This window comes from Plecotus auritus (assembly GCF_963455305.1).
Source record: "Plecotus auritus genome assembly, chromosome: 8".
Lineage (NCBI taxonomy): Eukaryota > Metazoa > Chordata > Mammalia > Chiroptera > Vespertilionidae > Plecotus > Plecotus auritus.
Window position 1 is genome coordinate 142,955,701 of NC_137782.1, and position 144,179 is coordinate 143,099,879.

General features: G+C 39.4%; 2 protein-coding genes across 3 annotated transcripts; one reads left to right on the forward strand and one right to left on the reverse strand.

The window, feature by feature from the left end:
* Positions 1-7,428: 7,428 nt before the first annotated feature.
* On the reverse strand, positions 7,429-9,377 carry LOC308256693 (F-box only protein 31-like; the record flags this gene model as incomplete). The annotated part of the gene is made up of 1 exon (XM_080684957.1): positions 7,429-9,377. One exon carries the CDS (start codon positions 9,375-9,377, stop codon positions 7,800-7,802), a length of 1,578 nt encoding a protein of 525 aa, XP_080541083.1. The 3' UTR covers positions 7,429-7,799.
* A 28,127-nt stretch (positions 9,378-37,504) lies between these two features.
* On the forward strand, positions 37,505-108,526 carry EFEMP1 (EGF containing fibulin extracellular matrix protein 1). Of its 2 annotated transcripts, none has more exons than XM_080685546.1 (11): positions 37,505-37,614; positions 38,844-38,931; positions 43,316-43,364; positions 43,534-43,944; positions 83,955-84,077; positions 93,282-93,401; positions 94,400-94,519; positions 96,345-96,464; positions 101,554-101,677; positions 101,762-101,957; positions 107,896-108,526. In XM_080685546.1, exons 2-11 carry the CDS (start codon positions 38,851-38,853, stop codon positions 108,055-108,057), a joined length of 1,506 nt encoding a protein of 501 aa, XP_080541672.1. In that variant the 5' UTR covers positions 37,505-37,614; positions 38,844-38,850; the 3' UTR covers positions 108,058-108,526. The 2 variants fall into 2 exon arrangements, with proteins under 2 accessions (XP_080541672.1, XP_080541671.1); XM_080685545.1 differs by lacking the exon at positions 37,505-37,614 and adding an exon at positions 38,122-38,265.
* Positions 108,527-144,179: the final 35,653 nt, after the last annotated feature.

Genomic DNA, 144,179 nt, shown 5'->3' on the forward strand with positions numbered 1-144,179 from the left:
GGGAGAGAAGATCAGAAATGTTAATGCTGCAGAGATGCAGGGAGGTCAAGCCAAATGAGGAGAGGGAAAAGGCACTGAATTAAGCCAGTTAAAGGCTAATTGGGAAGCGAAGGAGAGAAATCAAATGTTAGAGGGTGAATAGTGAGGAAATGGAGGCTATGAGTACAAAGGGAGATGAGAAAGGGCAGCAGGTTAGACCTAGGGTTACTTGTCTTTTTTTTTTTTTTTTTAATATGTGTTTATTGATTTCAGAAAGAGAGGAAGGGAGGGGGAGAGAAACATTGCTGTGAGAGAGAAACATCAATCACTTGCCTCCTGAACGCACTCTGCCCTGGGATTGAACTCACAACCTGGTACATGCCCTGACCAGGAACAGAACCTGCAACCTTTTGGTGCACAGGAAGACGCTCAACCAGCTGAGCCACACATGCCAGGGCTAGGGTCACTTGTACTTTACAAAATAGGGGAGACCAGTGTGAGTTTGGAGGCAAAAGGAAGAAAGCCCAACCTTGACCGAGAGAAGAGTCAAGATGTAGAAATAGCCCAGAACCATCCTGACCCCTGCCTGCCTCCAACAATCAGAGGTAACCACATACCTGCACTTCAAACTGTTTTTACATTTGGGACCCTCTTTCTAAACCACCCCTAGACACAAATCACCTCTTCTAGTCAAACCATGCTTACACTACTTCACACATGTGCTCACATGGCTCTCTCCTCCCTCTGGGGCTGTTCCTTCCCCTCCTCTTTCATGGGTCCTCCTCTGATACCCTGAAGCCAGGGTCCATCCATTGTCCTTGTATCAGTCTCCTAGTACTTCAATAACAAAGTGACACAAATTGACTAACCTAAAACAACATATATATGTTGTTGTTTTAGGGTAATGCAGGCTTCTTTACAATATTTCAAAACAGTTATATATTTTTAAACAAAATATGCCAAGGACACCTGGGCCCACCCTAATCCAGTATGACTTCATCTTAGCTAATTATTTCTGCAAAGACCCTATTTACAAATAAGGTTACATTCTGAGGTTCCAGGTTGACATGAATTGTGTGTGGGGCGGGCGGGGGAAAGGGAGGGAGACACTATTCAACCCAGTATAATCCTCATCCTTTCCTCAGAGAGTGGCCATTCCACTGTGGTGTCATCTACTCTCTGCTCATGACTCTGAAATCTGTATTCCCAGCCTCAAGCTAAACTACACTCTCCAAACCCATATTTCCTATGGCTCACTGGACATAGTTGAGTGAGAAATCCAGAGGCCCTTTAAGCAAAACATGTCCATTTCAAGAAGAGAGCTCATGGTGCTTCCTGTGGTTTCTGTTTTAATTCATGATAAATCCATCTTGTCTCCCAAGTGAAATACCTTGGCATTATCTTCAACTTTCTTTTCCTCCTAATCATTTTCCATCACATCTAAACAGACAATAGATATATAGATTTCTATCTCACAAACCTCACTCAAATTTGACCTCTTCTTCTCACCTCTCCTGCTAAGGCCTCTGGGTTCTCAACCTTTTTTTAGACTATTCAGGCAACAAAAAGTCTTACTTCAGTAAAATATTATAGAGCATCTACCATGCGATGGTGCTGGGCATACCAAGGATTAAACACAACCTTGTCCTTATGTAGCTTTCAGGGCCACCAGTGTTAATGAATTTTCTAATTAGAAACCAAATCCGGTAATGTTATGCTATGGCTTATAACTCTCTTTAGACTCCTTTTTTCCTAATCATAAAAGACATTTCATAACCTGCCTCCCCATGTACCACCCCCTCAACCCGACTCGCCTGTCACTGCCTTAGTGAGCTTCTTGCTCTTTGCTTATCCATGGCAAGGAGGAGTGTTTTCTTTGCCCTATTGTGCTTTTCTCCCTTCTATGCCATGGCAAGCCCTTACCTACCTTTAAAGTGATGTAAGAAGGTGGTCTAGTTTCTTTTTTCTTTTTTTTTTTTTTTTTTTGCGTGTAACAGTCCAATTTTCCCCAACACCATTTATTGAATAGACTGTCTTTACCCCATTGTATGTTCTTGCCTTTTTTGTCCAATTTTAATTGACCATATAGCTGTGGGTTTATTTCTGGGCTTTCTATTCTGTTCCATTGATCTATATGTCTGTTTTTATGTTAGTATCATGCTGTTTTGATTATTATGGCCTTGTAATATAGTTTGATATTGGGTAGCATGATTCCTCCAACTTTGCTCTTCTTTCTCAAGATTGCTGTGGCTATTCAAGGTCTTTTGTGGTTCCATATAAATTTCTGGATTATTTGTCCCAGTTCTGTGAAATAAACCATTGGTATTTTGATAGGAATTGTGTTGAATCTATAGATTGCTTTGGGTAGAATGAGCATTTTAACAATGTTAATTCTTCCTATTCATGAGCATGGCATATGAAGTAAAAGATGACTCCACTGGTTAAATTAAATATCTATCCTCTATTGATACTCAACCCTTATCAGGAGCACTTGCTGTTTATATTGCTTATTTTTACATTTAGTCATATGCTGTCTTATGTTGCTACTTAATTGCTGACTGTTCACACATGAGTATGATCACTTCATCCAGACTGTAAGTAAGTTGGTGACAGTCATCACATCTTAAGGTTTTATACCCCACAATGTATATGGCACAGTAGCAAGGACAAAGCAAAAGTATTTAATTATTGAAAGGCCATTTTATCAATGTCACTTTCTCTATAACCAAACTCAGAGTCTAAAATAACTAAATGTGTGCATTTCATATTCTCTATTGTCCTTTTTAGGGTATACTTACAGCTTCAAAATGACTGGCAGGAGGGGAAAAGCCCTTGTTTTGCCTAAAATTAGTTATTAAATGTTAAATAATTGGTTGTTACCATATTCAATTGAGAAGGCATGGAGAGGTTTAGTGTTAAGGGTAATAAAAAAAGATATTGTCATCAGAATTTTTCTAGAAAGATAATTTTTAAAAAGTCACTTGAGAAAGAGGCCTGCCTTTATTAGTAGCCTAGGAGGGAACATCAAATTAAGCTAAAGTCCAATCGCTCCATTAGAGAAAATTGAAAACAACAGAAGAAAATCTCCCAGGATTTATCAAGAAAATATAGATATATGAGGAGATTAATCAGGATTTCTTTAGGTTTAACTAAATCATCATGTAGCACCTCTAATTTAAAAACAACATTTTAAAAGTAAGATGAACCTTTCCCTGCTGACTCCTGCTATTTCCTTAAATCCTTTCATTTGATGTCTATAACTCTACCCACAGGCAGTAGGGATCCAATGAAGGTTGAACAATTACTGAGTTGTCATGGGATTATAAAGATATGCTATTTGGATAATTTAAATTAAAAAATTACTCTCCTTTATCTCCAGAGTGGTTTTGAGGACCTGGTTATTCGATAATTTGGCAGACCTACAACTCATATTATCAGAATAGACATTTTAAATGTGCTTCTAACACTAGAAAGTTATTTCAAACTGTTTTCAACATGTTCCGTGATGAAATGATGGAAGGCTAAATATCATCCCAGTTAAAAAGTAAGTTTGCTGCTATTTTTACTATATTGGTTAGCTAGCTCCTTTTAACTCTTGGGTCAAAGTTTTTGGATATTAAAACAAATAAATTCACTTTGTTTTTTCAAGCATGAATGATATGCTTAATAAGCCTCAGAGAACAGAGGTTACTCATTCTGGTTATGTTTTACTTTCTTGCAAACACATACTCAACGTTCAATTGAACTTCCTCCAAGTGATTTTTAAGTATTAAAGGTTAACACAGCCCTCCTTTTTCAAGGATATTTTGAGCAACTGTTTGAAACAAAATGCAAATTATTTTTAAAAAGCTGATGTTAAATTTAAAAAGCACTAGTCAAGAAATCACCCAAAGTTTAAGCTCACATAAAAACCAGCTAAAATTACTGATGGGTAAGCACCTCATAATGTTGAACAGGAAAAACATTCAGAACTCTTGACAACGGGTTCAAATTTCCTGACCTGCTGGACAACCTTCCCTTTCCATGTCTTTCCTAGATTCCATCAGGCCCTGTTTTACTCTCTGCAATAAACTGTCATTTATCTAGAATGCAACCAACCAGAAACTTAAAATAAACAGGACAATGTTTTTCTATGCTCCCTTTTCAGTTAATTTACAGGTGTATAGTGAATGCCTACCACATTCCTAACACTGTGTATCATTTGCCATGGGCATATGAAATATGTCACAAATGTTGATTTGAATTGTGTAACTTCTTTTTTATGAGGAAAAAATAGCAAATATCAAGCTTTCAGAAATTTAGTCTATAAGGCAACTTCCAACACATCAAAAGGGTAATTCTGATTCAATCTCAGCCTTGTTCATCTATAACCACAGCAAATACTCTGATAGTAAGAGAAAAACACTATAAAATATGAAAGCTCCAAAGAGAGTCGAATCTCTCCCAGATATTTTTAGTTTCTAATGTATTATATTATTTGACTTTTTAAATGTAACTAATAATTTATATGTACTATTAATAAAAATAACCTATTATCCCACATAACAAATAAATGAGAATTTGAATCTCTTCTTATTCTATGCAAGACCCAGCATAGATTTTGAAGAATCAACAAATAATTGGTGAATGATTGAGATTGTGTGCATAACGCAAATCCCCTGTTATTCCCACACAGGTCTGTGGACATGCGAGCTATGAGTTGCAATTAGAAGTTAAATTTTCTCAGATAGTGAATTTCTAGTTTGCATGGAAATAATTCTACAGATACAGGGAAGCTTGACTAGAAACCAGAATTTAATCTATAAAGAAGAGTCTAATACTCTTCCATGGAGATTATACATCCACCCTTATCTTCACCCTCATAGCCCACATCTGTGGGGAAATAAAGATTCATTTTTCCCTTCCAAATTAATGTGTGTCTGTTTCTAATTCTCTACTAGACCACCAATAATTGTGTCACAACAGGGAATTCAATATATACAAGATTCTGATTATAGAAAAACAGAAAGATTATATACATGAGATCAGCAAAATTTTTTGTCTCCACAGGGTTTCCTGTTTTATTGCCCTATATTAGAGTATCCTGAGAATTTTTAAGAAAAAAGATATCTTCCAAAGCAGGTAGTGGCAAATAAAACCAAGGAATTAAAAGTCCTGCCTTTTTCCAAGAGTACAAAGACAAGTAAGAAGATCTATCCAGTGATGTCAGTCAGGTGTTAAAGTCCCCTACTATGATTATAATGCTGTTGATCTCTTCCTTTAAGTCCTCCATAAGTTGTGTGTGTGTATATATATATATATATATATATATATATATATATACACATATATTTGGGTGCTCCTATACTGGGGTGCATATATGTTTACCAGGGTTATATTCTCTTCTTGTGTCAATCCTTTTAGTGTTATGAAGTGGCCTTCATTTTGAAGTCTATTTTGTCAAATATCAGGATTACTACCCCAGCTTTTTTTTTTTTTTTTTCATTTCCATTTGCATGGAAAAAATTTTTTCATCTCTTCGCTTTCATCCTGTGTGAGTCTTTTGTCCTGAGATGGGTCTCTTATAGACAGCATGGATATGGGTCGTGTTTTCTTATCCATTCAGCTACCCTATGTCTTTTGATTGGAGCATTTAAGTCATTTACATTTAAGAGATACTTTTAAAAATAGAAAATCATTTATTTTCATAATTGATTTTCCATATGAAGTAGGATTGAAACTTCTATTCAAACAACCATTTTTATTGGTGATATTGACTTCAACTTTCATTATTTCATATTTTTATATTTTGGCAAATTACTTTGATGTTGGGACAAGTTAACTATCTGAGAAAATATTAGATTTCTACTTCTCATGTTTTATCAAGATAAATTCTAAATAACTTATATATTTAAATATTACAAAATGAAAATATATAAGGATATTTGAAAACTCTTGAAGTAAAGCAAGACTTCCTAAGTTTAACACAAAAACAAAACCCATACAAGGGAATTGCCGGAAACCAATCATTGTCTCACTAATAGAAAGAGGCTGGTCAACCTTGAAGCTCTGAAAGGTCAGAGCCAACCACTCCCTATCTAATTGAGACAATGGTAACTGAGGCAACTTCCCCATCCTGTAATCATGTAAATCCTTACTGATATGATAATCTGCTTATTACCTGCTTAAGGGCTATGGGTGTTTCCCAAAGCTGCTTAAGGGTAATGGGTGTTTCCCAAAGCTGCTTAAGAGTAATGGGTGTATCCCATAGACTCAGTAAAAGGGATAGCAAGGCCAGAGCCTAGGGTAGTCTTCCCACTAGAGGTTGACTCCCGCCTGGCCCCCCATTTTCCAAATTAACTCTTTTCTAATCTCTCTCTCTTCATTTTAGTGTGCGGCCTCCTCCAGAAACCGGACCCTGAGTGGGCCCTGAACCACGCGGGTCGTGTTAAGGGATCCCACAGGGAATGTTGATAGATTTGACTACGTCAAAATTGTAAATTTCTAGATGTATAATTCCATAAGTATGGTGTACACCAAATACCAAAAAATTATGAATAAAATGTTTTTAGAAAACATTTCAGAAAAATATTTTAGATGGTAAGAAAATAAAGGAATTCTTCAGAAGAAAAAATGACTTAAAAGGTGGAATCCAGGAAGGTACTCAAGCACTAAAAAGTGTAGTTGCCTGGGGGCGTTTGCTAATATTTGCTGATTCTGGCAGTTTATAGGTTTCAATGAGGAAGGAAGGAAAGAAAATAATTCTTTAGAAAATAGAAAAATGGTCAAGACATGAAAAGGCATTCCTTAGAGAAGCACTCATAAATGACCAATAAAATTATGAAAAGGATGCTCATCAATAATCAGCAAAATGTAAAAGAAAACCACAAGATATCATTTTATAGCCACCAGTGATTTTAAAGTTTAATAATATAAAATGTTACAATATTACAGCAATAATGTGGAACAATAGAAGCCCTTAAACACTAATGGTGGGAGTATAAAATGGTATAAGCACTTTATTTTTTGTTGTTAATCCTCACCCGAGGACATTTTTTCATTGATTTTCATTGAGAGTGGAAGGGAGGGAGACAAATAGAAACATCAATGTGAGACACATTGATTGATTGGTTGCCAACCACACCCACCCCAAACAGGGCCAGGAATTGAGCCTGCAACCTCAGTACGTGCCTTAGACTAGAATGGAACCCTGGACGATTCATTTCACAGGCCGGGGCTCTATCCACTGAGCCAAATGGACTAGTCTGTACAAGCACTTTATTTATTTGTTTCTTCATTCATTCATTCATTCATTCATTTAATAACAGCTTTATTGAGATATAATTCACATACTATAAACTCCACCCTTTAAAATGTACAATTCAGTGGTTTTTATTATAGAGTTGTACAATCTAACAATTACCACTATCTAATTTTAGGATCTTTTCTTTTTCTTTCTTTTTAAACAGACATGCTCAGCCCTAGCTGGTTTGGCTCAGTGGATAGAGCTTGGGCGCGGGGACTGAAAAGTCTAATAGGGTTAGATTCTACCTCAGTTGCAGACTCTTACCCAGCCCCATCAGGACACTTGCAGTAAGCAACCAATCAGTGTGTTTCTCTCACATCGATAATTCTGTCTTTCCCTCTCTCTTCACTCTCTAAACATCAATGGGAAAATATCCCCGGGTGAGGATTAAACAAACAAACAAACAAACAAAAAACCAAGAAAGTGGGTGATCTGGTCACAAGGTCGTATATCCAAAATACATGCAAGCTGCTCTTCCTCTGAAGCTGCTTCCCCCTGCTGTCTGCTCCTGGGCAAGGGAGGGGCCGTCAGGGGATCAGTACTGAATGTTCTTGAGCATCTCCTGGAAGGCCTGTGGGGATGGTGCCTCCGCATTCTGGAAGTTGACCTGGGCTCTGCTGTACAGGCTGAAGCTTTTCAGCTCCAACCAGATGAACCCGAAGTGGTCCTCATCGAACAGGATGAAGACTCCAGGGATGCGCCGGGGGTTGGCAAAGCCATAGATGGCAACAATGCCCATGCCATAGAAACACATCCTGCAGGTTCGGGGGTAGTTCTGGTTACTTGATCTCACGCCCGCAGGCAGAACAAACTGGACAGGCTGCTCCTCCAAAGCTGCAACCCCGGACTCCCTGACACTGGGCTGGACAGGGCTCTGCCAGCCAAGGCCCTCGCCGTCCTCTGTCCTGTCTTCTTGCTGCTGCTGCTGCTGCTGCTGCTGCTGCTGCTCCTGAATAACCTGCTCGTGAACCTCCTGGACGATGCGAGAGAGCTCGTTGAAGTTGCGGAAGATCTCAACATCGGGCAGCTGGATGCGGTGCATGAGGTCGATCTTTATCAGCTGCTGCCCGGCAGGGACCTTGAGGTCACCCGTGATCTTCGTGACCCTGGCATGCTTCCCATGGAAGCTCAGCATGACAATCTCTAGGCCGTGGGCATCGTGGGTGCCTTTGAAGAGGCCTGGCCTGATGAGGTCTTCCGGGTGGCTCGGCGGAAGGTGGATGCGGCGGTAGGTCAGGCAGTTGTCATACCGTTGGTAGATGAACTTCATCAGGATGAACTGCAGCCTGTCCTCCTGGAAAATGTCCTCCAGCGTCTGCTGCCATTCTTCCCTCAGCCACGTTCCTATATCCTCTCGGCTCCAACAAGATATCCCGTGGTAGTCCATCTGGTTGCACTTGGTGGAGAACCTGTCCTTCTGAATCTGCATGTGGCAGCTGTGGGGCCCTCTGCGGCCGTACATGCACTCCACCGTGGTCGATTTCCTCTCTGTCAGGCGAATTCTAAACGCGGGCCTGAATTGCATTGGGTCATCCATATGGGGGTCATGGAGAGGCAGGTACATCCAACCAATAATGTGTAAGCCGTCCACCACTACATTCAGCAGTCCTCCATAGGGCCCGTTATCTGGCTGCCACAATCCCAAAAGGTGTCTGAATGGGTGGAGCAGTTTCGCATAGACTTCCCGACAAGACATACCCATCATCTCCAGGTTCTGCAAGTTTACACAAACGCCATACTCCTCCTGGCAGCGCCGTCTCCAGATGCTGTCGGTGCGCAGGATATGGTGGAATTCGGTGCAGGCCTGAGCCAGGCTGGGCAGGTCGGTGCCGGGGACTGAGGCGAAGATCTCCATCAGCAGCTCGGAAGGCAGGTCCTGCAGCGAGCAGCACGGGGGTCGCGTGGGCGACATGGGGCTCGCGATCCTTCCATTCCCCGCACAGTGCCACGCTGTGGCGTCCGCCTCGACATGCTCCTCTTCTGGGGCCAGGGCCAGGGCCAGGGCTGGCTTGCTGTCGGTTGCCCCAGTCTCAGCTGGGCCCCGGCGCTGCTGGCGACACCGGCATCCGCGCAAAAGGCCCATGCCACAGAGGCAAGCGCACTCCTTCTCCATGCCTGTCCGAGTAACAGCCAACATAGCATGGCCTCCACAGCCGGCCTTTAAGCTGGCACCGTCCCGCCCAGCCACGCCCACTCAGAGAGGAGCCAATTGTAGGACTTTAGTAACACTCCCAAAACCCACACCCATTTACAGTCGCCTCCCTATCCCACCCTAGCCCTAGCCCTAGGCAGTCGCTAATCTGCCATCTGTATGGATATGCCTCCAGGGGTATGCCTGTCGGGGGACATTTTACATAAATGCAGTTATAATATCTGGTCTTTTGTGACTGGCTTCTTTCACTTAGCATAACATTTTAAAGTTTTATGTATGTCATATCATGTCCTGGTACTTTGTTTCTTCATATTGGCGAATAATATTCTAGTGTATGGGTATACTACATTTTGTTTGATGAATATTTGGGTTGTTTCCCGTTTGGGGCTCTTATGAATAATGCTGCTATAAACATTGTGTACAAGTTTTTGTGTGAACATGTTTCCATTTCTCTTGGATATGTAGCCAGAAGTGGTAACTCTATGCTTAACATGTTGAGGAACTGCCTAAAATGTTTTCCAACATGGCCCCACTATTTTACATTTCCACCAGCAATGTATGAGGAATCCAATTTCTCTACATTTTCATTAATGCTTTTTTCATATTATAGCCATCCTAGTGAGTGTTGAGTGGTATTTTATTATAGTTTAGAGCAGAGTTCTTGACTGTAGGTTGACTTGACCTTGAACTCCGTACAGGAAATCTCTTCTATCCTCAGCCTTCACCCAACCTCAGCCAAATCTCTCACGCCCCTGGTAGGAATGGGCTCCCGCGTTGTGAGCAAAGATGGACTCGAGTTCTTCACTTTCAGTTGACCTCAGTTCTTCACTTTCAAGTGACTAATCATGCTAGTTCCTTGGGTGAATGGATGTCCTCAAAAAAAAAAAAAAAAATGTTCACAGGATCTTCCCACTATGAACATAGTTACTTTTCCTATGGACTGAGCCTGGCCCTGTCCATTCAGACAGGCTTCCATTCTCATGTTGAGAGCAGCTAGATTCGTTCTCTCCACTTTCTGGTTTCCTACCAGAGAAACACTCTCACCTTTGGAGGGTTCTCTTAGTGCCCTGGGAAAAACTTGATTTGCTTTTGTCAGGAACAGGCATTTAGGGTGGTTTATTTTATAGAGGGGTGTAAATTCCACCTGCCATAGACATTGAATTCGATCACTTAAACACTAAAATATTTTCAGCCACTCCTCTGAAGAATAGCCCTATATTATTATTGGTATGTAACTGGGTAATGGTGTAAAGACTCTTCTTTTAGGAGCCTGTATTGATGGTATTTTGAGGGGTGGTCTTCAAAGGTACATGTGTGTTTGGTGGGTCTAGGAGAACTGGGAATGTGAGTGCAGCTGGTGTATGTAGCTAGGAGGGCTTGATCGGCTATTGAAGGGGTTCAATCATCTTTTCTCTCCCAGGATTGAGAGAGCCAGAGACACCACCACCCTAGGAAGAAATCTGTGAAGGAAGATTAAAGGCAAGTCAATAGATCAAAGGAGAGATAGAGGCCTGCTGCTATTGTTAGGGGCAAAAAAAAAAAAAAAGAATATTGGGGACTAGCTGTGGTTATGGGAAATATTAATAGTGCTCTGTTAACCATGATTGCCTTGTGTTGGCTAAAGAAAGGACATTCTGACCTAGCTGGGAGTTGTATGCCCCCAAGATTGAGAGTCTATATTGGACCAGGGAGTCAACCTTGGAATGTGGCCCATTTTCATTCAAGAACATCCTATTATCACGGGAAGATTAACAACCTTGTTGCCCAAACAATGGAGTCCCACCCCAGCCTCCTACTTCCCCATGCCTGTAATCCCTACTTTCCCATCCTTGTAATCCCTACCTCCCCATGTAATCTTTGTCTTATCCAATACTAGGAGCCCAGTACACCAATTCGTGCACCTTGAAAGGAACTGTGGGTAATGGGGGAATAAGGACACATATGTAATAACTTAATCAATAAAGAAATTTAAAAAAAAGAAAGGAACTGTGGGCCACTAGGCTGCAGTGGGCACAGGGGTGGGTCTCGGCCCATCCTCCACGCCCCTGCCCAACCCCTCCCGCAGCACCCCAGTGCCCTGTCTGCTGGCAGCCCCACTTCCGCTGCTGCTGACCACATGACTGGGTGGAGCTATTGGGACTGGTGCCAGCAATGGGTGTGAGTGGCGGCTGCTGCCACGATCACCCCTCAGGAGCAGGGGACGGTGAGAAGCCCTCAGGAATGATTGGGGCTGGCAGCCGCCTCTCATACCCAATGACGGCACCAAGTGAGCAGGACCAGAGCTGGGTGCTGGCAACGGGTGTGAGCAGCAGCTCCAGCATCAGCTGTGGGTGCAAGCCAGCTGTGGGGCAGTGGGGCAGTGGGTGCGAGTGGCAGCTCTGGTGCCGGCAGCAGGTACAAGCAGGGCTGTCACCGGCAGTGGGTGCGAGAGGTGGCTGCCAGCCCCGATCACCCCTCAGGAGCAGGGGGAGGTGGAGAAGCCCTGAGAGGCGATTGGGGCCAGCAGCCGCTGCTTGCAGCTGCTGATGGCGCCAAGCGATGGGGTCAGCACTGGGTTCCTGCAGCAGGTGCAAGCGGGGCCGGCACCAGCAGCAGGTGTGAGCACCGGGTGGGACTGTGGTGCATAGGAACAAAGAAATTTCAGTAACCACCAGAGGTTCGCCCCATGACAGTGACCGGCGCCCCACCTTGGTCTGGCGCCCCCACTCACCTGCTCCACCATCCCACCGTGGCCAATGCCCACCATGTTCCGTGCGCTGCTGCCTGCTGCTGATGCCTGCCATGTTTCGCGCGCACCCCCTGGTGGCCAGCTCACGTCATAGCGACCGGTTGTTTGGTTGTTCTGCCATTCGGTCTATTTGCATATTAGGGTTTTATATATATAGAAAAACAGCTGATTTATGGGGGGCTGCAGAGCAGATTTTTGTGGATGACCTGCTGCTCTCCCATACTGCCGGCAGTATTGGAATAAATGCTTATATAAGATTCAACCCTGTCTCTGGCTCAAGTAGTGACCTGCAGCCTGGACCCTTTGATTGTCTGGTTACACTATCTCTAGCCCTTTCCTATGCTGTTCCATCTGTTTACACAGCTCTCCCACTCCACCCACCACTCAAACCTCTACCATTGTCCTGGGCCTCACCTATTAAGGGCACATGATCTTGGTCAAGAAGCATCCTCTGAAGCCGCAGGTCTGGCCAAGTGCCTCTCCCTGGTACTTCCGAAGCACCTTGGGCTTAAGTGCCCATCAGTAAATGAGTGACTAAAAAAGTTGTGGTACATTTATACCATGGGATACTGTGCAGCAGTAAAAAAAAAAAAAAAAAAAAGAACAATCTCTTACCTTTTGAGACAGCATGGAGGGACCTGGAGAGTAACATGCTAAGTGAAATAAGCAGTCAGAGAAAGACAAGTATCACATGATTTCCCACAATCACTTTAAATTTGGTACAGTGGCTGCAACCAGTGTGCATCCCACCATCAATGTACTAGGGTTCCCTTTTCTCCACAACCTCACTAATACTTATCATTTGCTGATTTGTTGATGATAGGCCATTCTGACAGGTGTGAAGTGATACTTCATTGTTGTTTTGATTTGCATCTCTCAGATGATTAGTGAATTTGAGCATTTTTTCATATGTCTCTTGACCTTCTGTATGTCCACTTTGGAAATTAACCCCTTATCAGATGTATCATTGACAAATATGTTCTCCCATGCAGTGGGCTTTCTTTTCCTTTTGTTGATTTCTTTTGCTGTGCAGAAGCTTTTTATTCTGATGTAGACCCATTTATTTATTTTCTACTTAGTTTCCTTTGCCCTAAGAGATGTATCAGTAAGATATTGCTACTATAGATGTCTGAGATTTTGCTGCGTATGGTTTCTTCTAAGATTTTTATGGTTTCATGATTTACATTTGAGTCTTTCATCCATTTTCAGTTTATTCTTGTGCATGGTGTAAGTTGGTGGTCTAGTTTCATTTTTTTTGCATGTATCTGTCCAATTTTTCCAACACTATTTATTGAAGAGACTGTCTTTACTCCATTATATGCTCTTGCCCCCTTTGTCAAATATTAATGGAGTTTCCTCAAAAAGTTAAAAATGGGACTCCCATTTGACCCAGTGATCTCAATTCTAGGAATATATCCTAAGAAACCCAAAAAACCAGTCAGAAAGGATATATGCACCCTTATGTTCATAGCAGCACACTTTACAATAATTAAGATTTGGAAACAGCCCAAGTGCTCATCAGCAGATGAGTGGATAAAAAAGCTGTGGTACATTTACACAATGGAATACTATGCAGCTATAAAAAAGAAGGAACTCTTACCATTTGCAACAGCATGGATGGACCTGAAGAGTATTATGCTAAGTGAAATAAGCCAGTCAGAGAAAGATAAGTATCACATGATCTCACTCATATGTGGAATCTAATGAACAAAATTAACTGATGAGCAAAATAGAAGCATAGAACAGACTGATGAATTTCAGAGGGAAGGGGGGCAGGCAGTGGTTTCAGAGAGACATAAACCAGGGAGAATATATGTATTCTCCATGGACACAGACAATAGTGTGGTGAAGGCCTGGGAGGGGCAGGTGCAGAGTGGAAGGGGATCAATGGGGAAAAAAAACAACAACAAAGAGAACATCTGCAATACTTTCAACAATAAGTATAAATTTTAAAAAGAATTCATTATAAAAATAAATAAATAAATAAATAAATAACAATTTGACTTTTTTTTTTCAACAGAAAACATGCCTACCCTATGACCCAAAATTCCAATAGTAAGAATACACTTTTTACACATTTGCACAAGGAGATATGTACAAGAAGATTTAAGGTAGCATTTTTGTGTGTAAAATGCTACCTTAAACTGGAAACAACAGAAGAATGAATAAATAAATTATGATATGGTCATAGAGTAGAATACCATACATGCATTAAAAAGGATGTTTTAACATCAATGGTTCTCAATGGATAATGTTTAGTTTTTAAAAATAAAAAGTCACAAAAAATTTATAAAGTATAATTCTAGTTATCTATAGTCCAAAAATATAAAAAATAAATAATACTGTTTAAGAATTGTCTATATATGATAAAACTATAAAGACAATAAGAACAAAATTAATGAAATTGGTTACTTCTGGAGAAAATGTGATATGATAGGATCTCATACAAGCTTCAAAAGTTTGGGAAATGTACTATTTTTCAACTGGGATGTGAATACAGGATTATTTGCTTAATGATTATTATTATTCAAAGGGTATATATATGGAATTTACATGTTCATTTGTACAAATGATATATTTAATTTTTAAAATAAAAACTAAAGGTTTAAACTATATATCAAAAATATCAAAACATTAAAAGGCAAGGGACAAAGTAAAAAATATTTTATCAAATCTAAGAGACAGAGTTATTACATTTTTTAAAATCCTATAAACATATTTAATCAAAGATAGGCTAAACACTAAAACAGACAATCCATTTTAAAAATTATAAATGTGCAAGTAAATACATAAAAAGGCATTAAACATTACTACTGATTAATGAAATAGAAATTAAAGGAACCATGTGATGGCATTTTCAACTGTTAGAATGTCAAAGATAAAAATAAAAGGATAGTATAGGATAAAAAAAATCACTCATTCCCTAGAAGAAACTATTCATGGATACATTATTTCTAGGGAACAATTTGGCAACAGATACAATGTGTGCTTACTATTTCACTTAGAAATTATGCTTCTAGAAATTCATCCTAAAAAATAAACAGTGCTTTTATGTGTGGAAAACTTTTTATAATAGTGTAAACTTGGAAATAATTTGAATATCTAATAATTAAGGGTTGACTAAATAAATTATAGCAATCTATACAACATCACATTAGTAACCATTAGGTCATAGCATAGATACCTTATTGTGAGCAGAAAAATGTGTTGATAATAATATTAAATGGGAAAAAATAATTGCAATATAAGTGGACATAATATAACACAGTGTCCCCCCAAAATGTATACACACTTTATTATAAAGTCAGTTTTTATTAATATACAGTTCATTTTCAAAATTAAGTGAGCTATCAGCTGTTAAAGTGTTTATACATTTTGTGGGACATCTTATATATTTCATTATATATGTATATATACTAATATCTTTGTGTATAAACAGAGAGATATTAAGTGATAGACATCAAAATGAAAATGTTAACACTTGTTACCTCTGAATGGTAGGATTTGAGTTATTTAAATTTGTCACTTTGCTTGTCATTATTTTCTTATTTTCTACAATAATCATATATAATAATTTTAAAAGAAAAACATTTTAAATGTAGTACTTAGAAAAATAATATTGTGTATAAACAGCACCAGAGATAATACCATTACAAGTTTTTTAAACTTCACATTTCTCTTTATGGTGAATCTGGCACTTTTCAAAGGGAACGTGCTACAGTTCAAGAAGTAGGAATGTGGAATCTAACACAAGACTATCTAATGACAGAACATAATTAAAGTCACTAGTGAAATGGCTTTTAAATGCCCTATTGTGGCCACAATTTAATAGAACAGAGTAAGGAAGTCATAAAAATGAAAATCCAATACCAGAAAACAAATTAGAAAATCTGCAGAAATCTAACCTATTTTTTAAAAAGTTATCTAGAGTTCAATGATGGTATATGTTAAATATGAGAACCCTACATATAGGATAAGGAATTTTTGTTATAAATTGTTTATATTATTGTACTTCCATTATGGGAGTTTGATATATCCCCTGACATCACACAGTTAATAATGTAATGAGAAGAAAAACAAAAGGAACCTAAGAGACCATGGGGATTAGTAATAGGACGTAGGGACTTTCACCTCTAGTTCAGTGTTTGGAACTTAGCCTATATCAACAAATGACTAAGAATTATAGCTTCACTTAATTCCCACTGGTTACATGCCCCCTTGCCTGGAGAAAAAGTATTCAATCCAAAGAGCAACCTACCAAGGTGGCATTTCTACTAGGACCCTGTAAATGCTGTAGAAATTAAAGATCAACCCTGATTTTTACCTTTTCTCTAAATAACTATGCATGTATAAAAAGAGGAAATGAGAAAGTAAAAAATTCAAGTATACAGGTGGCTTAAATTTCAAGTGAAAACATCCAGCTCTGACTTTCACACAAGTGCTTGTGCATTTCCCTTAAACACACTAAACCATGCTGTAATTAGAAGACAAACTCGATCAGTCCAAAATATTTTAAATTTCATTTCAAATTTGATGTGCCTACTATCAAAAAAGTCCAAGATTTCTGTTAGATTTAAAGCATGGTTTACACCTCCCAATAAATAACCCCAACTCATATATTTTCTATTTTCTAATAAAACATTTTCCTAATAGAGTTAAGAATTTTCTATCAGATAATGAACAATTATGCCACAACTTGCTAACAAATGTTCTTTATAATGAAGACCCAATTAGTTATGTCTGTTTGACTCATTCTGGCTTTCATTCAGAGACTGAATTTATGTGGCGAGACCTGTTCTTTCCTAGAGATATGACTCTGGTGATTGAATAATGCTAAGTATACATGGCTAAGATCCCAAAATCTGACAAATTGGATTACTGCTTGTAGAAATTTAAATTCCAGTTGAGAGCATCTCATAGTTCCCAAGGGCCATCACAAACTGTAATCATAAATGTTATTTATTCATGACTAACTAAGACAAAATTAGTAGGTAGGGGGTTGAAGGGGCAGGGGTGGGAGGTTATTGGAAGAATAAATCTGTCAGCTATTTAGGTTAAACATAACCTTCAGAAGCAACTCATTCAGCTATAAAATGATTTGGTAAATTTCTAACAGCAGATTTTTTTTTGAAATTTACCAAATGTAGAGACCTTATACAGCCTTATACAGTAACATTATAAAGTGATAAGAGCCTTCAAAAATTCATGTTTCAACCCCCTTTCCTATCAAACTTCTGAAGAAAATTTTATAATCAGAAAATAAGAATAAAAAAGATAAAATCAGCTAAAGCCACTTGAAAGAAAAATTTACTAAACTAAGCAGATTCTGCCTGATCTAATATGTTGGTTTTTTATTTTTTAAAAAAGATCAGATTTAAAACATGAAAATAAACTATGCTTTGCATAGCAGGTGCTCTTTAAAATATATATAGTATGACCAGCCGCTGTAGCTCAGTGGTTGAGCATCAACCTTTGAATCAGGAAGTCACGGTTTGATTCCTAGTCAGGGCACATACCCAGGTTGTGGGCTCGATCCTCAGTGTGGGGAGTGCAGGAGGCAGCCAATCAATGATTCTCTCTCATCATTGATGTTTCTATCTCTCTCCTCCCTTCCTCTATGAAATCAATAAAAAATACATTTAAATATATGTAGTTGGAGTGGGGGTAAAGTAAGGGAGGCCTTAATGGTCTGGGGAAAGCCTGAAATAAACAACTAAACCCTTTCCAGCCTTCTAGAAAGAATTCTAAAGATAAGAGACCATTTACCACAGGAGGATTCAATTAAACATATTCTGTTTCTATAGAATAACATGACACCATTTGGGTAACATAAATGCTTTGACAACTGTATAAAAAAATGGGATGCTCTGATCTTTAGCTACTCATGGATGGCTTTAGAATAGACGTAATTCCAGACTCTGGTTATATTTACCACAAGCCACACACACACACTCAACATTTTAGTGACAAAATAAATCTTAGCCTGTTTGTATAACAACAGGTATCTGGGTCCTATAAGAAACTATTCAAGGAGAGTTTTTATTAAATGTTTTTATTGAATATTTTTCCCCCAATGGCCATAGTTAATTTAATCCCATACCTTTCATTTTATTTTGTCAGATGACTATATATAACTTTACCCCTCTTTTCTTAAAAAGTCAATTTCCTGATAGCTCTTTAAATGTTAGACAACGAGTGGATTTTTTAGTGATTTAATGCTCTCCTAAGGTAGAAAATCAATAAAATACTTCAGCTAGACAGCCCTCTAAAATATGCCAGAATAATAAGCCATCATTCATATATGTGCTAATGATGCCACAGACAGACTTATCCTTGGAGTGCTTGGGGTCCCTTTTCTTGTGTGGTCCTGGATGTGCACTGGTCCCTAATAGTTCCCTTATGACCAAGGGCATTTGCCTTTAGATTTATTTCCTCTATGAAGAGTCCATTTTGTTTAGGTATCAAACCTGACCAAATGAACAGTGTGTAGTGACTATTGGAGCAATATAGGGCAAAGTTAAACACATCCTTAACAGGCAGCCCCAGATCAGACTCAGCATTAAAAGAGACCTCAGCTTCCTTATCTGTATAAAGCAGACAGTAATACCTCATAGCATTGTTGTGAAGATTATTTAAGTGTAGTTCACAGTAAGCCTCAAAAATTGTGCCCTCTTATTAGACCACAAAGCCACACACAGAAAAAATAAAATTATTTACATGTAAGAATTTTTTGGTTTTCAAAAATATTCTCTACTCATTATCGCCTGTTTACAATTTAGGTGGACGTGCTTCTTCCTCCAGTAGTTTAGCTCTCCAACTTTCTTGATAAAGTTCCAGGTAGAAGCTTCAATCCTTACCATGAAGTTCTTTATCCAGGGATTATCTATTACAGAGAAATCAGGGCAGACCCAGATTTTTGTTGGTTTGAAACTTATACAATTTGAGGGCCCTCTTTAAGAAAAAGAATGTGAAACTATGAATACAAAATTAGGTACAGGCCTTAGAAATACAAAATTAGGTAGAATGTTGTGAAAGTGAGGGGTCTCTGAGGTTTCACTAAATGCATGGTAAGTCCACCCCTGATAGCAGTTTTAGTATCAGAAGCATCATGTATTACTTTCATTTTTAATGCTTATGGATGGGGGAAAAAACCTAATTTGTGCTGAAAGGTAGGCAACATGTACTTACAGTATAGGTGGACTGTTTGCATAATATTATGAAAGCAGAATTTTTGTTAATCAAATAATTTCACACGTATAAAAGAGTCAAAGAACTCCTGCAGCCAATGTCTTTTATAATGTCATGAATTCGTGTATAAAAATGAATAAGCTATTTTCAAAGTTAGATTCTTGCAACCTGCTTTCTTTATTGCAGTAACTATAACTACTTTTAACTTCTCTCAATTATTAACTATGAGACAGAACTTTGTAGGAACTTATCAGATCTAACGCAGATACACCATAATTCATAAGTTAGGCTTAATCATAAAAAGACACTTCTGTTTGGAGGAAACATTTTTATCACCTAACATTATTTTCTTCATAGTACTCTTGGAAAATAAAATTAGCCTACATCAAGAGAGGTATATGATGGCAAACCTATCACCTGTTATTGTAGCCAACCTAAAATTCTAAATCTATATGTTTAATGGCATACAAACTTTAAATGTTTCATAAACTGAATCAACTTCTTGACTTGACAGTAACCACTGTCTCTACTCCACCATTTTTCATTCACTCTTCAACCTGCTGTGGTCTGTTAGACACTCCCACTCGTCCCATTAAACTGCTCTCTTCAAGATCAAATAGGACTTCTGTTTCTAAATTCAGTCAACACATTTCCATTTGAGACACGTATACTTGAAACTCACCTATATAGCACCCTGCAGCCCAGATTGCCTACTATGGCAAACAATAGCCTCATGACCCAACCCCAGCTTATTTCTCCAGCCTCAACTCTCTTTTTTCCACCATCCTTGCTCTCTCTACTCCATTCATACTGAGCTGCTTACAGTTCCACTGGAAGCTCCCTGAGCCTTTTATGAAAGGCCAATTCCTCCCTTTCCCTAGCTAACTTGACTCTAAGAATTTGTCTTAGATGTCATTCCTTCCAGGAAGCAAGCCTTCCTTGACTTCTCAAGGTGGGGTTAATTTCCTCTTCCGTATGCTTTCTGTGCTGCTCCATCCCAAGGCATTATAATTTCCTGCTTACATGTTTGACAACCCTCTGGACTATAATATCCTTCAGAACAATGGTGGTAAACTCAATGCTTAATACATAGCATGTGTTCTACAAATATTTGTAGAAAGGCTGAGAGACCAATAAAACTTTTAAAAAGAAACTATTTTAAAAGATAAATAACACACATCCATATACACAAACCAACCAGATAATTTTACATAGACATTTGAATAAATTTTACTTCCTATTCATAAAGTTCAATTACAGCAACAAAATGCATTTAATCATCCTACCTAATAAAGAGGGAATATGCTAATTGACCATCACTCCACCACAAAGATGGCTGCACCCATAGCTGAGACCAAGTTCCCATAAGGAGCCTTAACGAGCCATCAGCAGGGACCTGAGGCTACGCCCTCCCCTGCCCCCATGGAGCTTGACAGGGGCCCTCAGGCCACATCCCCCACCTGGCAGGGCTTAACAGGGGACATCAGGCCTCACCCCCCGACCTGGCAGGGCTTGACAGGGGACCTCAGGCCTCGCCCCCCCACCTGGCAGGGCTTGACAGGGGACCTCAAGGTGCGCTTCCCATCCTGGTGCTGGGCTAGGGCACCTCAGGTTGCTCCTCCTGCCCCAGCACTGGGCCAGGGGACCTGAGGCTGCACCCCTCTGCTTGGCTGGGCTTGACAGGGGACCTCAGACCGCACCCCCCACCCAATGGGGCTTGACAGGGGATCTCAGGCCACACCTCCTGCCTTGGCACCAGGCCAGGGGACCTCAGGCCATGCCCCCCACCTGGCAGGGCTTGACAGGGGACCTCAGGCCTTGCCCCCTGCCCTGGCACCAGGCCGGGGGACCTGAGGCCACACCCCCCGCCTGGCAGAGCTTGATGGGGAACCTCAAGGTGCACTTCCCATCCTGGTGTGGGGCTAGGGGACCTCAGGCTGCTCCCCCATGCCCCAGCGCCAGGCCGGGGAACCTCAGGCTGCACCCCCCACCAGGTGGGACTTGACAGGGGACTTCAGGCTGCGCCCCCACCCTGGCACCAGGCTGGGGTACCTCAGGCCACACCCCCCGCCCCAGCACCGGGCCAGGGGAGCTAAAGCTGCTCCCCCCCTGCCTGGTGGGGCTTGACAGGAGACCTCAGGCCATGCTCCCCACCCAGCGGGGCTTGACGTGGGACCTCAAGGTGCACCCCCAGTGCTGGGTCGGGGGAACTCAGTCTGTGCCCCCCCTGCCCAGCGGGGCTTGATGGGGGACCTGAGGCTGCACCCTCCTGCTGGTGGGGCTTGACAGGGAATCTAAGGCTGTGCCCCCCTCCTCATGCCGGGCCAGGGGACCTGAGGCTGTGCCCCCCTCCTGGTGCTGGGTTGGGGAACCTGAGGCTGTGCCTCCGTGCCGGTGGGGCTTGATGGGGGACCTGAGGCTGTGCCCCCCTCCCAGTGCCGGGCCGGGGGACCTGAGGCTGCACCCACTCCCCACCTGGCAGGGCTTGATGGGGGAACTCAGGCCATGCCCCCCAGCCAGCGGGGCTTGACAGAGGATCTCAGGCCATGTCCCCCACCTGGCAGGGCTTGACGGTGGACCTCAAGGCATGCCCCCCACCCCGGTCTGGACTGGGGAATCTCAGGCCACGCCCCCTGTCCTGGCACCGGGCCAGGGGACCTGAGGCTACGTCCCCTGCCCAGCGGGGCTTGACAAGGGTGGGACTGGCCAGGTCTGGATCTAGCCCAGTGGAGGCAGGGGCTGGCCGGGTCTGGGTCTCACATGATTTTGAGGTGCATGTGGGTGGGCGGGGACTTGACTCTGGGTCCTGTGGTGCGCCCCAGACTCTGACAGGAGGAAGGTTTTCATGTACATTTTACTAATTTTCTTTCATTTCTGACACTTCTATTATAGAGAAAGGGCAAATAGCAATATTAAATTATTTCCTCTAATTAATCCCCTTTTAATGTGCATGAATTTTGTGCACTGGGCCACTAGTTTCAAATAAAATGCATTACCAGTTCATCAGCACATAATCACTTAATTAAAACTAATCGCCAAATTAAACACTTGTATATCTGTATGGTGATAAAATCAATAATTTAGTCTACATTACTATCCATAATGGTTTGGCTATTAGGTTTATTTTCTATAGAATTTACTGACTTAGCAGGCTACTTGAAAAGCATACAGTCACTGGCTTTATAGTGACTTTATAATTTAGAAACACTCTATCAATCAGTTTCAAATACATGACTAAGAGCTTCCTCATATAAATGTTATTTCCAAATATTGGAAGCTAGTATGTTATCAAGAAAACAGGATTCCAGACTGAGCTCTGCTATTAAGTGTAAATGTGTATGTGTCTGTTTTCAACTAAATTTCTTCATTTTCAAATAAATTTCTTCATTTATATAACCTCCAGCTCTGAAGTGTAATCATAAGAACATGAATGGCAGAGAAAGACAAAGAATTAAAGATTTAGGGCCAGTTTAATGTGCAGGACCTTTGATAAATATGAGAATTTATATACATAAAAGCCTAAGCGACCGTTACGACCAGTTGACTGAACAATCGAATGATCGAATGACCGAATGATTGATTGCTGTGATGTGCACTGATCACCAGGGGGCAGACGCTCAACACAGGAACTGCCCCCTGGTGGTCCGTGCGCTCTCACAGCCAACCTCCTGTGGCTGACCAACCTCTCACAGTCCCTCCCACGAGCTGCACCCTCCCCCCAATAGGGACTGGGTGACACTGCCCCTATCACCATCCAGGTTGAGGGACACCACCTGTGCATGAATTCGTGCACTGGGCCTCTAGAAATAAGATGGGTCTGAAAATGATCATCAGGCTAAAATATAGAAGACAGGAATCCAGTTCCTTTTATGTGACTCCTAAATATTTTATTCCATTTAAACTAATTCTTAACTTGTTCAACTCCAGTTTAAGGATCTTATGGAAAAATGAGTAAGAATGAAAGGGACAAGAGTACCCTTATTTTTTATGACCCTGTTTTTACCTATCCCATATAAATGCAGTGATGTTGGTTTAAGACGTCTGGCTTTCTTCAGCAGCTAGAAGAAAAATAAATGAGGACCTAAAAGATGGTAGGGAGAAAAGACAAACAGTAGATACTATGCAGAAGAGAAGAAAAGTGATAGTGATTAGACATACCAATAAGAACCAGCATGTATTAAGAATAGCAATTTTTCAAAAATTCTTGACTCTGGATGGAAATTTAGAATCTTTTCTAGCTTCATGTCCAACCAGCAGATCATCCTTGCAGACTAACATAAAAATTTTTAAATATATTTTTATTGATTTCAGAGAGGAAGGGAGAGGGAGAGATAGAAACATCAATATGAGAATCATTAATTAGCTGTCTCCTGCACACCCACACTGGGGATCCAACCTGCAACCTGGGCATGTGCCCTGACTGGGAATTAAACCGTGACCTCCTGGTTCATGGGTCAATGCTCAACCACTGAGCCACACCGGCTAGGCAACTACTGTACAAATTGACATAGAGATACATATGTCATCTTTTCCATTGAAATTCAGACATTGAGTTTGGTGAACAGAGAGGGTGGGCATGGTGGAAGGTGATTTGCACTGGGAAACTGAGAAGCCTCCTAGGGCTTGATTCAATAACAAAGACACAGTAGTTGGAAAGGAAGAAAGGAGGGTAGCAGTATGTCCTAATGGAGCATGATGACTCAGATTTGTCCCCTTTGCTAAAGCCTCAGACATTGATTCCTAAGGAAAGGCACTGATGAGAGAAACTATTTCTGCTATTGAATGCGTAAGTGTTGATGCCCAATGCAATTCCACTTTGGTGCCCATGTGGCAAAATGTAGTTCAAGAGGGAGCAAGAGACATTTTCCTCACTTTTGCATTGGTCCAGGGCAGTTTCAGAGCATTAAAGGCTCCAGAAAACAGCTCATTTTGGAACCTCGAGGGCTCTAGCCCAACTGTGGGAGCTGCAGTGCCCAATGGAATACCTCAGACTTCATCCCCAAGAGAATTATGCCATTTTGCAGGTTTAGCAGCTCTCAGCTGTCAGCAGGAGTGAGAAGGATGCATTCATAAGCCCATGTAACACCCCAACACCCTACCCCAGGCTGTCCTGCCCAGAAGGAGAAAATTTGGGACTGAAGGTCCTTCAGTAAAAAACAGACACAAAGACCAGAAAACAGATTATTATTATCAATGTAGGCATGCTGTGGTCTGGAGTAACTTCAGTAACAAAGAAACAGACCAGCCCTGCCCTCCAGCAAAGAAGTCTAGACAAATCCTATACGCTGGGACAACTTAATGTCCTTGGGGCTCCATTTCTCCATTTTTCTTTAAGAAACACATATGAAGCACAAACTAGAGCCACTTAGCTGAGAGCTGCGCATATCAAGATTAATATGACCTGGCCCACAAGGAGCTTTTGGTCCTATAGGGGAGACAGACATACAGATACACATACACGTGAGAATCATAGACGGTAGGTCAATGTCATGAAAACAGAAATACGTGTGGCGCTGTTATAGTGTAGACAAGTATTTAACCCAATTTGTAAGTATTATAAAATTGAAGCAATAATTTTCCTCTTAAAGCTGGATTTTCAACCAACTAAAGAAGAGTATGATTATTATCTAGGAAATAATGGTTGTCCATCTAATTCAGTAATGACCAGAACCTAGGACTAAAGATTATGAGTAAAGAAAATCAAAGATAAGTTTTACAAAACACTACATGATATGAGGAAATGTTTAAAATACAATGTTGAGAAACAAAAAACAATATATAAAATCTTGTATGTATATATAATGTATATGCTCCAAAATAACATTTTGGAACCTTGATATTTGCATGTGCACTGAGAATAAGTATGGGGAGAGAGAGTGAATGAACATATAGACAAATATAGAAAGAAATACAACCAAATGTTAACAGTGGTTGTCTCTTAGGGTGATAATATTGAAATCATTTTCATTATGGATTATTTTAATTTACATCTTTATTTCCCCTATATTTTATTAAATGTCTACATTGAGCATATATTATTTTTAATCAGAATAAAACAAATACTATTGTATCAAAGAGTCATTAGGAAGAAGGAAACTACAGAATATTTAGAAAAATAGTAAATTCATTTGTAAATGTTAGTAAATCACTGGGGAAAAAAGCTGCTAATCAAGACAATTACTTTTAAACCTACTGTTATACTTCTTTTATATACTTCTGCAGAAGAAAAATAAGTACCAGTTTGCCTAAAATATAGCTGACTCACACATTATTTTTTAATTGCTATTTATTAGTTAGCTTCAGCCCAAAATTTCTGAGTGTTTGAAAGAAGACTACGTGATAGAAATTCAGCATGTGTATATAGTACAACTCTGTTTACTTCACTGACTAGATAGGTAGGAGAGAAAATTATCCATTAATAGAGCAAAACATATCCAAACTAAGTCTTCACAATACACAGAGTAGGATAAAAATAATGTTATCCATAGAATTTTCCAGGTATTTAAAGCAGCTATGTGATGAGTAAGTTTTGTTTATGAATCTAAGTGTGATCAATTGAATCATGAGTCATTTTACATTACACCTGGTGCTTAACATCATCTCTCCAAGCTAATTAGTCAATGAAAAGATAAAAAGGATAAGGACAAAGACACTATGAAGTGTTTTTGATGTTTGTTCCACAAACATATGTTGAGTATCTAACACGTGCCAGGTTATCCGCATTTCTTCAGCAATACATATATAAAACTATCCATTACAGCTCCCAGACAGGAGGGGCCTGGGCATTAGTATAGTCTGGGCAGTGATCTGGAAGCTTAAAACATGGGCAGATATGGGGGTCACTTGCCCAAGGTCTGCAGAGAATGGTGGTCAGTAGAAATAATATAAAAGGTAATTTCTAGGAAAGATACAAAAATAAAAAAATCAGGCTGACCAGGTGAATTGTTAGTCCAAAGGAGGTATAGACTCAGAGGAGGACTCCTAGGAGGAGGCAACGGGATAGAAGTTAAAAAAAGGCAGGTGGAAAAATTCCTGAGACAGATTGGACTCTGCATAAAGCTTCATAGAGCATGTTCTGCAATGTGGGCTGGAAGGGAGGTGGACAAACACAGTCCCTGCCTTCAAGAAGATCACAGCTTAGCAGAAGAAAGATACCAGGTAACACCCATTTAATTCTGCACAAGTATACGCCAGCTCCACCCAATAGCTCCCTAAGCCTGGAAAAATGCCTCAGCCAAATTCGTGTTATATGGTTGGATGAAGATAATGAAGATGATGTCAAATACACAAAGGAGGTTGTAGATAAAGAGATAGGGCAGGGAAGGGGAATGCCCCAAAGATGAGAAGTCAGACACATGGTTCTAGTCCTTGGCTCTGTCACTAACTAGAGTTAACTTGGACAAGTCATCTGAGCTCCAAGTCCATGATGGAGTTGGAGTAGATGATTGCTAATATTCCCTTTTTCTTATTTTTCTTTTTCACCATAAAATGAATTCATTTATATTAAATCAGATTGGAAAGTCCTTTCTGATCCTGCCATCCTTCCAACTAAATTGAACAAATTCAAGTGTTTTATAACTCTTGGCCCTTTTTAAACATTAATTACAATTGAAGCATCTGCTTGAACAGAGTTATTTAAAAAAAACAAAACACTTAAATCTAAGCAATATCTTTGCAATATCTCCCTTGTGGATATGTAAACTTTTAACCTCTTACCTTGAATAGAGTTTCCACATTTGCCCTATTCAATCAACAATGAAAGTCAGATATGTCATTTCTTATATTTTTCCGTTAGCAGCAGCCTGTAATTCCAAGTAGAAAGGGTTTGGGGTATGGGTTTTTTCTTTTTTTGCCTTTTTACATGAGAAAGAAATTAATGCTAGTTTATCAAAATAATTTATGCCTTAAAATTCCTCTAAGAGCAAAGAGAAAATAGCTTCCATTCCATTTTAGGCTTTGGTCTAAAGCAGTTCCATTACTATCGGATATGACATACTAAGAAAAAAATTATAAATCAGTATTCCTAATGCTATTACACGCTTTTTTAAATTCTAAATTTCAACATACACAATGTCTTTGATTTTGTTTGAATCCCTGTTCCTTACAAAATTAATTTTTAAGACATTTAAAAACCAATTGGAGTATCTGTAATCAGTTTCAAGGTGCAAGATTAAGTATTCACAAAAAGACAGACGATGATAACTTTCTATTCTAATAATAATCCACAAAATGAAGAAAAAATAACTCAACTATGGTAAAATAAAGTTGGAGAGTAGAACATTAAAAACTCTATAAGTCAGCAAAACATGAAAAGATTCCAAACTGGCAAAAGTAGGAGAGTGATAATCCGTTTCTTTAAATTACACGTTGAAATAAAATTAACAATTTTCAGAGGGTATTATTTCTAATTTTATGCTTTATATAACAATCATCTTGAAACCCCATCAGCCTTGATTAGCCAAATAAAGTTTCTGGAAAAGCTAAGTTTGAAAGGAGAGAGGGAAAAACTTGTAACCAAAAACAAAATAAAGCTTTCACATCTGTGTCTGCATCTGAAGTTGCCCTGTAAGATCTGATAACTTATTAGAAAGCAATCTTGTTTGCAAGGCAGTGGATTTACATCATACATTTTATCTCTCCAAGGAAATTCTAATTACTGATTCCAAACATTTTTGATTGATTTGCTTTTTATTCATCCAAGGTATTCTCTGCTCTATGATGAAATCAAGCCTTCAATAAAATTCCAAACATTTCAGAACAATTTACAAGCTCCAGATGACTGAAAGTTTTCTCATGTCCATTTGGCATTCAGGAATAGAGTTTCACCAAATATATTCAGAAAAAGAATACATCTGGCACTCACTAAAACAAAGAACTCACCAATGACATACTTGAGGCAAATGAATGTCACACAAATGCAAATTTGCCAATATTCTTTGAGGCCAAAGCTGCAATCCAACCTCCATGAGCCCGCTTGTAAGGCACGGGCCACCAATTACATAGGTTAATGTTTGGGGGTATTTTAGAAATTAATTTTAAAAATACGTATTATCTTCTGTGTACAGGTTTATAATGATGTACGTGTGCATGTGTGTGCATTAGAAAAGACTTAGCATCTGCTGAAAACCCACTTAAATTCATCATATCTCTTAGCCTTTTGCTGACTCCAATTCAGTGACAAAGACAAGACAGAATCAAAATTTTAGCACTAAAAATAATACTAGACGCTATTTCTTTCAAGCACTTGTTTCAATAATGACAAGTAAAACAGAAATCCATGTCGAGACACCAGAAGAGTATTTTCATGGATATAATAATGGTAAACTTAGCTTTTTCACAGTATTGAATTTTTAAGCATCAACAGGAAAACAGCCCAGTAAAATAATTTAATCAACATCATTCTTACAAGAGTATGTTACAGAGCTACAATAGTCAGTTGTCATTTTCATCATGTTACTAAGAATGCTACTATTTAACAAATGAACTCTTTCTATGAAAGGCAAAGGCTTACACAGCCAATTCTGGCTCCAGCACTGGCTTCTACTCCAACAGCTTCATAAGGGAATATACTTTTACAAACCAACTAGGCCCAAATATTGCCTGGTTTGGCTATATGGCCAGAAATTGTAGGCTAATTCTGAGATTCGTGTCTTGGTCTCTAGAATGCCAGGGATACCCACTGGGCTCAGTTAGCCTGCAACTGAATCAGCCACTCTGGTCATCAACATCTCTGAATCTCTTCTGAAATTGTGATTTTTCACCCCCCCTACCAAACAGAACTTCAAATCTTTACAATCTAAGGTTCCCCTGAGCTTACAAATATTCAGTAAGGTGAATTTATTACAATTTTTCATTGCAATCCGCTCAATCTATGCATCCAGTTTGAATCTCTAGAGTTGTACTACACTGAAGAAATCATCCATACCTCTTTTCTGTCCCTGAAGTCATAAATTCGGTTGGTAGTGGGGAGAGAGTAACATTTAGAGCATCAGACAGCCTGTAATTGAACCACACTTTGTTGCTCACCAGCTAAGTGACTAGGGCAAGTTACTAAACTCCTCTGTGCCTCAATTTCTTTTTTAGTAAAATAGGTATGAACAATGGTACTGGTGAGTTGTCCCATATGAAGTACTTAGTTCCTGACATGGTGTAAGTACTACCTAAGTATTAGTTAGTACTATTTATTATCAGTAAGGAAGTATAATTTTTATAAGTCACTTGAAATTCAAAAACTTAGTATCTCAGAGCCATTTATTCAAAAAAAAAAAAAAAACGATCATCTTGGGATGCTGGTCAGTATGGTGCCACACATTTCTATGACCCAAGTCATCAAACTGCAGCGAATGGAATATCCAAACTCTGCTTCTTCTAAATATCCCATAAACTAAAGATAGTTACAAACAAAATATGAAGAAAAATTTCAAGCTTAATAACTTCTTCTTTTCTTTCGTACAATGAATCTGATTTACTAAGCTCACAGTATAAACTGAGTAATAGGTCACTGTGATTAATAATAACAAGTGGCAATAGCTACATGCAAGGAACTGTAATGTACCAAGAGCTTTTTGAGCATTCTCATATTTAAAACCTCTACAAGACAGGACTGATTATTATTATCTCAATTTTATGCCTGAGGAAACTGAGGCCCAAAGAGGTTAAGTAGCTTTCCCAAGTTCACACAGCCAGGGAGTGGCACAGTAAAGACCTGAACCTAGGCTCTCTGGATGCTGGCCCTATACCACATTGCCCCCTCAATGGGGGTTATCTTAGGATGTAGCTATCATTTCTGAACTAAACACTGTGGCTATTGGAAATTTGATATTATTGGCAGGGCCACATACTCACCCAAAAAGTGTCAGAGGAAAACTAAGCTCCATACAAATCATACGGACTGATATGCTCTAAATCAAACTGCAGTGTCTGAACTCAAGGAAAGTAAGAACCAGGGAGCAAAGGTATACATGAAATAAGGGCTCAGGGTAGAAGCCCCAGCTCCTGGCCTACCTTGTAGTTCACAGAGGCAGGCCTAAATCCTGGAAGACTTGACAGCGTGTATAGAATAGGCTGTCTTCCAGTCAGAGGAGCCTGGAATTGTAGACCCAGTACTCTTTATATGCCCAGTCTCATCGGCACACAGAAACCACTTAAACCGCTATAGAAGACAATAATTCTGCCACATTACCAGGCCTAATTGCCAGGTCTGGGCCTTGACATTCTAGTTGTATAGGCACTGGGTCATTTTTTAAAATTTTCTACAAATTTCCTTATTTGTAAGACCTAGGAGTTGGAAAACTGAGGGGCATTCTGTAGGCAAACCTGGTCATGGCCTACCACTATAAGGGTTGGTTTCCAAAGAAAAACCAAGATACTTATTAGAAGAGAGAATAAATGAGGAACAGGCAAAAATGATATGATAAGCTAAGGGTAAGTTACAATGTGATAACAACAGATAAGTACAATATAATAACTACAGCTAAATGTTGTTATCCTAGTCAACATTTATGAACTGAAAGAAGTTTAGTGACTGCTGTGATTACTCAGCTAGAGCACAGCAAAGTCCAGGTAAGAAATCCTGGCTACCTGTCTATTTTCTTTCTAAATTACTTTCCTTTAAGTTCGCCTAGGACTGAAGGGTTTCCCAGGACACAGAACTTTCCTTGAAAAACTGGAAACGTCCTCAAAAATCAAGGCCACATTATGACATTCATGGTCCCTAGTCACTTTTGCCTTCATGGTCCCCTTCCTCAAATAACTAACTAACTAAATAAATAAATAAATAAATTTATTTATTTATTTATTTATTTTCCAACTACAATGGTATGAAGACAATATAATTCAAGCTGAATGATACCTACTTTTTCCTCCTGACTTTAAAAGAAATTGAAACATTGTGGAGAAGTTCTAAAAGTATCGTGGGTCCTAGGTTAGTCGGGCCTGGGAACAATCCATCATGGATCCACATTCTCTCCATGTGTTGGCCATGGACAGCATGTATCCCTTTCCTGCTCAGGCTGGCTTACCTCTGGGTTTTAACATGACTGCCAGTAGCAACTGAAGCAAAGGGCTCCATTGTTCCCCTCCACTGTGAGCTTCGAAAGCCTTTCCCTAACTATGGAAAAGAAATCTTCCACTCAGTTCTGATCGGTATGAAGTGGGACAATGGCTTATCCCAAAACAATCGCTGGAAAATGCATTATTGATTTTATTACCTTTAGACTAATCAGGATATACCTTATTGTTAGGAATAGGAATGATACCTAAATAATACTGGGTTATGTTACGATGGAGGAGTGGTCTACTACAGGCCCTCATACCATGCATTCTAATATCTAAGAACAATCGTTCACATATATTGAATATTTGCATGAGTTTCGCACTCAATCCTCACAACTTTTTGAAAACAGAGTGTTATCCTCCCCATTTACAGAAACAGGAACTGAAGTTTAGGAAGCATAAAAGATTTGCCCAAGGTAAGATTTTTTTTTTAAATGGTACATAAAAAGGACAAATCATTAAAAAATTAATAAAATTAAAAATGCTTGCTCTAAAAGACAACATTAAGAAGAAGAAAAAAGACAAGATAAAGCCTGAGAGAAAATATTCAAAAAATATATATCTGACAAAGGTCTTGCAGGAAGACTATATTTTTAAAAAACCATTGCAACTAATAATAAGACCAAAAAAATAAAGAATTCATTTAAAGATTTGAATGGGCTCTTCACAAAAGAGGATATATTGATAGTCAATAAGCATATTAAAAATGCTCAACATCACTACCCCTGAGAGAAATCTATATATATAAAAGCCTAAGCGACTGAACGACGTAATGACTGGTTGACCAGTCACTATGACATGCACTGACCACCAGGGGGCAGATGCTTAATGCAGGAGCTGCCCCCTATTGGTCAGGGCACTCCCACAGTGGGAGCTCCACTCAGCTGACCAATTGGGGCCAGACTCCAGGCTCACAGCTGGCGAGTGCAGCTGCAATGGCATGAACCTCTCCCGCCTCCGCGGCAGCACTATTGAGCGGTAGCAGTGGCAGGTGCAGCAGGGCTGAGATGAGCCAGAGTGGTGCCTGGCCTGGGCTCGGGCTCCTCCCCAGCAGTCTGCATCCCCCAAGGGGTCCTAGATTGTGAGAGGGTGCAGACCAGGCTGAGGGACCCCACTGGTGCATGGATTCGTGCATCAGGCCTCTAGTATAAAATAAAATCACAATTAGATGCCACTTACACACCCCTAATAATAGCTAACATTATAAATGACTGAAAATACTAGGTGTTGGCAAGAATGTGGAGCAAATGGAATCTCATACATTGCTGACAGGAAAATAAAATAGTAATCTCTTTGGGAAACAGTTTGATACTTCCTTATAAGGTTAAACATAACCTCTACCATATGACCCACCAGTTCTACTTCTAAGTATTTACCTTAAAAAATGGAAAACATGTCCACACAAAGATTTCTATGTGAATATGCATGACAGTTTTATTTATAAACAATCCAAATATCCATCAACTGGTGAACAGATAAACAAATCAGTGTACTAGTATGTCCACACAATGGAATACTACTCGGCAACAACAACAACAAAAATGAGCTTCTGATATACCTAACAGCAAGGATGCATTTCAAAACATGCTAAGTGAAGGAAGCCAACACAGAAGAGTACACACTCTAGTATTCCATTTAAATAACTTATGCTGAAAAAAGATTGCAGAGGAGCAGGGAGCAAGCAAGGAGGCCTATTAGGAGGCCATTGTAATAATTCAAGTGGAAGATGGTGGTGGCTTAGACAATGTTGCTCACTAAAAAATTGATAAGCCCAACTGGAGTGGCTCAGTGGTTGAGCATCAATCTATGAACCAGGAGGTCATGGCTTGATTCCTGGTCAGGGTATATGCCTGGGTTGTGGGCTCAATCCCCAGTGTGGGGCATGCAGGAGGCAGCTGATCAATGATTCTCTCTCATCATTGATGTTTCTATCTCTCTCTCCCTCTCTTTTCCTCTCCAAAAACAATAAAAATATTTTTTTGAGAGAAGCCACCGTTTTCCCAAAACTGTCATAAGAGTGCACCAAGGAACGCGGAAGGCTGATGGACGTTGGGCGTTAGCAGGACTAATGCCAAGCACCATTGTTCTGTTGAGATAGTGGTGGCTCAAAGCAATTCCTGACCGAATAACCTCAAAGTAAATGCTTACTGGACCTTACTGATTTTTACTGATCTTTATTGACCTTAGAGATGGTCTGTCTGCTATCTGTTTGCCATGCTTTACTGAAAGCAAGATGTGTAGCTAAAACTGAATAAAAAGCAGATAAGGCCACATTTCGGTGTGCCTCTCTAAGAGAGAGGTCTCCACCTGGCCCCCCATGTCTTCTAAATTCATATTTCTTGTATAGCATTTTCATTTGTGCATTGGCCCCTCCTTCAGATCCTCAACCCTAGTCATGCAGGTCCCAGCAATTTTTTAAAAAAGAATTGATAAGAAGAGGTCCAATTCTGGATATATTTTGAAGATGAAGCCAACGGAGTTTTCTGAAGAATTGAATGCAGGGTGTGTGATAAAAAGAAATCAAGGGATGACTCTATGATATTGGACCTGAACAAATGGAAAGATGTAATTGCTTTTAATTGAGGTGGTGAAGCAGCTGGGAAGAGTAAGCTGGGAAAGAGGGTGAGAATCAGCAGACCTGTACAATTTGAAATGTCCAGTAGGTGTACAGATGAAGATAACAAGTCAGCAGTTGGGTACGCGGGAAGAGTTGCAGGCTAGAGATTGAAATTTGGGAATTTTAATCCACTATTTCTGAAGAAAGGGTTTAGGATACGTAGAAATAATTCAACAGAAATAAAAGAGTCATTATTCACAGATGACATGATATTGTACATGGAAAACCCTGAAGACTCCATCAAAAAACTATTAGACTTAATAAATGAATTTGGCAATGTATTACAAGATTAAAACTCAGAAATCTATGGCTTTTTTATACACCAATAATGAACTCACAGAAAGATAAACTAAAAAAAAAATAAAAATCCCATTTACCATTGCACCAAAAAAATTAAGATACCAAGGAATAAACTTAAATAAGGAGGTAAAAGACCTGTACTCAGAAAACTACAGAGATAAAGCAATAGAGGAAGACATAAACAAATGGAAGAACATACCGTGTTCATGGATTGGTAGAATCAACATCATTAAAATGTCCATACTACCCAAAGCAATTTATAGATTCAATGCAGTCCTCATTAAAATACCAACAGCATATTTCACAGACCTAGAACAAACTCTCCAAAAATTCATCTGGAATAAAAAAAGACCCCAAATAGCCACAGCAATCCTGAGAAAAAAGAATAAAATTGGAGGGATCGCATTACTAGATATCAAGCTATATTACAAAGCCACGGTCCTCAAAACTGCCTGGTACTGGCACAAGAATAGGCATATAGACCAATGGAACAGAACAGAGAACCCAGAAATAGACCCAAGCCACTATACTCAATTAATATTTGACAAAGGAGGCAAGAGCATACAATGGAATCAAGACAGTCTCTTCAATAAATGGTGCTGGGAAAATTGGTCAGATACATGCAAAAAAAAAAAAAAAAAGAAACTAGATAACCAACTTACACCATACTAGTACACAAAAATAAACTCAAAATGGTTAAAGGACTTAAATATAAGACAGGAAAATGATAAAAATCTTAGAAGACTCCATAGGCAGCAAAATATCACATATGTTGTAGCAATATCTTTACCAATACAGCTCCTAGGGCAATGGGAACTAAGGAGAAAATAAACAAATGGGACTACATCAAAATAAAAAGCTTCTGCACAGCAAAAGAAACCATCAACAAAACAACAAGAAAGCCCACTGTATGGGAGAACATATTTTGCCAATGTTATCTCAGATAAGGGTTTAATCTCCAAAATTTACAGGGAACTCATACAATTTAACAAAAGGATGATAAATAATTCAATCAAAAATGGGCAAAGGACCTAAATAGACACTTTTCGAAAGAGGACATACAGAAGGCTGAGAGACATATGAAAACATGCTCAAAATCACTAATCATCCAAGAGATGCAAATCAAAACAACAATGAGAGGTACCATCTCACACCTGTCAGAATGGCTATCATCAACAAATCAACAAAGGACAAATGCTGGCGAGGATGCGGAGAAAAAGGAACTCTCGTCACTGCTGGTGGGAATGCAGACTGGTGCAGCCACTGTGGAGAACAGTATGGAGTTTTCTCAAAAAACTAAAAATGGAACTCCCATTTGACCCAGTAATCCCACTTCTAGGAATATATCCCAAGAAACCAGAAACACCATTCAGTAAGGATACATGCATCCCTATGTTCATAGCAGCACAATTCACCATAGCTAAGATTTGGAAACATCCTAAGTGCCCATCAACAGATGAGTGGATTAGAAAACAGTGGTACCTCTACACAATGGAATACTACGCTGCTATAAAAAAAGAAGGAACTTTTACCATTTGCAACAGCATGGATGGACCTGGAGAGCATTATGCTAAGCGAAATAAGTCAGTCATAGAAAGATAAATATCACATGATCTCACTCATTTATGGAATATAATGAACAACATAAACTGATGAACAAAAACCGATCCAGAGATAAAGTAACACTGAACAGACTGTCCAACCTCAGAGAGAAGGTGGGGGTGGGGAGGGTCTGGAGATCAACCAAAGGACTTGTATGTATGGATATTAGCATAACCAATGGACACAGACACTGGGGAGGTGGGAGCTTGTCCTAGGGGGTGGGAGAGGCTAGGTGGGGGGAGGTCAATCAGGGAAAAAGGAGACATATGTAATACTTTAAACAATTTTAAAAAAGGAAATAAAATAAAATTTCTCTGGACAGATCTTTTTACTGTACAAAGTCAAATATCTAATTTTTAAAAAACGTTTGGAGATCATTAGTGACTAGGAAAACAAACATTCATATTTTGTTAGTAAAAATCTTCAGTACTGTTAGCAAAACTGCATATACTCAAGTAAGGTTCAGGCACGAAGCTCCTCTGAGTTTGCCCAGTATCGTGTGGCTTGCAACCAACTTGGCAATGTCTGGGCAACCCACTGCATACTCCAAAGATAAGGAGAGAGGCTTCCACCTGACAGCCTGGGTCTACCACCTTTCCCACAGCAGGGAAGGAAAAGGAGCTGTTCCTCTCCCTCCCACCCTCTGCCTCCAGCTCTGGGTCAAAGTTCTTAATACCTCCAATTTATACATTGTCTCATTCATGAAATTATATTTGGTTGCTTGCTTTTTAGAGGACATGACTGCCTTGAAAGCAAACTATTAATCTGATTTTAGAGTCGTAGGCTTCAGAGATAACTGCAGTCTGTGTGGTATGATTTGAAAAAGCCAGGAAAAAAAAAATTGTTTCCCCTCCAGATTCCTGAAATTCCACATTAGAATGAAAGGTGAGAGTGCAATGCCCAACTTGGAATGACCAGGACTGGGGACTCTCCCACAGATGAGCCAGTGGAGAGAAGAAAGGCAGTAGGTGAGAAAAGGGGCCCATAAAAAAGGAGGTTTGAGAAAACAAAATCAAACTCCACCTCACATTTTTGTTAGTGTGAGTTCTACTTGGCCTATTCCCAACACCTGGAACATAATATGTCACAAATATTTGTTGAATGAATGAATTAACTCTGTCCTAGATTTGAGGAAACAGATCCTCCCTCACTCCAAAAAAAAAAAAAAAAAAGCATCTGAAAGAAAAGACAAAAGAATCAGTTCTATGAATGGGATTAATTTACTCTCCCAGAATTCACTTGGGAATTGGGGTGGGAGGGGGAATAAGCAATTTTCCAGGACCCTCAGAAGCTCTCCTCCAGAGAGTATCCCCCTCCACAGGCACCAGAAATTGCTCCTGAGGCTGGAGCATCACAAAGGCCGATTCAAACCGCATATGCCAAATGTGCCATCTTCCACCTGGGGTTCCGGCCCGTGAGAACTGGGGAGGAAAATAGGCGGGGTGCTGGAGAGAGCCCTGGGCCAGGGGGTGCTGACCCAGCCCCGCAGCGCGCTCTCCCGCTCGGCTTGCAGTGCTAAGCTCAGCCCAAGCGCCTCCCTCAGCCCTCTCCTCCGCCCCCCTTCGCCCTCCCCCTTTCCCTCCCTTTCTCCTCCTCCTCCTCCTGCCGCTGCAGCCACTGCCAGACCTCGCCAGTTCAGACCCACGGGGCTGCCCTCCCCTGAACTCTCCCCTCGCTGCCCGGGCCCGGAGCGCAGCGCTGCCGCGCAGGTAGGAACCCCCGACGCGGGGGTCACACCACTGCGCCTAGTGCCCGCAGGGCTGCGCGCTGGCGAGCAAGTGGGGTAACCTGAGGGGTGCAGTGTACCCGAGAACTGACCCAGACTTTGCAGATCTCTCAGGCAGAGAGGGAGGTGGAGGTGTGCGGTCTGGGAATGCGATTTGTCAGCCGGTGCCAGTACCAGGGTGACATCTGTTTGTATGGGCATGTGTGTGCGCGCCAACAATCATCAGACAGGGCTTTGCCCCTAAACGAGATTTTGAAATTTCCAGGGGCTAATGTGAGAGATTTAAGACGCACCTGGATTCAACAGGCGCTGGTAAAAACTGGAGCGCTGAGCAGCTCCAGGGATTGCCGCCTGTTAGCCTACTGTTAAGAAAAGGGACCTCACTTCACTGGGGGCGCCAGGCCCGCCACCCCGAAACTCAGGCTTCGGTGTGGTCCCCCGGTTCAGGCCTTAGGTAGCCCCAGTCCTGAAGGTAGCGTGTCGGGGACCCGAGAAACTAGCGAGGCACAAGGGAAGCAGACGCTCCTCCGCACAACCTAGCGCTTTTAAACAAAGCCGCGCGCAGAGAACGGCGTGGAAATACCACTTTGAGAGTTGGTGCTGGGGGATGTGAGAAGGAGCTCTTGAGGGGCAGGTATTCTACTAGAACTGGGAAGAGATTGCCCCCAAGTTTTGTTGTGGTGTTTTGTTTTGTTTTAAGTGTGAGGCCAAGGTAATTCACATTGGTTCGCAGGTATTTCTACTGAGCTGTGCAAAGAACTCCACTAGCTGGAGGTGAACTTATGGGGAAAAGCCTTCACGTTCAAGGGGATAGGAGATTTGCTGTCCCACCTTCACGCTTGCTAAATAAATAAATAAATAAATACCACCTCTTTTGAAATTAATTACCCTCAATTATTTTCCTTCTGCCTCATTCTGGAGCCTGTTGTGTAGGTGCAGTATCAAAGGTACGCTGTGTGTCCTTTGTATATGTTTAGCACAGCCGGATGGAGTGAAGTGAAATGTAACTCTGCAGCCCTGTTACAGGCTTTGGTGCCTCCTTTGGCCACTGGAAGGTTGAGGAGGGGGTGGGGAGTTGAGAAAGTAGATTGGGTATCATGGAGCCTCAGCTTTTCCCAGCCCTCCTTCCTTGCTTGTTACCTCACAGCTAAAGTTTTGTTATTTACCCCTCAACTGATACTAAGCATCTCTTTGTCCTGTGTTTTCTTTGAGATTCACGATGTTGAAAGCCCTTTTCCTAACTATGCTGACTCTGGCGCTGGTCAAGTCACAGGACACTGAGGAAACCATTACATACACGGTAAGGGGTGATGGAATTTGAGATAAGTGCTGTTCAGCGGGATTCTGTGATACAAGGGAGACTTGATCCACTCTTGCCAGTGTATGTGGAGAGGGTAATAAACTATGCCTTAGCATGGTTCATGTTTGATTCCTTGTAAATTGCAGATGGTACTTTCTAAAGTTCATTTAGATTACCAATTGAGATAGGGACTAAAATGTAATTAATGATCTGTGTAAGACAAAGAGAGAGGGAGAGAGACAGAGAGAGAGAGAGAGAACCATTTTAAAATGAAAACCAAAGTAAGCTACATGTTTCCAACACATTCAATAAATTAATGGGTGTCAGGAATTGGAAAACCAGGATTCCTACATGCATGCAGATGAAACCAAAACTGTCATGCAAAATCAATAAACATCAGAAAAGCACTTTGCCTCATTTGTACATGTGACTTATGTTCTCAGGTAAATGGCCTTTATTGACTTTATAAAGGCTGATATTCATTTATAGTATAACATATACATGCCCTTGCGGTAAACTTCATGTGTTACCAGGATGTGGAATTAGCTCAAGTGGTTTTGAAATGCATTGTGTGAAATTTGATTTTGCATTTTCTAATTAGCATATCTGATATTTCCAGATAATATCTGATTAATTAGTTAATTGCATGAGTATGCATAACTAATGTTTACTAAAATATTGAAAATATCATCTGACCTCTCCCACTGCCAAGAGTGGATGTGGTGAAAACAGAGGGCGGTACTTACCTCACTTCTGGTGAGTTTGCACCTCTGTTTTGTGTTCTTTACTCTTTAATCAGTGTTGTGAGGCAAATGGCATTTGTCCTGAATCAAAATATGAAAAACACATTTTTTTAACTTGTTTCCAACTTAAAATTAAGTAATCCTACTTAGAAGAATGTGAAATTTTTTAAAATAAAAATTTTAAAAGTGAGCTAATGTCAATTACTGATAATAAACATTATATCACTTTTTTGGTACCATATTATCCCTAGAATGATAGTATTCATCTGGCAAATGTTCCTTGTTGTTGTTCAAATCATCTATCAATCAAATAAGGTTTAATATAAATATTTTGTTAACCTAATGGTAAATGTAATTTGCTTCCTCTGCTGAAGATAAATAAAGCAAGAGAAATGAATACATGTGTTGTTTATCTTCTACTGAAAATGTTTTGTTATGCAGGCTAAATTAAACCTTCTTAGTTTAAGTTAGGGAGCTAACATTAAATTAGCTACCCACTTTTATATTCATCTAATAAAAGATTTTATAGCTTTTACAATTTCTTGTTTTATACTCCCTCCCCTTTGCTAATCACTAAACCTTATTCATCTTTAGCAGGGAAAGTTCCCTGTAGATTAAACACAATTGTTTTAAGATTACACACTAGGGTTCACTATTATGACAACAGATTTCCCAGATATGTCATCCTTTTTGTGCTAAGATTAGATCTGTTCTCTTTTGAATTGTGTATGCCTAATGATTAGTGGTTGAAGAATAAGATGTAACTATTTTTTAAGTATCCCACAGTGGAGACATTATCTCCTTTCATTCTCACAGAAAAGTATAAGGTAAGTGGCATCATCTTCCCTTTGCTGACAGTAGAACTGAAGATCTGGGAGAGTATCTCATTTGCTTAAGGCTACACAGCCAGCAAGTGGTTAGCTAAATTCACTCTAGGCTTGTATAATAGTAGATCCATATTAAAGGTACTGGAACTAAATGCCTATAGCAAACTGAAGTCTTTTCTATTAGCATACAGATTACTTAAGTGAACTATCATTTTGCATGGCTTGAAAGAGATAGTTTTTAGAAGGATGGGCGCATATCCACAAGATAGCATTCCCCCTCCATATTAAAGATAGGGTGCATTCAGTTAGTTACTCACCAAGTATCTGCTATGTGCATAAGCAGTTCTATCAAAAGAATTTAAGTTTATTTGTTTACTAAGAAAATTCAGACCTTAACCTCAGGGGATTTACCCTGGGAAGATACTATTAAAAACCACAAAGTTCCTAAGCAAGTACAAATAATATTATTATACAGGTTATACAAGTTGCTAAAGCAATAGAAAAGCAAGGAGGTAATTAATGTCAGTGGTGGAATATTGGAGGAGATAGAACTCTGTGTTGATTCTTGAAGGGAGTAATGACTTTGGAATAATCCAGAAAGGCTGAAGAGGCACCTGAATCAGGAAGAAAAGAAATTGGCAAAGTCAAAGTCTAGAAGTGTAAACAACCAAGACAATTCCAAGAGGTGACAAGGTCAGAGGGGCTGGAGCTGGGTAGTAGGGAGAAACTGGAGATGATAATAATGAGAGGTGAGAGGTCTGCAGGCCACTGTGATCTCTTAGATGGAGTAACAACATAACCAAGAGAGCAAGAAAGATGGCCGTGGAGGCTGTTGTGCACCATGTAGAGATATGGAGACCTGTTAAGGAGCCTTGCCTACTCATGAGGCCAGGAAGGCTTATACTAATTGGTAGATACAGAAATGGGCACAAAGTCAGCAGAACTTGAAGGAAAATCATTTGAAAAGTCAATACTGATGTCAAAATTGTAATCCTGGTTCCTGAGAATGGTGGTAGTGCCTTGCTTGAACAGTGTTTGGGAAACTTGGAAAAATGAGTTTGGGAGATAAAGTAAATTTAGTGTTTACCCCGCTAAGTTTCAGATATCAGTAAAATATCTACACTGACCTCTCTGTCTCCATTTAGCTATTTACTCGCCAAGCATCTGTTGTGTGCATAAGCAACTCTCAGCTCTATTAAAAGAATTTATTTTTTTGGTTTACTATACTTTTTCTCAATACTTCCTGACGCATCTTTCTTTTCTCAAGAAATAGCCTCTGCTAAGTGAAATAAGCCAGTCAGAGAAAGACGGATACCATATGATTTCACTTATATGTGGAATCTAATGAACAAAATAAACTAACAAACAAAATAGAAACAAACTCAGAGATACAAAGAACAGACTGACAGCTGTTAGAGGGGAGGAGGTTGAGGAGAAGGGGGGGAAAGGTGAAGGGATTAAGCAAAAAACAAAAAAACAAAATGCATACACAGACAACAATATGGTGACTACCTGAGGAAAAGGGGGGTAGAGGGAGGTAATAAAGGGTAAAGGAGGAATAAACTGTGATAGAAGGAGACTTGACTTGAGGTGGTAAACACACAATACAATATACAATGTATAGATGATGTATTACAAAATTGTACACATGAAACTGACATAATTTTTAACCAATATCACCCCCAATAAAATTCAATAAAAAGTAAAATAAAATAGAAGTAGCACCTACGTTATCTGTATCAGAATCATATGGGATGCTTGTTAGGAACTCAGATTCCAGGCCTCCTATCAGAATCCGATCTTTTGGGTGGAACCAGCACCGTGGTGATTCTTAACCATAATACAGTTTGAGAGTCACTGACCTTCAGTAAGAATTCAGTTCCTGTCTGTCCCAAAGAAAGGTTTCCCAGATTTGGCCCTGTCTACCTCTCTAACCTTATCCCCACCCACCCAATACTACTTGAAGCTCCATCCCCTCTTTAACAATTTTACTCTTATAAGTCCGATTCACTTGTGGCCTTCCTCACAGACCCTTTCCTTCCATCCTGTTGTGCCCATCATATCCCTGGGGAGAGTCCACCACTCCTACCTACATGCATACTTGTGTCATGGCGCCTAACATCTTGTTCCAATTTGTCTACCTGTCTTTCTCCTCTTCTGGCCTATAAGCTGCTTGTGGACAGGGAAAAGGGCTTCATGATCTTTGCATTCCCAGGGACTAGGATGGTGCGAGAAGGTACTTAATAGATGGTTCAGCAAGTGAACCAGAGGACCTGTGGGAGCTGCAACTAGCAGGCAGGCCAGGGTGTGAGAGGGAGGCTCTGAACCCAGCTGAATGGGAATGATAAGGAAAGCCAGGTGCTGGGGATTTGGAGAGAGAAAGAAGAGAAGAGTCAAGGGCTGAAAAAAAGAACTCAGTTGGAATTTTTTTTTTTTTTTTGGTAAAATTTACAATGTGGAAGAAGAAGCAAATAAAGCAAAAAAGAGCAGAGCACTCAGGGAGATTGGAAATTAGTATCAAGACAGGGAAGAATTCCAAGAAGATGGTCATGGGTGATTATACCAAACACAACAGTAGAGTTAGGCAGCTGATGATTGGGAAGGGATGCCTCAAGCAGGACAAGGCACAGATTTGTCTTTTTTTAAAAAAAAAGAAAGAAAAGCTAGAGAATGTTAAACTACCCATCTCCTCATCTATCTAGGAAGCTAGTGCAAAGATTGTTGCCATAAGAATGAAACTTTTAGAGTGACTTCCTAGGGACTGGATATACCAACTAACTGTCTCCTGGCCCCATCTTGATGTTTTCTTCACAGCAATGCACAGATGGATATGAGTGGGATCCTGTAAGACAGCAGTGCAAAGGTGAGCCAACTTCCAAGACTTCCCATCTGAACATAGCTTTCTGTGTCACTCTTCATCTTCTGCCACTCTTCCTTACAGTTTGTATTATACCAAAAAATATATGAGCATATATGTCATGTTCAGTTTTCCCCCTAAGAAGATTCCTGACTTATTTTATTATTCACTGCAGATATTGATGAATGTGACATTGTCCCAGATGCCTGTAAAGGTGGAATGAAATGCGTCAACCACTATGGAGGATACCTCTGCCTTCCTAAAACAGCCCAGATTATTGTCAATAATGAACAACCTCAGCAAGAAACACCAGCAGCTGAAACTGTGGGTGCAGCTGCAAATGCAGTCGCAACCTCGAATGCAGGTGGGGGTGTAGCAGCCAGTGGCATGGCATCCAGCGGAGTGATGCCTGGGACTGGTTATGTCGCCAGTGCTGCTGCAGTTGCAGGTCCAGAAGTGCAGACTGGCCGAAATAACTTTGTTATCCGGCGGAACCCAGCTGACCCTCAGCGCATTCCCTCCAACCCTTCTCACAGGATCCAGTGTGCAACAGGCTATGAGCAGAGTGAGCATAACATCTGCCAAGGTAAGCATGACTTCTTTTACTAACAAATAGGTTCTTGCCCAAGTGCACCACGTGGTGAAAATAATAACTCACACATTTTTGACAGCTTCTCACATGTGCCAGACATTGTGCTAAATGCTTTGCCTGCAATAATCCTAAAAGGTAGTTGCTGCCCGCATAGTCGTCATTTTACAAATGAGGACTCAGAGAGGTCTCCTCTACATTCAAGTCACACCCCAGCCCAATTCAATAACAATCTCGGGCATCAGTATTTTTTAAAGCTCCTCACGTGGTTCCAGCATGCAGTCAAGTTTGAAAACCTGGGGTCACACAGATGGTAAGTGCAGAGCCAGCCTTAAGACCCGGCAGACAAGGCCAGAGTTATAGCTGTCAGAAGGAGCAGTCAGGTTATCCATGGGAATTGTTCTATCAAGCTCCTCCATACTAGGAAAATCCCCCTTTGGGTTCTCAAGTTTTCTTTTCATTGAACTTGCCACTGACATTTTTTCCTTATGATGGAATAAAGAAATGGGGTTCCTGCCTCTCAGTACCATCTCCTCCACTCATACTCACGTCTTTTAAAGCTCTCATTTGAACACATTTCGCATATGAAATGGCACCATCTGCCTGGGTTTTTCTGTTTATTGTCACAAAGAGGACACATCACTGTGTATTCTAGAAACAGCAGTAGAGAGTCATGCTAGCAAAGCAATAAGAATCTTGGGCTTTGAAGACACATGGGATAGTAGCTAACTGGACTGTGCTAAGGGATTCTGTTTCCCTCTTCCTACTTGACAAACCCTTTCAGATCTGCTTGATGTGGGGATTGTGTTACTGAGGTAGGCCACAGGAGTCCCAGACTACTTTTTCATTGCAGGGCTGACTGAGTAGACCTCCTATCACACCATAAATGCCAGGTACACATTGGTCAATGGAAAGGGCCAGGAGTTTTTACCTTCTACCTACTCACAAGTGAGGAAGAGAGCACTTTCCTCCCTCAACACTGAGGAGTCCAATTGGGATCACCTAGCTGCTGCATTAAGTGAAAAAAGCATCTTCTGGTCTCCTGGGATGCTGCCCCTCATTCACCAGTGTTGAGTTTTATCTCCTATATAAGAGGTAGTAGATTTTAAATGGCTTATAAATGAAGTAAGGAAATCTATCATGTTCTGACTTTTATTATTTTACTAGGGGCCCAGTGCACAAATTCGTGTACCTTGAAAGGAACTGTGGGCCATGAGGCTGCGGTGGGCACAGGGGCAGGTCTTGGCCCATCCTCTGCGCCCCTGCCTGGCCCTTCCTACCTCAGCCTCCCCATCCTCCCCCCACCCCCATCCCCTGTCTGCTGCAGTCCCAGCCCCATTCCTGCGGCCTCCGCTCCCACGCGTTGACAGTGCCTGCCCTGCTCGCACCTGCTGACAGCGCGGAGCAATTGGGGCTGGTGCCAGCAATGGGTGTGAGTGGTGGCTTCAGCGCCAGAAGTGAGTGCGAGTTGTGCTGTCGCCAGCAGAGGGTGCGAGTGGTGGCTGCTGGCTCTGATCACCCCTCAGGAGCAGGGGGAGGTGGAGAAGCCCTGAGGGGTGATCGGGGGATGGTAGCCGCCACTTGCACCTGCTGATGGCGCCAAGCGATCAGGGTTGGCACTGGGCGCCAGCAGCGGGTGCAAGCAGTGCTGGTGCCAGCAGCAGGTACAAGTGGGGCTGGCACTGACAGCAGGTGCGAGTCCCCAGTGGGACTGCGGTTCACAGGAACAAAGAATTTTCAGTAACCACTAGAGGCTCTCCCCCATGACAGCGACCAGTGCCCCTGCCTTGGTCTGGCACCCTCGCTCACCTGCTCCACCATCCCACTGCAGCCAATGCCTGCCATGTTCCGTGCTCTGCCACCTGCTGCTGATGCCCACCATGTTCCGCGCACCCCCTGGTGGTCAGTGCACGTCATAGCAACCAGTTGTTTGGTTGTTCCACCGTTCGGTCTATTTGCATATTAGGGTTTTTATATACATAGATATTTTGTGTTCAAGTTTTAAGTACCCCACAACAAGAGCTGTGATGGTGTCACTTTTCAGAAAGCCCATCATATGAACATCTGTTTTGTGTTACTGTCATGAGTCAGAATTCCAATATTGATGATGAATGCCTCAGCATCTGCTTAATATTCTGATATTTAGTTTAGGATTATGTCAAGGAGATAACCTCATGAGGTTATGTGTGTGTGTGTGTGTGTGTGTGTGTGTGTGTGTGTGTTTGAATATTGGTTTAAAATATACCTGCATCTATTTAAGATACCAATTTTACTTGTTATTGAAATATAAAATTATATTAGAAACTGAAACGTTTTTCTGAAATGTTTTAAGTATGACTTTTATATGCTGAATTATTTTTTATACTTCAGATGTATATTTCACTGGTACTTAGGAGAAAAAAACACACAAATAAATGAAGGGCTATTTCCTAAAGTAGTTTATAGTCCATCATTGACAATTGTGGTTGAATTAAAAAATGATAACTATAACCAAATGAATAAGTTCTAAAATAAAATATATTCAGAACTTACAACATTCATTGGTTACAATAGAAACTGTATAACATGTGAATAATAAAAATGAGATCTTTTCTTAAAAAAAAATCTAGCCTAATCCAACCAGTGTGGCTCAGTGGTTGAGCATCAACCCATGAACCAGGAGGTCATGGTTGGATTCCAGGTCAGGGCACATGCCGAGGTTGCAGGCTCAATCCCCAGTGGGGGCATGCAGGAGGCAGCCAATCAATGATTCTCTCTCATCATTGATGTTTCTATCTCTCTTTCTCTCTCCCTTCCTCTCTGAAATCAATGAAAACATGTTTTTTAAAAAATATTTAGACTATCTTACAAAGTAAGTTACTTTTCACATATTAAAACATTTGTAATTCTTACTTCTTTGGGAAATTTGTATAGTGATAAGCTAAAACTATTAAATGCCTTTCTTATGGTAGATGCTATATATATACTTATTGGTTGTACACAGGGTATTTCCCAAACTATTCTGCATAATTCAACCAATTTTTAGAACTTGGGATTGGGGGAGATACCAATTGGGGTGGGGGAGATATGTATAATTGGAAGCAGAGTTAAAAGGTTTTTGGCTCGCTTACCACTTAAATTGGATGTTCCAACCTCACAGATTTTACAAAGTGCCCACAAATGTAGATTTACTTAATTGTTGATAAAAGGGGGTTATTTCATATGATAACAACAGGATAATCTGTCTAGGGAATCTGACTAACAAGTCGAGTCACACTTATGCTCGTTTATTATTGAGCTAATCAAACATACAGTCCAGCTTCTTCTAATTGCCTACAGATGTATGACATTCTCGTTTCAGGCCAGCAACACAAAATAATGTTTTATAACCGATGTGAAATAGTGGGGATCTCTGCTTAAAACAATAATGTGGACCTCTATTACTGACATCAGTGTGGAGTTTGAGGAGCCTTCTGTTTTAATAAATATCTCCACTCTCTTATAAATGATGCGTACTTATGCCCAGTAGTCCAAATACATTCACCATGGTCTCTGGATTAGAATAAATGAATGCCTGCAGATGAGTCATATTTGTATTAAAATTATTTCTTTTTTCCACATATATTTTTCAACAGGTACAATTTATCATTACATAACTTAAAGCTGAAGACATCTTTATGTAATGGCTGAAATCTGTATTGTTTCAGTGTTAAAGTCAATTGTGCCTTTGAATGCACTATTACCAATCATAGGTGGCACCTAAAAATTTAAATAGCACCAGATATTTTTAAATACATTCTATTTTATAAATATATATTTAATCAGCTGTCTATGTTTTAATATTTCGTGAATACATGTTCCTTTTATTCCTTTTCTTAAATTTTTCCAGAGTTTTTAAATTTTGTGCAAAAACAAGGGGTTTAAAATGCAACATAACATCCAAATATCAATTCATATGAAAAGGTTTTTTTCATGTAATTTTTGTCAATTAATGATAATGCTGGGGGAACTATTCCAATTTCAAATGACAGGTGGCAGCTCTATAATTATGTGAAGATCATTTCATTGTTACATATCTGGAGTCTTGTATAAATAAAGTTTTATAAATGAACTAGTGGCCCGGTGCACAAAATTTGTGCACGGCGGAGGGAGGGTGTTCCTCAGCCCGGCCTGCACCCTCTCCAATCTGGGACCCCTCAAAGGATGTCCTACTGCTGGTTTACAGGGATTGGGCCTAAACCGGCAATCGAACATCCCTCTTGCAATCCGGGACTGCTGGCTCCTAACCACTCACCTGCCTGCCTGCCTGCCTGATTGTCCCTAACCACTCTGCCTGCCGGCCTGCTCACCCCCAACTGCCCCTCCTGCTGGCCTGCTCACCCCCCCCTTCCCTCCCCACTGGCCTGCTCGCACCCAAATGCCCCCCTGCTGGCCTGCTCACTCCAAACTGCCCCCTCCACTGTCCTGATCACCTCCAACTGACCCCCACTCACGGCCTGTTCACCCCCAACTGCCCCCCTGCTGGTCTGCTTACCCCCAATGGCCCCGCCCCCCACCAGCCTGATCACCCACAACTGCCGTCCCATCCTGGTCTGATCACCTACAACTGCCCTCCCCTCTTGGCCTCTAACCACCTCTACCTCTGCCCCACCACCATGGCTTTGTCCAGAAGAACGTCCGGAAGGTCTCCTGGAAGGTCTCTCAGTCTAATTAGCATATTACCCTTTTATTAGATAGAGGCCTGGTGCACAGGTGGGGGCCAGCTGGTTTGCCCTGAAGAGTGTCTCGGATCTGGGTGGGGGTCCCGCTGGGGTGCCTGGCCAGCCTGGGTGAGGGGCTGAGGGCAATTTTCAGGCTGGCCACACCCCCTTCAGGGTGGGGGTCCCCGCTTGGGTGCCTGGCCAGCCTGGGTGAGGGGCTGATGGCTGTTTGCAGGCTGGCCACGGCCCCCAGAGACCCAAGCTCCCAGCCCTTTCTTTTTTTTTTTCAGCGCCTCCTTGAGCGGAGGCCAGGGCCAGCTAGAAGCAGGTATCTGGGATTTATTTATCTTCTATAATTGAAACTTTGTAGCCTTGAGCGGAGACCAGGGCCAGCCAGGGCAGGCGGAAAGCTTGGCTTCCTCCATCGCCGGGGGCAACCCAAGCCTCCTGCTAGCTCCAGCTCCGTGGCCGCTGCCATCTTTGTTGGGTTAATTTGCATACTCACTCCTGATTGGCTGGTGGGTGTGGCTTGTGGGAGTAGCGGAGGTATGGTCAATTTGCATGTTTCTCTTTTATTAGATAGGATAGTTTCTTTATGTGCTATCATCTGCCCCAAAGACAACAGATATTCATCTCCTCCAAAAGAGAGTTGGACCTTTGATGACTCACTTTATTTTTCTACATCTTAAGTGTATAGTCTATGTAATCTTTCTCAAAGGAGATTGAGTTAGAAATCACTAGTTTAAGTTGTGAAAGGATTTTTAATCATATACAACTTTCTAAGAGTTCCATTCTTGTAGGAAAAAAAAAAAAAGCATTTGGGAACTGACAAGAGAAGACATCGATTGCCCAATTTGAAGGAATTTGTTCACATAATTGAACTTTTGAAAAATTAAACATAGGATATTTTGTATAACTAGTAATTAATCGACTACTAAACTCATTGAGTATTTATAGGTATCATTACTAACTTGTTAAAGAAACTGCTCCATCAAAAAATGAACTTGCCCAGCCAGTGTCGCTCAGTGGTTGAGCGTCAACCTATGAACCAGGAGGTCACCGTTTGATTCCTGGTCAGAGCACATGCCTGGGTTGCAGGCTTGACCCCCAGTGGGTGGTGTGCAGGAGTCAGCTGATCAATGATTCTCTTTCACCAGTGATGTTTCCTCTCCCTTCTTCTCTGAAATCAACAAAAAAAAATTTTTTTAAAAAGAACTCACTACAAATGCTTAATGAAGCTGATTATGGAGCCAAATCCAGAATGCAGTTCCTGACTTGTATTATATAAGGTGAAAAATGTGAAAATATACCATAGAATTTCCAACCATCCCTGTCTACCTGAGACTATTCTGTTTTGAAAACAGAAAGTCCCACAACCCTGGAAATGCCTCAGTCCTGGGCAGATGGGATAGTTGATCACCCCAGCACACCCCCAATAATCAAATCTCAGACAAGAGTGAGAAAGTCCCAATATTACAGCCTTTTTTGTTTAGGTTAAGGTATTGTTTGTCCAATGGGACTGTTTTTTTTTAAGTTTGTTTTAAACTTTCAAAAACAAAACCTCATTTATTTTTATGTACCTGGACAGAGCCTTTCTTTTCCCACTTGCCAATCTATTCACAAGCTGTTTCCACATTGTTCTAGATCATATGTGTAGGATACCTAGACATCAGTACCTACATACTTAGATACATGTCAGACAGCAGTTAGCTCATGTTACCACATTGCAGCAGGGAAAAATTTTACCACACAATTAAATACCATGCTTCAATTATAAAGTTTTTTTCCCCCAAATGTTTCTTTTTAAATTTTTAGCTATGTTTTCAATTATTTCATTTTGTTTTTATGTTTATCATCTATGACACAGAAGCAATTAAAAACCTAAAAAGGAAAAAAATGCCTTTTATAAAGCCTAAAGGAACAAAAAAATGATACTCATGGTTAAAAAACTACCTCTTGGGGGCCATCTATTATCTTCCACACATTTCTTCATAAAACATAAGGATAACTAAAGTACTATTTTGAAAAAAGAGTTATTGTCTATACATCCACTTTAAAAAAGAGAAACTTGAACTAACACATACAGATTCTCGGATGCTAGGAACATCTTTTTTTTTTTCACTTCTTTCATTTGAAACTTAATGATCTCATATCCAGAAGAGGATTTGTAAATTATAGTGCAATCAATTGGCTCAGCATACCTTGCATTGTCATTGCCAAACAACTTCCAAATGCTACCCATTTGTTGATCCTCACCAATGTCATTAGAATCTCTGGTTGCTTTTGTTAGTTTGTGAGGAAATGTTTAATTTTTGTTACATGTAATTATGCAGCCTCCTCCCAAAGAGCTTTGATCTCAGAAAAGAGATATTTTGCAAAAGGAACACTATAATCAAGTCAATTATGATATTAACAGAAAATAAATACTTCAAGCAGAAAGTAAAATGTGTATTTAGCCTGCTTAGAGTTCTTTGTTGTTTTTAGTTGTTAATTACCTTTGAGTACCTGAAAATTCTCTAAAGCCCATCAATAGATAGGAGTTAAGTTTATAAGGAAAGCTTGATTCCTTTTTAAATAAGCTGATGCAGTGGAATAGAAATGATTGATTTCCTCCTGAAAAAAATCTAGCAATGTTTCATAACTTACCAAATACTGCAGTCATTGAATTTTTAATTAACTTAAGACTCATTTTAAATCTACATTTGTGAACAGTATGTGCAGGAATCTGATTCATGCAAGTCAGAAAGTATCCTTAAAATTCCTTCATAAAAAATGAGTGACAGCTATTTGAGATGGAAGAATGGAAGAGATCAGTGTGATCACTCTTCTACGAAAGACTATCAGTGGTCGGCAAACTGCGGGTTTGTTGACTGAGTTTGCCAACCACTGCCCTGGGGCTTAATCACAAGGAATAACACCAGCCTATAATTATTGGAATTGAGAGTCTAGTTTGCTAATGGTCAGCAAACTCATTAGTCAACAGAGCAGCAAACCGCGGCTCGCAAGCCGCAGTTTGCCGACCACTGGCCTAACTCAATGATTCCCAAAGTGTGATCTCAAACTAGAAGCATCATCCGGTAACTTATAAGTGCAAAAAATCCTGGGCCCTATCAGACCTACTGAATCTGGTTAGGACTCTACTATCCCTAAACCAAGGACATAAGTGCAACCTAGAGGAAAAGGCAAAGAAAGAAAACGAGATCTTACACTTCTCTATAAAACCAGTTATAGTATGTGAAATACTATAACTGCCCTTACATTGTCAGTAGGTAAAACTCTAAGTTATGTTATGGGTATGGTAATACGATTGGTGTTAAGAGATACCCATCCCCTCCATAGGCAGACTGTTTATGCTCATGGCATAAACTTGTGAGATGAGGCAATGCTGTTTGGAGGTTCAGTTCATGAGTCACAAAAGAGGAGGTTGACTCTGACTATGTTTAAAGCGTCTTTTGGTTATCAAAATACCAGCTGCACAGCTGACATCCCATTCTATTTAGAGTCTATGAATATCATCAGATACTAGAAGAATATTCACATAAGTATCTTTTCAACTTAAACTTAATCAAAGATTTACTTCCCACCAAAGACAAGAAGATTCTTGTTAAAATTAGTTAACACTTAATCTATGAAATGAATTTCCCTCTCCTCATAGAAACAAAAAGAGCAGATGAGAGTAGAATTGTAAGCCTGGGTGACTTCAGGAATGTGCACTGGTACTAGCTCATTATTTCTTTCTCCAACAGAAAGTCTCGGACTCTATTCTCTGAAATCAACAAGTTGCCCCATTTGTAAAGACTGACTTTGCACTTGTTGAATTACTGGCACAATTTTATTCTTTGAAACCAGAGTAAACAAAATTTGCCCCAAATGTGTTTGATTTTGCATGAATGTACAAATAAGTAATTCACTCCACATCTGAAATTCATTAGCCTTCTTCGTTTTCCAGGAGGTAACTGCAAATTGCGCACTCAAAAATAAAACTGATCAAGAAAACTGCTTTCAAATATTGGCAGAAGAAAACAGCTATCATTGCAAGCATTTACCCACAATTGCAGGCTTTCAGCTTGAACCTAAATGATTTGTAAACATTTAATAAAGAAATGAAGAAATTACATGAAAGGAAGGCTGAGTGCTAGGATATTGGCAGCAGCATGGATGGCTTATTGCCATCAATTTCATATGACCACAGATTAAAAGAAGGGAGACATAGTGAATCAATGTTATGTAAATGTGTACTAAATAGGCTAAAAATTTGAGATTGGGGCTAATTCAAATTCTAAAACTTGAACTACCTTTCAAACAATTGTACATCTGTACTAGTCAAGAGTAACCAGGCAATACTGCAAGTGAAGTTGATCAAACAGAACACAAAACCATTCAGTTAGTGTTCAATAAACTTGATCAAGTTTGAGAACCACTTTCTGTTGCAAGGCACTTTGATAGAATCAAAGTAGAAAGAAGTAGTCATAATCCTTAGGGAACTTTGCATTATTGACCCATGAGTTAGCAAATAACAATAAAAGAAACAAACATTTCAATAAAGTAAAGACAGTACATCACAAGAAGTACATGACAAATTGCCAAAAAAGAGAAGTAAAAGTAGTGTGTGACACAGGTCGCCTTACAATTTACTAAAATCCATATTTGGACAGAAAAATACCCCACACATGTCCCCAGAAATGTGGTCAAGAGCAAGAGTCTGGTTCCTCCCTGGAATGGCCCATTTAGGATAGGATGATAAGGGGAAATTGGAAGGTCTGATGAGGAAACTGAGGTCCAGATAGCAGAGGAAGTAACCATCGTGTAGCCAAGCAGAATAACACAAAGCAGCATTGTGTCCAAGTTCCTTATGTCTTAATAGTGGTTTCCCAGGAAAGTCCCCCGGAAGCAGTGTGCTGCTCATAGGAATGCTAACAAAGCAGGGGTGGGGTAAGTGAGGGAGACAGAATCAGAAAGTACACATGATACCGAGCCACTGCACAGAAAACATCTATTACCAGTTCCATCTTCAGTAACTCTCCCCAACAAAATACTAGGGTGTTCCAGCTCTGTCTAAATATTTTCTCAAATTGTGTCCCATTTTACTTATTAATGAATAGGCACTAAGCAAATGTTTGGTATGTGTATGTATATGTATGTGTGTTTAAATGAATGAATGGTTTTTATTTATTTTTTTTATCTTCAGCCAAGTATGTTTATTGATTTTAGAGAGAGAGGAAGGACGAGAGAGAGACATAAATTTGTTGTCTATCACATGTTCTGACCAGTATGTACTCTGACCTAAGTATGTGCTTTAATTGGGAATCGAACTCTCCCAAGACCTTTTGGTGACACTGCAACCAACTGAGCCACTCAGCCAGAACATGAATAAATGAGTGATTTTTAATCATCAGAGAATGCAAGCTTAAAGTTCACTCTGAGTTCTAAAACTACCCTTGAAAATCCGCCACAGAGTACCATATGGATATAAAGTATATTTCCCAACTGTATGTTTTCAAATTTTTCATTAATTTTGGAAGGCTTAGATATTGTTCCCATTTGAAGCCACTTGAAAGAAGAAGCTATAAAGTCTATTTTTTACATCTTGAATTGTTAGGTTTTTCATAAACATTGGTGAATATTCCTAGAGCAAGACTACTCATCGGAAATACTTAAAATCTGTTAACTCTTTGGCAAGCCATTTAATGAATCTCTGTCAATTATATCCTCCCTAAAAATCTAATGGTGAATAATGATGATACAGTTGAATTGGGGAAATGTTAATATTTATGATATTTGAAGTGAAATAATCATAAGGCTGGTAAATATTTATGTGAGCTGTCTGATATTATGAAGAAAATGCAAGACACTTAAAGCTCTACACAATAAGAGTAATAAAGGAAGGAAGGATCAGAACAATCTATATTGGGCATTTCCCTCTATTGCAAGACAGAAATTATCCTTTTTAAATCTACTTTGTTCAAATGCTAAAGGGTAGAATCCAGGAAAGTTGGATGTAGGTGACTTAAAGAAGCTCAATTTTGAGCTAGTCCCAAAGTAGGAAGAGCGGAATTGCTAAAGGGAGAATGAAATCCTTAGACCCCAGAGGCCAAAGAAAAAGAAATCAGCTTACTGAAGACCCCTTGAAAGCTGGTAACTAGCTTATACTTGAACTGTAGAGAATGGAACTAGAGAAAACCATTAAGAGCTATGTGTATAGCTTTATGTATGCTCAACTAAAGTGAGAATCATGACGGGAACTGGAACTACCTTTGTGCATATATAGTTAAATCTCAAAAAGCTCCAGGGACTGTAGTGAAATAAGTTTTGCACTCTAAGGATCTGTGGGTGCTGCAAGGAATCTAATCCTACTTCTTTGAGTTCAGGTGTGAAACACAATCCAAAATGGGAAACAACTCCAGGGGTCCTCTTCAGTGTCCACCCTGGAGACCAGGTCTATCACAATCAATACAAAGGCAGAATTTTTGTTCAACAGCGATTGGTTAGATTTCACTTGTGAAATACTTTGTAGCAAGTCCTCCTCTCATACGTGCATTCACAAAACGAGCATGCCATTACATTGTTGTTGACAGTTTTACTATTCACTAAAAAACTTAAATATCTCAATATCTTTTAATACACCAAAATTAGAAAGAGCAGTATATGTCTATTTTTCAGAGTCTGCTGTTGAATCTTTCAAATTGTTGATTTCAAGAGCCTTCTTAGAGAATTAGATCAACTTGAATCATTCTCCTAAAATACGTGAGCAATTTAGATATCGGCATCATTCGACTTTGCAAAACCCACCAGTGAACTTTTTCTAATTACTACTTTCTGTAATTAAGGTCTAAAGAGACACTGTTGTGTAAGAGTCTTTTCTCTCCTTATCCATGTTCTCACCTGATCAGTTTGTGATATCAGATATACCTCATCTAAAATAGGAAAGGAGATCCAAAAGGAACTTGTTAAAATACACCTTAGAAACCTGTCTATGCAAGCTAAATACACCCATTCTTGCCTAGATTTAGTTTATTCCAACTATTTATACTCACACATGTGCACGCACACATACCAGTATACCCACTCAAGTTCATGCCCATATATACAGAGGTGCACAATTACAGAGTGTGCCATTATTTTTGGTAGGAAAGTAACAAGTACCAAAATTAAACTTATCAAAGCCGATAAAGCTTCTAAAATGGTTCAGAACACAGTTCCCCTCTCATTATTCTCATAAAATCGACACTACAAACTGCTTTCTAAATTCTACCTGTCACAAGAGAATAGGGCACCTTGGACAGCTACTACACAATTAACAAAACTTTGTTAGATGGAATATAGAAAGGGTCCACAAAATAGAAGTACAAGTATTAAGGCATAATCTCTAAGGCTCTCTTGCCTTAACACTTCTGCAGCATCCTGGCCATTTTTTTTTTTTTTACTAATATTTCTTAGAGATTTATCTGGATTCCATCCTGACCCACCTTTGTAACCTATAATGAGCAACTAAATTTTTAACAAAACTTTTTAGGTACACCATCATAGATTGGATTAGAAAATAACTTATCTGGGACATATATTGAATCCCCAAGCTCTTTCATTCTTCAGAGTTCAGTAAATTATACAGTCATGAGATAGCCCAGAATAAAATGCCACTGAACAAGCAAAGAAGAAAATTCTAGTCACTCATGATTAATTAAACTTTCCCAGTAAAAACTGTGGGCCCTTTTTGTAAAAATAGTTCACAACCTAGTGTATCAGAAGAACCCTAATCCAGGGAGGTAACCAGAGAAAAGAGTCCTCCCAAACAGTCTGGCAAAGATGCAAGGTTTTGTTCTGAACTTCAACTGCATGACCTCCCTTCTTTAGTGAATGGGGAAAAAAAAGCTAATGATAAAATAGAAGCTAAGTAAAAGAAGTAAATTTAATTGTGGTGCAATTCAAGCAGGTAATGATTGTTCTGAAAAACCAAGGAAGATTATTTGGTGAAATAGCACATTCAAAAAAATATTAAATAGCAAAACCATTGTAAGTTAGAAATCCACTCTAAGTAAACTAAAAAATCTTCTCATTGATTTTTCAGTTTTAAGCAGAAAAATTGATTGTGTAAACATGCTAGAACAATAGTTTCCAATAAAACAAGCTATTATGTGTGGTTAATACCCCAAATAGACTATCAGAATATCACTCTGTTAGAAAAAGAGCTTAGGCTATTTAGTTGTCATTGTAAAAATTTGGCCACAAGCAGTATTGGGGTTCTGATGAAGAGTTTTAAAGAATTGTTGGAAAATATGACCATAATATCAAAGTCAGGAGTAGGCAGAATTACATATTACCAAATGTATTATGAATCTATTACAAAGTGGTTTTAACTGTATATTTTTTTGTAAAATACACAGTTCCCTGGTCTCATCTTCAGGGAACAGTTTATAGTGACAAGAGAAAATTAGAAAATCCACAAAAAGGAAGATTGCATGAATTATTTGATTAAATATGAATATTTTTTCTATTTTCTCATGAACTTAAAAAAATCAAGAAAGGTCTTAAGAAGTGAACAAAACTAACTGAAAGCAATGGGTCTGCCTATTTCTCAGTGTAGATTTCAAATTAGAAAAAGTAGACCTAGTCTTTGCAGTTGATTTGGAGAGTTGCATTTAAACATTATTCTAATAGATGACACATCACTATTATGTCAACTAACTCAGCAGAAAGACCACACCACTTTCCCTCTTCTCCGTTACAGTTAAGTGAACTTCTTAACCACAAAGATCACAACTGGGCAACTGCCATCACTAAAAATTCACTATATAAATGTTGCTTGCCCATTGATTGATTTTAAGTATATATACCACATGTTATTAGGATGAAACTGTGAAGCCAGCTATGGGACTTCCCTGACTCCTCTGCTGAGTGACTCAAGTAACAGTGACACTCTCTCCTCAATACCACCTACCATCACTACACATCACTTGGTATAAAGATCAACCATCTAAGGAAAAACAAAAATGCAATGAATACCTGTTAGGGTAGAGGCCAAGACTGTATTCACACATTTGTGGAGAAAAACGCAAAGTAGAGCAAACAGCTGAGCCCTATCTTTCTCTTCCAGGAACCAGTTCTTACCCTGAGAGATGGGAACAGCAAGCTGTAAGAGGAATGAGAGGCAGGGAAAAAGAGCAAGATAGGAGATTAGAAGACATTGAGCAAGCATAAGACTGTAATAATTGAAAATAGGTTCTCCTGCAGTATCTCATAAAATGGTATTGTAATGACCAACTTTCCACCTAAGTATGTATGCATAAATGCATTTTTTTCTTTAAGAAAACTGATGAAGGAAAAAGAAAAAGTGACACCTAAATAAATCAGTTTTTCTGTTTTTTACAAAATTGGCTATGGGAGTATTTTACATTGGGATTCATTTGACTAATATGTTTTGGGGAATCTCCTATATATTCTGTGTGATAAACCAGTGCTTCTCAAACTTTAATGAACATGCATATATTCTGGGGGGTCCTCTTAAAATGAAGATTCTGAATCAGTAGGTCTGAGTGAGGCCCAAGATTCCACATTTCTAACAATCTCCCAGAGTTTGTTGATACATACAGAGCCCATCTCCTAGTAGCTCACAGTTTGTTCTTCCCGACAAGAAGCTGATAGGTCTAGTGATTCCTCATTCTCTATTTTCTGCATTTAGCAAAATGTGGTATAATTTGGATATAATTAGATTTGCATGTAGTATTTCCCCAAAAATATATTTTTCTCCTCTGGTTACATACTCAGTTTCTCTGATATAAATTCCATTGTAATAGCTACAGCTGTAATACATAGATATTTCCCTTCCTTCTTAATTAATAGAATTTTCTCATGTAGTGGAATGTTTTTAGTGCTTGAGTGCTCAGGAGGATCCCAGAAAGTAGTCCTTGGCAGCAAAGAGTGGAGGAAACTCCATGAAACTCAGCAAGAGACAAAGGTTCCTATCTGCGTCATCCCTTAAGTGAGTCTGACCCTTTGAAGCCAATTAATCTCTCTGGGCCTCTGGCTTCTCAGCTGTATAAAATGAGTTGTCCTTTCCACCTCTTATTCAACATAATTTTTTTTTGGGGGGGGGGAAGAGAGAGAGAGAGAGAGAAAGAACTTTATCTAGATTACAAGCCTATATGGTTCTTGATTGATACATGCCTGGAATTTCAGCTGTTTTTGTTGATAGTAGTTCTTTGTCTTTCAAATGGTTTAACAGGAAAGCATACCAGAACAAGTTAAAATCTGCACTGGGAAGAATGTGGTGCATTCTGTGATTATAATAGCATTAATGACTCAGAAACAAAAAGCAGACAGTTCTAAGAACCTGAATCTTTATTGACAAAACAGTTCACACCTTGTGCTGGTCGTTTGCTAAAAAAGAAGTCTGGACTAAATCACTGAAGCTTTAAATACTGGATCACTTTCTCTGGGCAATGCCTTGGGTAGTTATTATGATTCATGCCATAGCTCCAGGACTCCATTTCAATCCTAGTTTAGAAAGGACTTATTTTTATTTTGGTATGTACATATACTTTTTGCATGCATTAAACTCCTTTAACATGTAAAGGTGGTAACACTAAATGTTATAGGCTCATTATTATTTCCTTGATTTCAAATTGATTTCCTGTTGTCATCGGGGAACATGAGTACCTTTCAGCAAAGAACAATCTGTTTATGTCTAGGAGTTTGTTCATTTCACATTTTGGGATTTTTTTTTCAGCCTCAGTCTCAAACTATGCTTACAGCCAAAGCAATCAGTCTTTTCTGAGCTTATGCATTATTACCCATCACATAAGGAGATTATGAGCCAGCTATTTGTTGCCATCTAAAAAATTACCCTAAAATGTAGCAGCTTAAAACAACAGACATTTATTACCTCACAGTTTCTCTAGGTAAGGAATCAAGGTATGGCTGAGCTGAGTCCTTGGGCTTTGGGTCTTTCCCAAGGCTGCAGCTGTCTTTAGGCTTGACCTGAAGGATCCACTTCCTAGCTCACTCACGAATAGTTGTTGGCAGGATTCACTTCCTGCCTCTTTTCCTCCTTCAGTACCTTGCCACATACACCTCTCCAAAGAGCATCTTACAACATGGCAGCCTTCTTCATTAGAGCAAGCAAGTGAAGGGCAGGAGAACATGTCAGCAAGAGAGAAGGTACTAATGAGACTGAAGTCACAGTCTTCTGTAACTTAACCACTGAAGTGACAACTGATCACTTTTGCCATATTCTGTTCATTAGGAACCAGTCACTAGATCCAGCCCACATTCAAAGGCATGGATGCCAGGAGAATAGGATCATTGAGAGCCATGTCAAAAGCTGCCTACCACAATCCATAACTAAAATCCCCCCGAACTGATTCCAACCAAACCTTTAGAGTTAAATCTAGAATTTTAAATAGTTTCAAAAAGCAAAATTTAAGTTAAAAAGCAAAATGCGCCCACCTCCCCAGGAGTGTAGGAGACTGGATGACTCATTCAGATATGCAGCCTGATGGGTGTGGTTGAAACAGGCAAACTACTGTCCAAAAGAAGAACCTTGCTGCTTCTCACAGCTCCTTTTAAATGAATTTACCCTTTTCTTCTTCATGGACTCAGGACTTCTAAAATGCTATCAATCCTTTCCAAAACCACTCCTAAATTATTATGACTATATCCTTTGATTTTAAAACTCTTTTTTATTAAAATCCTCTTTTATTCTACTCTGCAAATAAACAATATCCACGAAACAAAAACTTTATGAGCAAACACAAAACTCTCTTTATTTTGCAGATTAGCATGTACCCACATGCCTGTTACATAAAAGAAATTTAAACTGTTCTTGCTTCATCTTAACTTTTGTCCTAGACATCTGTGATATTTTGTTTGTTAGGAAATCATGGAAAATGTTCTCCATCTCTCCCATAGAAATCTATGTTCTGTTTTGGTCACATTTTTCCTCCTACAGTCTACTCAAAAGCCTGCTCCTAAAATCATCATTTTTATGTGTAATGGTGTTTACTTTTTTTTTTTTTTTTGCCTCAGAAGTCTACTAGGAGACACATGCTGAACACAACCTAAGTTTATAATAAATAGGTTGTGTAATAGTTAAAAATTCAGAAGCCAGAAAATCCAACATGAACTTTCTTGGGATTCTGAGTAGGTATCTTGATAGGGGGCTTGTTTTTCAACCAGAAGGCAATAAGGAAGTACACTAGCACGCTAAGAGAAAGGGAAAGATCAATTAGCTGAAATGGGGAAATCAGTGAAGGTAGAAACCAAGAAATTGAATCATGTATAGGAAGACCTGTAAAATGGTGACATGTAGGGAAGGCCACCAGCCTCATTCGATTTCCCCTACAAGAATATTCTAATAGTCAGATTGTGAATTAACCAAAGGGAAAGAATAATGGCTAATATAACTATTAAAAGGAGTAAGTAAAATCCAAAGAAAGGTTTTTTATTCCTTTAAGAACATGGAAGACGACCAAATGTTCTTAAGTTGCTTTTTAAAGTACATAATGCAACATTATGTACATTTTCTCCTTGGTTCACTCTCTCCAAGAAGTATTTTCCAGATTTGCACAGGTGTCTCTGATGCTAATAATAAAACCTCTGTAGACCTGTGGAGTGGGTAGTAGGATAAATTGTTGCCTCAACCGCCAGGTAGAAGCCATCCTCTGGCCTCTGGCCTGGAGCATCCTGAGGAGGCTGGTCTGGTCCATGAAGCAGGCAGTGAGAACTAGGGCAGCCCTCTGGGGGGCTCCCAGTCATATCTGGTTCCCTTCACTGGGAAGTCCAGAGGGAGAAAAAGCATTATGCTCATAAGATTTCCTCATATCCAGTCATCTATTTACTAATACATTCTCTTGACATAAGTAGCCCCACTAAATTCCTCTTTCCTCATCACTAACTCTAAAATGACAGTTTAGGGATTATCTTTTCTGCCACTTACCATGAAACACGGCTCCAAACCAGTTTGTTATAGGTTTCTGAGCTTAACCACATAGCTCACAACTGAGTGGATAATCAATCATTCTATGACTAAATCCATCTGGAACAAATTTGAAGAAGTGGCCATGTAGGTTTATTTTGAAAAAAAAAAATTAAACTGAAACCAGGTTGATCTTTTAAATGGTTCAGAAGAAAAAAAAAATAATATATCTATCTATCTCAGCAATGACTTTTCCCCCCAGAACTGGTGCATGCTCTCTGAGGAAGACTGGGTCTGACTTACCCCTATTTTGCATTTGCTTTGGAGGAGAGTCCACTTCCCAAAGAATGAAGTCACAAATCCTCCTTAGATAGAAGGAAAGGGAAACACTGTGTGACCGGGTTCTCGCCATAACTTTGTGCTGATCTTAAATTCCCAAACACACAGTACTCAATAGAGAGATTATGGAACCAAAATATCCTGTTTCCAGCCATTCTGGTAGGACCCACAACTTTTTGCCATGTAGGCATTAAAAGATAATTTAAGTATCTTGGCTTTTAATAACTCTGCCTTTTGCCCAGCTGGCATGGCTCAATGGTTGAGCATTGACCTATGAACCAGAAGATCATGGTTTGATCCTGGTCAGGGCACATGCCTGGGTTTCAGGCTTGATCTCCAGTGTGGGGCATGCAGGAGGCAGCCAATCAATGATTCTCTCTCATCATTGATGTTTCTATCTCTCTCTCCCTCTCCCTTCCTCTCTGAAATCAATAAAAATATATTTAATTTTAAAAAAAAAGAACTCTGCCTTTCTTTCCCTCACTAAACCCCAGATTGTTAATATAAATTTAGGATATATTTTTCCATGTGTACTCTGAAATCTGCACCATTCATGCATTCATTTGTTAACTTTTTAGTCACTTATTCATCAGTTCATACATTGATGCATTCAGTTAATGTACGTTCAAATTGTACTAGATGCCTACAAACCACCTGTCTTGCAAAGACTTTTCAATCTATCTGAAGAGGTAGATTAAGGTCAGATTTTAAAAATTAAACGTTACAAATAATTCAGTTCAACAATTCAAGTCAACAAAACCCTAGTTGAGAACCTCAGTCCAGTGTAACCAATGCCAATGGTGGTTACTGAAAAGCCCTGGAGGAGTCCAGAGGAAGGACTGGTTGCCAGTTAGGACTTTGTGGAGAGTGGAAATGACCCCCTGGGTCATGAAGGATGAATTGGATGTGAATAATCCTGAGGAGAAGAAGGCAGGCTTTGCTGGGTGGACACCCTGTATACAGAACAATAGTGACAGTATTGTATCCTTGTTTGGGGAGGGGGAAAGGAGGGCTACCAGGAGGCAGCAGGAAACAAGTTAGGAAAAGTCCTTGGAGTACAGGTATGTAAACACTGAATTCTCGGTTAAGCCATTTAGATTTAGTACTGACATAACTAGTAAAAGATTCTGAGCAAGGAGTGGCATAATGAAAATGCTACCTCTAGATAGCTGTAGGACGAGGAAGAAAAATAATTATACACATATAGTTAAATGTGTTAAGTCATCCTAACAGATTGGGGTGCGGAACGGGGATGGAGAGGGCATGTGTCAGTCTGATTTATTGGAAGGCGAGTAAGTTTCTTAAAAAAGAATTGGGTTAATGTTCAAGTACTGTACATATAATAACATTGCTAATAAGAGGCATAAAATAGAGTTTGATCCACAAGGACTATGTTCAGGATTTAATAATTTATTTAAAACTATTTCTAACAGGCACATTTATTACTTTTGCATACAAGTGCTTCTCCTGAGTCAAATGATGACTCTATATACGTTCCACTTGAGGTAGGGTAAACTGTACATAATATTGTTTAGCAATATATTCCTTTATAGGTATTACAAAGGTAAACATCAATTTATAAATTTAAAAAATTGTGTAATTTCAGGTCCTGTACCCCTGAAATACCAATTAGGAGTAAAATAAGTACTTAAATGATCTTCTGAACAATCAGCCTTTCTGACTTGCACCCATACCCATTAAACTGTAGACTGTTCATTAGTCATAATATGACTGAAAAAATATGGAGCAAGTCTCTAACCATAAACTATGTCTAAACATAGATCTTTAACAACAGTTATTCTTATTTAAACATGGTTAAGGCTATGACACTGCAAAATATAATGAGCACAACCTGAGCAGAATCATGCTCTGATTATAACAAGGTTTTTGTAATTATAGGAAATTATAGTAAGAGGCAATTATCCATAGGCCCACTCTCCCCTATGAGTCCCTTACAATCTAATATGCACGTAAGCATGAACTAAGCAATGATCTGGTTGTAAGCACTGGAGAGCAACAAGTTCTCCTGATCTATTTAGGGGAAATGAATCTTCCAGTTAAAATTATATTTGTTTAACAATAAGAATTTAAACAAAAAGAGGAAAGGCTGTTTGGGATTAGGGGTGAGGCTGGACAGCTAAGCTAATAGATCTAGAACTTAAGAACATAAGAATATATAATTTAGTTTATAGAATAATCCAAAGAAATTTTAACTGGATTTAGATCTCACTTCACTAAGCCATGATACTGGTTTTTGTTTTGTTGTTTGCTTGTTTGTTTTTGAACACTTGCCCACAGCTAGAATTTTGCAAAGTCTGAGCATCTGGTTTGTCCATTTTTTATCTATTTAAGTTTCCACTCTGGAACACTTCATAAAGAAGTCATGCCTAGCCCTAGCCGATTTGGCTCAGTGGATAGAGCATTGGCCTGCAGACTGAAGGGGTCCCTGGTTCCATTCCAGTCAAGGGCACATGCAGGCTCGATCCCCAGTAGGGGGCGTGCAGAAGGCAGCCAATCAATGATTCCCTCTCATCATTGATGTTTCTGTCTCTCTCTCCCTCTCCCTTCCTCTCTGAAATCAATAAAAATGTATTAATAATAATATTTTTTTATAAACACACATGTCATACTTGGGACCTGAGGAGATGACTTGTCAGTTGTCTGGATTTACTTTCTTATTTTATATTGGATTTGGGAATAATGAGATGGGGGAAGAAAATTTTAACGTTTGCTTTGTTATTTACAGTTTGGGAGATGGCACAAGACCACTTATTAGGTATGCTAGAGCTGGATCCCTAAACATAATTTCAAGGTGAGGGATTATTCAATAAACCTGGTTTGAGTAACAGCAGATGCTGAGAATACAAGATAAAAGCGTATAGTGCCTGCCCTTAGAGCAGTGGTTCTCAACCTTTCTAATGTCACAACCTTCTAATACAGTTCTTCATGTTGTGGTGACCCCCAACCATAAAATTATTTTTGTTGCTACTTCATAACTGTAATTTTGCTACTGTTATGAATCGTAATGTAAATATCTGTGTCGCGACCCACAGGTTGAGAACCGCTGCTGTAGAGCCTAAGACCATCGGAAAACACAGATATTTACATTACGATTCATTAACAGTAGCAAAATTACAGTTATGTAGTAGCAACGAAAATAATTTTATGGTTGGGGGTCACCACAACACGAGGAACTGTATTAAAGGGTCGCAGCATTAAAAGGGTTGAGAACCACTGCCTTAGAGTTCCCAGTTTAAGAAGTGGACAGTAATTACAATGTGGCATTTTGAATTCCATTTTAGAGACTTCCCAAAGAAGGTGACACCAGGCCTGTTTTAGGAAGTTGTGGGAATTAGCCTTAATAAACTGGGGGAAGGTATAGGGAGTGGGGGAGAATGTTCCATGCAGAGGGAACAACATGTGCTAAGGTTATATGTAGAAGACAGAAAAGATGGGAATGAGTGTTCTATAATATAGAATCTATATGATTCAGTGTGCACCATGTGAGGGTAGGCAAGACTCAAATTATGAAGGGCCCCTGCATGTCATGTTAAAAAGTTTGGATTTTGCCCTAGCCAGTTTGGCTCAGTGGATAGAGCATCAGCGTGCAGACCAAAGGGTCCTGGGTTTGATTCTGGTCAAGGGCATGTAACCACGGTTGCAGGCTCCTCCCTGGCCAAGGCCCTGGGGGAGGCAACCAATCCATGTGTTTCTCTCACATCAATGTTTCTCTCTGTGTTTCCTTCTCTCTTCCAATCTCCCTAAAAGTTAATGGGAAAATATCCTAGGGTGAGGATTAATAGAAAAATAAAAATAAATAAAAGTTTGGATTTCATCTTGAAGATACTAGAAAGGACATAATCAGATTTCCTATGCACCAAGTGAAAGATGCCCTATACCAATTTGAAATATATTTTTGTAAATGCAAATGAAGTCCACCCTCTTTGTTCACAAAAGAAGTAAACACATCATTTGCTTTTAAAACTTGCTTCTAAATTCTAAATTTGTTGACCCAGGTAGGTAATTTTATTGTAATTAATTAAGACTGGTTTTATTCTCCATATATAACAGTGCTTCCAATGCATATTAAGTATAGATTTCATTCTACAAATAGCACAGCTCTGTTTGTAAGCTTAAGTTTTTTATCAAATTAATGCCATGGAGAAAATGTCTTAGCTCATGAAAAGCTGTAAAAAAGTCAAATCTTAAAAAAGTCTTCAAAGTCAAAAAGTCTTAAAAGTCTACTCAGCATATAGTGCATTGTTCCAGGCCATTATGATTTTACCCACACAGAATATAACTGTTGCTCAAATGATTTTTACTGCTTGGGATTTGTTCCACCTTAAAGTTTGTTCTAAAACTTATTGAGAGACTAGTTTGAAAGTAAAATTGTAACTCAGCCTTTGCAGAAGCTACAAGAAGTTGTACATATTCTTTTTGTTTGGCATAGCATCCCATAATGTTGTAAAAAATTTGTTGTAGTGACAATATAATTGTATAAATACTATGGAAGCACTGAGTGTTTTGCCAGTTTATAATATAACAGTGATAGAATTTATACATCAAACCTAATGGAGAGCTCAATTGGTACTTTCAACAGACCTAGGCTATAAAAGTATGTAAACCACTGATATGTGCCTAGGGTTATCCAGCTGCTGGTTTCCTAATGGGGAAATGAGAATTCTGTAGTCTGGGCAAAACTTGTTTAGGACCCTGAGCCAGACAAAGTGCCAGGGGCACCCCTTCATCCTTAAGGTGGCTCTAGTTAAGGTGAGGTGGGGAACAGTCATCCAAGACCTCTCCAAGGCAGTTGACTTTCCAGAGCTAGCAAGTTTGCTGCTACACTCTCAAAGGAACCTGAAAAAAGAAGCACAAAGAAGGTGGGCATGGACTGGACCTTGAACAAGGGGAATCTATTCTGTTAAAGGGATTGGAGAGAGGATGAGGGAAAGGTAGATTAGTGGCAACATGTATGTTGCATAAGGCAGTATGTAGCCTGGCTGATGCGTGGGATCATATAAGATGGCATTGATAAGTTGGAATCTAAGGAAGAGACTAGCTTTTACATGAAACCACTTCCTTTGTTGCAGTGAGGTTCAAACCAATCATACAGGACCTCCTGCATTTTATTGATATCTACGTGCATAATCACAAGATTAGCTGGCAGGTGTTGGAGTCCTGAGGGCCTGGACAGCAGCCCAGCCTCACTGAGGAGATGAAGATGGCAGGGGCAGCCTTGCTGAGCTCCCAGTGGTGCGGGGGGTGCACTGAAGAGCCACAGTGTTGAGCATGAAACAGTACTCACAAGCCACTGCTGAAGCTCTCAAGGCCTACTGACCAGGAGGAGGTGGTCCTAACACTACCTTGGCTATGGCAGCAGTCAGAGCAGAGCTCTCAAGTTAGAAATAATTGTCTGTTTGATTATGGTGAAATTGGGAAAGGGCAAATGCAAAATCAAATATTTAAATAGGAAGGAATCAGAAATGCAGAATGGAGACAGGTAAGTCAACTTAACCACCTGCTGATTTGTCATATTGTCACCATAAGCACAGTGTTTTTCCTGGGCTTTAAAGTATTCCATTTTCTTGTTAATTCTCTCTGTTAACCTCTTAATATAAGAGCAAGAGACTGTCATATACACATATATAATTTACCTATGGCTATAAGGAAAGCATTTGGAGGAAGTCATTTAGTGTTCAAAGGAACCAAAAGAATATTTCCCTAATATGCCATGGTTTTACTCTATGACTAGCATAGCATTTAAAAAACAAAAATTGACTCTAAATCAAATGCTCCTGTATGATAACATTGAATAAATGCTTCATTAGCTACAAATGATGTAGAAACTCCTTGGACTTGTTCATTTGAGAAGTCAGGCATCCAGTTTTGTCATCTTAGAGTCTAACTCTGAGCCTTGTCCTTATGAACAAACAACCAGAAGTAGTTGTCCTGACTTTCCATGCAGTTATATCTCCACTACATTTGAAAATATTCCCCATCTGTTCTCTGGTTCAGATTTATAATTTCATCACTGCTCAAAAGATAATGTCCATACTGTCCTTGACATAGTCAATATAATAAGTAAAAATTGCTGCTGAAATTTACATTTTCATAGCGAGAATTTGTTCACACAAAATTTTGTCTCAAAGTTACATATAGATTCTAGTTACAGCTCTAGTTAAAGCTATGTTTGCTAAGTAATCTTTATAAACATTAACACCCCATTGCCATGAAAGGGTCCTATAGTCATCAACTGTCCTCTCACATCACAACATATTATGAAAAGCAAAAGACGTTAGATTCTTTTGTTTTGACAGATCCCTTTTGTTTGAATTTTTGCAGTTTCTCTAATGAAAAATAACTTTAAAAAAGAAAGGCTGATTTGCTGTTTTTGAATCCATTCATCTGGAATATGCCAAAGCAAAGGAAATCATTCAATGCTTTGGCATTCCTCCTGATTGGATTTAAATCATGATGGACCACATTAAAAATTTGACATTGAGCAAGGGAATGAAGATAAGATGTGTAATTAAAGTAAGAAAACTGTGGAAAGCCAGGGCTTTAGTAAATAAAAAATTATTTTAAGAGCCCTGGCTTTCTACAGTTTTCTTGCTTCCTTCCACCTATATACAACAGAAGTACCAACCTGATATACACCAACTTATAGTCATTTCACAATGTTAAATATAGTTTATTGAGCCCTTCATGTCAACCAGGTACCTTTTGGGGTGTGTATTATTTCAGTTAGTACTCACAATAAAATTATGAAAAGTTCTTGACAGATACGGTGGTGAAACTTGGAAAGGTTAAATAACTTTTCCAGACACATAACTAAATCATGGTATTGCTTGAATTTGAACTGAGACCTATTTGACTCTAAAACCCATGATCTTACCCACTCATCTGTCTCAGTCATACTTTATATCTTCCTGTTAGTGAGTTGCATAAGAAAAAATTGTATTCTGTGGTTATCAGACTTTCTCAAAAGATCAACAAATTCTCCCATAAATTTTAATTCCTGGTATAATAATTCTTGACATAAGGCTAACAGAAACCTAGCATAAGCATCTAAAGAAAGATACAATCTCAAATAAAGCAATTTAGACCTTCAAAAGACTATGTAGTGAGAAAATATAATGATTATTCTAATTCTGAATGCCATAGAAAGAGATCCACAGTTGAAGGTCACTGACAAAGGACCTCCTTACACCTATCTGGAAGCCTCACAGTTATCCACCCACATCAACTACATATGTGCCTGAAGCCAAGGTTTTCACTTTAAGGTTTCCACAAACAAATTATTGCATTTCTAAGGAAAAATACTTCTAGGCTAATTTTAAAATGAACAATGTGAATTGCTCAATTTTTCCATTTTCTTCTAAAGTGAAAACTTGGAATATGATAGACTCCACGGATGTGCTTCCTACAGTAACCATTTTAAGCATATAAAACAGATTTAAGAACATAGATTTTTTTCTTATCTGTGTTTAGTAATACCATGAAATTCTCTTAAAGACTGCCTTAGTTTGGCATCTACCTTTAGCATGCCATCTGCATAACTGGTGGAGTTCCATTTCCTTTTGTACTTTACAGACATAGAAACCATGTGCAGAGCATCTTTCCCCATGAGACTTTTTTTCAGAGTTTATGCTGCCAAACAGGCATTAAGCTACTCTAAATTCCTGACAAGTATGTAACCTTACAGGTACACAGTAGTGCATTTAAACATTCAGGAGAACTTTCTGTTCATCTCACTCTGCTAAAGGAGCCATTTAATCCTGTCCAGAAAAACGAGCCCATTTTAGACCCTCTTTTGAATCCATAGATTAGAGAGACAAGTCACTGCTGAAAAATGAAAAAAGAGAAGAAGATACAGAGACCTATGATCATGGTCCCCACGAAAGCAAGAGCATGTGTTCGTGTTTCTTCAGATTTAACATTTAAGTTAGGGGAAGAGAGAAGAGCCAAAGAATGAATACTTTCTGCAACAGCAATCAGGAATTCGGCAGAGTGAGTTTTAATTTCGGATTCTTAAAGCTAAGGAAAATCTTTGAGTATATATAGTCCAAATTTTTTTTGCCACCAATGAAAATGTAAGGTAAAATGCCCACAAACTCATTTAAAAGTCCAAAGACCGTTTTATATGCTAGCTTAAGAAATCTTTAGAATTGAAACCCTCATAGGGCCCACAATTTTACTAAACAGAATCTTATTTTGTCCCCTATTGCCTTTAGGTACTTGAACTAATACTTAGGTATTTTTCAAATGCTCTGGTTCTACAACACTGAAAGTGCTTCAACACAGAAAGGGGGCAGAGGGGATCTTATAGCTTATGTGTTTCAAACACAATTTATCAGCAAATTAAATTCAAGTATGCATGACAATCCATGAATACCTTAGGAAAATGGTTACTATAATATCAATTTGGAACAAAACTTTATTTGGTTTAATGTTATAGTAAAGATTTGGGCACAAGTTGATAGTTGTTCACATTTAACATTTTGATTATTGAATAATCTTAAGCCTCAATATGTTGAAGGCTGCAGAGTCTTTCTTCATGAAATTTTCTTAAAACAGAACAAGGAATAATAAGTCTAGGATTTTTGTTTAATTTTGTAAGGTTGCTAATCAATTGACTATTTTTTAATTGAATTCAGTGGGGTAACATTCGTTAATAAAATTATATAGATTTCAAGTGTACAATTCTATAATATATCATCTGTACACTGTATTGTGTGTTTACCACCCCAAGTCAAATATCCATTTATGCCTTCCTTACCCTCTTCTACCTCCCCCACCCTCTTTCCCTCTGGTAATTACCATACTGTTGTCTGTGTCTATGAGGTTGGGTTATTTTTATTTTTCTTGTTGATTTTTAGAGAGGAAGGGTGGTGGGGAGAGAGAGAGAGAGAAACACTGGTATGAGAGCAAAATATTGATCGGCTGCCTCCTGCACACCCCTTATCATAAATCGAGCCCAAAACCCGGGCATGTGCCCTGACCAGGAATTGAACCAGCAACCTTTTGGTGCATGTGTCTGATGATGCCCAACCAACTGAGCCACACTGGCCAGGGCATGTGTCTATGGGTTTTTGTTTTTGTTTAATTCTTTTCACCTTTTCACCCAGCCTCCCAATCCCCCTTCCCTCTGACAGCTGTCAGTCTGTTCTCTGTCTCTATGAGGTTGTTTCTATTTTGTTTGTTAGTTTATTTTGCTCATGAAATTCTACATATAAGTGAAATCATATGGTATCTGTCTTCCTCTAACTAGCTTATTACACTTAGCATAATACTAGCCAGGTCCATCCATGATGTCACAAAGAGTAAGATTTCCTTCTTTTTCACAGTTGAGTAGTATTCCACAGCTCTTTTATCCACTCATCTTGGTAGGGTAACATTATGTGTCCTGTGGGACCCATTGGAGCAGTTTCCTTCATCACCTGAGCTGGGTTCTTTGTGTGGGGTATGTGAGCATTCTTGTCGTAATTGAGTCTCGATTGTTATTGGCCCATTCATGCCAAGTCTAGCTGGGTGCTTGCACACAGTGTATGAGCTGCTGCTGACCACACAAAGTGAAATTCAACTCAGCAGGTTCTGGTGTTGCCAAGATCAGCCTTTGGATATGCCACTTATGAAGCTAATTGGAACCTGCTCTGATGTTGTCTGAAGATGGCCACTGGGTGTGTTGGTACTGGGCCTCTTGGGAGGGACTTTGGTGCAGGCTACTGTCAGTTGCTGCCTGTGACTGACCCTGAGTGAACTGTTTGGAGCTACAAAGTAATCTACTGTAGCTGCCACTGCTGGACCTGAGTGCTGGGTGTGCACAGGAAGGACCAAGCTGAGAATCAAGGCTGCCTTTTACCAGCATCAGGCCCAGGGGCAGGTCAGCAAAAGTCCCAAGGTACCTTGAGATCTACCTCTGCCTACTGGCTGCCTAGTAGGTTCGGTCACTGAAAAAGCCTCAGGCAAGTTGCATGAGGTAGGTTTTCAGTGAGTCTCAGGTAAGGGTAAGTTGTGTTCACCAGATTTATACAGGTTCAAACTTGGTGCCAATGCTGGATCTGAGGCCATTCAGCAAATGTCACAGGGTATACCAAGTCTAGCTGCCACCCTCTGGGTGCTCACACACCTTTATGGTGGGGTAGGGTCTCAGGGAGTTGTTAGGGTGAGGCCAGCAGACTTTATCAAGCCCAAACAGACCAAATTTGGCTATGTGGAGGGAGGGCTTTGCACCAGTCAGGCATATGAGGGGGAAAATGTCCCCCATTCTAGAGCCACACAATTCACTTTGTCCCATATTCTGCCCAGAGCTCGATCTCAGCAAGGCAAGGTCACCATGAATCAGGAGGGTGGGGCTTGTGGATCTCTCTTGAGGGGGATGTGCTGTTTAGGCTTGGGGGAAGATGAAGGAAGTGGCCCTCACTCCAGAGCCACACAATTCAGTCACTGACACCTCCTGAGCCTGCCCAGACCTCTATACCTTGGCCTAGGCAGCTGATTCCTTAGCAGGGTGTAAGCTCCATAAGGTGGGGCAACAGGTAATCCAGAGAGTGGGGCTATTGCATTCCCCAGGTAGATGCCCAATGGAGGGGAGTGGTCCACCCAAGAAAGATGCCTGCAGCATAGGAAAATGACTATCCTGTTCACTGTCCCTTCAGATCTCTCCCCAGAGCCACAAACCCTAGTCTCTCCTTATGCAACTCTCGTCTGCTCCACCCTCCCTCCACCAGAGCCCAGGCTGACTAGCTGTGAATGAGATTTTGTGCATTGGCCCTTTAAGAGGGTGCCTGTGTCTCTAGCAGACCCCTGTCTCACCCTGGCAGACAGAATCCCCATTGATTTTCATAGCCAGATATTATGTGAGTGCCTCTTCCCAACTGTGGTGCTCTGGCTGGGGACCTCAGCTTGAGGGTGAGACCCCATGCTTCTTAAGGGGGAACTTCGCAGCTGAGATATTCCTCTAGAACCTCAGCCACTGCCCATGGGAAGGGGGCCAGCCCTTTTCACATCTCCACACTTTCTATCAATTTCAATGTGGCTTCTTCTGTAAATCCTTGGTTATAAGACTTCTCTTTAGCTAATCTTGAATTGGTTATTCAGTGATTGTTCTATATATTTTTTTTTAATATATTTTATTGATATTTTACAGAGAGGAAGTGAGAGGGATAGAGAGCTAGAAACATCGATGAGAGAGAAACATCGATCAGCTGCCTCCTGCACACCCCCAACTGGGGATGTGCCCGCAACCAAGGTACATGCCCTTGACCGGAATCGAACCCGGGACCCTTCAGTCCACAGCCCGACGCTCTATCCGCTGAGCCAAACCGGTTTCGGCTGATTGTTCTATATTTTAATTGAATTCCAGTTTGGTCCTGGGAAGAGGTGAGTGTAAGTAACATCCACCAAGTTTAGGATTTTTTTTTTTTTTTTTTTTTTTTAGAAAGAGAGGGAGAAACATCAATGTGAGAAAAAAACATTGATTTGTTGCCTCCTGTACATGCCCTGATTGAGGATCAAGCCCACAGCCTACGTATGTGCACTGACCAGGAATCAAACCCACAACTTCTTGGTATACAGGACAACACTCCAACCAACTGAGCTACCCAGCTAAGGCTAGGATTTCTTAATTGCTTCCTTGTTCAAGGAAGAGGGAAAGAATTTTTTAAAAATCACTTTAAGATGAGATCTTTCCTTGCTACTCTTATCATCAAGTAAGTTTTTCAGATGTTAGAGGATAAATTATAAAAATAATCTCTACAACTATACAAAGAAATACATGTGTGTATGTACCACATGTCTAAGAAGAAGTCTCAAATTTTAATTTTCCTTAAGCCATAAGTGGTTTTGAAGTGTATGTTTTCCTTTCCAAAATAAGGGGATTTTTTTAATTTGTTGTTGCTGTTGTTGTTTCTACCTTTTTTAAAACTTACCATTTACCAGTTTATTATAAAAGAATATGACAAAGGATACAGATGAACATCTAGCTGGAAGGGTTGCATTGGGCAAGGTATCCAGGCCTGGCTGAAGAACTCTCATGACCTCTCTGGGTGCGCCATCTTTCCATGTTGTTGTTCCTATCTAATTCACGTTGTAGTTAGAGAATAAAAACTGTATGTTGCAATTTCTGAAATTTATTTAAACTTATCTTAAGGCCAGCATATAGCCTTTTTGTTTGTTTTCTCAATACTTGAAAAGGTTATGTATGCTGTACAGTGTTGGAAATTATTTCAAAAATTTTAATCATGTTATTTATATTTTCTAATCGTTTCTGAAAATGTATGCTTATTCTTTTAGTTACTGAGAGAAGTATGTTACATCTCTTACTGTGATTGTGTGTATCCATTATTCCCTTTAGTTTTATCCACTTTTGCTTTATCTATATTGGATCCAGGTGATTAAGTTTAGTTAAATTTATAATTTCCACATTTTCCTGGTGAACTAAAACTTTTATCATTACATAGTGTTACTTTTTATTCTCTAGTAATATTTTTCTCTTAAAGTCAACTTTTTCTCATATTAATACTGCAAAGCCAACTTTCTTTTTGGTTAATGTTTGCATGGTATGTTTTTTATCTCTTTTCTTTAACCTATCTCTGTTATTATATTTAAATTTTGTCTCTTGAAACAGCTTATGTAGGTTCTGTGTTTTTAATCAACCTGAGAATTTGGGGGTTTTAGTAAGAGAATTTAATCCACTTACTAGTACATATAATGTAACTAGTGATATAGTTAGGTTTAAACTACCATTTTAGTATTTGCCTTCTATGCATTCAGCACATTTTAGTTTCTTTTTTTTTCTCCTTTCTTGCCTTCTCTCTAAAATGATGGAATATTTTGTATTATTCTATTTTCCCTTGTATTAGCTTTGTAGTTTCATACTTTTTTTTTTAACTACTTCTTTAGTGTTTTCCCTGGGGATTACTTTCACTTGCATCCTTAACTTATCAAACTCTAAAATAAATTAGTAGTTTTAGCTCTTTCTAGAGGTGTAAGGACCTTAAACTACTTAAACTCCATTTACCCTCCTGCCAATCTATATGCTGTTATCCTCTGTATTTTCATTCTATACATTTGATAAATTCCTAGAGACCTTACTATTATTGTTTTATATATTCAGTATTCATTTAGATTTACCTACATATTTATGCTCTCATTGTTTTTCATTGTGCTGAAATTTTTAATCAAAAAGAGAAAAGTAAAAGGTATTTAGTGGAAATTTGTTGAGTCACCCTCCTCCCCCTTCATTCCACCTCTCTGCTCCATTTGGAATTCAGAAAAACATAAGGGCCCTGAGACATATGGGAAAACATTGTACAGAAACATCATAGGTAAGAAGTAATAAAATGGGAAGAAAAATACACACAAGAAAAGTAACATGCTCTAAGGGTAAGAGGCACAAAGATATACTTTATTTCAAAGCCTTAGGCAGTTAATGATTTAGAGAATTATTGCCAAGTACACTCAGCAAATTTAGTAGTATAACTCAATTTAGTGAGCACAAAAGCTGTTTATTATTGAACGAACAACTGTAATGTAATTGGTCTCATACATTTAGGAGGTCACCAAGCCATGCTTGTTGTAATTGGCACTACCATAGCCAGGGGCTTATGTGACCTCAAGTGATGATTTGCCTGAAGGAGTAAGCCAGGAATGTGTGTACTTTGGGCTAGAGAAACTGACTAATCTGGCTGTAAGGACTCAAGAAAAGGGGCGAGGAATCAAATCACAGCCCTCAGGCGGGCATGGTGGACTCAGTTGAATGTAGTCAGTCTCCATGCAGTTCATCACTTTTCAGGGATTTGAGATGGAGCTGGGGATGGAAAGGGGTGGGAGGGTCAATGTGAAGTGGTAGAGCACCAGGAAAAGACAATAAAATGTCAGTACATAGGCATCCTATAATAAGTTAGGGTCCTAATTCCTCCAAAGGCCAGGTCCACAGCCTGCATGAGATGGGCTCAAACTTTCACACAGAGGTTTTTAATTCCTGGTACTAAGCCAACCTGGAACAAAGACTGATGGTGCTACTTGTTTCAAAATACAGTTTTACCTCAAAATTTAGGACCATCTTTTCCCAAACATTTGCTTAATGGATAATTATGTTTAAGAATAAAAAAGGAAGGTTAGCTGGGTATGACATTTACAGAGATGCCAGAGAACATCACTGACAATTAACAATTATTTATTCAAAGAAAACGTCTTTAAGATTCTGAAAGCAATGAGCTTCATTTTGTAGTGTGCAAAAAGACCTGAAGAATGAGAATTAAGGTCTTTGTTTCCTTGATCATTCTCCTGTTTTGCTTGTGATTGATTCATTCATTTGGTTTGTGTGACGTAGAATATAGATGAGTCATGAGTTGAGTGTTCATATGCATCAGTTGGTTTTCTCCTCCACATTCACAAACCCTATATCTACCCTCAATCATTCTGTACATGAACACCACTAGATAGAGGATACTAGGTAGGAGAGGGCTGATTTGTAGTGCAAATCCATCATCATTGCTGGAAAAAGCAACTCCAAGTACATGTAGCATTTTTCCATATGAGAATAGCATATTTCAAGGTCTTGATAGAACACAGTGCAATGCCAAGGACACTTGACTCACTTTCTAAAACAAAAACATGAACTATCAGGGAGGCTAATATTTGTTGATTTTGGTGATATTTTTGTTTATCATTTAAAGCACACCAAATCATTAACAATCTTTTTTGCCAGAACAGATAAGAATCTAGAACTATAAATCTACTGCTGGCTATGGAAAAAGACAGTCTTCTTTTGTTACTTAATATCAGTATTTATTTTCTCCACTAGAACTGCTTAGCTTGGGTGAATTCTGGTTGATAATTTCAGAAGGGTGAAAAGCTAACTAGAACTGGGCATTTGGCCCAGATAAATCTGATTCCAGTACTATGAAAGAAGCAGCAAGGGAAATAGAAAGTCTTTGACAAAAATTGCTGATAATTGGCTAAAGAGTGGGGAGGGAAACAGAAGACTTGGAGAGCTATGAATGTTATTCTAACATAGAAGACGCAAGGGGGGAACCAACGTGCTACAGATTAACAACCCTCTCTTTAATTCTAAGAAAAAGTAAATATGTATTACTGCAATAAAACTTCTATTTAAAACTCTTAGAAATAAGATTTTCTGGAGACCTAAAATACAGAGGCCAAATGAAAATTTTGGGTTTGAATTCCTGCTCTGTGTGACCTTGGGCAGGTTACTTTACCAATCTACATTTCAATGACATCCTCCTGCCTCACCCATAAATTGTGGATGTTGTAACCACTTATTCCACAGGGCTCTTATTAGGATTAAGTCAGAGATCTGTAGATCTAATTTCCTAATCAAATAATAGGTGTTTAGATATTGCTAAACATTTATCAATTTTTACACCATTTAATTTTAGAATTTTAACAAATTTATATAGGAAGTTATATAAAATATTAGACATCTTCTTAATCTTATTTCAATCAACATAATATTTTCAGGTTTTTGTTATCAATAGCCATTAATGAATGAGGCAGCAGTAAAACAGCAATGCCCTCAGCTCCTATTGAGATAGTTCCTACCTTCAAGGACTATATTGAAAAATAGGATGAATACCCCAAATAACTATAAGATCTTCACCCAATGAGTCTCTTTTACTTAAAGGTTTCATAAAGTATGCAGAAAGAGTACTTTCCTGGGAACTAATTTATTGACCTGTCACTTGAAAGGATTAGGACCAATCACTATGAGCAGATAGGTATCTATCTAAATCATTAAAAAATGTGAAGAAAAAAAAGAGAAGAAAATAGAAAGAAAAGAAAGGAGCCAGGAGTAAAGTAACTCCGCCTTACAGCAAGCATGAATGCTTGACCTTTTCCCCCCTACTTTATTTCTATTATGAGATTAGATCAGCATGATTGTGGAAAATATAACAAAGTTTTAAATCAACACAGGTCAAGAATTAGCAGCAACTTGAATGTAACCATTACCTTTTCTTTAACCACAGAAGTTCAAGGGACAGCACCAACAAATAAATATTTCCAAAGCATGCACAGTGCCCCACACAGAACTAGTAAAGATACGGTTATTTTACTCTCAGGTTTACAGTCTGGATAAAAAATATGTATATTTTAAATATTCTGAACAGTTTTTTTAAAAATCTGTGAACTATCATTAGGGATAGACAACCTCTTTTACAGATGGAGAAGCAGAAAGAAAAAGAATTGATATTGATACCATGGCCCTGGATCACATAAGCAGTGACAGAGTCAAAATAATTTCCATCCCCTTCCTCCTATTTTAGTGCATTCTCATCACTGGGTGACGGTAGCTTATTCCAAAGTAGTTCTGAATTATTCCTTAAGCCTAAAGCAGCAAAAATTAAAAGTCTAATTGGTAATCTACAGCATGTAAGATACAGAAAAGTTTTTCCCATGAAACACACTAAGTGACTTCATGTCGTGGTAAGTTATCAAATTGTGGAAAGAACATTGCAGAAATTAAAATGTTACATAAGAGAGAAAAAGCAGCATGAGTCAGGGGTTTGGGAAATATGAATCAGAGTAAAGGAAAAGAGCCAAAAATATAGAGAATGAGGGCCTAAGCAGGGACTTCGTGGATACCACAATGACATGGACATAGTTACCTCCATTAACTTTGATAGAAAACTAAATATGCAGTTGCATAGACTGGAGATCAGTATGGTAAAGAGGCTAGCAGTGTGAACTGAGCAAAGATAAGACTATTATTTAAAGCAATGATGGTGCCAAAGTCAGCAAGAGAAGGACCTGCAATACTAGAAATCACTAGGAGGGAGAACATGGGCACATTTTTGAAAAATGAGGGAATCACCAAATATTGCCATTAGCTATTCCTAATGCATTAGGATGATGAAATGTGAGTTGATTTATGTGTTGTGATATTTTAGGAAGCACACTATTATTTTGTTCTTTGGTAATGTTTACATTAGGCTATGTCTACATGAGCTGTTCCTTGTGGTGTTCAATCCAAACTCTAATCCCACCTTTAAGGTCCTGAATTTTGCTCGTGACTTGAACTACCATTTCTTTTTCTTTTTTAGATTCTTTATTGTTTAAAGCAAGCATGTCAAACATGCGGCTCGCCAGCTGCGAGTTTGACATGCTTGGTTTAAAGTATCACATATGAATCCTTTTTCCCCCATTGGTACATCTACACATGGAATACTGCACTGCTGTAAAAAAAAAAAAAAAAAAAAAAAAAAAAAGAAGAAGGAACTCTTGAACTACCATTTTATGAGCACCTTCAACCAGGCACTTCACCAGACTCCTCACAGGCAGCCCTTCCAGCCATGCTGACTCCAGCTCTCAGCCATTCTCATGCAAACCATTTTGTCTTGTCAGTGTTTTCTAATGTGACCTGCCTTCTGCCTAGAAATAGCCTCCTATTTCTGTCAATTCCATGTACCTCACCTTCTTCAAAATGCCGCTCAAAACTCATCTCTTTTTAGCAAACCTTCCGTAGCCATCCTCATCTGATGCTTCCTTATTCCTCATAGCTTCTGCACTTCTCAATGCCCTTGCTCTACATCCTTTTCCATTTGCTGACATCTTGCTGGTTTTGTTGTTTTTCTCACAACTTGCCTGTTAACCTATCTTGAAAATGTTTAGTTCCATGAGATAAAATACTGGTCCTTCTTTCCTTAAACTCTAGACCTCAGTTTTCAGTAATCATGATTCACTCATCCATTTTTAAACAAATATTTATTGAAAACCCACCATGTTTCATGCATTCCACTAGGCACTAGAAATACAGAGAGACGGAAACATATAGACCCTATCCTCAAAGAGCATGGGTCCAGGGAATGTGTTAACTGATGGCCTAAGAACTTAGTGACTTAACTGTCAAGGATAAATTATAGTTTAAAAACAAAGCAAAAACTCTTCTCCCCAGAATACTTCTTAAATTATCAGGAAAATCATGGCTGACCTGAGTACTTTTCCTTATGAATACAATATTGCTTTTGCCACTACAGATATCCTCACCCCAGAGGGCATTTAATAATCACACCTGGGGAAGGCATATCTTCTGGTACATCTGCACAAGAATGGATATTCTGCTTTGGGTTTCTGACAAAGATGTCTATTTTAGTGATTTTCTTATACATTAAACTTTCTGACAACTAAGACAAATAGAAATGCAGACAGGTAGAAAAGAGAAGCATAAAAGAGTTTAACAATGTAGAGCAATTATTATATGACTTTGTATTTTCTTATATAACATTCTAATATGGCTTATATGGTTTGTGAATATCATAACAATATCTCCAAGTACAATTTTCAAAATAATAAAATTGTTTTATTTAAATAAACCAATAAATTAGCAGTACAATTGAAGATAATTCTAAGAAATCCAGTCTCTCCCTCCATTCTCTCTCTCTCTCTCTCTCTCTCTCTCTCTCTCTCTCTCTCTCTCTCTCTCTCTCTCTCTCTCTCAGCATTAGATAACCTGCTAAGAGCAAAGGAGAGGATAAATAGTCTAAACTCGAGTCAGAGAAGCCATAAATGAAAATGTAGATCATATACTAGCAGATGCAACTCAAGGTATATGATAAAGCATGCATTCAACTCTTTGGGAATAATGTCACAAAGGGAATTTTATACAGCTGCATTTTATCAAATTTCAGAATGTTTCTCCTCTGAAAGAATTAAATTAAAAGTGAATCCATGTAAATATGTATTAAAAATATTAGTAGTCAATTCCAGGTGAGATGAATGTTTTGTTTGTTTGATAGAGAAAGGAAAAGAATGGAGTGGAGGCAGTGATATTTTACTTGTTTTTATTAAATTACTTTAACGCACCCAATTTTTTATTAAATAACTAGAGGCCCAGCACGTGAAATCACGTGAGACCCAGACCCCCACCAGGCCAGCGGGACCCAGACACCCGCCGCACCAGTGGGACCCAGACCCCCCACCACGCCACAAGACCCATCAATGCACCTCCTGGTGACCGGTCGTTTGGTCATTACGGCGTTATGGCCACTGGCTTTTTATAATATAGATCCTTCTCAGAGGTAAATGGACCTGTACTTAAAGAGAAGTAGGTCCATGGAATACAGTTCTTATATTTAAAATCTACTTAATGATATATTTATTCCACTAGAAATGTTACCCTATTTATCAAAGAGACAGAACTGAACGTCAAGAAAGTAGGAAAGAAATTGTAGGACATCAGAAGTATAACAGGGTGGAGGCAGTTTGCAGAGAGAAGACTTGGTCACTGGTGAGGCCTCTTTTAGAAAATGCAGCAGCCAGCCAGTCCTTGATCTTCTGCCAACATGTACTGAGGAAACCTGCCACAACTGAATATCACATTGCAGTATCTCTCAGGGCTGTTATCACTGCAAATGCTGTCAAATGTTCTTGACATAAAACAATAGGAATTCTGTTGTCATCTCTGTATTAGCAAGTCATAAAGTTCTGAAGAAACCTCAGTAGAAATGTTTTCAGCACGTGCATATGAGAAAATAATAAAATACACAAAAAAGAACAGATAATTTCAAAGCAAGATTGCTGCACTTTTGCATAGTATCCAAAAAGGATAGAGTTGTAATCAGTGATTTAAAAATAATAATAATAAATTTCAAAATAAAAATAAAAAACAATAACAAAAAATAAATTTACCACAACTTAAAAACCAGGTTCAAAGAACTATGTAAGTAGACGCTTTAGTAGATTATTATCCAATAACAGCCATATATCCCTTGAGTATTTTTCATCTCCCCTCCCTCATTCTTTTGGAATCTCTCGTATCATCATTTCCACACCCAGCTAATTTAAACCCATATTTGAGGACAACCCAACCTCTTATAATCAGAACTTCCTACATTATTACACTGGGTACTGTAAATGCAGTAAATCTCCTTGGAAATATTAAAAAGATGAATGGTAACATTCTGAGCTTCTTAAAGGGAAGGGCAGGAATTGAAGAATAAATTCTAACCGATGGCTCATTTTTTTATTATTGATTCTTAGCCCAAAGCACCACCCTGGGTCTACCACAGTGATGTTCTAAGAACCCCTAAGCTTGTTGCAGTTTTTATACTAAATTTGTCATCAGGGAATTACAAGGCTGTATTTTTTAGTAATGATACTTAGAGTCGTAAGTTGTTAAAGGATGCTAAAATCACATTTATATTATGTACACACACAGATTCACATCACATTTTGATCCCACAGAAATTTATTATAACATGTTCATTATATTATGACTGAGCATTTTTTACTTTTCTAAAACTATAACCTACCTATTGCTTAAGTCACCTTTACTATATTGTTCCAGAACTGAAATGTTTTGGGAAAATATGTATTTTACACTACACCAGCCAATCTCTCCTAAAGAAATATGACCAAATTAAATCCTTTCTTTCTAAAGTTTGAACACAAACAGCAACAGGGAATGCATAATATTAAAGTTTGATTTATACCCTGTTATTTGGCAGATTTTTAGAGATTTGTCAATAGAAATTATTTCAAATGCAATATGTTGGGTGGAAAAACAGTATCATACAATTTATTTACATTTTAAAACATGAAACAATAGCCCTGACCGGTTTGGCTCAGTGGATGGATCATCGGCCTGCGGACTGAAGGGTCCCGGGTTCGATTCCGGTCAAGGGCATGTACCTTGGTTGCGGGCACATCCCCAGTAGGGGGGCGTGCAGGAGGCAACCGATCAATGAGTCTCTCTCATCATTATTGTTTCTATCTCTCTCTCCCTCTCCCTTCTCCTCTGAAATCAATAAAAATATATTTTTTTAAAAAAGAAAAATATCATATGATCTCACTTATATGTGCAATCTTAAAAAAAAAAGGCTCATAGATACATAGAACAGACTAGTGCTTGCTAGAGGCTGGGGTGGGGGTAAGCAAAACGGGTGAAGGGTATGTAAGAGCCTCCAAATTATGCCCAAACCTACCATAATCCCAGTTGCTTTTTCCTGTGACTTCTCTACCCCTAGCCCTTGCTTCTGCCAGACACGTGACCACATACACTGAGTCCTTTCCCACCTCGTTTCCTCCCACTGCTTCTGCCCTTCCTGTACCCTCACCCCCATTGCCCCTTTCACTATGCCATCATTTGGATTCACCTTATGATGTAAGGTTCACTTTAAATACTGCCTCCTTAATAAAACTTTCCTAATCTCCTCATTGAAAACACTGCCTTCCTATCTTGGACTCCCATAGTACTTTGCGTCTCATTTGTGTCATCCTTCCCCAAGATGTTTTTAAACTTTTAGTATACATCTTGGGGAAGGATTCATGCCTACCCCAGGACAGTGGTAGGTGGGTGGGTAAAGGTATGAGGATGGAGTAAGGCTTTAGATATATCTTATATGTTTCATTTCTTTTTTAAAATATAATTTTATTGACTTCAGAGAGGAAGGAAGAGGGAGAGAGAGAAACATCAATGATGAGAGAGAATCATTGATCGGCTGCCTCCTGCACACCCCCGCCTGGGGATCAAGCCCGCAACCCAGGCATGTGCCCTTGACCAGAATTGAACCTGTGACCCTTCAGTCCGCAGGCCAAAGCTCTATCCACTGAGCCAAACCACCTAGGGCTGTTTCATTTCTTAACAAAATAAAGTGAGCTAAGGCAAGCAGAGTAAAATGTTACCATTTCTTAAATCTGAATGGTACACATTGGCATCTATGAAATTATTTTTTTTTATTCTATTGAGTTTAGAGAGAGGAAGGCAGAGAGAAAAACATTAATGTACGAGAGAAATCAGTTGCCTCCTATAGGCTGCCCAGGAATTGAACCTGCACCCTTGGTATGCGCCCTGACCAGGAATCGAAATCCGCCACCTTCTGGTGTACCGGACAACTCTCCAAGCAAGTGAGCCACCCGGCCAGGGCCCACATTATTTTCTGAACACTACAAATAATTTATCATTTTAAACATTTCCAATATAACAATATTGCAGAGTAATATTTTAAGAATAAAGTAAAAACTCAGTTTATTTAGGAAAAGTATTATAACAATGTGGAGGAAATATTAACATCGTCACAACCTACTCAAACCCTTACTATGTTGCGTGTCTTTAACAGATATAGATGAGTGCACTGCAGGGACACACAACTGTAGAGCCGACCAAGTGTGCATCAATTTACGTGGCTCCTTCGCCTGTCAGTGCCCTCCAGGCTATCAGAAACGAGGAGAGCAGTGTGTGGGTAAGTACAACAGTGCAGTAAGCAAAGTCCTATCTTGAGCATCTTAACTGTTAAACCTCAGGCATTCAAAACAAAGTACTTGTATTTATTTGGAGAATGATAGCCAACAACTGCTTATTCTTTCATTGAATGCCAATCCATTTCCCACATTCACAAGAATGAACTAGCCTTACAAGTTTAGCATATTCTGGCTATCAAAGTGTTGGTTACATGTTAGACTAAGCAAAAGCAGAAATTTGGAGTATGAATGAGACCATAAAAGCAACTGAGAAAATAATTTTAAATTATCTATTTGGAGACCATAGCACTTAAACACTGATGATACAGGCTTCATTCACTGGTTTTATAGTTTACAAAGCAGATGGTGAGGTTCAAACCCCATCATCACCCTTAACTCATATTGAGGACTTGGGTGAGTTACTGACATTCTCTTTTTTTTTTACTTTTTAAAATTTTTTTTTTATTGTTTAAAGTATTACATATATTAGTACATATATCTCCTTTTTTTTCCCCATTGACCTTCCCCCAGCCTACCCTACCCCCTGTCGTATGCCCTCATCCCACCCCCCCCAGTGTCTTCTGTCCATTGGTGTGCTTATATGCATGCATACAAGTCCTTTGGTTGATCTATTTCCCTCCCTCCCCAATACTCCCCAGCCTTCCCGCTGTAATTTGACACTCTGTTCGGTACTTTACTGCCTCTGTGTCTATCTTTTTATTCATCAGGTTATATTGTTCTTTATTTTCCATAAATGAGTGAGATCATGTGGTATTTTTCTTTCATTGCCTGGAATATTTCACTTAACATAATGCTCCTCAGGTCTATCCATGCTGCTGCAAATGGTAAGAATTCCTTCTTTTTTATAGCAGCGTAGTATTCCATTGTGTAGATGTACCACTGTTTTCTAATCCACTCATCTGCTGATGGGCATTTAAGCTGTTTCCAAATCTTAGCTATGGTGAATTGTGCTGCTATGAACATAGGGGTGCATATATCCTTTCTGATTGGTGTTTCTAGTTTCTTGGGATATATTCCTAGAAGTGGGATTACTGGGTCAAATGGGAGCTCCATTTTTAGTTTTTTGAAGAAACTCCATACTGTTCTCCACAGTGGCTGCACCCGTCTGCAGTCCCACCAGCAGTGCACGAGGGTTCCTTTTTCTCCACATCCTCACCAGCACTTGTCGTTTGTTGATTTGTTGATGGTTGCAATTCTGACAGGTGTGAGATGGTACCGCATTGTCGTTTTGATTTGCATCTTTCAGATAATTAGTGACTTTGAGCATGTTTTCATATGTCTCTTGGCCTTCCTTCTGTCTTCTTTCAAAAAGATTCTATTTAGGTCCGTTGCCCATTTTATTATTGGATCATTTATCTTCCTTTTATTAAGTTGTATAAGTTCCCTGTAGATGTTGGAGATTAAACCTTTATCAGTGATAACATTTGCAAATATGTTCTCCCATACAGTGGACTTTCTTGTTTGGTTGATGGTTTCTTTTGCTGTGAAAAAGCTTTTTATTTTGATGTAGTCCCATTTGTTTATTTTCTCTTTAGCTTCCATTGCCCTAGGAGCGGTATCGATGAAGAAATTGCTTTGGCATATGTCTGTGATTTCTCTGCCTGTGGATTCCTCTAGTATTTTTATGGCTTCCTATCTTATGTTTAAGTCCTGTATCCATTTTGAGTTTATTTTTGTGTATGGTGTAAGTTGGTGGTCTAGTTTCATTTTTTTGCATGTATCTGTCCAATTTTCCCAACACCATTTATTGAAAAGACTGTCTTGACTCCATTGTATGTTCATTCCTCCTTTGTCAAATATTAATTGAGCATAGTGGTTTGGGTCGATATCTGGATTCTCTATTCTATTCCATTGGTCTATATGTCTGTTCTTGTGCCAGTACCAGGCTGTTTTGAGAACAGTGGCTTTGTAATACAGCTTGAAATCTGGTATTGAGATCCCTCCTACTTTGTTCTTCTTTCTCAGGATTGCTGTGGCTATCCAGTGTCCTTTTTTATTCCAGATGAATTTTTGGAGAGTTCTTTCTAGGTCTGTGAAATATGCTGTTGGTATTTTAATGGGGAGTGCATTGAATCTATAGATTGCTTTGGGTAGTATGGACATTTTAATGATGTTGATTCTACCAATCCATGAACATGGTATGTTCTTCCATCTGTTTACGTCTTCCTCTCTCTCTTTTTTCAGTGTCTGTAGTTTTCTGCGTATAGGTCTTTTACCTCCTTAGTTAAGTTTATTCCTAGGTATCTTAATTTTTTTTGGTGCGATGGTAAATGGGATTGCTTTTTTAGTCTCTCTTTCTGTAAGTTCACTATTGGTTTATAGAAATGCCATAGATTTCTTGGCGTTAATTTTGTATCCTGCTACATTGCCGAATTCATTTATTAAGTCTATTAGTTTTTTGATGGAGTCTTTTGGATTTTTTATGTATAATATCATGTCATCTGCAAATAAGGACAGTTTTACTTCTTCTTTTCCAATTTGGATGCCTTTTATTTCTTCTTCTTGTCTAATTGCAATGGCTAATACTTCCAGTACTATGTCAAACAGGAGTGCTGAGAGTGGGCATCCCTATCTTGCTCCTGTTCTTAGGGGAAATGGTTTTAGTTTTTGCCCATTGAGTATGATGTTAGCTGTGGGTTTATCATATATAGCTTTTATTATGTTGAGGTACGATCCTTCTATTCCAACCTTGTTGAGAGTTTTTATCAAGAAAGGGTGTTGGATTTTGTCAAATGCTTTTTCTGCATCAATTGATATGACTATGTGATTTTTATCTCTCAATTTGTTTATGTGATGTATCACATTTATTGATTTACAGATATTGTACCATCCTTGCATCCCTGGGATAAATCCTACCTGGTCATGGTGTATGATCTTTCTGATTATTGCTGGATCCAATTTGCTAGAATTTTGTTGAGGATTTTGGCATCTATGTTCATGAGGGATATTGGCCTGTAATTCTCTTTCATTGTGTTGTCTTTATCTGGTTTTTGTATTAGGGTGATGCTGGCTTCATAGAAGGAGCTTGGAAGTGTTTCTTCCTCTTGAATTTTTTGGAATAGTCTGAGGAGGATAGGTTTTAGTTCTTCCTTGAATGTTTGGTAAAACTCCCCTGTGAAGTCGTCTGGCCCTGGGCTTTTTTTTTTGCTGGAAGCTTTTTGATGACTGCTTCAATTTCTTCCATAGTTATTGGCCTATTGCAATGTTTAGATTCTTCCTGATTGAGTTTTGGAAGGTTATAGTTTTCTAGGAATATGTCCATTTCCTTCAGGTTGTCCAGTTTGTTTGAATAGAGTTATTCATAGTATTTTTTAACAATCCTTTGTATTTCGGTGAGGTCTGTTGTTATTACACCTCTTTCATTTCTGATTTTGTTTATTTGGGTCCTCTCTCTTTGCTTCTTGGTGAGCCTGGCTAGAGGTTCATCAATCTTGTTTATCCTTTCAAAGAACCAGCTCTTGGTTTTGTTGATCTTTTGTATTGTTTTTTTGGTCTCAATGTAATTTATCTCCACTCTGATCTTTATTATTTCCTTCCTTCTGTTTACACAGGGCTTTTCTTGTTGCTTTTTTTCTAACTCTTTGAGTTGTAGGGTTAGGTAATTTATTACCACTGTTTCTTGTTTTTTGCAGTAGGCTTGTAGAGCTATGAACTTCCCTCTCAAGACTGCTTTCGCTGTGTCCCATACATTTTGGATTGTTGTGTTTTCATTGTCATTTGTTGCCATGATGTTTTTTATTTCTTCTTTGATCTCTCTGGTAACCCAGTCATTGTTTAATAGCATGCTGTTCAGTCTCCATGTGTTTGATTTTTTTTGGATTGTTTTTATTGTAGTTGATTTCCAGTTTTATGCCACTGTGATCTGAGAAGATGCTTGATATGATTTCTATCTTCTTGAATTTGAAGAGACTTTGCCTATGACCCAACATATGGTCTATCTTTGAAAATGACCCATGTGCACTTGAGAAGAATGTACATTCTGTGGCTTTGCAGTGAAATGTTCTGAAGATGTCAATTAATTCCATCTGGTCTAGTGAGTCATTTAGGATTGATGTTTCTTTGCTGATTTTTTGTTTAGAGGATTTGTCCAATGGTGATAGTGGGGTATTAAAGTCTCCTACTATGATTGTATTGCTCTCAATCTCTCCCTTGATATCCTCCAGGAGTTTTTTTTTTATGTATTTGGGTGCTTCTGTATTGGGTGCGTATATGCTTACCAGAGTTATTTCTTCTTGTTGGATTGCTCCCTTTAGTATTATGAAGTGGCCTTCCTTATCTCTTGTTATGTCCTTCACTTTGAGATCTAATTTGTCAGATATAAGTATTGCTACCCCAGCTTTTTTTTCATTTCCATTCGCCTGACAAACCTTTTTCCATCCCTTCACCATCAGTCTGTGTGCGTCTTTTTTTCTAAGGTGAGTTTCTTGTAGATAGCAGATATATGGGTCGTGTTTTCTTATCCAATCCGTTACCCTATGTCTTTTGATTGGGGCATTTAATCCATTTACATTTAAAGTTATTATTGATAGGTACTTATTTGTCGCCATTTTTATTTTTTACCCCTGTGTTCTTTCTTCACTTCCTATTTCTTTTTTTTACAGCAGACCCTTTAGCATTTCTTGCATTGCTGGTTTGGTGGTAATAAATTCCCTTAGTCCTTTTTTGTCTGTGAAGCTCCTGATTTCATCTTCAATTTTGATTGATAGCCTTGCTGGGTACAGTATTCTTGGATTCAGACCCTTCCTTTGCAGGACTCTATATTTCATTCCATTCCCTTCTGGCCTGATGAGTTTCTGTTGAGAAATCAGTCACTAGTCTGATGCGGGTTCTTTTGTAGGTAACTTTCTGTCTCTCTCTGGTTGCTTTTAAGATTCTTACTTTGTCGTTGGTGTTTGCCAATTTAATTATAATGTGTCTTGGCATCGGTCTTTTGGGGTTCATTTTGCTTGGGACTCTGTGAGCTTCTTGGATTTGTGGGTTTTTTCTTCCCTATATCAGGGAAGTCTTCTGTCATTATTTCTTCAAACAGGTTTTCTATTCCTTGCTCAATTTCCTCTCCTTCTGGTACCCCTATTATGTGGATGTTGTTTTGTTTCATGTTGTCCCAAAGTTCCCTTGGGCTCTCCTCCTGCTTTTTAATTTTTTTTCCTAGAAGTTGCTCTACTTGGGTATTTTTTTCTACTTCATCTTCTAGCTCACTGATGCGGTCCTCTGCTTCTTCTAGTCTACTCTTGATGCTTTCTATTGAGTTCTTTACAGCAGCAATGTCATTTTTTATTTCTTCTTGGTTCTTCATTTCCTCTTGGTTCTTACACATATTGTCTAATTTGTCTTCCATTCTTTTCAGCCACCTTATGACCATTTCTCTGAATTCTTTCTCTGACAGGTTGCTTGCCTCCATTTCGTTTACTTCCTTTTCTGGTGATGCCTGCTTTTCTTTCATATGCGGGCTGTTTCTTTGTCTCCCCATGGTCTCTCTTCTCCGGGTGTCTGGTTATGTAGTTCTCTCTCTCCTTATCCCAGTCGAAATCTGACCTTTCCGTGGTGGAGTGTAGAGCTCCTCTGAATCCGCATGTTTGTGCCATTTGGGGACTGGTGTTCTGGGGTTCGCAGCTGTTCGGTGGGTGCCGTAGTTGTAGATTTTCAGACTTCCAATAACATCCACTTTCCCATTCAAGATGGCACATTCTCTGCGTCCGAGCTGGTCGCTCTGGGAGGGAACCCAGCAGTAGTGGGGGCTGCCCGGTCAGGAGAGCCCGGTCCAGCCATCCCCCACCATCTCCCGTCCCTCAACTCACCAACCAACATTTCCCGTGCGACCCTCAGCTGCTCTCTCTATCTGCTCCGGGACAAGGTTCAGGACACCTCTGTCTAATCTGCTGCCATTTTTTTTTTCTATCCTGACATTCTCTATCTCACTTTTTCACTCTGTACTACAGAGATAATACTAGCCCCTGTTTTAGAAGCTCATGTGTGGGGATGCTTAAAATAGTGCCTGGTCTTGGTCTGAATAGGTGTGTGCTATCATTATGCAAAGAGTTAACATACTAAACATTCTTTATGCTGCAGGTGCAGTGCTAGGAATGCAAAGCCAAGTGCAGCATGTACCTCTACTTAAGAGCTCTACTTGAGCTCCCTCCAGCCAGGGGCCAGGTCTGGTTTGTGTTATTACTGTCTTCTTAGTCCCTGAAGAGTGCCCACCACAGAGATGCCCTAGGCATCTTTTTTGAATGACTGTAAGAACACAGTGTGGGGAGGCCAACTGGCAAATAAGAGATAAACTAAAGTATTCTGGGCTTGTTTGTGAGGCATTAAACTCATTAATTGACCCCCTCTGTTCATTCATTTACATACCATCTCTTACCAGAAAAGTGAAGAGTTCTTATTTTCTCTTCGAAACAGAGGATCGGGATGTGGGGACAGATAACCAGCATCCATTTTCTCCAAAAAAATGTGAGCTGTTGATGTCAAGATGTCAACACTGAGCTCCTCATGGGCCCCAGTGGAGTTCTTCCTGCCATGGGCTGTTCCTAGATGCTGGGGTTACTGCCCAGCCTCCAAGGAAGGCCCAGGGTTTGCAGTGACTGAAGCTGTGATTTAGGAGAAGATTGTGTGGAAAACTTCACAGACACCAAAGTTTTTCCCAGTGTTTTAGTCAGGAAAATAAACAATTAAAAGTATAAAAAGTACAGAAAAAGAACTAACCCATACAATTGTGGGAAGAACCAAAGAGAATGGAACATATGGTTATAGCTCTTTATGAGGTGATAGGAGGAGACATTCTTAAATTCAATCTAATCATGTGGCATTTCTCCCACCCATAGAACCAATTCTACATTCCTCCACAGAGCATATAAGGTCTTCCTTAACCCGATCCTTGCCCAGCTCTGAACATCCCTCTCCCACCAAAACAAACAAACAAACAAAAAACACTCCAACTTTACCCTACTACTTATAATTCCCCACAATACATCACATGGAGTCACATTTTGGTGCCTTTACATAAGCTCTTTCAGCATCAGGAACATGCACTCCTGGCAAACTCCTATTTAACTCTCAAATCCCAGCTCAGGGTAATTTCATCTGGGAAGATGTCCATGATCTACACCAATATAATTAGTCACTCCCTCCTCTCTACTATTACTTAGCATTTTGATGGATCCATTTTGTAAATTTTCTATCTGTTGCAGATTAATTTTTATACAAACTACAATAATAATGTGGTAACATCAAATTGCTATTCCTAAACAACTACTCTAATTTTCTATACTTATTTGTTGCAATTTGGTTCAAATAGTCCATGGACCAGCAGTGGTCAGCAGGCCACACTTTGAGTAGCACAGTGTTCCTTCTGTCCATTATGCAACTTTCTATTTATTATTTTATTGCAGTAATCTGTTTTCACACTCACCTTCCATAGTAAATAGGGATAGAACATATGTATATTGATCATCATTATAAACTTGCAGCATTAAACACAATGCTAGCAAATAACAATGGTTTGATGAGTGTTTACTGGTTTTAAGACACACATCATTTATTCATCAAATATTTATTGAGGGCTGACTGTGTGCCAGGAACTGTCCTAGGTGCTGGTACATCATGGTGAACAAACAGATTGTTCAGAATCACAGCCCTTGTGGAGCTATTAGAAAGTACAATTTATACAAATTAGCTATCGAGACTAGCACCTAGGTATAATACTGGGTACTAGGAAGAACTATGATAAAATTGCTCTTAGATGGTATGATGTTTCCATTCATTCAACTAATGTTTATTGAGTACCTACTATTGCCAAGCCCAGGTATTAAGCATATAGCAGTGAATAGACAAAAATACTTTATCTCCATCTCAAGAGGAAGAGACAGGTCTTATCTGCCATGTATTATAGTGAGGGAGACAGACAAGAAGCAAATAAACACATAACACAATGTCAAGGCATATCAATGGCTGCAAATAAATACAAAGCAGTATAGGGGAATAGATAATGCAGAAGAAGCTATTTTATATGGATGGTCTTCCTGAGATGACATTTGAGATACCTAAATAAATGATGTGGGAAACCATGTGTATATCATTATCATTTGTTTTAATACTCAAGCTAAATCAAGTAGATTTTGCAACTTATCAATAATAGCTCCATTTGTTTATACCTGTTTTGTGTAAGGAAGTTTGCCTACATTATGTCATGTAATCCTTCCAACAGTTCTACCACAATGTTGTACTATTTCTTACAGAGGAGGAAATGGGAGCACCAAGAGATTAACACCAAGCTAGTAATTGCCAGAAGACTCAAACTCAGATTACTCTGAGGTCACTTGAGCACAATGCCTTCCACACTATTTGTTATTAAAGTACCAGAAGAGCTCAGCATAAAGTTTTGGTTTTGCTTTTTTCTTACTATAAGATAGTATCACTACATAGTCTTAAATTGTGCATGCATAATTGTTATTTTAAATTACATGTGCCATGTTGGAGTTGTCACAAGGTGTAGAGTCATGAATCAGTGAAATTTTATTATGCTTCTAAGATGCTAATCCTACTCTGCAAGTTCTCAATTGAACACTTTATAGTTGGAAATATTTATATGAGAAGGACACGGGCTGGAATGCTTCATCAATGTGTCAGAAGGGCACTTTTGTTTAGCACCCTATTCCTTCCACCATGTTCTTTCATTTGATTCTCACACAAACATCATATGGTACACATAGTAAGCATCACTATCCACATTTTACAAAAGAAAAACCAAGATACTGAACCTTTAAATGACTTCACCAAAGCCACCAACTAAACAGCAGTCTACCCCTTCTTTCTCTTCATTTTATGTGCATCACTCGAGTCTTCGATAGTTCTTTTTCACTTCTGTTATTAAAAATAAGCTTTTAGATCCTCAAACTGATATTCTCATATATATGTATGAAATAGTCTTAATTACTTTTCTCTCTTTTATATCTCAAACCACCCAACCAGGTTTATGAAGTCTTTGTTTTGAATATCTCGTTTAACTGCAGATTACAGACCAAAGTATATTTACCCTAATTCATAATAATAATAATAATTACTACTCTTAAAATGTCTTCTCTAGATAGTTTTTCTAGGTAATGTTTTCCTGAGAACTCGAGAGCAAACAGCTGTGGATAATCAATAATATCGTTTTCTTTGTGTGTGTGTGTCTGGTAACCTAGATATAGATGAATGCACTATGCCTCCATATTGCCACCAAAGATGTGTGAACACGCCAGGATCATTTTATTGCCAGTGCAGTCCTGGGTTTCAGTTGGCAGCCAACAACTATACCTGCGTGGGTAAGCCTTTTGAGAACCCCCATCCTGACTGACTAACTTCTGTCTTCAAAAAAAAAAAAACAAAAAAAACCCATGCCACATTGCAGTATTTCTAGTTTTCTATGTTCTTGAGTGAACTGGTTTCCATCAACTTCCCTGAATAAAGCTGAAAAGACAGTAACCAATCTGCTTCTTAAAATACATCAAGATGTGAATGGAAAACTTTGTTAACCTTGGTTTTAGTTCTTCACCATGGGGTATAAAAAGAAAATACAGATCCATTGATATGTACACCCCAATAAGTCAACAATGTGTGATATAAAAGCTAAAGGTGCCAACGGGGTTACTGCAAGTTCAAGTACATAAACTTTCCACTGAAAGTGCATTTGATTTTTACATGCTTCTTCTTCCCTTTCAGAATGCAATGTCACGGCACACAATTTTAAGATTGACATGACATGGAAAGAATCTAGTGCCGGAAAAATGCCTTTTTCACAATATTTTCAGTGCCTTAGAGCATTGCAAAACTCAGTATGAGTCTCAAAGGCTTATGTTATAATTGTAATGGAATTTAACAGAACCCATTTAAAAAGTAATAAATAGCACAGATAAATCTTCACTACAGCATGCTGAGAGACCATATCAGTACGAGTGTCTTACTAGTATATCAATTAATTATAGACTTGGCATTTTGCATTTGAACAACAATAAAAGAAAATAGATACTGGAATGTATATTTATTAGAATCATTAAATTCTTTTGGAAAGATTCATCAAACCCCAAAATAACTGTCATTCCCAGAAAAAAAAATTTCTGGTATTTCTAAAAGAAGTATACAACAGATGTTCGAAGTTGTTCCAACAAATATGAAACCTGAATGGATGTTCTCCAATGAGCTTCTGCAGGGCAAAGAATCCATCTAGGGAATTATTCACTTATCATCAAATGACATGGGTACCAAAGAGCAAGGATATGTTTAAAGACACAGATATATAAATTCATATACCTTTTCCTTTCAGACATAAATGAATGTGATGCCAGCAATCAATGTGCTCAGCAATGCTACAACATTCTTGGTTCATTCATCTGTCAGTGTAATCAAGGATATGAGCTAAGTAGTGACAGGCTCAACTGTGAAGGTAAAGTATTTTCCAAATAATTTTTAATAAGACTCTTGATTGCTGTTCTTTTATTTGATTACTAGAGGCCCAGTGCACAGATTCGTGCACCGGTGGGGTCCCTCAGCCTGGCTTGTGCCATCTCACAATCCGGGACCCTTCGGGGAATGTCGGACTGCCGGTTTTGCCCCCCCTCGCCCTGCACTGGGCCTCTAGTATGCATATAAGATCTTTGGTTAATCTCTTTCCACCCTTCACCCTCCCCCCTTCCCTCTGAGATTCATCAGTCTGTTCCATATTTCCATACCTGTGTGTCTACCCCCTGGTGGTCAGTGCAAGTCATAGCTACCAGTTGAATGGTTGGACAGTCACTTAGGCTTTTATATATATAGATGTACCTTTTTATGAAAACAAATTTTTATCCATGAAAATTTTATTCTAAAATCCAGTTAATTCAATTGCCACATTGACTTTTTAGTATGTTATCAAAAAAAGGAGAAGAAAAAATGACTGAAATATTAAATGCAAGGGGGATCTAATAATTAGAAGGGTGTGCTAGTGTCTTGCTTCTCAAAGTGTGATCCAACAGCAAACAACATCGGCACCTCCTGGGAACTTGTGAGAAATGCAGAATATCAGGCCCCAACCCAGATCCACTGAGTCAAATTCTGCATCTAATTCTGGATGACTGGTGTACACATTTAAGTTAGAAAAATGCTGATTGCCTATCAGAAGCATTAGAATAGAAACTAAGAGACCTGGCCCCTAGTCTTATTCCTGCCAGTGTGCAACTTGGGCACATACCTTAAGTCACTTTCCACATAAGTATAGAGGCCCATTTAACTGAAGGGATGACCTTCAGAGTCCATTGCACATGCATGTTACAGTGTATAATTTAAAAGGCATAAGACATCCTAAGGAAATGCCATCCGCAGTTGATGTCCCTGACTTCTGTGTGGACCCTCCCTGCTTTACTTGGGGCCACAAAGGTCATACCTCACCCAGAGAGGCCTCGCATCATGCTGCTGTGCTCAAAACCAAAAGGGCCTGAATCTGGACACCTGCCTCTACCCTTCCTAGTAAACAATAAGGGCATCACCATTGAGAAATGCAAAGCATTCATTCCCTGAAGGCCAGACCCTGTCAGGATGTCATCTCTAGAAGCTAGCACTTGAAGTTCAAAGCTCAGATGAACTTGGGAGCAAAGCCACCCAATTTCTGAGAATGCAATTGTGAATCTGCATCATGGGTGGGTCTGCAGACATGAAAAGCAGCAATCATAAGCCATTTCATTTATTCTGCTTAGTTCATATGGTTAGGTCCAGGATTTGACAAACTGTCAGCAAGATTGAGTAAAACTAATGGTAAGACAAATTCTTTGTTCTGTGAAGTTCTAGAGCAATGATTTTCAATGGTGTGCCACAGCACACTGATGTGCCATAAGAAGTTTTAAAATGTGCAATACTTGACTATTTAGTGAGGAGCACTGACCTCTTTTCCCTTAAATTATTAAATTAAAAAATGACAAAAGCCAACATAACAATAGCTGTCCAGTATGAATGAATCAAAGTTATACCTATTTTTGTCAGATCAGTAAAAAATATAATATACATTTTTGGTGTGCTGAAGAATTTTAGTGATTCAATTATGTGTACCATGAGATGAAAAATATTGAAAATCACTGTTCTAGAGGAAATGAGCTGATATTGTTAGATTTTTCCCTTGAGCTTCTTACAAACATTGTGTTTGTTTCAGAGTTTGCAGTGTTTTTACACTATTACCTCTAAAAAAATATTACCAAAGTAGTTTTTCAATTCTGTGTCCTTGCTCTTCTCTGATTCAACAGACATTGATGAATGCAGAACCTCAAGCTACCTGTGTCAGTATCAATGTGTCAATGAACCTGGGAAATTCTCGTGTATGTGCCCCCAGGGATACCAAGTGGTGAGAAGTAGAACATGTCAGGGTAAGTTTGTTTTTGTATCTGCTATGTTCAGTTTAACCAGGAAGAGCAGGGAGGAATTATTGGATTCTCTACCATAGACTTTTCACTTCATTATGACATATGCACATCTCATAAAGAGTATTCACTAAAAAAATAAAAGACGGTATCTATACTAATAAAAGGGCAATATGCTAATTAAACCGGGCTGACCAGACATCTTCCAGATGTCTGATTTCCTTCCAGACAAAGCCACGTGGCAGGGGCCGAGGCAGAGGCTGTCAGGGGCTATCAGGCTGGCAGGGGACCAAGCATTTAGGGGTGATCAGGCTGGCAGGGGAGCAAGCAGTTAGGGGTGAGATCAGGCCAGCAAGGGGGAGCAAACACTTAGGGGCGCGATCAGACCAGCGCAGGGGAGAGCAGTTAGGGGGTGATCAGGCCGGCAGGGGAGAGCAGTTAGGGGGCAACCAGGCTGGCAGGGGAGGGCAGTTGGGGGCGATCAGGCTGGCAGGGGAGGGTAGTTGGGGGTGATCAGGCTGGCAGGGGAGGGCAGTTGGGGGAGATCAGACCAGCAGGGGAGCAGTTAGGTGGCTATCAGGCTGGCAGGGGAGTGGTTAGGAGCCAGTGGTCCCGGATTGTGAGAGGGATGTCTGACTGCCAGTTTAGGCCCAATTCCTGCAGTCAGACATCCCCCGAGGGGTCCCAGATTGGATAGGGTGCAGGCCAGGCTGAGGGACAACTCCCCTTCCGCCGTGCATGAATTTCATGCACCGGGCCTCTAGTTTACTATAAATACCTACTTTCCTTGAAATTTAGAGTAATTGTTTTTCTTTCTTAAAATATAAATAATTTTAACAAAATACTGATATCCCTTCTATGTAGCCTACATAATCTATATGATATGTCTTCTAAGCATCCACCAGAAAAGATTTATTAAAATATTTCATCATGAATTTTAGTCCAGAACATAAACCTAATATGTGGGTTAGGCATACCTTAAACCAGTCTTGGTTCTCTAAAACACCAAGATAATAAATTGAGAAGTAGTTTAGCTACTGAAAAAAATCAGCCTCATATATATATTAAAATGTGCTTGAATTCTTTGGCAAAAAACTATTGATTCAAAAATAGTTAATGTTCTTGGGCCCAGTTTTAAAATAAACATTCAGATGATCTTCACACATACACATAGGTGGACGAAGCAGCTCTCTATATGGTATGATTTCAGTCAGAGTCTCTCCAGAAGATCTGAAAATATGCACCTTCTTCTCTACCATCAATGCTGCATGTAGCTTGACAGGGAAAATACTGCTCAGATAAAACAAAAAATGTAGATAATCCTGGAAAAGCTAGTACAAACACATTTACAAAGCAATGAGAGAATGAAAAAAATGACTGAACTTGAAGACAGAAATCTGTTTGAGTCCTAGCTGTACTGCATTCTATCGATACAATCTTGAACAAATTATCAAGCTTCTCTGAGTCTCAGCTTTCTTATTTGGAAAAGAAGTTGAGGGAGGAAACAGAATAAAAATTACTTGTAAAGTATAAACACTACATAATTCAACAAATTTTTATGAAAGTTACCTAGCAACGTAAATGACCAGTAGCAAATCTTCTCTAGGGAGTCCTAAATAGAGAGAGGGCACACAGTAATCAAATCTTGTTAAGAAAGGAGAAGATTAAGGAAAGGAGACACAGGGGATTCTCAGTCTGTATCATGATTTTACAGAAAAAATACTAACTCAGAGGAACATCTATTGATCTGGAATTTATTAGTATGGATATGATCATTCAACTAGTTTCCAACCACCAAATATGAGCACAATTAGAATGTCATTCACTACACAATAAACATCTTTATACCCCTTTCCAAGTTACTAAAGACTGTAATGTTAATTGTGGAAAAACATTGCATTCCAATGGTTTTACTTTCCGAACCCTAATTGAGACTTTTAACATGAATATTACATACTGGAAAATGTTAGCCAATGGGACATCTTAACTTTTCCCTGGAGTCTTCAAACAAATGTCTTTGTGTTTCTTATCATAAATGGATTTGATAGTCAGCAAAAGACAGAAGCAAATTAATATACAGCAGACTCTTACCTGTCTAGTCTGTATATCTGAAAACATTAATATCTTTTATGATAAAAGGGGAAAATGCACTGAAATTTTAAATAGGGGATTCATGAATGTTATATCTTTTTAAAATTTTTTATTTATTGATTTTAGAGAGAGTAAAAGAGAGAAAGAGAAACATTGATTTGTTGTTCCACTTACTTATGCATTCATTGGTTGCTTCTTATATGTACCGTGACCAGAGATTGAACCTGCAACCTTGGCGTATTAGGACAACATTCTAACAAACTGAGCTACCCAGCCCGAGTTAGATGAATGATGTTGTGTCTTGAAGATATACAGCTTCAGAATGTTTGGCTAAGCCAAAATGTGTGTGTGTGTGTGTGTGTGTGTGTAAGAGAGATTCTTTTAAAGTACAAAGCAATTGGTTTCCCCCACCAAAACCATCTCTTCCCCACCTCATCCACATACTAAAGTAAAACTGAAAGAGTTAGAACTCTTACATTTCTCCACAAGGCTCATTTTGAGGGTGAGATAACTTTTCTCATTTCCATGGTCTTGCATAAATACAAATGGGATGGCGGTGGGGAGTGGGGAGTAAAAAATACGAGAGTGAGAGAGGAAGACAGAAAAATAGAGACACAGAGAAAATATACATAAACATAGACATGCTTATAAAAATTTTAATACTATTTCTGGAAAACCTTCCAGAATGATTAAGGTGTGAATTATGCTAGGCTTTAAATTCAATAACATTAATTAAATTAAATTAAATTAAAACACATTAAATTATTACATAAAATTTATTTTAGTTGCTGTTAGACTCCATATAACAAACCAGTCTTAGTTTTCCCTGTAGCTAAACAGCATCTTTATTTTTTAAGTGAAAAATAATGAAAAGACAACATAATTGTGATTTCTTCTGAGGAATTTAAGTTATTTCTTTAGCCACAGTCAGTACAAAAGAAGACACTTCTTGTAACTGACTCTTGGAAACCTCAGAGCTTTTCCAGTCTTCTTTTGGGTTCCAGATAGCTTTAGCCAGTTTGGAAACTATAAGAAAGTTGTTACGTGTGTTTTTGTTTGTTTGTTTGTTTTTCTCTCTCTCTCCCTAAAAGACTAAGGCATGGGATTACCTTACAGTGGGAAGGATGCAGTACCTTGCAGTGGAAAGTTGCCTTTCACTAACTGTATGAGCTTGGATCAGCTACTTAACCCTTATTTGTCTTTCCTCCATGTCAAGTAGAGATAATACCTTTCTCACCTATCTCCATGCAATTTGTGTGAGGAGCAACTTAGTTCAATTTAATATTTCTTTTTTAAAATATATTTTATTGATTTTTACAGAGAGGAAGGGAGAAGGATAGAGAGTTAGAAACATCGATGAGAGAGAAACATTGATCAGCTGCCTCCTGCACACCACCTACTGGGGATGTGCCCGCAACCAAGGTACATGCCCTTGACCGGAATCGAACCCAGAACCCTTCAGTCTGCAGGCCAACGCTCTATCCACTGAACCAAACCAGTTAGGGCTCAATTTAATATTTCTTAAAAATTCAGGTGCCCCAGTGCATTAATTCTAGGTGATGAAGAGATATAAAGATGCATTTGATAGCCCTTGACCTTGGGGAGTTTACAAGCTAGTAGAAGGGTGAAGACAAATATGCATATTTCAATAATGCAAAGCAGAAAGTAATAAAGGTCCAAAAAGAAAAACATGAGGGATGAGAATTCAGAGAGGAGAAAGAGACCATATCCCATCAATTAGCCCATGCCTGGCTTGCAGCAAGGATTCAATAAATTACTTGTGGGATGAGTAAATTAACAAATGAAAATATCCAATTGTGGGTGAAGAATGATTCAGAAAAAGGCTTATATTGGATAAAATCTAAATCACTATTCAAATGTAAAGGGCAATAGGCATTAATAGGAATGTAGGTATTAATATAATTGTTGTTGTCGTTAATGTAATAGCTCTGTAGTGAAACTGTTCTCTCAGATGTTATCTGGGAGCCTCTAATTCCAAAATCTAAAACCAGTCTTTGTGCAGTGTGGCCTGTCCACAACCCTCCTTCCCAGAACTCTCTCCCCACCTGCCTTTTCCAGCGTTGCCTCTCACTACTGACAGCCCCTTCCTTAATTCCTCCTCTGTCTTTATATAGCTATGTTCTACAAGGTGGAACACTTCATAGCTCCATTCTTGTGCTTTGCTTTCTCTGGAGAGTATAATCCACTCCCGGAGAACCAACTATCCACCAGCATGCTATTGCTTACGGAAACCACATCTCTAGCCTCTACCTTTCTCCAAAGCTTCTGAGACAGTGAACTGCCCTCCCCATAGTCTTAGCTTGCTGCTTTCTCAGCCTGGAAGGCCCTTCCCATCCCAACCATGAAAATCTCACCCAACCGCCACCCTTCAAGGCTAAGTTGAGGTGCCTCCTCTTCCTTCAGCCTTTCCTAGTTCCTCTGGCATAATTAATCAATTCTGCTTCTAATCTTCTAGTGTACTTTTCAATCTCTTATTTAATTAAATTTTATTTTATAACTAGAGACCCAGTGCAGGAAATTCGTGCACAGGTAGGGTCCCTAGAGGCTGCCGGCTTCTGGCCAGGGCCTCCCTTCATTCTGCACCGCCCCCTGGTGGTCAGCAAACTTTGCATATTAGGCTTTTATATATAAAGAGAGATTACTATTGCCATATCTATATTTCTAACTAAATTGTAATCTCCCTGAGGGCACGAAGTGGTGTTTTTCCCTTTAACATAAGCAGGATCAGTGACCAGCATTTGGCTTTGAATTCAACACATGAACAAATGGGTGCTTGATAAAGTATCATGAAATGACACATATCAATTTTTCTACAGTGGCTCAGCTGCATCTATGATGAATTAAATGCAATAAACTGAAATAAATGCAGTCTCTTATCTAAAAACAAATTAAACACTGTCCAGATCCCTTCCTTACAAACCTGAACCTGCCACTTACACAATTTACTTAGATCAGTAAACTCTTTGACCCTATGTCTCTACAGATATAAATGAGTGTGAGACCACAAATGAATGTCGAGAAGATGAAATGTGTTGGAATTATCATGGCGGCTTCCGTTGTTACCCACGAAATCCTTGTCAAGATCCATATGTTCTAACATCAGAGAAGTAAGAAAAATAAAAACTTCAGAAAGTAAGAATTTTCTGGTCTTACCAAGCCAAAATGTTGAATATGTTTGTTTGCCTTTGCAGCCGATGTATTTGCCCAGTCTCAAATGCGGTATGCAGAGAACTACCCCAGTCTATAGTCTACAAATATATGAGCATCCGATCTGATAGGTCTGTGCCATCAGACATCTTCCAGATACAAGCCACAACTATCTATGCCAACACTATCAATACTTTTCAGATTAAATCTGGAAATGAAAATGGAGAGTTCTACCTAAGAGTAAGTATCCTGAGGGCAGCCTTCGCTGTTGAGAAAGTTTCAGGTTTGTTGTTGTTGTTGTTGTTGTTGTTGTTGTTGTTGTTGTTGTTTGGTAGTATTCATATGGAAGGAAAGCTACCATTTAAAGTGTCTTTATGTGCAGGTATTGTCTAAGGCCTTCCTGTGTGCATTAACTCATTCAATCCTCTTGTTAACATTGTTAGATATTAAAAATGTAACTCCATTGTTTTACAGAAAAGTGAGACTTGAAGAGATTAAGTAGCTTCTCTAAAGTCATTCAGATAACAAGTTGTAGACTCTAATGGAGTTGTGTGTGACCACCCAAACACAAGTCTACACACACACACACATATACACACACACTCCAAAAGATACCAAAAATTAGTGATAGTTATTTAATTGTACCTAGAAAAAATAATTCCTGGAGGGTTTTTCAAAAACTAGGAATTTCTTATTGTTACAGGAGTATTTACATTTTTATAAAACTGAAACCTGGAATCTCAAAGAAGTGATTCCAACCCCCTGCAACATATGTGTCAATAGCTGTACCTCTCTCTTTTTTTAAATATATATTTTTTTCTTTCAGAGAGGAAGGAGAGGGAGAGAGAGAGATAGAAACGTCAACGATGAAAGAGAATCGAACCCAGGACCCTTCAGTCCGCAGGCCAATGCTCTATCCACTGAGCCAAATCAGCTAGGGCAGTGGTTGGCAAACCGTGGCTCACCCGCGGTTTGCCGCTCTGTTGACTAATGAGTTTGCCGACCACTGAGCTAGGGCAATAATTGTACCACTGTTGCAAACCTCCAGGCAGACAATTTGAGGTCACCATTGTGTTTTCCCTTTTTTTTTTCGTTGCCTGTCTGAAATCTTTCTCTGAGTTTTGCCATTTCTTTTTTCAGTGTCTTCTGGGATATTTTTGCTTCCCCATGCCCCTGCCTCTCTTCCTTTGAACTTGCTCTTAATACCTCCTCAATCCTTCCAACAGATTCCAAGTAGATCTCCCTGACTTCAGCCTTCTAACACCTCCCCACCCACCCCTGCAAAATCTCAGCAAGTTCATATTAGGTTAAAAGTCTGCCATACTTTAAATACGGTTCACCACTGCATGTGAAAATGATGGCACCCCACCAAGCAGTTTACAGGGTTACGGTAACTGTTTCACACTAAGGATATTATTCATCCAGTTACAATTTTCTCAAAACTCCTTTGGGCACTCCATTTTTAATCAAATTTTAAAGTCAATATTTCAGTCTGAGAATATGAAAAGTAAATTGGGAAATTCATCCTGGTGGTAAAATTTACAGATTTTTAATGTTTACACATTTATGCTGTTCTTAGCTATATTAAGTTTCCTTCCAGTTCCAGAATTATGTGATTCTGTTTCTTTGCCAGTAAATTAGGAATGATTAATTTCTCATGACCAACTTCTGAAGAGAAAAAACAAACCCAAAATACAATCTATTACTATTCTTTTTTCTCATAGCTAAGAATAAATTTCTGTAACATTTGATGTTTTAAATTTGAGATAGAGTAGATAATGTAAGTTTACTCTAAATGAATTTCATACAGTCCAGATAATACCAATGTAATAATTCTAGCCCAAACAAATTACATTATTTGTAACCCATGGCAATAAAATAGGTTCATCTAAAAATCTTCTTTAAAAATAATTTCCCATTTTGAACTCTTCAGCTATAATTTAAGAAAATAAAATTTCCTAGCAGAATCAACAAACAGTGAAGTAAAGTTTCAGCATGTTTTTCTTTGCAATAAACATGATCCTTTAAAAGTTTTATGATTCATATCAGTGCATTTATCGACTTGATGTTTTCAAATATACTTAGTGTTTTTTCCAAGTAAAATCCTTTTTTCTCATGAATGATCTAAAACATAGCAATTTTTATAATCCTAGAGTTAAATAGTATTAAATTATTTGAAACAAAAAACTATTGAAAATAAAAAGACATTTCAAGACATTTCTTATCACATAATTCAAAAAGTATTTGGATCAAAATCCTACAAAATTTCTCCACTGAAATTCCACTTGGGAGGAGTGCATTTAATGCATAATAATCAATTAGCAGACCTTAATTAAGCATCTACTTTTTGCACAGCTTCATGCTAGGTGCATGTAATACATAGTTCCTTATTTCAAAGAGCTTTAAACATGTGGTAAAAGTTAACATCTATAAAAAAGAAAAAAGAAGAGGAAAGTGTGAATTTAAATCTGTGGTCCAATACATCAAAGAATTAATGTAAGCTGAAACAGTCAAATAATGTTTCTTGATAGTCACAAGACTGGACCTGAATCTTGAAAGGGACTGGAGTAAACAAGATTTTATTTATATTCCTTTGGGGAGAATACTGAGAAAACCTTCTTCCCTAGAAAAGGTGACATATTGTAAAGAAGTACTACATGAATTGGAGGTAGAATACCATCCTGCTCTCCTCCCACCCAATATCTATCCTCATTTTCTGAGCTTTATTTTTCTTCATTGCCCTATCAACACTTGCATAATATTCATTTGTCTATGTCACTCACTAGACTGTGAGTATAATGAGAACAAGACTTTAGCTGTGCACACTCTTCTATGCACAGCACATAGAATGGTACCTGGCACAATTACAGGAGCTCAAAAATATTTTTAAGTGAGTTTAATTCAATCAATGCTTTCAAGACATACTGTTACCTACAAGGGGCAAGCACCATGTTAGGTCCAGAGACACAACAGTGAATAAAACTAAGCCAATTGCTGCTCCAGTGGAGCTTGTAGTCAAGATGCTGAATGTTACAACTAAGCTCATAAATGCATAAGTTTCTCATAAATGCATAACAAGTCAACCCCTACCCAAGACAGGAGTGGTCTGTGAGCCTCTCAGCAGAAGTTGATTTAAACTGAAGACTAGAAATTAGAGACCAGCAAATGGAAGGAATAAAAAGAAAACCAGTTGGTCTGGAATTCTAAGTACTATAAGCAGAGTGGCTTGAGAGGAGCCTGGAGAGATGAACAAGGCCTAAACTACACAATGCTTTACAGACCATAGTAAGGGTTTTAAGAAAAGGCATCACTATCAAGTTTTCATGTTTAAAAGGTTGTGGCTATACTGTAGAACCTAGATTGTGGTAAAGCAAGAATGGAAATGGAGAAACCAGTAAGTAGTTCAAGAGATGGGAGTCTAGGTTTGTAGCAGTGAGTCCAAAAAAATAAAGAGACTTATGAAGATGTAGGAAGAACTACATGACTTGTTAACCCATTTGCTATTGGGAGATGGAAGAGAAGGCAGCAGCAAGGATAACCTCCAAGTTTCTATTGTGAGCAGCAGTATATGGTGATGCCATTTACTAACGTAGGGAAGAAGGAGCCAGTGTAGAGAGGAAGGTGAGGAGTTCAGTTTGGACATATGGAGTCCTGGCCCTCATGAGGCATCCAAGTATAGATGAGTAGAGTGTTGGATATGTGGGATTAGAATTCCAAGTACAAACTTTCAAGTCACTGACAAATACATGATAATTGAACCCATGGCTACAGATTCAATAACTTGTGGAGAATGTGTCAAGAATGGGTGAAATCACTCAGAAAAGAAGAAAACCTGGGATAAGGAGAGGCTAGATGAAGAGTTTCCTTTCTGTAACCTGATTTGGACACTATCATAATCATCCAGTATCTTAGCCATCTCATCCCCCATGATGTTTGGCTTTATGCCACTCTGCCACCAATCCCATGGTCACACGCTGGACTTAGTTATCATTCAGAACAGTTTCATATCAGAATTGTACTCTCCAGTGACACACTTAATGACTGACTCCTCTCTCATGCCCTCATTCCCACTCTATCTTCTCTTCATACCCAAAGTGATGCTAGTCCCCTGACCCCTCACCCTCCACTTTCTTCCAGTCTATCAACTATTTGGTGGACCCTTGAAGTACTCTGTCACCAACACCTCAACTTCCTGACCTGATCAGCAACCTGGATCAATCTCATAATCCACATCTATTTTTATACCCATCTTGGTAGCACAGATTGGTAATACCATAAGTCTTCAACTTCAGATGGGTCCTCAACAATCCTATTATTTTCTTTTATTTCTTCTCTTCAGCTCTTGATTTCAAATGTCCCCACACTCTTTTTTTTTTAAATATATTTTATTGATTTTTTACAGAGAGGAAGGAAGAGGGATAGATAGTCAGAAACATCGATGAGAGAGAAACATCGATCAGCTGCCTCCTGCACACCTTCCACTGGGGATGTGCCCGCAACCAAGTTACATGCCCTTGACCGGAATCAAACCTGGGACCTTTCAGTCCTCAGGCTGACGCTCTATCCACTGAGCCAAACCGGTTTTGACTCCCCACACTCTTTAAAACCTTATACCCATCTCTTCCCCCTTCCTGGCCAAGGTTCTTAAAGTACAGTCTGCAGTTACAGGCTGTGCTTTCTCACTTCTTATCCTCACATCTCTATTGTCTGTTCCCACTACCCTGCTGAAATTTCTCTGGAAAAAAGCCAACACCAACATCCAAACTGCTAACTCCAGGGCTACATTTTTCAGTTCCAGTCACCCTCAGCTTCTCCTGCTCAATTAGACACTGCTGGCCACTCATTTGTTTTCCACTCAATCATCTATTTCTTCGCAGCTTTCTTCAATGCTTCTCCTCTGCCCACTCCTTAAATGTTGGCCTCTGACAGAGCCAGTTTTATCCCAGATATATTATCTCCCTTGGTTTAATACACTCAGTGAAGTGACTGCTAAATCTTACTCCACTGTCTCTAACCCTGCCCACCTCTTGGTGTTCAGATTCACACATTTATTTACCTGCCCCTCCAGCTTCATCTCCCTTTACTCTTCAGTACCTATCACATTCTTTATCAAAATGAAATTGCATCTTCTTCTGAATATACTTCTTTACAAAACTTCATTTATTCTGGGTGACTCTCCTCAGTCACTCAAAAGTCTTCCCTTAGTTCTTCAGGGTCCCTCTTCATACATGCCTTGCATTTCTGCATATAAATTAGCATTTGCCACATTCTATTGCAATTATTATTTACATGTCTCTTCATCTACTGGAATGTAAATTTTGAGAAACGAAAGATGACAACTTTTTTACCAGCTCAAAAATTATCAGATTCTCACCCAGCCGGCGTGGCTCAGTGGTTGAGCATTGACCTATGAACCAGGAGGTCATGGTTCAATTCCCAGTAGGGGCACATGCCCAGGTTGCAGGCTCAAGCCCCTGTGTGGAGTGTGCAGGAGGCAACCGATCAATGATTCTCTCTCATCATTGATGTTTCTATCTCTCCCTCTTCATTCCTCTCTGACATCAATAAAAAAATATATTTTATTTATTATTGTATTATTTATTTATTGTCTAAAGTTTTACATATGTCTCCTTTTTCCCCACTTGACTCCCCACCCTCACCCCAGCCATTTCCACCCTGGGTAAGCCCCGAACGCCCCAGTGTCTGTGTCCATTGGTTATGCTAATAGGCATGCATACAAGTCCTTTGGTTGCTCTCTAACCCCCTCCCCTCCTCTGCCATTTGTCTCTTGATCTATTCTTGTTCATCAAATTATGTAGATCATTATATCCCACATATGAGTGAGATCATGTGATATTTATCTTTTTCCAACTTATTGGATTCTCACCTGAACGCCAGTCTCTATAAAGACTGAAATACTCAATAAAAGTGAAGAGAATATTAACATAGAAGGCAAATAGAAAACATAGAAAAAAGCAGGCTCCTTCCTTGGAATTGATGACTATGTGTGGACAAAGGATAAGGCCCAAGAAGGGTTGGAACCAAGAAAAGACTAAGGAATGACTTTTATCCCACCCTTAAAATGCTTCCCCTAATTCTTTTAGGAGGTATACTCCCAAAAGAATAAAAACTTCAAGAAAAATTATTTTCTCTCTTCCTCTTTTTTCTTTTATTTTAGCAAACAAGTCCTGTAAGTGCAATGCTTGTGCTGGTGAAGTCGCTATCAGGACCAAGAGAATATATTGTGGACCTGGAGATGCTGACAGTCAGCAGTATAGGAACCTTCCGCACAAGCTCAGTGTTAAGATTGACAATAATTGTGGGGCCATTTTCATTTTAGTCTTTTAAAAGAGTTCACTTGAGGCATTTAAATCAGCCAAAGAATATTGTTACCTTAAAGCACTATTTTATTTATAGATATATCTAGTACATCTACATCTATATACTGTACACTCACCAATAATTCAAACAAGTACACCATGGTATAAAGTGGGCATTTAATCTGTAAAGATTCAAAGTTTGTCTTTATTACTGTATGTAAATTAGACATTAATCCACTAAAGTGGTCTTCTGCAAGAGAGCTAAGCATACTTTATCTGGTGAAACTTGGATTCTTTTTTGTAAAAGTGGGACCAAGCAAAGATCATCTTCTGTGGTGCTTAAGGAAACTTACTACAGCTCCACTGACAATCTCATAAGGAGGCAGCCATCATAACATTGAATAGCATGAATGAGGTTTTTTATAACTGCTTTGTAAGAAAATGGAAAAAGTCAATAAAGATATATTTCTTTAGAAAATGAGGATCTACCACATTTGTGTTTATTTTCATGATCAGTCTTAACATGGTTATTTATTACATAGTAATAAATTACTATTGTAGGATATTTTTAATTTTGTCAGAAACTTTTGATTATGAATGTAAAAAAAAAATACACCAGTATGCAAAAATCCCAAAATAAATAAGGTATTCCCTAGAAAATTATTATATTGAGAAATCTACGGGGAGGAGATAAGAAAACAAATTCTTTCTAAATCACATTGGAGTTGACCTGAAGATACAAAAACAGTATCTTAGTTTGAGCTGCTAGGACAAATTATAGACTGGGTTGCTGGTAAACAACAGCATTTATTTCTCACAGTCTGGAGGCTGGCAGCTTAAGATTAGGGTGCCTGCATGTTCAGGTTCTGGTGGAATGCCTCTTCTAGGTTGAAGACTCATAACCTATCATGGTAGAAAGAGAGAGGGAGAGCTCTCTGGGGTCCTTTTTATAAGAGCACTAATTCCATTAATGAAGCTTTCACCCTCATGACCTAATGACCTCCCAAATACCCCACCTCCTAATACCATTACACTGGGAGTTAGGGTTTCAACATATGAATTTCGAGAGTACACAAACATTCATTCCATAACACGCAGTAAATATAATAACATTCCTGAATTCAGGAATTCCTCAAGATGTGGAGCAAAATGAAGAAAAGTTATTTTACTAAAGAAGTTTTAATTTCTGAATAAAATGTAAACCCTAAAATTTTACTAACTTATAACTAAAATTTTTCAACTTTATATTTGATGCTCACAGACAAAGAAAATGGTGATGTTCTTATTCTTGGCCTCCAGAATGACAGTAAACTAAAGCAAATTACCCTCCCTCCCAGTTCTGTGAAAAATTTTTATGTCTTATTTGTTTAAAATGTAACTGCTTCACTTTGATGTATCATAGTTTTAAATAAAAACAAATATTCTTTTAGGATCACCCAATCTTTGGAGGATTTTTTTTTTTCATGTAACCAATAACATCCAATATAATTTTTACTTCTGGGGAAAAATTAGTTATAGCTGTCAGAGCAAAAACAACTATTTAATTTTTTTAAACTAATAATCTAGGAGATAAAGAAACAAAAAGACCATTAAAACCATGTCACAAAAAGATGTGTAGCCAATTTTCTCTTACATCCAATTTCAAAATACTTATGAATAAACTCTGACACCAGTTACACTTGACGTTGAAACAAACATTTCTTAAAAGTTGACTAAATGTGCAGTAATTGTCAAAAAGAAATCACCAAGAGACCAAGGCAAAAAACAAACTTCTTGTGTGAGAAGAGCAGGGGATGGGCTTTTAAAGGTTGAAGGGGCAGAGAAACAATGGTGAGAACAGGTCTAAACAAGGCTGAGACAAGGAGTAGAGTTAACAACCAGCCACAACACAGCAAGACTATTGAGGGTGTTCTTGTCACCCTGTTCACATGATTACCTGCAGTCCAGATAAATTAAGGCTTCATCTAAATTCTTCCATTTTTAATCAATATAGTGATTTTTCTACATATGGACACATTTCTCAAGTCAGAGTTAGGAATGGTAAAAGTTTTATTTTTAAGCCTAAAGCCTTCTTAAGATTTTTTACTTTTATACAAGAAGGCAGGATCTTATGTATAACTCCTGGGTGCTGAGACTTTCATGCTTTCTGACTGGACAAAGTTATTTTCTGATAATGGTTAGGAAAGGTTTCTTGGTTGTCAGGACTTCTCAAATGGGGAAAACTTTCCTTCCACTGCCAAATTTCCCTCCCAACTAGTTTATTTGACCACTTGCAACCTCTATTCCCTCTAAGCATAAAATCTCTTACTACATACACTTTTTAAAAAATAATAACAGGATTCCAAAACCATCTTATTTTTAAGACTTGCTCAAGGGTACAGTTTGTTGAGCAAAAACACTGTGCCTAGAATGCAGGTCTTATGACTTAGATTAGGGCTCTTCATCATCCATACTCCAAATTTCAATATCAACAAGCCATCCTTTCCTTCCAAGCTTCTTCCTGCACAGTGTCCACCCCAAGTCATGGATCAGCCTTGCTGGTTGCCATGACTAGTTGTCATCGCTGCTGTTACTTACATGCAGAGAGGTTGAAATAACACAGATACCAACCTGATTCTGATTTACTCTCTTAAACTTTAGCTAATTTGTTCTCTTTAAAAACTCCAGAGCACAGAAGTAATTGTGTTACATAAAATACTCCTGAACTGTAGAAACTGAAATTCAAGAACCAGTTATATATACCTTACTATACTTGAGAGAACAGCAATTTCAAAAAAAAAAAAAAGCTTATCTAAAGATCCAAGTGGAACTGTTGGCATGGGGGAAATGTGAGAGTCACAGTGGTGAAGATGGAGTGGGGCTAACTCCTGTTTCAGAAGCTGGACCAAAGGGCTTACAGAGTCCTTCCTTCTAGTATTTGTGTAAGGTAAGGGGTAATGTAAAGATTACTGACATTCCTTGACATTGGTTAATATTCATCAGATGATTTTTGAAGGGGCAACAAATGAACATCACCACCTAAAGAATTCTTGCTTTAGAGGCCTGGAATAAGATAAGATATATTTTATTAACACCTCAGTTCTCAATGGGGCTTTTAGCTCTTTCACAATACGTTTAAGTGAAAATAGCAAAAATAGGTAGGGATTTTTTAAGTGTGATTTAGAAATGAGCTAGAAACCAATCCCCGTATCTAATAAATGCAATCATCTCTTTTACTCTGCCTCTACAAAAAGATGTTTTAGTGAATCCAAATGACGGAAATACCACCTGAACATGGCTCAGTGGGATTATTATTTGGGGGAAGCTTCACAAATAAAAGTTTATTGTTGTATCTTGTTTCCATAACACTAAGCAGTTGCTTATGTTTTGAATATCCATGAAAGTTTTTAACTTTCTAAGTCTTCTTTTAAAATATAGACCAGCTGCTAGTCTGCTCATATGTTTTGCATAAGAAGCCCACAAGGGACAAAGCCCTTCATTGATATGTTGAATTATTTTTTTAACACACTTATATTTCTATCCTGAATCATCACCTCAAAAAGATGGCAAATTTCCATCTTCCCAGCTGGGGGGAGCACCTGCAAAATACAAACCCAAACTATGACTCATCTGGTACCAAAAACCCAATCTGGCCAGCAGATTAAAATATCAGGATCATTGCACAGAAACAAGGCAAAAAGTTAACTACCTCTTATATGCCGTCAACACAGATGTCTAGTTAAGCTGTTTATATTGTAAGCACATGTATATGTTAATGGAGCACAGAGCCCTTTAATAAGCCAGAGTTGGAATATAAATGCAAGAGAATGTTAAAAACCTGAATGCAATAATTCATTCTTTTTTATCTTCCCATAGACATAGAAACTAAATTACTTTTTTTCAGAACCTCAACATTATTTTTAAACAGATGCATATAGCACAAAAAATATTTTGTTGCGTTTTTGGGGTATCTCCAAATTATTTATTTTTTTAAAAAACTGTATTTTGTGTTTTTGTATTTTAATATTTAGATTATGTTCCTTTAAATGGAAAATTACTTACTTAAACCAAGTGTCTTGGTTTGTGTTGCCCCCAAAGCAGACCCTGACACAAGAATTGAGTGTGGGTAGTTTGAGAGGTTAACTTAGGAAGAACAGGAGAGGAAGTGAGGAAAATGAGTCAGGAAAGGGAGAGATGCCAATAAATGAGTGAGTTAATGAATTGGTCACGTCTATGGGCAACTAGCACTCAGTTTCTCTGGGAATCCTCTGGGAAATTGTATGGAACTCACCTCAATAGCATCCCACCAGAAGCTGCCTAGGCCGATCCATTTATCTGCCAACTTCCATCCTGGTGGTGATGATTGCCCCAGCAACACTAATGCTACACCCCCTTTGTAACTGCCTGCAGGGGGCAAGCTCTCTGGCACTAAAGAAAGTCCTCAGGCATAGGGGAAGAGAGACAGAGGCTTGAAGTGGGATGCTGTCAGTGAGCTAGAAGTTTCTACTGCAGCCCCCAATAAACTCAAGAGGCGGATGGGATGTGTGGCAGACATCAACATCTGCTGACTGAGGTCAGTGCACTTTTTGATGAGTCTGACACCTGAAGCTGGAATAATTGGCCTGATGCCTTTATACCACATGAGCCTCTTCCTTCACCTTTTTCTGATTGGTTCTCCACCTTTTTCTCTCTCATCCTCTATCTTTCCCTTTTTCTAGTCTAGTTTCTCCTCTGAGTATCACTCACATAGCAAATCAGGGAGCAACTATGTCCAAGACACATGATTCTGAATTAAATGCAAAGACACATTAGATAATATGTAAAGTAGCATCTTACAGTTAATACTAGGAGCCTATCTAATTCTAGAACATAACACAAATCCAACTAGAGAGTCTTATATAAAATTGGTTGCCCTTCAAAGGTGAATTTTCAGAGAAGCTAATGAAGCTCAAGCTTCAAGGCCCTTCCCTTGTACCAGTTGCTTCGAAGGCCCTGAGGAGACCCTCACAACGTGTCACATGGTCATATTATTTTTGTAAAATTTGCATAATTGTTTTAAATCAGTCTTTTCTCTTAGGTCCCTCCTTGCCCCTAACCCTTTGTCATATCACACTTACACTGGGTAGCACTGGAGTACTTTTGGAAATCCAGCACAGGGAAGTTGACTTAAGAAGGTACATTTAGTTTGGATTAGTGGGATATATCTATGCAATTCACAGTCACTTCTACTTATGGTTAATTTTAGTTCCTGTCTGGTATAGGAACAGCTTCTACAAATATTCCTACCATCCTTAGCGTTGCCTTACCTGACAGCATGCACAAAGGTTCAAGGCCAGGGGTCTTATCACAATATAATACGTCCCACAGCATCCATAACTAGAGTACATAGTAGAGGAAAAACAAGTTTTTATAGACTAGAAGGGAACGAGGAGGGGAAGGGTACAGAATAGGTACATGTTCAAAGGCTATGCCAGCAGCCCAGGGAAAGATGATATGTCAATTTGGACAGAAGTGTTGGTGGAAAGTGTGAAGAGAAAGGAACAGATTCAATATATATATGGAAGACAAAATAAAGAACTTAAGGATGGATTGGATGTAGAGAGTGAGGGAGGACATGTCAGAAGTGACCCTGGTTTTTGTCTCCCATAACCCAATAGGCAACTGTTTCTAAGCACAGATTCAGGAATCCAGCTTCTAGCATTTAGGGGCTCTACCATCTTCAACAGATGGCTTTCAAGGTCACTGTGCTCAACTACATTAAGAAGTGGATCAATGGCAGATAGAACATGAGAACTTTTTATGGGGCAGGCCTGGAGTGGTTTATATCACTCTGCTCATCTTCCATTGGTTACGTTTGTGAGGGAGGCTCAGAAACATAGTCTAGCTGTGTGTCCAGGAAGAAGAGCAAACAGGTTTGGTCACTATCCAGCAGTCTCTGTCTCCATGCGGAAGCTAGAAAATTAATTAATATATTCTTTATTCTGGGAATGGAAGTACTCCACTACAGCAGATAATAGTTTTCTAATTCCTATATTTATTTTTAGTTTCACTTATATTTTTCTATATTCCTTCTCTTTAATGTATTTATTGTATTCAAGGGTAAGTAGAATCCTTACTGTTGCACTTCCATGTATTCCCTTTTAATGAGGGCACATCTTTTTTTAAAACACTTATTTATTCATTCAATAGATATTAAAGTGACTACAGCTGCTTCAGCCTATTGTTTACTCCTTGTCCAAGGATGGCAGAAAGGAAAAAAACCTATTGTTTTACTCAAAATAAAAGGGTATTAGAACTGGGTTTTAAATTTATAAGGAAAATGTTTATGCACAACTATGATTACTTTAGTGTTATTTCTAATAACCAAATCAATAAAAACAGTTGAAATGTACAATAACTTACACTATGGCACATCTATATAATAGAATATTATGCAGTGATTAAAATGTTATAAAGAGAATTTTTTTATGGATTAGGGACTGTTAATGTGTTAAGCAGAAAATGCAGGAGATGCTATATGAATTACATAAGTATATGCACAGAAACAAAAAAGTACTCCAAATGTTAAATGTAGTTATTTCTAGGATAGGATTAAAAGAACAGTGTATTCTCTTCTTTCTATATTTTCCTATATTTATAATTTACTTTTTTCTACAATGAGTTTCATATCAGATTAAGAAGTTCTTTCTTCGAAAAATTCAAAACAAATTCAAGGAATCCATAGGAGATTTGGAAACATGATAGGTAATCAAAGCCAGGCCATATTAAAGCTTCCTAAGCAAAATGGGAATTAAACTAAAATTGGAGGCTGCATCCAAAATATGGGAGCGAGTCACCAAATCTTCCATGTGAATGCTTGTTCAGTAGTGTTTTGGTATAAACCCATTAACTAAGAATTTTAACACCTTGGTGTCCTATATGCAGCCCATAGGATGGGTCTATCATTGCTGACCTAGTAGGGCAAAGCTAAAACACAGAACTGGATCCAGAGGGTCAACGTGAATAGATGAGGTGGCATAACAAAGCCAAACCTCCTGGTGATAGAGAATCAGGGGGAGAGGCCAGATTTTGGCTGCCACAGCAGCAGAGGTAAGAGGCACCAGACATCAAACAGAAGATGCAAGAGGCAAAAGCTGCAAGAGGATGTTGGATTCGGATGTGTTAAGTGAGGTTCTGGAGCAAGAATTCAGGTGTTGGGCAGTTCGCATTAATCTTCTGAAGTGAAATTTAGACTATTACCTCCATTGAAAATCTAAGGAATGCTTTCAAGCATCTTAAAAGTATAGCTTATGGTAGCCTTTTCCAAGAAAGGCATTTTTAATGCCCTAGATATTTAAATAATAATAATGAGAGCTAGCATTTATTAAGCCCCTATTATATTCCATGCTCTGTGGCCTCATACTGTGCTGAACACTTGATGAGCTTTACAAAGATTATTTCACTTTATGGCATAGGCATTTTCATTCCATCTGAAAGGTGAAGAGACTGAGACTCTGAGAAATATACGCCCTTCGTCACACAGATTGGAAGTGGTGGAGCCAGGTCTGTAACCCAGGTCAGTTTGACTCCAAAGTCCATATCCTAATCACCTAATTTCTCATCAGTGATTAATTTTGTGTCCATTGATTTTATCTACGCTTCTTTTTTAAAACATGTCATTAAACCAAAAAAAAAAAAAAAAATCTATCAGGGTTAAGGCTATTGGTTACCATAGGTAAGTAAATCACATTAAGATCTTTGATGCCTGTTAAAGAAATCTATATAAAAGCCTAAGTGACCATTATGATCAGGTGACTGATTGCTATGATGTGCACTGACCACCGGGGAGCAGACAATCAATGCAGGAGTTGCCCCCTGGTGGTCAGTGTGCTCCCACAGCCAACCTCCCATGGCCAGCCAACCACCCACAGTCCCTCCCCCTGGCTGGCCGGCCCCTATCAGCCCCATCACCGGCCAAGCCGAGGGACCCCACCTGTGCACGAATTTGTGCACCGGGCTTCTAGTATTACTAATAAAAGATTATTGCGTATTTGAAAGTTGCTAAGAGAGTAGATCTTAAAAGTTCTCATCACAAGAAAAAAAAATACTATGTATAGTGATGGATGTTAACTAGACCGATGTTAACTAGACCTATTGTGGTGATCATTTTGCAATATGTACAAATATGGAATCATTATGCTGCATACCTGAAACTAATATAATGTTATATGTCAATTATACTTCAATATAAAAAACTACTGATGAGAGTTAATTTGGGGAAAATGAAGTCTTCTCAGCACCCTTAACATCACACCATGGGGTCTGGATCTGACTCTTCTTCCTCTCTAGCCAAAGTAATGATGTCAGAAATGAAAAGTTTATAGTAGGGATGTTTAAGGCAGCAGCAAAAATTAGGTTAAATTCAGGAAGGATCCAAGTGGAGTAAGTAATGCATTAAGCAATTAAGATTTCTAATTAACACTGAAAACACAATTTACAATGCTTGTGATCTTTGGATCACTGTAACATACCCACTTGGGACCAAACATAAAGGACACTTTAAGTTATAATGCTGTAAACATGTCTATGGACTAAAAAATAAAATCAATTGTGCAAAGTTGAACAATGGCTAAAAAGAGTAAATACTCCTTTGTTTGCTTTTTAGAGATTAATGTGAAACTGTTGAATATCAATTGCAACTTAATCACATGCTCATGTGCTTTTTTTTAATGGTTCAAGAATTGACACGTTTTCTTCTGTTCAGTGAAAGCTCATGCAATTAACTGTGTGGAAAGCTACAGACATGTTTAGGTCACTTTACCTTGACAGAAGTAACTATTCACAGATCATCAATTGCATACTCCATCACTGATCCTAAATCTAGCAGGCAATTCCAAAAGTAACCATGGAGCTTCAGCACATATCATTCACCTCCTCCTGTTTTTTGTTTTTGTTTTTAAAGTCACTTCAGCAGGAGTTCTAATCCTTTTCCAAGAGATGTTTCAAACTCTCTGTGATTTAATTATTATGTAAAAAAAAATAGAGAGTAACTGATGCTGTGAATGTTAAAAATTGGCAGTGGGTTAGTCAACCCATGATCACTTTAGAGGAGGGTAAAATGAAACATCTGCTCAAAGACACCACAGTAATTTGTGTGTGTTTTTTGTTTGTTTGTTTTTAACAGTCTGAGTACCAATCTGAAGATTCCATTTTCAATTTATTGCATTGATAGCAAGAAACCTTTTCTATCCTATGAGTGTAGTATTTAGAAGAGGGTGGGCAAGCTTTGATGTCAAATAAATCTAAATGGAGTACAAATAAAAAACAAGACATGGAAGATGATGTAATACAAAGCTATTTAGCTCTGCCAGATGCTTCTGTAGGAAACAGGGATCCCAGCAAGTCAATGCATACTCTGTTATCTTCCCAATAGCTTCAATAATGAACTACTAGTATTTAATGTGGAAGCTTGCTTGGGCCCCAGCTCTTGACAGTTTTATAGCCTGTGGTCAAAGCTTTCAACAGCATTGGGGCAGGTGTGACTAGGCAGCTAGATTGCACATACTGACTTTCCACTTGCAGATACACAATATTTACTTTTCAGGGTGAGCCTGTAAACCAGCTGACCAATTAGGCTGCATATTCCTCATGCCTCATGAAACCTAAGCAAAAACTGTGAATATAAAAGCCTCAGAAACACATGCAAGCTGAACTTTACTTTAATGTCGTCATATAATCTTTATGAAAAAGAATTCCAATGACCAGTGGTCTTCTACATCAGAGCCATAGACACACATTCAGGCAGTAGATAGAATCAAACTTCAGAAACAGAGACCAGAAATCTCTTGAATTCCTCTAACCTTCCTGTCATTCACCCTGTCATTCAAATCCCTCCACAATCAATTTCCCAACTTTTAAAACCAAAATCCTTCAATGAATCCTCTCTCCTAGCCAAATTGTTCTTCTCATGGTCCCCTGAACATATAGTATGTATTCCTACTTCTCTGACTCTGCTCAAAGCATTGCCCCTTAGAATGTCATCATTCCTCCCTCCCTATCTCTCCTTCCCAAACATAGATCCCTCACCTCAATCTAAACATAGATCCCACTCAAAAGCCCCTTCTTAAATAAAGACTTATTGGCACAGTGATTTCTCTCGCCTATGACCTCTCTTAGCATTGACTGTTTGTATACCCACGTAATATTTATACTGCTGCAGGACCAACCTCATATCAATATATAACTTTACTTATGTGTATTTTCCCTCCTGGAAAACTTTCCAGCCATCTGTAGGTCACTTCTACTTGAGTGGCTGCCATCCTGCAAATTTAACATCTACCAACATACCTATATTCTTTTAAAAATTCTGTATCAACACTGCTATTCTTCTATTTCAGCCAGACTCAAAACCCTGAGATAACCTTTGAGTCTCCTTCCTCTTTCATATTCCACATATTTGTCAGTGGCCAGGGCCTGTGAATTCTAGCATTGTCATATCTCTTGCAACCAACCACCTGTCCTTTCCATTTCCACTACCAATACCCTTGCTCAGGTCTTTATTTCCTTACCTGAACTATTTCAAAAGTTTCCCACAGTCTTCTCTATTGCCAGTTTCTCTGCCTCCAATTCAAACTAAACACCTCAGCCAGATTAATCTTCCTAAATACATCTCTGAATCACAATACTTCTCTATGTAAACACCTTCAAAGATATCATAAATTCCTCAATCTGACATGAAGTATGCCTACTGTTGTAGATGCTGTGGTGTGCCATCCAGATCCCCCTTGGGTATTCATTCCCCCAAATGCCACAGTTAGCTTCCAACAGATCATAGTCAAATTCCTCCCCAGAAATTGCTCTGGCTAAAAGGAGCTATTTGGCCCAAATTTTGCTCCCTCTCCAGAGGCAGCCCTCATCCAATAACTGATTGCTATGGGTATAGTAAAATGTCCCAGCCCCATTGTCTCAATTCAGGACAACTTTGTAGGGTTATGCTAGCTTCTGTATGCCATGTGGGATTAGCTGAGAGCCCGATTGCAGCTTCATTTCAGTCCAACTTCTCTGTCTGCCACATCCTGCCTTCCTAAATCCCTTACAACAGAGGACCCCAAGAGCATTCACCAATTAACTTTCTGCACTAGAATCTTTATCTCAGAATTTTTGTTCAGGGAACCCAACCTGACACCTAACCATCTTTCTTTCATATATTTCACTCCTATCCTTCCTATATCCTAAATTCCAGTTAAACTAGTTTATCTGCCATTCCTTAAAGATACCTCATGCATTATCACTAACTCATACATCAAAAAAAATCTACTGAATATCTAAAATGTTCCTGACTGTAAAAGAAGTATTGACTGACCTAAAGGGATATAGACAATTAAACAGACTATTAGAATACAGTATGAACAGTGATTTCCCAGCTGAGACCACAGAAAGAGCGAGGGAAAGGAGTGTGCTAGATAGGGAACAGCATGCACCAAATCCTAAAAATGTGAAAACTCACCTGGTGAATCGGTGGGCTGCAAATGCACTTCAGAATGCTGAAGTTCAGGGAGTTTGAGAGGTGGTGGCAAGAGATGAGATGAGAGAGGTCAGCAGGGCCAAAACAAGAAAGGCAAGTAGACTTAATTATGGATCTGGATACTATCCTTAGGGCAAAGGCAAATTATTAGAGCACTTTAAAAAAAGAAACAACACAATGCTCATATTTGTGTTTTAGATTCATTTGACTACAGTGTAAAGAAAAAAATAGCTGGAGGAAAGAATTAAGGTAGATGGCTATTGCTATCATCCAAGCAAAAGATGATGGAGTGATGGCCCAAGAAGGTGGTAATGAAAATGAAGAGACTTGGACAGATTCAGGAGATATTAATAAACTATAATATAAAAGGCATGATGGTTTATTATATGGAGGGAGAGAGAGAAGAAGGAATCAAAGATTATGCCACATTTCTGACTTGAATAACCAGATGTACTTTATTCACTGAGATAAGAAAACCGAGGCCCCGCTAGAGTGGCTCAGTGTTTGAGGGTAAACCCATGCACCAGGAGGTCATCAGTTCAATTCCCGGTCAGGGCACATGCCTGGGTTTCGGGCTCCATCTACAGCTGGGGTGTGCAGGAGGCAGCCCATCGATGTTGGATTGATGATGTTTCTCTCTCATAGATGTTTCTTTCTCTCTCTCCCTCTCCCTTTCTCTCTCTCTAAAAATCAATAAAAACATGTAAAAATATTTAAGAAACACTGATGAAGCTGTAGAATGGGGAAGAAAGATAATGAGTTCAGTTTCAGACATGCTGGACTTAAGATACCTAAGTTAGAATTGGGTATGTGAGAGTGAACAGCAGATAGTTAGATATATAGGTCTGACCTTAAAGAGAGCAGCCTGGCTAGAGGCACAGGCCAGGCATCATCAGTATGTACCTGGTCATAGAAACCTGGGGATAAGACTAGAAAAAAAGTTGTCAAAAAAAAAAAACAGGAGGAATACATTGCTCAGACCAAGTACAACAGAGACCAGAAAGAGTATCCACTGATTAAAAACACTGCTATGCCTTTGTGCAAACTATTCCATAACCAGAAACCTTATAGACACTTTTCCATCTTCAAGGATCCACTCAATTGCTTCACATTTGCATAGTGATTTACTAAACACCATCACATGTTATCTCATTTACTGACTATAGATTTTGAGAGTTAAAAACATCTCTTTTGTACTTTGGCATCCTCCCCAGCTCATTAAAATGTGGATGCTGTAAGTTCAGAAAAGGAGCCAAATTTGCAGAAAATGATTCATAAGAGAAGAAATTCTGCAGATAGGATAGACCAGAACTATTATTTGTGCCTGTCAACAAGATGCCACACTAAGTCAAGCCCGTGTCTATGTGGGAAGAGTCATGAAAATATGCCCTTGATTGTTTAGGAAGGAACACTGAGACAGTTAGTATTCAATCTTATATACAAACTTGGTGAATGAAATAACAGTGATGAAGCCATCCTGTGACATTAACCTCAATGACCAATTTAGTGCTAGATCTACAGCAAAATGCCCACATGTTCTGGACCCTGACTGATCTCACTCACCCCAAAAGGAAGGTCATGAGCAGCCACTGATGAAGAGGCATTCATCTTTTGACTGTTCTTTCTTCTAGAGTGTGAACATCTTTTTTAAAAAGCCTATTTGAATAGGTGCAACTGCCAACTTCACTTATCCCTTCATATTTAATGAGCCAATTTTGTTTTATGGGTGCTTCAAAAGAACTGACAGAGAAGAGGTGGCTATAAATGGAAAACATGAAGCAACTTGCTGAGACCTCATGGTGAGGTTGATGGCTTGCCTTGTCATGCCTTTGCAGACCGACATTTTCATAATTCCCTTTTCAAACACAGCTCAAAACTCAAAAGAGAAGAGGAAAATTCTTGCTCTCCAAAGTGTCAACATGAAAGAATATTTCCAGGCAGTTTGAGGGAGATGCAGCCACCAACACAGTAACAGTTAAAGCAGTAGAAATGTGGTAAATTTTTTTTGAGATATTCAGCCCAGACTTCCAAAATTCACTGCACAACTGCAGAGCCAGAAATTATTCCGCCCTACCCAATCCCTGCCTAAGCAACATTCCTCTTAAGTTCTCAAGAGGTCCTGGCATTTAGAACATTTGCAAATATTTACTCAATGCCCAGAAGAGTACCTTAAAAATGGTGGGTCCTTGATAGTGGTGACACTCAATACTGGTAACAAATAGCCCTGTAAGAGGTAGCTTTTTATAAACAGTAAGAGGACAGAATAGTGAAGTTGAAAGTTAAAGGTAAAAATTTGCAGCAGCTTCTATCTGGAATATGTTGCCTAAAGAAATTTCAGCTCAGTAAGACATTATAACGTTAAACACTGCAGGTGACCTCTTCTTTTCATCAAGTCATTTTGTCATTCAGCACTGCCTCTATAATAATATTGCATAGAGTATTGCATACTTAACTCCTGATGCCCTTACCCCTTATACTGTGGTTTCCCCTGACAACCCTGAGTGGGTTAAAAACAGATAATCCACCTTACACTGATCCATCAGACAGGTGTCCAAGAATGCACAGCCTCATTAAATTGAGACCAACTGTATATAAGAAGAGCATTTCAGACAGGAGGAAGAATATAATAAATCAGAAGCTTAGAAAGAAAATTAAGGATTTATTCCAATGCCAACATTTTGCATAATTTAAAAAACTTTTTAAACAAGTTGATACATGAGGGAAAGTACTTTACCAAGGTCATCTATAATAATCCTATCTAATAAAAGAGTAATATGCAAATTAACCATCACTCTGCTACACCCACAAGCCATGCCCACAAGCCATGCCCACCAGCCAATCAGGAGCAAATATGCAAATAAACCCAACCAAGATGGCTACAGCCACAGAGAGCAGGAGGGAGGCTTGGATTTTCCCAGCAATGGAGGAAGCCAAGCTTTCCGCCTGCCCTTGCTGGCCTAGGCCTCCGCTCAAGGCTACAAAGTTTCAATGATAGAAGATACATAAACCCAAACAGAAATGGCGGCAGCCACGGAGCTGGAAAGAGCAGGAGGTTAGGGTTGCCCCCGGCGATGGAGGAAGCCAAGCTTTCCACACACCCTGGCCGGCCCAGGCCTCACTTAAGGCTACAAAGTTTCAATTATAGAAGATACATAAATCCCAATAGAAATGGCTGCCACCACGGAACAAGCAGAAGGCTTGGCTCCACTCCAGGCTACAAAGTTTCAATTGTAGAAGATAAATAAACCCCAGATACCAGGGCCTCCGCTTGGGTCGCCAGGAGGCATGGCCGGCCTGCAAACCACCACAGGCCCCTTGCCCAGGCCGCCCCACACCCCAAGGGAGCCCCCACCCTGATCCGGGACACCCTTCAGGGCAAACCAGCTGGCCCCCACCTATGCACCAGGCCTCTATCTAATAAAAGAGTAATATGCAGATTGACCATCACTCCAACACACAAGATGGCTGCCCCCATGTGGTCAAAGATGCTGCCCCCATGTGGACACAAGATGGCCACCACAAGATGGCCAGCAGGGGAGGGCAGTTGGGAGGAACCAGGCCTGCAAGGGAGGGCAGTTGTGGGTGATCAAGCCTGCAGGGGAGGGCAGTTGGGGGTGACCCAGCTGGCAGAGGAGGGAAGTTGGAGGTGACTGGGTCTGCAGGGAAGGGCAGTTGCGGGGGACTCAGGCCTGCAGGGGAGAGCAGTTGGGGGTACCAGGCCTGCAGGGGAGGGCAGATAGGGGTGACCAGGCCTGCAGGGGAGGGTAGTTGGGGGCAAAAAGGCTGGCAGGGGAGCAGTTAGGCATTAATCAGGTTAGCAGGGGAGTGGTCGGGGGGTGATCAGGCTGGAAGGCAGAAATAGTTAGGGGAAATCAGGAAGGCAGGCAGGCGATTAGTTGGGAGCCAACAGTCCTGGACTGGAGAGGGTGCAGGCTGGGCTGAGGGACACGCACCCCCGTGCATGAATTTTGTGCACCGGGCCTCTAGTCTATAATAATAAAGCATAATATGCTAACTGCACCGGACGTCCTTCTGGACGTCCTTCCTTCTGGACAAAACCCCAGCAGGCAGGAGCCGTGGCAGAGGCGGCAGAGGCCCCCGGCCACAGTGGCTGCAGGCAGGGACCAGGGCCAAGGCCCTTGCATGAATTTCATGCATCAGGTCTCTAATATAGTTATAAGTACTGTTAATGTAAGAAACATTCAAACCTGTGAAGAATTTTTGTGAGTTTATTTGAGCCAAACTGTTGACAAATGCCAGGAAACAGATCTCAACGGATTGAGATAATGCTCCAGAGAATGGCAGTTTTGCACCTTGTTTTAAACATCACAATCAAAGGAGATAAGTGGGTTACATGAAATCCATTGGTGATATATTAGGGAGGCAGAAGAAAGCAAAGAGAAGGGGGGAGCTTCTAGGGTTGGATAAAAAGTGAAATAAAGACACATGCTTCTTTTACTTAGGTGGGTACAGGATCATTAATGGTCAATAATAACAATGAGGGATTTTGTGGTCTCTGTAGAGTGGTACTTGTGCTTTGAGGGGTCTAGAAAAAGGAAAATTACTTTTACATTCCAGTATGTTATGTTAGAAGCAAAAAGACAATAGAAAAGTCAGCTAAGGTAAAGATTGACCTTTGTTAGGGAAGATACTGGCCTAGGACATGACTACCCACCATAAACTGCTTTTTAGTGACAGAGAAAAGAATAGACAGATGTATGAAAACGTTCCTGATGTCAATATGAAGTCAAATGACAAGATCAAAACAGGAAGATCAAAAGATGAGACCAAAATATCTTGTTTTATTTACACATAGGATCAACTCATTTACCCTGAAAGAGAGAAAGGAGAAATCTTATTATTACATTCTCTATCATAATTTAGCAACCATTTTGCTATTTTAGGAACAACTCTATACTATGTTCATTTAGGTAAAGGTATAATACAACAGCATATAATTCATAACAAAGCTGCTATCTCTTCGCATGTTTTTCTTTTTTTGCTGTAATGACTACCTACTGTTCCTAAAAATTAAAATATTTATGGTAACTGGCTTATCAATCTGCCCTTCTCAATATGTTTTCACAACCATTGCTTCAATTAAGACTCATAACCCCTGGAAAGTCTATTAGGGCATTATACAGATACTAGTGGCCCGGTGCACGAAATTCATGCATGGGGGGTGGGGGGGGCGATGTTCCTCAGCCCGGCCTGCACCCTCTCCAATCTGGGACCCCTCAAAGGATGTCCTACTACCAGTTTACAGGGATCGGGCCTAAACCGGCAGTCGGACATCCCTCTCACAATCTGGGACTGCTGGCTCCTAACCACTCACCTGCCTGCCTGCCTGCCTGATTGCCCCTAAGCAGTCTGCCTGCCAGCCTGCTCGCCCCCAACTGCCCCCCCCCCCACCGCTGGCCTGCTTGCCCCCAAATGCCCCCCCTGGCCAGCCTGATCACCCCCAACTGCCCCCCATGCCAGTGTGCTCACCCCCAACTGGCCCCCCTGCTGGCCTGCTCACCCCCAACTTCCCTCCCCACTGGCCTGCTCACCCCCAACTGCCTCCCTGCTGGCCTGCTCACTCCAAACTGCCCCCCCCTTGCTGTCCTGATCACCTCCAACTGACCCCCACTCACGGCCTGCTTGCCCATAACTGGCCCCCCTCTTGTCTGCTTACCCCCAACGGCCCTGCCCCCTACCAGCCTGATCACCCACAACTGCCGTCCCATCCTGGCCTGATCACCCACAACTGCCCTCCCCTCTTGGCCTCTAACCGCCTCTACCTCTGCCCCGCCACCATGGCTTTGTCCAGAAGAATGTCTGAAAGGTCTCCTGGAAGGTCTCCCAGTCTAATTAGCATATTACCCTTTTATTAGTATAGATAGAGGCCTGGTACACTGGTAGGGGCCGGCTGGTTTGCCCTGAAGGGTGTCCTGGATCAGGGTGGGGGTTCCCTTGGGGCGTGGGGCGGCCTGGGTGAGGGGCCTATGGTGGTTTTCAAGACAGCCATGCCCCCATGGGGTGAAGGTCCCCGCTGGGGGGGCGTGGACAGCCTGGGTGAGGGGCTGAGGGCGGTTTTCAAGCTGGCCACATCCCCTTCAGGGTGGGGGTCCCCGCTGGGGTGCCTGGCCAGCCTGGGTGAGGGGCTGATGACTGTTTGCAGGCTGGCCACGCCCCCCAGCGGGGACTCTTACTCCATGGGGGGGTGGCCAGCCTGGGTAAGGGGCTAAGGGCCGTTTTCAGGCTGGCCACAGCCCCTTCAGGGTGGGGGGTCCCGCTGGGGTGCCTGGCCAGCCTGGGTGAGGGGCTGAGGGACATTTTCAGGCTTGCCACAGCCCCTTCAGGGTGGGGGTCCCCACTGGGGTGCCTGGCCAGCCTGGGTGAGGGGCTGGTGGCTGTTTGCAGGCTGGCCACACACCCCCGAGACCCAAGCTCCCAGCCCCTCCTTTTTTTCTTCTTCTTTTTTTTTTTTTCAGTGCCTCCTTGAGCGGAGGCCAGGGCCGGCTAGAAGCAGGTATCTGGGATTTATTTATCTCCTATAATTGAAACTTTGTAGCCTTGAGTGGAGGCCAGGGCCGGCCAGGGTGGGCGGAAAGCTTGGCTTCCTCCATTGCCGGGGGCAACCCAAGCCTCCTGCTTGCTCCAGCTCCGTGGCCGCTGCCATCTTTGTTGGGTTAATTTGCATACTCATTCTCATTGGCTGGTGGGCATAGTGGAGGTATGGTCAATTTGCCTGTTTCTCTTTTATTAGATAGGATGATAACTGGGCCACAGAGAGAATAAAAGATTTGTCCAAGCTACACAGTTACCTAGAAGGTGGGCCAGAACTATAAATTAACCCTTTGAAAATATATCTCAAGCATTACTTGTATACCAAAGCCAGAAAAACAGATCGCAAGAACAGAAAACTACAGGCCAACATCCCTGATGAATGTAGGTTCAAAAATCTTCAATAAAATACTAGCAAACCAAATCCAACAGCATAGTAAAAGGATGATGCAACACATCCAAGTGGAATTTATCCCTGGGATGCAAGGGGATGGTTCAATATATAAAAATCAATTAATATGATATACCACATCAACAGAATAAAAAATAAAAATCACATAAATATCTTAATAAATGCATAAAAGGTGATTGAAAAAAATTAAACACCCTTGCGAAAAAACTCTCAATGAACTAGGAATAGAAGAAAAAATAACTAAACATAATAAAAATCATATATGAAAAGCCTAAGGCTAATATCATATGCTATGATAAAAAAATGAAAAATTTTCCTCTGAAATTGAGAACAAGGCAAGGACACCTACTCTCACCATATATGTTAAACATAGTACTGGAAGTCCCAGTCAGAGCAATTAGACAATGAAAAATAAGATAAAATAAAAGGCATACAAAGTGAAAAGGAAGAAGTAAAATTATTCACTTATCCCTGTTTGCAGATGACATAACATAGAAAATTCTGAAGATTCCTTTAAAAATTATTAGAACTAATAAAGGAGTTCAGTGAAGTTTCAGGATCCAATATCAACATACAGAAATCAGTTGCATTTTTATACCCTAACAATGAACTATCTGGAAGGGAAAATGTATATACTGAAAACTACAACACATTGATAAAATAAATTAAACAAGGCACAAACAAATGGAAATATATCCCATGTTCATCAATTGGAAGATAATATTGTTAAAATTTACTTACTAGTAAAAGTGATCAACAGATTCAGTGCAATCCCTATAAGAATCCCAAAGACATCTCTTTAGAAAAACAATTCTACGACTCATATAAAATCATAAAATACCACAAATAGCCAAACAAATCCTGAAAAAAAGAAGAACAAAGCTGAAGGCTTCACATTTTCTGATTTCAAAATATATTACAAAGCTACAGTAATCATTACACTAGTATAAAGGCAGGCATAGACCAATTAAACAGAATAGAGCCCCAAAATAAATCCACACACATACAATCAATTGATCTTTGACAAAGTTGCCAAGAATACACATGTGGAAAAAATAGTCTTCAACAAGTGCTGAGAAAAATGAATATCTACATGCAAAAGAATGAAATCAGGCCTTTATCTCTTATACCATAAAGAAAAGTAAGTTCAAACATAAAAGTTGAAACTGTAAAACTCCTGAAGGAATCTTCTATGAGTGGTCTTGGCAATGATTTTATGGTTATGACACAAAAGACACTGGCAACAAAAAAAATAAACAACTGTGACTACATAAAAAAAGAACACTTCTGCACAGCAAAGGAAACAATCAACAGAGTAAAAAGGCAACCTATTGAATGGGAGAAAATATTTACAAGCCATATATCTGAAAAGACTTAATCTCCAAAATATATAAGGAACTCCTACAAATCAATAATAAATTAATAATCTGATTTCAAAAATGGGCTAAGGACTTGAATAGACATTTCTTTAAAAACATACAAGTGGCCAACAAAGATGTGGGAGAAATGCTCCTTGTCACTAATAATCAGGCAAATGTAAATCAAAACCATAATGAGATGTCATCTCATACTTGTTAGACTAGCTATTATTTTTTTTAAAGGCAGCAAGTGTTGGTGAAGATGTAGAGAAACTGGAACTCTTGAACACTATTTGTGAGAATGCAAAGTGGTGCAAACACTATAGAAAATAGTATGGAGGTTCCTAAAAAATTAAAAATAAAACTACCAAATTATTCGCCAATTCCACTTCCATGTACATATGCCAAAAAATTTGAAATTAGAGTCTCAAAGAGGTACTAACACTCCCATACTTATTGTAGCACTATTCACAATAGTTAAGAGGTGGAAAATACCTAAATGTCCATTGAAAAAGAATGTTGGGGGTGGGTATGTGGTATACAAATACAATGGAATGCATTTCAGTCTCTTTTTAAGAAAGGAAATTCTGTAAATTCTGTAATATTTAATAACATGTATAGACCTTGAGGACATATGCTAAGTGAACTAAGCTAGACAGAGAAAGACAAATACTGCATGATTCTACTATGAGGCATCTAAAATACTCAAATTCATCAAATCAAACACTGAATGGTGGTTACCAGAGGCTGCTGGAAAATAAGGTATTGATCAACAATCATAAAGCTCCAGTTAAGTAAAGTGAATAAGCTTAAGAATTCTGCTCTATAATATTGTGCCTATAGTCAACAATAATATATTGTACACTTAAAATTTGTTGAGGAGATTGAATGGTGTGTTCCAATCACAATAAATGTTTTAAAAGAAAATATATCTTAGTTGTAAATGTTTTAGTACTCATGATTCATAAGATGCTTATTATAATATCTAAATAAAATATTTTTGATGGCTTCCACAACATGGGAAATCACCCACAACATAGCCTTTGAGTCCCTGGATGATCTGCTCCTGCTGTCCATCCTCACATTGCCCCGATGCTGCTTTATTCTCCCTTATTCCAGCTACACTGGCCCTCTCTCTCCATCCCTCCTATCACAGAGCTTTGGCACTTGGCAACTGTTTCTAGGGAACTGCTCACCCCACTCACCAACTGAGTAAATATTCTACTTCACAACTCTGTCAAACCCACCCGTTTTGTACTCTAATAGTTCCATGTACTTCCCTTTTTAAGCTCTTATTGCTGGACCATCCTATCTAATAAAAGGGTAATATGCAAATTGAATGTCACTCCAATACACAAGATGGCTGCCCCATGTGGTCAAAGATGGCCGCCCCCATGTGTCCACCAAAAGATGGCCAGCAGGGGAGGGCAGTTGTGGGCAACCAGGATGGCAGGGGAAGGCAGTTGGGGTGAACCAGGCCTGCAGGGGAAAGCAGTTAGGGGCAACTAGGCTGGCAGGGGAAAGCAGTTGGGGGGGAGGTCAGGCCTGCAGGAGAGGGCAGTTGGGGGGGACCAGGCAAGCAGGGGAGGGCAGTTGGGGGGGGATGACCAGGCCTGCAGGGGAGGGCAGTTGGGGGGAAACAGGCCAGCAGGGGAGAGCAGTTGGGGGAGACAAGGCCAGCAGGGGAGGGCAGTAGGGGGGGGTCAGGCCTGCAGGGGAGGGCAGTTAGGGGCAACTGGGCCAGCAGGGGAGGACAGTTAGGGGCAACCAGGCCTGCAGGGGAGGGAAGTTAGGGGTGACCGGGCCAGCTGGGGAGGGCAGTTGGGGGCAACCAGGCCTGCAGGGGAGGACAGTTATGGGTGACCAGACTGGCAGGGGAGGGCAGTTAGGGGCAATCAGGCAGGCAAGCAGGTGAGCAGTTGGGAGCCAGCAATCCTGGATTGTGAGAGGGATGTCTGACTGCCCATTTAGGTCCGATCCCGGGGGGTCCCAGATTGAAGAAGGTACAGGCTGGGCTGAGGGACACCCCCCCATTTGTGTGATTATGTGGTTACTGTCTGTCTCCCCACTGGACTCTATACTCCATGATGGCAGGAGCCCTATATCTGGCTTTACTAACCATTATTCAGTTTAACAGTGTGCCTGGAATAGGGTAGGTACATTATGAAACAAATGAACAAATATAATTTTGTCCCAACAAAATAAGTAGATTTCAATTTATGCTTATCACTTGTGACATACAACTTTGCAGTCTTCCTTTTCAATAGCTCCCAGATTGGGCATGGTCTCATAAAAGCAGAAGCTTTTTCACACCAAATGAAGCCCTCAGCACAGAAATACAAAGGAGGGCATGGAATTCTATAGATATCAATTACTTCTAGCTGCCCTGGGAAAATTTAAAGTTACCACACAGGTAGGGAGAGCCCACCTGTTACCTGCATTAAAAATTAATCACTCCAGCCCTGGTTGGTTTTGCTCAGTGGATAGAGCATCAGCCCACAGACTGAAGGGTCATGGGTTCGATTTTGATCAAGGGCATGTAACTCGGTTGCAAGCTCGATTCCCAGAAGGCAACCAATCGATGTGTCTCTCTCACAGCGATGTTTCTCTCTGTCTCTCCCCTCCCCTTCCACTCTCTCTCTAAAAAAAGAATTAATCACTCCACAGTTACTCTCTTTTCTGAAAGTAAATATCCTCTGAGATATTATAAAGATTTCTGTCCATCTGACAATGTTGATCTTTTGGCCAAAGAGCCAAAAATTTTTATGGGTTGGAAATTTTTTGTCTTTGTATTTTTCAGTTCAGCATAACTTAACTTCAAACTATAATGTTTGATTTGGTGACTCTTAATGCCCCAAAATGTTTACCTGATCCACCAATCCCAAGAGTATCTCTTCATGGACTCATGACATCCTTAGGGTGGAATGGACCTAAGAGAGATCATAGCCCATCCCCTTCACACCCCACCCACTATTCCAAGTCATTCTCTTCTCAATGGAGTGTTTCTTTGAGCTTGGGCAGTTTGTCCCACATAGTTCTTAGAACTAAACCTCATGGAAGTTCTGTGATAAAGAAGGTTGTATCTCTCCAAGGTCTAGAGAAACAGGAAGCGGTGGTGGAGAAAAGGGGGCATATGTGGAAACGGGTTGGGAGATAAATAACAGGAAAAGAGAAGAACTAGATAAAATACTGAAAATAAAAAATAAAAAATTCTGGAAACATGCACAAATTGAGATAGCCCAGGATATGAGTCAGAATAGGCTTGGTAAAAAAAAATGTAAAGACAACCAAAGAAAAATTCGGAAAATTAGGATAGCTTTGCTATTTTTGTCATTGTTGTTCTCTTACAGTTACTAAATAAGGCAAAAGTTGGAGTTGTTATAATGTACTGTATGTTCAGGGAATGAAACTTTTGAGATAAAATGTGGTAGTCCAAGGATATATGCAAATCAGATGAAATATTCAACATGCAAAATAATACCTTACATTTGTTTTTAAAGAAATCACATTGAGCAGCTAAGAAGAACTCCTCCAAAATGTTTAATTTTCCTTCTCTTCACCAGCTTCCTCACAGTGTAACTTACCCACACACCCTGATGTTAGTGGCTCATAAATCAACCTTCCATAAAAATCAGAAATAAAAAAATGTGTGAGCACAGGAGGTTCCTGATATGGGCAAGACGCCCATCCACATATACTACTGGGCCTAATTCACTAACACTTTTTTAAATTGAATTTACTGGGGTGACATTGGTTAATAAAATTATATAGGTTTCAGGTGTACAATTCTATAATACATCATCTGCTGATCCACTAACATTAAGAAGCCAGTTTGTTCTTAGTTCAGTAATGGGGAAGCTGCTACCCACCTACATTTACATGTGCTAATGTACTGTCTAAAGGGAGCAAGATGTCTCTAACAAATTACTTCAGAATTGTCATATGAGATATTGTGCAAAATGTGTAAACTCTTTCTGACTACCAATTTGCCACCAGATTATGACTAAAGTATCAGATATAGAAAATCTGGCTCATATATTTGTGACCAACAGCAATATAAGAGCTGAGGAAAGAATGTACCATTGTATGGATATGACATCTGTACCAGAAAAACCATCTCTCAGGACAAGAAATGTGCATGCTATACAAGACCCTTCACACCTCCAGAAGCTGTAGTGCTGATCAATAATAAAGAAATAAGGGCTCTCTGCAAACAAACACTCTTTGGAATGGACAAACTGCAGATCATATAGAATCATCTTAGCTTTAAAAATGTCAAATAGGAGGCACAGTAACTCCCTTTCTGCCAAAGTCTGACTCTCTGGGAGGGGCTCCCAGAGCAGTCTTCAAGTCTGTTGACTTGTTTTTTTCAAGCTGTTAATGTAACTCGAAGCTACGTTGGTTTGTTTTGTTGTTGTGACACGGTCTCCATAGATGTGCTTTGAAATTGTGCCCAGCTACACTGAAGCCAAGAACCATGCAATCTGGAAGTTGTGCAAGCAAGATTACAAGGCTCCAAGGTATCCAGTGCCTGCACTGCTCATCTCTTCCGCTTACCTCGAAGCTTGGCTTGTCCATCCTGGGCAACCGAATGCTGCATTGGGACCAGATCCAAATATTTGAGGAAAGTGGCTACATTTGCAGAGAAGGAACAGAGATTGAACTTCACATCAGGGCTTTATTTGCATGCATGTCCAGGAAGTGTTCGATGAAAACCAGGACCAATTTGGTGCCTGTTTTCAGTTTTTCTTCTTTCTTTCTGTAGATAACCCAACTTGCTCATCTTTATTTTTCTCAAGAGTCCATTACGCTCATATTTTTTTAATTCCTTGTCCCTCTCAACAAATGGATTCTCAAGAAATAACTTGATCAGTTCATTCACACCAGACTTAGCAAATAAAAATACAGGACATCCACTTAAATTTGAATTTCAGATAAACGACAAGTTACTTTTTAGTATAAATATGTCCTGTGCAACATTACATGGACATACTAATACTAAAATTAGTAATTCTTTATTTGAAATTCAAATTTAACTGGTTGTCTTATATTTTATGTGGCAATCCTATACTAAAGAGTAAATGACGTGATATTTTTAGTTCTCCTAATGTATTTAACTTAGGATCAAAGTCCCCATAGCTTAACACAAATTAATAATTAGGAAATTTTAGTAAGAAACTAGAAGAAAAATAAATTATATCAGGTAAGCAATCAATTATTATGTACCAGAGGATATGTTTTTATTGATTTGAGAGAAGGAGAGGGAGAGAGAGAGAAACATCATTGTGAGAGATAAACGTCAATTGGTTGCTTCCTGAATGCACCCTGACTAAGGATAGAACTAGCAACTTAGGTATGTGCCCTGACCGAGAATTGAACCCACAAGTTTTATTATTTTGCTGTACGGGATGACATTCTAATCAAGTAAGTTCCCCTTTTTTTAATTGCAAAAGACTATCTAAAATAAAATCAATAAATAATAATAAATTGTAAAAGACAGAAAAAACTCAGAGACAGAAATCATAGCTTGAGTCTTACCCACTTGGACTTAAAGCTACTGATAAACATTTACTTTAAATCAGGCAATGTGTTTGTTCATGTCAATTGGTGTTCAGTTCTTCTAGATGGAGAAAATATGATTCAAAGATGCAGTTCTCTGCCCCAGAATATCTATTCCCACAGTCTCTTGAGTGGCTAGAGATACAGATGGTGTTAGTTGAGTGTCCTAGGCCTCAGCTCACATCCCATCAACACAAACTTTCACCTGTGATGTCTATTGACATGGCCAGGTATGATATATAAACCCTTTAAGCTTTCAGAAAACCTATAGTTAGTGTCAGGGAAAGGGAAGAAGTGTGAAAATAATGGTTATCTATAAAGAAATGGGGAGCAGAGTGGAGTAAATGAAACTCAATATAAAAAAATGTAAATGGGAGCAAAGAGGGCATTTGGACCAACTCAACTGCCTAGAATAGGTGGTTGCCCAGCGGGTGTGAGTCAAGAATCTCTGGGAAGAACCTGTGGAAGATACTAAAGATGAGCTTATTCAACACCTATTCCAACCACCTTCTGGTATGCCTGCCTATATATTACAGAGGCTGGTAAATTAAAAATTGCTTTTCCACAATTCCTTCTAAATGGGGTTCTGGGTATGATGTAGGCTCCAGTGTAAGCTCTGTCATCACATTCATTTTCAGAACATGAATTCAGACTGAGTGAAACAAGGAGGAAGGCTGGACATGAGGCATCATTCTGCTGCTGTAGATGGAGTGTTGACTCCCCAGTTCAGCAGAAGTGTCTTCCTGACCACAGCTTCTCCATTTGACAGACAGTGTAAAGATCAAGGCAAGTACACAGTTCCTTTGATGGCTCAGTTGTGGTATGGCTTCAGGATTCATTTTTGGAAGCTCACCAGCCTAGAGTCTGCTTCTTCAGCCACAAACCAGTTTTGTAGGCCAGTGAATACCCTGTCGTTAACACATTTCAGCTTAAGAAACTCAATATAAAAAATGGGGTTTGTTCTCTGCAACTGAACACTAACTGATACAAGCTGTGCCTCCCAAAATATATATATTTCACTAGCCTAATGGTTCTCAACTGGGGATAATCCCCCCAGCCTTCCACCCAGAAGAACATTGCAATGTCTGGAGACATTTTTGATTGTCACACTGGAATGGGAGGTACTATTAGCATCAAGTGGATAGAAGCCAGAGATGCTGTTAAACATTCTATAATGCACAGGACAGCCCCCCACCTCCACCACAGAGACCTAGCTATTCCAAAGTGTCAGTAATTCCAAGGTTGAGAAACCCTTCCCTAACCCAGAATCCAATGTGAAAATTTATCATTAAACATACAATATTTTGGTTTAGAAAGTACTCTCTTTCACAATGCAAAAACTCCTAAAAAAAAAAAATACAGGTAAAGTTTTGCTCTCAGCCAATATTGTATTGAGAACCATATCTCTTTATTCTAAGATTTACATAATTTTCAAATTTTAATATTTCTGAAACCATGTCATGACCTAAAATTAAGGTGTACTTTTCATGTGGTGATGTTTTTCTTATTGCTATTTTTTGTTGCTTGTTTTAAATATATTTTTATTGATTTTAGAGAGGAAGGGAGAGGGAGAGATAGAAACATCAATGATGAGAATCATTGATCGGCTACCTCCTGTATGCCCCCTATTGGGGATCAAGTCCACAACCCAAGCATGTGTCCTTGGCCAGAATTGAACTTGGGACCCTTCAGTCCACAGGCCGACACTTTATCCACTGAGCCAAACCAGCTAGGGCTGTTGTTGTTTTTTTAATAAAAAAGCTGTTATTAAGTCTATAGCCTATCTTAGAACTGATATCATCTGCAAAAAAGGAACTAGGATAATTTAAACAAGTATTTTCCTGAGGGCAAACTTACCAAACTGCACATGGAGGAGAATGGCTGATGTGTGTAGGGGGCACCATAGTCTCTACCCTAACTGTACAACAGAATCACTGCAGGGCTTTCCATTGATTTGGGCACCACATCTTCTGACAAAATAAAGGTGCCTCTGTAATCCAAGGAAACCACAGAAGGCCAAGTTCAGCCATAAATAGTTAGAAAGAAAAGGAACATGGGAGGTGGAAATAAATGGAAGCACTTCCTAAAAAAATAAAAGAAAATTTTAAAATGAATATTTTTAATGCTTTTTGTACCCAGGTTCAAAAACTACTAATTTGGAGCACCTTGAAGAATTTGGACCCCTGAAGATGGAGGAAAGGGGATAAAAGAAGTGTCACTGTTAGAATAGATATGCAAAACAGTGATGGCAGATAACCAGACAAACTTCAAAACCTCACTCTTCTGCCCAGCACCAGACCTCATTACTATTGCCAAACAATTTGCTAACACTCCTGCATTATAGCTCTTGAGTAACTTTCACAAGCTCTCTGGGACTCAAAGAAAATCACAACCAGAGAATTTAACTATTAATGGATCCTAACAAAAAGAAATAGAAGATGCTTTCATCTTCTCCAAAATTTAGCATATATTTACAAGAAAGATGTATCTTACAAAGACATTGTCTTTAACTTACAAACAGCTCATTCCCCTATAAAGTCTAGCTCCTGCCTTGAATGAAAAGGTGCTCAGTAAATATTGGCTAAACTGAATTAAGCCCATTGCCTAAAAGTGCTACTAACTTAAAATGCATAGGGAAGAAAAATAAGCCACTTTTATTTTTTATTTTTTTGCTTTTTTTTATATTCTTTTTTTTCTTTATTGATTAAGGTATTACATATGTGTCCTTATCCCCCCATTGCCCCCCACCCCACCCCGCTCATCCCCTCACCCCCCCTAGTGTCTGTGTCCATTGGTTATGCTTATATATGCATGGATACAAGTCCTTTGGTTGATCTCTCCCCTTTCCCCCCACCCTCCCCTGCCTTCCCTCTGAGGTTTGATGGTCTGATTGATGCTTCTCTGTCTCTGAATCTTTTAAACGGAAGAGCAAAAATTCAAGAGACAACAGTAATGGGAGAAAAAGGAACTCACCCATTCCAATTACCACTTCTCTCCAGCAGTGGGAAGAGGTCTACACTGGTCCCAGTAAATGTTGCTTCACAAGTTTGCTACTACTGCCAACCTAACATCCATATTTCTTTATTAATTTTTTTCTTAAAGTCAAAATTGACAATAAATCCTACAGTGTGCCTAACTGCCTCAAGATCGAGAGTATACATTTCTAAAGCCAGATCCTAATAAAATCCCAAAGATATGCTCTGTTACACTCAAAATGTGTATTTAGGTGACAAACCATTGCAGAGGAGTTAATCTCAAGCAAAAAAATCTGAAGCCTTAATCTATCTTTTGAGAATCACTCTCGTTATTCCAGCAGAATCATTTTCCCCTTACTTTGAATTCATTTATTCAGAGACTTCTAAATATATGCTGGTCTGTTGAAACAGCCTCTGGGCCCATGTACAATAAAAACATTAATTAAAACACACGATTAGAAACACCCAGCAGCAAGCCTGGAACAGCTTCAAATGTCGGTCATGTAAGATAAAGCCACCTGCAGGTGACCTGTACTATGCCCCCTGGCTTCCCCATGGATTCCTGACTGACTGATGCTAAGGTGGGTGCTCTCTGCCTATAGATGGCCACCCCCAATTAGTCCACTTCTCTCCTAACTCTTGATTTGGCACAGTTTCTACTTGCCTCTCCTTTCACTCCGCAATGGACTAACAAGAAATTCACAGAAACCCCAATTTTGGCAGAGATCTAGGCACGGGAACCTTACATAACTGTTGGGCTTTGGCAGGGCAGGACTTAAAGGCTGGGTGCCCTCTGCTGAAATGTGCCCTGCACTTTGTGGGCAGTTTAACTCTCCCTGAGGTGGTCTATTCTTGGTTCTGGCTCTGAACACTTCTGAATGCAGAAAAGTCTTCAGTTATCTTACAAACATCTCATTCCCCTATAAAGTCTAGCTCCTGAACCAAATTAACACTGAATACACAATGTCAGAATCAAAGGGAGCCCACAGAGAATAGCATGAATTTCAGATAGTGAAGACACTACAAATTGGGGTTGGGGGAAGGGAACCCATCTTCAAAATAGATACTAAACTTTCACTCCCTTGTGACATAGAAAATTCCCTAAATTCCAAGTTTGTTTACACAGCTAATTAGGCATGAAAATTTTGAGTCTAGCACAGGCCTGTTAAGAAAATCTTATTAAATGCAGACATGTTCCGTCAAGGGCATGTATCCAGCAAGGGATGCCATCTATGGGTCATATGACTTTATTATAAGTTCTACCCTGTTCTTAAAGGTTCACAAGTAAAACAAAAGCAAAAGATATTGGCTTTCTTCTTTTATGTATGCTTTTCCCACGAATCTCCCATCTTAGAAAAACAAGAAAAGAGATTTGAAAGAAAACAATAGCAGATCAATGATAGGTAGGAATAGTATTTCAAAAGCAGTGGGGATGTATTATTTGCTGTTCCACTGAATTGTGTATTATTCATTCCTCTTCTTTTCTTTAATGAGAAATCTGCCCATATCTTATTACAAAGAGGCTACCACCTAAGAAGATAAAAATGCCTTTTATCATGCATCTGCCCCAAATTATATCTCTGGAACCCCTTTATAATCAGCCGTAGTGTTTTTCACAATTCTGTGATTTCGCCAAACTGGTTGACTCTCATGCGCTGCCTGCTACTACATTCTAAAGTGCCAGGCTGGTACCTAAGAGGAAAAATAACATTTTCCTTCACTCTTAACCCACATTCTGACTTCTCATGCTGAATTCAATCCCCAGCTAATTAGTTCAAGAGCAAGCAACTTTAACCAAGATTCCGTATTACTTTCCTGTTCCTGAGAGCTGGGCTTTCCCCAAATGTAATTCTCTTGTTACCCTTTGCATTTTAAATAAGCCATTTTGGAGCATGGCTCTTGTTTTTTCTTTAATATATGCGCCCCTTGGGACTGCACGAAAGCTTGTGATGGCTCTCTGCCGGCAGTCAGGGCAACAGAATGTCTACAAGATCAGGCTTTGTCCTACAGTAAGCATCCACTGTGCAGCCCCAGCTGAATAGGGAAATTGCAAGGCCATTTTCTCAGAAATACAGGGTCCCTAGTACTGTAACTAGAAGCCTGAAGCTCACATGGGTTCCTCCATTTTGTTTGTTTTAAATATGCTGGAACATTTCCATAATTGTTGATTCCTGGGACAAAATATTCCACAGCAGTCATTTTTTTCTTTCAGATAACTGAAGACTTTTTAATTCCAGAGTTTTGATAAAAAAAACTTTCTAAAAATGTTCATTAGTTATTTTGGGTCTCAAACAAATTACATATTTGACTTTTGTATTTGACTAAATGTATTTGACTTTTATACCAGATATCAAGCTGTATTACAAAGCCACTCTTCTCAAAACACCCTGGTACTGGCACAAGAACAGACATATAGATCAATGGAATAGAACAGAGAACCCAGAAATCGACCCAAGCCACTATGCTCAATTAATATTCAACAAAGGAGGCATGAACATACAATGGAGTCAAGACAGTCTCTTCAATAAATGGTGTTGGGAAAATTGGACAGATACATGCAAAAAAAAAATGAAACTAGACCACCAACTTACACCATACACAAAAATAAACTCAAAATGGATAAAGGACTTAAACATAAGATAGGAAACCATAAAAATACTAGAGGAATCCATAGGCAGCAAAATCTCACATATGCCGAAGCAATTTCTTCACTGATACTGCTCTTAGGGCAATGGAAACTAAAGAGAAAATAAACAAATGGGACTACATCAAAATAAAAAGCTTTTGCACAGAAAAAGAAACCATCAACAAAACAACAAGAAAGCCCACTGCATGGGAGAACATATTTGCCAATGTTATCACCGATAAGGGCTTAATCTCCAACATCTACAGGGAACTTACATAACTCAACAAAAGGAAGATAAACAACCCAATCAAAAAATGGGCAACTGATCTAAATAGATACTTTTCGAAAGAAGACAGAAGGAAGGCCAAGAGGCATATGAAAACATGCTCAAAGTCACTAATCATCCGAGAGATGCAAATCAAAACAACAATGCGGTACCATCTCATACCTGTCAGAATGGCTATCATCAACAAATCAACAAACGACAGGTGCTGGAGAGGATGCGGAGAAAAAGGAACCTTTGTGCACTGCTGGTGGGAATGCAGACTGATGCAGCCACTGTGGAGAACAGTATGGAGTTTCCTCAAAAAACTAAAAATGGAACTCCCATTTGACCCAGTGATTCCACTTCTAGGAAAAATCCCAAGAAACTAGAAACACCAATTAGAAAGGACATATGCACCCCTATGTTCATAGCAGCACAATTTACAATAGCTAAGATTTGGAAACAGCCTAAGTGCCCATCAGCAGATGAGTGGATTGAAAAACTGTGGTATATCTACACAATGGAATACTATGCTGCGGTAAAAAAGGAGTTCTTACCATTTGCAACAGCATGGATGGAACTGGAGAGCATTATGCTAAGTGAAATAAGCCAGGCAGAGAAAGATAAATATCACATGATCTTACTCATTTATGGAATATAATGAACAACATAAACTGACAAACAAAAATAGATCCAGAGACAGAGAAACATCGATCAGATCAATAAACCTCAGAGGGAAGGTAGGGGAGGGTGGGGGTAAGGGGGAGAGATCAACCAAAGGACTTGTATGCATGCATATAAGCCTAACCAATGGACACAGACAACAGGGGGGTGAGGGTATGGGGGGTAACGGGGGAATAAGGACACATATGTAACACCTTAATCAATAAAGAAATTTAAAAAAATAAATAAAAATAAATGTATTTGACTTTTTCTTGATGATTTAGGATCCTCTTTAAACTATCAGTTTGGGGTATAAAACAATAACAGATGCATGCGATTATTTGCCCCTACATTAAATAGGCCACTATCTTTTCTTGGTTACTTTGGCAAACTTTAAATTTTATTTCTGTCTCTTTCCAAATGATCCTTTGATCATTTGGGAAGTGGTCACTTTGCACTGAAAATCAGTGGTCACTTTGCACTGATTTTCATGTCAGTCCCTAGAAGCAAACTTTAAGTTTATTGCTTTCAGCTTTCAGATGGCTAGAAATCCAAATAAGTTTGTTGTGACATCTACATTAAACCTACAACAGTTCTTAAGCTTACCCATCTGATCTAAATGCATACGCATCTGTACATGAATGTGTGGCACCTATTCTGGTTGCTCAAAGCCCTTTGAGCTCTTCATCAGCTCTTCATCTGTCTCTCACAGAAGAGGGATTACCAGACACTTGTTCTTGGATATTGTACAGTGAAGTAAAGCAATCAGCAATCAATTTGCTCACTCTAAGAGTTCTCTTTCCTCCTTGTTCTTGTCTTTCTTCATCCTTCTGATTCCTGCTTTAAGCCATTTCAGGAAGCATTAAATCATCCACCATAAGGAAAGAAATTATAACAGAAAGAGCAAAACTTTTTCCTTTTTTTATTACGGTTGACATTCAATATTATATTAGTTTAGCATAGTGGTTAGACATTTACATTTATATAACTTATGAAGTGATCCCCTGACAAGTCTTTTAATCTATGCAAATTGAACTCTGATTTCAGGGGGCAGAGGGTAAGGGGTTGGTGAGAGAAGAATGAAAATACATCAAAATGAAAGATTTTTACTTTTTAAATTTGCCTCTCATCAAAATGGAGGCATGAACTTAGGCTAGACTCATATAGGCACCTGCCACTGTTATATGTAGCAATCTCCCCCAGTTATAAAATCTCAGCCTCTTTAACAAAACCCCCAACAAGTATTTGAAATGCCTGTCCAAGATGACCTCACCAAAGCTGACTCAGAGTGTTAAAAAGCCCCCGCCAAAAAAGGAAGATAAAAGCTCTTATTCAACACCACACGACATGAGGTTGGCACTGGTCGGTTTGCTGAGGACCATCTTTGCTTTGAAACCCAAATTTCCACATCCAGGGAACCTTCTCAATCCTATGCAAATAGGGACATTTGGTCACCCTAGTGGGAAATGATCCCTCAGTGGTTTCTCATGTTTTCCTCCAGGTGGTGGTCACCTTTACTTTCTAAGCAAAACTTTTTAGATTTAGCATTTCTAAGAATTCAAAGACTCCTTCTGCCCAGGCAATCTAGATAATTCTTTGTTAGTAGCATCCCTATCATCAATCTCCTCTTCTTTTATTGCCACAAGCCTGGTCTTTATCCCCTGTTCCTGGACTACTGTAAAACTTCCATGAAGATGTACATATGCATGTCCTCCTCAGATTAATCTTTTCAAAACCCCATTTTGCACAAGGTTCTGTTGAAATCCCACTTCCTCCATGAAGTCGTTATCTTCCCCAGCAGGAAGGGTAACATTACTAGGATGGGAGAAAGGAGTGGCAGGAGGTGTCAGCTGCTCAGTGCTGTAGGAGTGCTGTAGGGCCAGTGCAGGCTGTCACCTCCCAGAAGCTGCTAAGGAGCAAAATCAAGACAGGCTGCAGAGCACTGAGGTCAGTAATCCAGAAAAGGTTGTCTGAGAGTCAATCACCAAGCCAAGGAGTCCTAGCCACAGACAGAAAATGCAGTGTCCATGGGATATCCAACAGCCAGATGTGCTGGACTCAGCACACTAGAAGCAAATCCCTGGGAGAGCCGACTTTACCCTATGGCTAGTTCAAGGAAGTGCTGGCTGCATGAGAAGGGAGAGGGAACCGTCTGTGCCATTCTTTCTGCAGTTAGCAGATTCTAATTTGGAAAAGCTGTTAATATTTTAATGCATGCATCCCTTAAATGTAAACACTACATCTTATAACTCTCTGTATTACCCACACCGAGCAAACTATGTAGACAATAAATATTTGACTTAAATAATAAAAAAAAAAAATGTGCTCTCATGTTCTGAAGGCCATGTGCATAGGAAACCATGAGAAGGTTATAGCAACTCCATTTTTTTTCAGGAAGTCTGGAAGTCATCTGCCTGGTTTGGGTTTAAGATGCACTAATCAGCAATTGCAGAGCAAACACAAATCCTCCCTTTTCTCTTTTTAAAATGTCAGAGCAAAGCATCAACTCTCCTACTTCCTTTTGTATCTTAGTGCAAACCCTAACCACAAAAACAATAATAAATAAAAGAACAAAACAAACTACCTTTCACCAAGACTACAAACCAAGCCCCAAACCCAAAATATCCTCATGTTTCCATGCTATAGTGCTTATTAGTACTTGAAGTTCAATCAAAAAGAATGAAAACTTGATCTAGTTCAGCTTCTCAACATGAGAGTTCTCAGCACACATGCTAAATCATTTCTTGAGCAAATGCCATGGTGCGTTCCTGCTGAGAATCCCTTTAAAATGCTCATGTCTTAAAAAGACTTTGCTAAGAATATATTTTTCATTCAATAACATTTGGGGTGGGGGGAAATCTAAGTTAAAATGAAGGTTTATTATGTTAGCCTTATAAATGCAATCACCTTTCTTTATTCACTGATTTATGAAGCCTCTTGAGTAAACGGGGGTGGGGGAGTGATATTAAAATTTATAAATAATGTACTATTGAAAATGCCTCAAGCGAGAGCCTTGTTTTAGGTGCCAAAGTAAACACCTGCAACTATGAAGGAGGCTGCTGAATTTTGTTTTCTATCAAATGAAAAAAAGTGTCAGTTGTAATTTTGGAGAATCTAGGGGAAACTGAAAGGGAGGCTTCGAAATGAATCTCTGATAGGATCTATGTGAGCTATCTAATGCTAGAAATATTATTCACCTAAAGAAAGTGACTACCCTAAACTTTATAAATCATCTAAACCAGTATTTCTCAAACTATGGCTAAACAGCATATAATGTCTTATCTCTTCTATAAAGTATTTGGGTTTATTTAGTTAATTGTAGAATTTATTAAATGACATTTTGGACCAGAAAATTATTTGTTATGGTGGGCTGTCCTGTGCATCCTATCTAATCCTATCTAATAAAAGAGTAATATGCAAATTAACCATCACTCTGCTACACCCACAAGCCACGCCCACCATCCAATCAGGAGCGAGTATGCAAATAAACCCCACCAAGATGGCTACGGCCACAGAGAGCAGGAGGGAGGCTTGGGTTTCCCTGGCAATGGAGGAAGCCAAGCTTTCCGCCTGCCCTTGCCGGCCTAGGCCTCCACTCAAGGCTACAAAATTTCAATGATAGAAGATACATAAAACCAAACAGAAATGGTGGCAGCCACGGAGCTGGATAGAGCAGGAGGCTAGGGTTGCCCCCAGCGATGGAGGAAGCCAAGCTTTCCGCACACCCTGGCCGGCCCAAGCCTTGCTTAAGGCTACAAAGTTTCAATTATAGAAGATACATAAAAATGGCTGCTGCCACGGAGCAAGCAGAAGGCTTGGCTCTGCTCCAGGCTACAAAGTTTCAATTGTAGAAGATAAATAAACCCCAGATACCAGGGCCTCCACTTGGGTCACCAGGGGGCGTGGCCGGCCTGCAAACCACCACAGGCCCCTCGCACAGACAGCCCACGCCCCAAGGGAATCCCCACCCTGATCCGGGACACCCTTCAGGGCAAACCAGCTGGCCCCCACCCGTGCACCAGGCCTCTATCCTATCTAATAAAAGAGTAATATGCAGATTGACCATCACTCCAACACACAAGATGGCTGCCCCCATGTGGTCAAAGATCCTGCCCCATGTGGACACAAGATGGCCACCACAAGATGGCCAGCAGGGGAGGGCAGTTGGGAGGGACCAGGCCTGCAAGGGAGGGCAGTTGTGGGCGATCAGGCCAGCAGGGGAGGGCAGTTGGAAGGGACCAGGCCTGCAAGGG

Excerpts from the sequence above, each read along its gene's own strand:
- EFEMP1 (XM_080685546.1), top strand. The coding sequence starts at position 38,851 with ATGTTGAAAGCCCTTTTCCTAACTATGCTGACTCTGGCGCTGGTCAAG. Across the intron at positions 43,945-83,954 it reads TGAGCATAACATCTGCCAAG|ATATAGATGAGTGCACTGCA; the intron begins GTAAGCATGACT and ends TGTCTTTAACAG. Across the intron at positions 93,402-94,399 it reads CAACAACTATACCTGCGTGG|ACATAAATGAATGTGATGCC; the intron begins GTAAGCCTTTTG and ends TTTTCCTTTCAG.